This window comes from Vulpes vulpes, chromosome 1 (genome assembly GCF_048418805.1).
Source record: "Vulpes vulpes isolate BD-2025 chromosome 1, VulVul3, whole genome shotgun sequence".
In the NCBI taxonomy this organism is placed as follows: domain Eukaryota; kingdom Metazoa; phylum Chordata; class Mammalia; order Carnivora; family Canidae; genus Vulpes; species Vulpes vulpes.
The window spans coordinates 121,284,588-121,428,766 of NC_132780.1; the positions used below are offsets into that span (position 1 = coordinate 121,284,588).

The 144,179-nt window shown below is 42.4% G+C and overlaps 2 protein-coding genes and 1 pseudogene across 2 annotated transcripts in view; all 3 read right to left on the bottom strand.

The window, feature by feature from the left end:
• Positions 1–2,376, bottom strand: part of LRRC58 (leucine rich repeat containing 58) — a 20,761-nt gene extending 18,385 nt beyond the window's left edge. Inside the window, exon 1 of the mRNA XM_025990132.2 lies at positions 1,780–2,376. Within this exon, the coding sequence (XP_025845917.1) occupies positions 1,780–2,264 (485 nt within the window). The 5' untranslated portion in view covers positions 2,265–2,376. The remainder of the gene's footprint in view (positions 1–1,779) is intronic.
• Positions 2,377–30,772: 28,396 nt separating this feature from the next.
• FSTL1 (follistatin like 1) lies at positions 30,773–81,815 on the bottom strand. Its single transcript, XM_072724462.1, has 11 exons — positions 81,559–81,815; positions 81,399–81,455; positions 48,358–48,462; positions 46,228–46,357; positions 45,161–45,193; positions 43,739–43,869; positions 39,644–39,762; positions 37,914–38,026; positions 37,490–37,600; positions 35,928–36,004; positions 30,773–33,478 (listed from the first exon to the last, which is right to left on the bottom strand). Exons 2-11 carry the CDS (start codon positions 81,453–81,455, stop codon positions 33,434–33,436), a joined length of 921 nt encoding a protein of 306 aa, XP_072580563.1. The 5' UTR covers positions 81,559–81,815; the 3' UTR covers positions 30,773–33,433.
• Positions 81,816–121,940: 40,125 nt separating this feature from the next.
• LOC112913781 (translation initiation factor eIF2B subunit beta pseudogene) lies at positions 121,941–123,070 on the bottom strand (annotated as a pseudogene).
• Positions 123,071–144,179: the final 21,109 nt, after the last annotated feature.

A 144,179-nucleotide genomic window follows, 5' to 3' on the forward strand; every position in this document is an offset into this window, starting at 1 on the left:
ATTAATTCTTATTCTTCCTTCAAAATTCTCAATTCTCCATTCTCAATTCAAATATTATTTGCTCAAGGACCAAACTAAGTCAGGCCCCTCTGGTATTTCAAGGCATTTCATTTGTCTTCACAGAACTTATAAAAACTGTAATTAAATAATGAGGTTTTGGGGCGGCCCGGGGGGCTCAGTGGTTTAGCACCGCCTTTGGCCCAGGGCCTGATCCTGGAGACCCGGGATCGAGTCCCACGTTGGGCTTCCTGCATGGAGCCTGCTTCTTCCTCGGCCTGTGTCTCTGCCTCTCCCTCTCTCATGAATAAATAAAATCTTAAAAAAAAAAAAATACTAATGAGGTTTTATAACTAGTTATTTAATGTCTAGCATGTTAGCTCCATGAGAACTGGACCATATCACTGCTGTATCCCCAGTACCTAGGACAGTGACTGACACATGGTAAGTACTTCATAAATATTTGCTGATGAGTCAACGAAGGGACATCTTGTCCAAATGCCTCATTTTGCAAGATTAGGTCGCTGTGGTCAGGATATGGATATTTTAAATTTTTATTTATTTATGATAGTCACACACAGAGAGAGAGACGCAGAGACACAGGCAGAGAGAGAAGCAGGCTCCATGCACTGGGAGCCCGACGTGGGATTCGATCCCGGGTCTCCAGGATCGTGCCCTGGGCCAAAGGCAGGCGCCAAACCGCCAGCCACCCAGGGATCCCTGTGGTCAGGATATGTTAAGCGACTCGCCTAAGGCTGGGACACCAAGAGTTCTTATTCTCAGGCCGCTGTTCTTTTCACTAGATTTAGCTCTTTCTAGTTCAGAAAACGCAATAAAGGATGGTGTGAAAACTGCAGACGACAAATATTCCCCCCCCCCCACTTTGGACAATACATTTGCTCTGTTTCTCACATCCCTGTGGAGCACTTTTTAAAGCACTTTTACGAGAGTCTGGCTGTCCTGCTTCTCTGCTTCCCCCTTCCATTTAATTCAACATATATTTACCGAATAATCCCGTGGGTGAGGCAGACCTCTGAACAAGGAATTATAATCAGTAAGGTAAATGCAACGGCAGGATGGATGAGGTACACAGGAAGCAAGAGTTCCGGCAGGAACCGTCCGGGAGCCGGTAAAGGAAGGAAACAGACAACCCTGGAGATGGCTTCTGGAGGATGAACAGGAGTTTGCCAGAGGCAGGCAGCCTTCCAGGCAAAGGGGACGGACTGCATCCATTCACCACGTATTCCCTAAGTGCCCATAAGGTGCCGGTAAACTGCAGGGCTCCCCGCATTTCACAAATCGTCGCTGCTACTAGTGCTACAGAGAGAGGGCAGCGGGAAACGGAGTGGAAAGCCAGGGTCTGGTCAAGCACCTTGTTTGTCAGACACGGACAACCACCGAAGGCGTCAGGGCAAGGACGTGACCACCTCAGATTCACGTCTGAGTCCCTCCTTCTCCCTTCCCGGGACCCAAGAAGACCAAACAAAAAAAATAAAATAAAATAAAATAAATTCCCAAACCCTCCCTCGCAAATCTGCTTAGGGCACAACTGCAAAGGCTGCCAGTCCCGCGGGCTTCCCGGGCCTTCCCTTACAGCTCGCCGCGGTGGCCGGGCAGCGCTCCCGGCCAGAGTCACGGAGCGAGCCTGCAAGAGCATCGGCTACGTGACCAAGGAACCGCGCCAAGAGCGGGCCTAGCGCTCCGGGGCTCCGGGGCTCCGGGGCCCCGGGACACCGCCCCCGGCTTCCCTACCCTGGGGCGGGGGGGCAGGGCCCCGCTCACCTCCGCAAGTTCTCGATCTCGGCCGGGATGCTCTGCAGCTGGTTGCCCCCCAGGCTGAGGGTCTGCAGCGCGCGCAGCTGCAGCAACGACGCGGGCACCTCCTGGAAGCAGTTGCCGCTGAGGTTGAGCACCTGGAGGCTGCGGCAGAGCGGCGACCGGGCCAGGCCCTTGGGCAGCGCGCCGGGCCCGCCGAGCCGGTTGTTCTTGGCCAGCAGCGTGCGCAGGCCGCTGAGCGCGAGCAGCTCCGGCCCGAGCGCGGTCAAGGCGTTGCCGCTCACGTCCAGCAGCTGGAGGTGCGGGAAGCCGCTGCCCAGCGCCCGCGGCAGCGACGCCAGACGGCTGTGAGGCAGGAGCAGCCGCAGCAGCGCCTCGCGGGCCCCGCGCCGCTCCTCGCCCCGCGCCTCCAGCTCCGACTCCAGCGTCTCCGGGGACAGCGTGAGGCGGGACAAGTTCAGTTCGGCCTCCCCCGCTCCGGCCTCCTCCATTCCCGCCGCCGCGAGCCGCGCGGCCCCCCCCCCCGAACCGGAGGGCGCGGCGCGCGGTCCACAGGCCGGGAGCTGCCCGGCGCCCCGGAACCTGAACAGGAGGCCGCGTCGGAAGTGGCGCGGGCGGGCGCTTATTCCCGCGCGGCCCCGGCGGATCACGCGACGCTGGGTGCGCGCGCGCGCGCTCGGGGGCCGGGCTGCGTCTCACGTGGCGCGCGGCGCGGGCGGCGGCCGAAGGGCGCGCTGAGCCCGGGAGGGTTTGAACGGCCGCGACTTCTAGGCCGCGGGGTGCGTGCAACCGCCTGGGTCAACAGCCCCGGGATGTTCGCTTCCCGGCGCCGAGGGTCTGCGTCGTGGCGCACCGCCCGCCCGGATCCCGCTGTGGGAGTGAGGACCCCGGAAGTCGGAGAGGCGGCTGCCTTACGGCTCGTCCCCGAGGCTGAAGGCGCGGGCGGGGTCCCCCGAGCCGGCCCCAAGGCGCGCGCACAGCCGGACTGGAAACCGCAAGCCCCGGATCCGGCCTCAGGCTCTGCTGTCGGATTGGCCTTGTGTCCCGGGACGAGGAGTTTGCAGTTTGTCCATCCGTGGAGCGGGGCTAGGGCTTGCCCCGTTCGCCCTGCAGGGCTGAGTTCTTTTTGAACATGAGACAACAAGTAAGGTAGATGTCAAGTAAGGGCGTTTCTACATTTTATTATTTATTTATTTTTTTAAAAGATTCTATTTATTCATAGAGACACACACAGAGGGAGAGAGAGAGGCCGAGACACAGAGGGAGAAGCAGGCTCCATGCAGGGAGCCCGACGTGGGACTTTTTTAAATTATTATTTATTTATTTTTTGTTTGTTTCTACATTTTATTTTTTATTAGATTTTATTTATTTATTCATAGAGACACACACAGAGAGACAGAGACACAGGCAGAGGGAGAAGCAGGCTCCATGCAGGGAGCCCGATGGGGGACTATTTATTTATTTATTTATTTTATTTTTTGTTTCTACATTTTTTTTTTTTTATTTATGATAGTCACAGAGAGAGAGAGAGAGGCAGAGACACAGGCAGAGGGAGAAGCAGGCTCCATGCACCGGGAGCCTGACATGGGATTCGATCCCGGGTCTCCAGGATCGCGCCCTGGGCCAAAGGCAGGCGCTAAACCGCTGCGCCACCCAGGGATCCCTTGTTTCTACATTTTAGCTGTAGAAGCATTTCTGTGGTTTTTTGGCTCCAGTCGCAGTGGCGAGAAATGAATTCGGGAACCATTGGAAGAGGTTCATTGACCTGAGAGAGCTGAGATGGACTGATCGGTTTAAAAACTAAGCAGCGAGATTTTTTTTTTTTTTTTTAAGATTTTATTTGTTTATTCATTCATGAGAGAGACAGAGAGGCAGAGGGAGAAGCAGGCTCCATGCAGGGAGCCCGACATGGGACTCGATCCTGGGTCTTCAGGTCACGCCCTGGGCTGGAGGCCGGCGCTAATCCGCAGAGCCATCCAGGCTGCCCCAGGCTGCCCTAAGCAGCAAGATTTTACCGCAGGTTGCAACTACGATTAACTGACTCTGGCTTTAATTTAGTACTCCTAATTCACATAGTTACCCCAAGATCAGTCTTTTTCTTTTTCTTTTTTTTTAAGATTTTATTTGTTTATCCGTGAGAAACACACACACACACACACACACACACACACACACACACACACAGAGGCAGAGACACAGGCAGAGGGAGAAGCAGTCTCCATGCAGGGAGATCCACGTGGGACTTGATCCCAGGTCCCCAGGGTCACACCCTGAGCTGAAGGCAGACGTTTTAACCGTTGAGCCACCCAGGCGTCCCCCAAACTCAGTCTTTTGTGAAATTACGTTTTATGATTTTGGAAAGTCATGAGTTGAAATGAAAAAAAACATTTAGCAAATTTTTACAGACCTTATGCATGTTAGATGTTCAAAGATCGCATATAATCAATGACATTAAGTTGCTTGCCTCCTAAAAGGAAGAATAAAGTAACTTTTTTCTTGCCACTCATTTGTGTGAGAAACTTTCTCCCTCTTACCTGCTGCCAAACTGTAATTTCTGCTTGAGTTGCAGTAAGCGGGAGGATATACTTTGTCAGTGTAAACCAGAAATAGAAAGTTTTTAAAGACCTAATGTCCCTGCTTTTGAAACCTATTTCAAAAGTGTCCTTTTAAACATTAGACTTTGTTTTGGCTTAAGATCACATACTGGCAGGAGCCCTCATATGTGAAAATTTGCAAATGGTTAATACAGTTTCATGCTTTCAAAATGTTACATGCCTGTCATAAAAATTAAGTGACAGGAATTTAATACGAGAAGAAAATGATTTAAATGTGATTCAGAAATAGTTAAGATTACAAATCAGTGAAACAAAGGGGGGAAAGATGGAAGTAGACTCAAATAATAGAGAATGAAGCTGCCTGATAGGAAGTTTTGAAGAAATGTTCAGATTAATGTGAGGATCCCGTTATTGCTCATTATAATCCCTACCTCAGCGACTATGGATGCATCTCTCTTCCTTGTGCCAGATAAGTCTAAATTCAGCAGCATCCCCACACACAATAGTAGGGCCTTAAAACTATGCAGGCAGCCTGGAGAGTTCTGAAAAACCTGTGGGAGGTGAAGGCGCATTGGTGGCTTCTTGTTCTTCACGGTGATGCGCTCTGTCTAAAGGAGCTGCCAGAGAGACGGTGGGGACACTGGAGAATGTGAAGGGAAGAGGAGACAGTGTAATGTGTTACCTAGGGAGGGGAATAGGGATTTCAGGGAATTGTGAGAGTATATGGCATATTTGTCCAGTTATTGAAACTTAACCATCAAGCTTCTCTTGGGTCAAACTGACTATGAAATATAGTAAGGGTAAGTCTCCTAATTAGGATGTTATTAAAAAAAAAAAAAAAGAAGGGAGATCAAATGAAGGATGATTCCTCATTCAGCCACCTTTATGTTTCCTGAAAGCAGGCACCCCTCTCTGAGACATAGATAAATAGTGAGTAAATGAAACAAATGCATGAGTAAATTTTGGCATACCTGTTTAAGATGGCCCTATTGGCTAATTGACTGCAGAAAAACCAGGAAATAAGCTGAGTGGAAATCCTTTCATAAACCCTACTGGCTGAGAGGCAACAGACTGATGTAGTTAAAGCACGGGCTTTGGCTCTTATGAGATCTAGAATTCAGATCCTACATCTGGAAATCAGATTTCTCTTATTCTTGATTTTGCTATTTAATCTCTTAAAGCTTTGATTAATCATCTGATTATGAAGAATATTGTCTGTTTCATAGAATCATTATAAGGCTAAAGCTGAAGTGCTTACCATAGTGCCTAATTCAAAGTAAACACTCCATGAATAGTGGCAATTATTATTATTATTATTTTTTTTTTTTAGTGGCAATTATTATTAGCAATAATAGTGGTTATTGTTACAACTGTTACTCTCTCACACTTGTTTTATCATGATCAGGGTAAAGAGAAAGTTGAAAACATTCTTTGCTCACGATGGCACAATTTTCCTGCACAGACTGGTTTTTTGCCTGGGTCATATCTTGTTTTAGGGATTGGAGTTTGAGAGGTTGTTCTGAACTCTCCTTGCCCCTGAGTTTTAACTCGCCAAATTTATGCTTATTGTCCTGTTCCCTAGTTATATCAAGACATCGGGCCTCCTACACTGGATTTCTACCTTCATTCCAGCTTCCTTTAGATTCCAATAGGTGTTCTGAGGCACTGCTTTCATTATTTCAATACATCTCTCTCCTCCCCTGTCTCCATGTTTCCTCACTAGTTATCAGATGAAGGTGAGTCCCTTAGCCTGGCTTGCATGGTTTTGAGTTCTTTCCACTACTGAATCCCTCTGAATTTGGTTTGTCCAGTTTGGCCTCGATGGTTAAAAGTTCTGCCATCTTCTGGAGCAACTGGATGGCTCAGTTGGTTGGGTTGTTTGCCTTTGGTTCAGGTCATGATCCCGGGGTCCTGAGATGGTGCCCTGTGCTGGGCTCCTTGCTCAGTGGGGAGTCTGCTCTTGCCTCTCCCTCTGCCTGCCACTCTCCCTACTTGTGCTTGTGCTCCCTCTCAAATAAATAAAATCTTTAAATAAATAAAGTTCTGCCATCTTTCTACCAACTGTAGTCCAAATCTCAAAAGCCAGTTACTCTCTGTTTAAAGCAACACTGAAGGCAGAGGGAGCTGTAGTCTTCAAATCCATCATGAGAAGGCAGTGGCCTCTATATTTACAGGGGCCCAGAGTGAGTCTATAGCCAGTTTTGTCAATTAGGGTCTACAGTGTGGTTATCATTAGCAGTGTCTTTCCCTGCCTTCGTGTATTCTTGCTGTAGAATTGATAGAGTAAGAGGCTTTCCTGAGTATCTTTTCCCAAACCAGTCTTCTTTATTGAAATTTTTGAAGATTCAAACAATGACATTTTTGAATCTGGAAGTCTGACTAAATATTTGTTAAAGCTGTAAAAGCATCCTGCTGATTACTCCCATTGAAGTCACTCCAATTAGGGTTTTTCTCATACCTGTTGAGGTGTTTTCCTTGGCGATTGTTTTGGGAATATGAGTGGTATGTATCTTTTTAATTTTATCCACTTGCTCAGCATATGATCTATAATTGAGTTGTTTTACCTTTTCGTAGGTAGCTAATCATAGTGACAACTATAAACAAGTTAAAATACTTCTAGTCCCTGATTTTTTCATTCTCAAATACTCATGGAGCACCTCTTGTGTGTAAAAAAGTGAGCTTTATGTTGGAAATGTATAGAGATAATTAAAAATAATGGCTAATAGTTATTGGTTGTTTTCTAAGTGCCAGTCACTATCCTAAGGGCTTTGCAGCCATTATTTTATTTAATCTTCATACTCATTCTATGAGATAAGTATTATTATCCCTATTTTACCAGTAAAACTGAGGTGTGGGAAAATTAGGTAACTTGCTAAGTCACACAGTTATGATGGGGCTGGATAACCAAATAGTGGAATATGACTCCAAAGTTTATGGTTTCATCCAAATACAATCACTGCCTTTAAGATACATGTATCAACAGAGATTAAACATGAACCCATAGTACAAATAATCCAATTTTAAAATGCACCAAGGATCTGAAGATATTTCTTCAAAAAAGATGTACAAATAGCCAACAAATACAGGAAAAGATGCTCAATATCATTAGCAAGTGCAAATCAAAACTACAAAGAAATACCACTCAAAGCCACTAGGATGGCTAAAATCCCAAAATAATGAGCGCTAGTGAGGGTGTAGAGAGATCGAAATCCTCCTACACTGCTACTGGGGATATAATATGGTGCAGTTATCTTGGAAACCAGTCTGGTCGTTTCCCAAAAGGAAAGAATTACCGTGTAACCCAGCAGTTCTACTCCTAGTATAGATCCAAGAGAACTAAAAACATGTTCACACAAAAATTTGTACACAAATGTTCATAGCAGCATTATTCATCATAGCTAAAATGTGGAAACAACGCAGTTCTGTCAACTGATAAATTGACAAATAAAATGTGGTTATTCCATACAGTGGAATTTTATTTGGCAATAAAAAAATATATGAAGTGCTGATACATGTTACAACAAGGATAAATTTTGAAAACATTATGAGAACACGTAAGTGAAAGAAGCCAGTGACAAAAGACCATATAATGTGTCATTCCATTTGTAGGAAATGTCTAAAATAGGAAAATCTATAGAAACAGAAAATAGATTAGTCTGCTGCCATGGGCTGAGGGAGAAGGGAATGAGGAGTGACTGCTTGGCACAGAGTTTCTTTTTGGGGTGATAAATATGTTCTAAAACAGAGTGTGATGATAGCTATACAACTTGTGACTATACTAAAAATGAATTATATATACTTTAAGTAAATGAATTGTACGGTATGTGAATTTTATCTCAATAAAACTGTTACAAATCTAAAGTTTCTAAAATAGAAAGTAGCACTTGGTAGCCGGCATACAGATGCATAACCAACTACTATGAAAATTCAGAGAAGACACCTTTCCAGGTTGCTGCAATTAGGAAAGCTTTTGGTAGAAATGGGATTAAGCATATGGAATTGGAGGAGAGGAAAAGAAGGCATTTCTTGAGAAAGAATGACAAAAACAAGAAGGAAATTACAGCCTATGTCTGGGAAATGGTGAAGGGTCTGGTTTGGCCGATAAGCTTTGCACTGATAGTTACAATAGCCAAGTATTGCCACACTTTGGAGAATAATGGGAGAAAGCATTTAAGATTATGACTTTGCCCCCCTAAATCTAAGGTGTGTGTTGTTATGATATAGTATAAAGGAAGAGTAAAGCTTGAAATGATAAATTGATCTAGGTGATAGTGGGAAAGGTATGAATACCAGGTAAGGAGATCATCTCTGATGCTTTTCTTTCAGGAAGCTCTACATTCCATTTTCTTATTAGCTCATGTAGACATACTTGAAAAGACTGCCAGGCTTGGGGCATTCTGTGGAAGGTAGCACCTGTAGAAAGAGCCTTATATCTGAGTACAATGTATTTTTCATGGTATCTCAGTACAGTGTTAGCGTCAGGATGTTCCTCCTCGGCATCAGAGTGGAAGTCAAATATGTATCAAGCCACAAGCCCTGTAGCATGAGTTAGAGAGATGATGTAAACTGATCACAACTATTTCACTCCATTGTGTTCCATTTCATAGTTATTTTACCGAGCTTCCTATGTAAAAAAAAATATGCTACATGTTGTAGGAGCTTAAAAAGAGACCTCGATCAACAGTTCATGGTAATGGATGTAGTTTTAAGTTTATTTTGAAACTTCATAGGCGTCTCCTTTACTCAGCCATTAAGAGTGATTGGAGGAACTGAGAGGTTCTGGAGATCCAAATCGAAGAATGAACTGCTTCCTATACGGTCAGGTGGGGTATAGGATCCAGGGCAAAGCTGCCTCTGGCACCCATCCCCAGCAGGAAGCCTCCTGTTCCCGTCTTTATCTTCTTGGCTTTGTTCTAACAGGTCTGCTTACAAGGAGAAGCGTTCCTTCAAACAGTGAGCTGTATAGTCCGCAAGGGCTGCGTAGTGAGTGTAAGGATGGGGCCGCGGAATTCAGACCCAGACCCAGACCCAGACCCAGACCCAGTAATCTGTATGCTAGGAGGGAAGGGCACCATAGTAGAAAGCTGGCCACTATGGAAGTTGAGCTTAAAGGTTAATGGAGATACAAATTACACTTAACCCTAAGGAAAGAGGATAGAGACTAAATTTCATTTCCTCTCCTTCCTGGACCTTCACTTTCTGCACAACATTATGGGTATAGGTTCTATCTGTCCATTTCCTTATTTTTCCAATTACAACATATTTATCATAACGTAAATATAAAAGGTCACCATAGAAAATTCAGAAATATATAAAGGAAACAACTAAAATCACACATAATCTCGCCATCCAGAAGTAACCACTGCTAACATTTTGATGTCTTTCCTTCCTTTTCTACATGCACTTATTTTTTTTTCTACAAGGTTGAAATCATACGTATATGTAAACATATATTTTGTATTTTATTTTTCACTTAAAATTGTATCGTGAACATTTTCCATGTCATTTATTTTTCAAAAATATGATTTTAAAAAAAATGAGGGATCCCTGGGTGGCTCAGTGGTTGAGTACCTGCCTTTGGTCCAAGGTGTGATCCTGGGATCTCAAGATTGAGTCCCACATCAGGCTCCCAGCATGGAGCCTGCTTCTCTCTCTGACTGTGTCTCTGCCTCTCTCTCTCTCTCTCTCTCTCTCTCTTTCATGAATGAATGAATGAATGAATAAATAAATAAATAAATAAATAAATCTTTTTTAAAAAATGAGTGCAGAGTGATTCTCACTCTTGGATATTAATTATAGTGTTCTTTTAATTTCAGTCTTTCATGCATAATGCCTTACAAACATTTCCTTTTTTATCTCACAAATGCAACTATTAGAGATATTAAGTCTCATGGAGCTCTTTAGTGACCTTTTGCTGCAACAACTTGGTAGCAACAGTAACACCGAACCTTCTCTATGGGGACTGCCATGTGACTATCCCTTCAAAGACATGCTGACTCCTCAATTTCTTTTCACCTGGTTGATCAGAAGGACCAGCTTGACTGAAGCATTTAGGTATCCATTCCAACTGTATATCTGGTTCCTTTACATGTATGTTTCTGCATAGAGCTAGTTCGTAGACTTCTCATAGTCTCTCTATAAATGAGGCATGAAAAGGGTACCACCCCTATGGCAATACCACGGTACAATACTGGAATTCTCTGTTTCAGGAGAATAGTTAACACTCTTCTTTAGTAGTGTTTGAATTTCTTTTTTTTTTTCTTTCTCTTTCCTGTTATATAGTAAATTTTGTAACACCAGATCCAATTTAATTTTAATAATGTGTTAAAGTTACTTAGAGGCACCTCAAACATACGGAACACCATGATGGACATATGGAAGACAAAGAGAACCCACCCTTGCCCTTAGGGAACTTACAGTCCAGGAGGCGTGATAAGCTATGCAGACAAAGAACTATAAAAAAGTAGACGGGGTTGTAAGAATATTTTTAATGATGTAGAAATGCTCACAAAACAGTGTCTTGAGGAAGATTAAGCTGGGCACTAAATTGTATTTACAAATTGAGTTCTCTTAAAAAGTACACATTTAAAAGACTGAAAGAAAATATTCCAAAATGCTAATAGTGGTTATCTGGTTGATGGATGTAAGAGAGATTATAACATCGTTTTTTTGCTTTCAAATGTGTTTTTACAATGAATCTGTATTACTACCAGAATTACTAAAAATATGCTTTATTAAGTGAGGGAGTACTATATAAAAGTATAAAGTATTGTGGAAGTAGGGAGGAACAAAGACTAACTTTTGGGGTGGGGCCATCGGGATTTATGTCTTTCGTAATGATGAAAAACATCCCTTGGGAAAAAAATATCTTGGAAATAGATAATGAAAATTTATTGAGTTGAAAGGCATAGTGCATTCCTACAACTTTTTTTCCATGACATTTGACTATAATCTCTCTCTGTTGACTATAGCTCTAGTAGCTGCTAGCTGCTTATTGCCTTTTAAATTTTGCATTATTTTAGATATGTCTTTCAAAATTTTACTACATATACCACAGGGAGATATTTTCTGATTCAGTGGTGGTTGTCATTCACTAGTAGTATTCCTGGTTAGGATATATAAGCTTGGTAAAGAATCTTTCCATTTGTCCCACTGACCCCAGAAGTGTTAAGTTGGTTGTTGTCTGGCGAGGGCTGCTCCTTTATTCTCTCACTTTTCAGTATCTGTTAATAGTCAGCTTCCAGCGCATATTGCCACCTGCTTCATCAGTTGACAAGCTTCCTCTTCTCTTGCTGGATGCTCTGGGTAATAGGCCTACCCTCAGTGGGTGATGAAGTTGCAAAGATTTGTCAGGACAGAATTTGGGTGTTATTCACAGACGTCAGCTAACCTCTAAGGTGAGAGTTTTGATTCTATATGACCTTGGATGAATTATTTGCCCTCCCTATGCTTTAGTTTCCTCACTTGTAAAGTGGAAACAATAATAACACCTACCTCATAGGCTTATTTTTAAGATTAAATTTGTCATTCAGAGGTATTCGATATATAGTTGCTATTAGTATGGTGTACCATTGACCTGGAGGACTGTGGTGGAATTTTTTCTCCTTAATAGATTATAGGAAGAAGAGGTGGCAGGAAAGTATGCTGAGAGGATATGATAACCTTACTTTTCTTTCTTTCTCTGAAATAGTAAGGGACAAAAGAACATGTACAGAAATCATTGCCATACAATGTGATCTATGCAATGACAAAAATATGTTCAACATAAAGGGGCGATGATGGACTGGAAATAGAGAGGACTTTGGGAGGATATGTTACATGGGCAGAGTTTTGAGTAAGTGGGTATGAGGGACAGGTGAGGGTGGTGGTGATGGGGGATGTGCCAGATGAGGAGGGTTTGGTTAGCACCATGACTTAGGGATGGTACTGGTGGAACTTGGGCTATAGGAGAATCTCAAGAGATCAGACGAGAGACAGGGAGAGAGAGAGAGAGACTGTATCTAGCCAGTAAGTAAGATTGACATCACCTGTATGGAGATGTACATTTGTGTCAGGGCTTCTCAAAGGGACTTAGTGTTCCAGGAACCCTTTCTCCTATCTCTTGCAGAGCTGCCCTAGGCTTATTAATTGCATTCCTATTAAAGTGCAGCCCTGGGTGGGCAGACAGGTTTAGTACTGTCTCTTGATTAAATTTCTCTATTTGGGAAACATCAGTCTGTAACTTCTCAGACACACCTGCATATCTACTGTTATACCTTCTCCACTGCTGACTTTCCCCCAGCAACATCCAGAAGGTCAGCAACAAATGGGAAGCTGTCCCTGACCCTTCAAATATCATCTCAGGGCTGATTCTGATCCAAATGAATTCAAATGTGACTCACCTAGAGAGACAGATTTACACATTACAGAAATAGAGTTCCAGGTTTACATAACAAATCCAACAAATATGCATAGTATCAGCCTGAGTGAACTTGATCTGGTGGGCATCCCACATAGGATGCTGAGGTGCTGTCTGCTGACAGTGTATGTGGCAGGTATGTAGCCCGAGTGGGTGTTTGTGAGGCCATCCTCAGACCCAGTGTGGCTGGGTTATGCTGGCCCATACTCTTCCTCAGCTGAGACAATTTTTTTTTTTTTTTTTTGCCTTTCTTTTTGTCCTTACAGGATGTCTTTCTTTTTGGTGATTGTCAACATACTGCTGCTAGTTCATGATGCAATTGAGTCACTTTTCAAAAAGACTTCGTGGGTATTTCTGAAACACATTGGGAATAGTGAGGAAAATAGTGATTTGGAGATTTTAAAACAGCAAACATGATTTAATCTCTCTGAACTTCAGTCTTTTCATTTGTTTAATGGGAATAAAAATGCTATATTTGTTTCATGGCTAGTGTTGAAGAACAGATGGTAAAATCTAACAGACACAAATTGTAAAGCATTGTTTTTGTTTGTTTTTTGGTTTTTTAATGAGAACCCCTCCTCCTACTTTGGTTTGTCCATTTGAGTACATATTAGATAATTATACTTATTCACACCTGTGATTTGAACTTCTCTAACCAAAACAAAAATATCTAGATTTTTCCTCCCCACTTCAAGTGACTCTGACAAGTGTCAATTTAGGGCATAGTATCACAGAATATTTGAAATCAAGCCTGTCCTGAAAAATCTGGATGGGTAGTCAACACAGGGTTTTTATAATTCTTTGTTCTCCATTCTTCAGAAATGTTGAGATGAACAGCGTACAGATGTTGAAACTGTTAATGTAATTCAACTAACCAAAAGTATCTGCAAAATTTCTTTATGGAAACACATGTGCCCAAAACTTGAAATATAACTACTCCACAAAGTGATCAAACATATTTATAATTTTCAGGCATAGGCCATCTCTCAGGGACCTGAGGCAGTTGTCCCAGTCTCGAAGCTGACAGCAGCTTGAAGACATCGTCAAGCTCCAGAGATCGACTCAGAGTTAGTGCAAGGCTGTTCCATCCAGATTATCTTTATTGGCTCTTTCCTTTTGATGCTTGGTTACTGTGTGCATGTGTAGGGAGGCAATCCACTCATAGCCAGGAAAAACCCAACCAGATAAAAGAATGAGTGTGTATGTGGGTGAGAAAGAAACATTTTACAGCAATATTGATAGCCTGATACTGTGTGCTAGGTACTATAAAGTGCTTTAGACACTTAGTAACTTTCTACAGTTTTGAAAGTGTATTCTCACATTATTAGTTGTTTACTGAGCTTTTACCTCAGGTTCTTGGGGTTGGGAAGCTAAAGACAGAATAGTCTTGAAATAACATAGGTTGAAATAGACAAGAGTCATTCAGATTCAAGTAGCACCATCTGCAGACACATCAGTCAGAAATTGGCTTTTGTATTACCAATTACATCATCACTAGATTGTGTTTCACGAGTCTTTGGTTCCTGAGTCTGAGACCCTTTCCCTTGGGACCGGAAGGGGTACAGCTGTAGCAAGACCTCCTGGGTATAGCCTGAGAAACTAGGATCAAGGACCTCTCATGAGTAAGCTATATATTTTTAGAAGAGATTGGGAAGAGGGGCAGCTTACTAAGGTATCCATCCACCCATCTGGTCCACTCTTTCTGTCTCTCTGGAAAATGACTGAGCCATGTCATATAAAAAACAGCCCCTAAGATCCCAAGGTATTTTGTAACAGCCCCAGGGCAGGCATTTTTTATCATAATTATACATTAGTAAACTGTAACTCAGAGAGAATAAGTGACTTGCCCATTGCTAAATGACTTAGTAAGGGGAGCTTAGAACTAGAATGTAGGAGGTGCCTGGGTGGCTCAGTTGGTTAAGCATCTGACTCCTGATCTCAATGTAGGTCTTGATCTCAGGGGTGTGAGTTCAGGCCCCATGTTGGGTTCTATGCTGGCTGTGGAGCTTACTAAAAAAAAAAAAAAAAAAGAACTAGAACTTAGATTTACAAGTCTTCAGACTTGGAATTTTTTAATAACTATAATCCACTGCTTCTTGATTGTAACCACATCAGACGTAACAATTTGAGCAAGAAAACATTTCATGTTTTATATGCATATCCATCCTTGTAAAGGTTATGCAGGTGGTTTCTCTCTGCCTTCTTCTTTCCATTATATTCATTCATTTATTTAGTTAGTCGATTCATTCATCACATTTAGGATGAGTGTCTACTGTCAGATGGAAGAACACAGTTCAGATGGAGGGTTGTGGAGCCAAACTGCCTGGGTTTGAATCATAGCTCTACCACTTACTAGCTGTGTGTCCCTTAGCAACTTACTTCACTTCACTGTGCCTTGGTTTTCTCAGTAGTAAATTGGGGATAATAATAGTAACTACCTCTACATTAGTATGAAGAGTAAATGGATTAAATTCAGGAAAATACTTTGGATTTGTCTAACTCATTGTAAACACTTAATAAGTAGCACCTGATATATTAGAATTCTCCAGAGCAACAGAATAAACAAAATCTATATAAAGAGATCATGTGATTGTGGAGGTGAGAAGTCCAAAGATCTGCAGTGGGCAAGCTGGAGACCCAGGAAGGTGATGGTATATTTCCAGTCCTAGTCTGAAGGCTTAAGACCCAAAAAGAGCCTATGTTCCAGTTTGAAGTACAGCTCAACAGCCAGACTGGAGTTCCCTATTACTTAAGGGAGGGTCAGCCTTTTTGTTTCAACTGATTGGTTAAGGGCCACCCACGTTAGAGAGGGCCGTCAGCTTAGTTTACCAATTCAAATATTGACTTCATCCAAAAATACCTTCAAAGGCATGCCCAGAGTAATGTTTGACTAAATACCTGGGCATTCTGTGACCCAGTCACATTGACACATAAAATCACACTGGATTTTTTTTTTTAACTGTGTCAAGTCTTGAGCTAGGGCTAGTGAAACAAGATGATTAGCATATGGTCTCTGCCCTTTGGGGACAAGCTATGCCCAACCCCACCAAGAAACATATGATTGCAACTGATGAATGAGCAGATTGCATCTATTTATTGTTCAGCTGGAATGTACCCAACTGTATATCTCTCTGGCTGCTTTTTGCTGGGCGGATGGCTTGGAAGCTTCCTTGCCTATGAACTTCTACTTTTTGGATTTTCGCTTGGCACTTCACCAATTTTTTTCTTCTATTTCATCTCACCACATTATATCAAACACTATCCTCACTGAGGCTCAGGCTGACCAGCTCTTCCTCCTCTTTGATGCTTGTTCCCTGCACAGTGTCTCTAGGAAAAAAAAATGCCTTCTTATTAGAGTCCTTACTTTCATAATGCTTAAGCTTTGTTATTCTATCTTACTCAGATCAGAAGTTAATTGTCTTCTAGGCTCAAAAGTGTGATAACTGTGACTGAAACTTTTTTTTTTTTTTAAGCTCTGAGAGGTCCCGTTTCTTTCTGTAGTGCTACTAGTTATCTTACTTTCTGATCCTTAGCAACTTTGCTTCCTGAGTTTCAGTTTTGTCTTTTAGTAGCCAAAACATTTGACAGGAAGGATTCTGACTTGGAAGCCAAATTTATAAAGAACATTAGAGAGGGAGTGTTCTGATTGAATTGGTGCAGGAGTGGAGGTCCCACTAGTTTGGTCTTCCCCTGGCTGTCAGTGACAGCTTCTGGGCAGTGTGGGAGTGGGGGGACTTGAGAAAAAACAGTTTTTGAAAAGATTGAATCAGAAGATCTCTAAGGTTCCTTCCAGCTCTAACATATCAGGAATCTATTCCATGTCATGATTCCATGAATAATACAGAGTGTGTGGCTATATTCCTCACAACTCTCAGCTCCTACTTATAATAACTCTGCCCAGACTAGTAGGTACTTGTGGCAGGAAGAATAGACTGATTTACTAAAAATCTGTTTCTGCCTTTCTGATTTGCCTTCCTGGATTTCTGAGACTAGAGAATAAGAAACTACCTTTCCAAGATTTGCATTCTGGGAATGACCTAAAAACTCTGCCAATCAGATACATTTGCTCAAGGATTAAATTACCAACTGATTGAAGTGGGGAGAAAGGCGATAATACATGTGGCATCCTTTCTTTTGCTAGTGTGAACCTAGCAGGTGCAGTTTGGCTCTGGAGTCTATTTGCAGTGATGACTTCCCGATTTACTGGCTTCCTGATATGAAAGAGACAGCAGCTCCACTGGCCAATTAGCTCTGAAGTGCTGTTCTGAGCCCTAGGTTAATGTGAGGAAGGACTGAACATACACATTACAAGTCTCACCTGTGCCCTACTTTGGGCTCATTCCTCCACCCTTCCAGTGACTTTGTAGACCTCTAATTCTCTGTACCAAATTCCTTACTGCTTGAAATAGCTAGAATGATTTATCTATTATTAAAACCTATCTGATACAACATTCACTGGTCTTTACAAATACTTTACTAGCTTCATTTCTTCTTGACATCCTCAGTGTCTACAGAAGAGTTATGGGTCCACCCTTTCACTGATGTTACCCTCTCCTGCCATTTCTCCTTTGTAGAAATTGGTTTACCAGTTTTGTAATAACACAGAGCAACTAGAGGATCAAAACTCCTTGTATGAGAGAAGAGTCTCTGTGGATTGGGCTGAAATTTCTGAGGGGACTCCATCACTTTTACTAAGAAATGTGGATTTCACAGATGAGGCTATCTACAAGTGCTCAGCTATCACACCAAATAGAAGAGGTGAAAGTATAATTAAGCTAATAGTAGAAGGTAAGGAAATTTTTTTTAAGGTAAGGGAATTTATTAGATGAACTTGTTTTCAAGCTCACTCTCTGTTTATAGGGATGAAATTTTAAGAGTCCTCTTCTACCTTCAAAACAGAAGGTGTTCTGTTTTTTTCTTTTCAGATTATCACAGGCTCTTCTCATATCCATCATGAAATTCAGGTATTTGCAATGTCAGTTCATCTTAGCTGAAAATATTGCTCTGAACCAAAGTTGCTATATCTGTACCTGTCTATATTACCCATTCATTCAAACAAGCAAGCAAAATATATATACAAAAAAATCACCCCACAACACGTTGGCCTTATCCCAGGTTCACCAAACAAATTTTAACACCGAAAACCCAAAATGTTACATAACATAATTCTCCTACGTGAATTATACCTTCACCTCTTCCATATGGTGTGATGGCTGAGCACCTGTAAGTGGCCTGACTAGAACCTCCAGTATAGTGCTGAATAGATGTGAGAGTAAACATTCTTGTTTTGTTTTTTATCTCAATGACGAAGCATTCATTCTTTAATTATTAAGTGTGGTGGTTGCTGTGGATTATTTATAGGTGGACTGTTATCAGATTGAGATTGTTGTCTTCTATTACCAATTTACAGAGTGTTTTTTTTATCATGAATGAATTTAGGATTTTGCCAAATGCTTTTCCTGTATGTATTAAGATGATTGTGTTATCTTTGTCCTTTATTCTGGTAATATGGTATATTACACTGATTTTTGCGTATTGAACTAACCTTCCTGGAATATATTCCTGGAATATATCACATTTGACCATGGATATAATCCTTTTTAGATGCTACTGGGTTCTGTTTGCAGGTATTTTGTTAAAGATTGTGCCTATATTTATAAAAGATATTGGTCTGTAGTTTTCTTGTGATCTTTGTCTGGTTTTGGTATCAGGATAATACTGGTCTCATGGAATAAGTTGAAATGTATTCCCTTATCTTCTGTGTTGAAGTTACTAACTTAAGTTGAAGGTTAGGTTATTGATTTAAGATATTTCCTCTTTTTTATTTTTATATATTTTTTAAAGATTATTTATTTGAGAGAGAGAGAGAGAGAGAGAGCACACACATGAGCAAGGGGAGGAGGAGAGGGGGAGGAGAGAGAGAATCTCAAGCAAACTCCCTCCTGACCATGGAGCTGGATGCCAAGGTCAGTCTGATGACCATAAGATTACAACCTGGGCAGAAATCAAGAGTTTGATGCCTAACCAACTGAGCCACAAGTGCCCCTGTTTCTTCTTTTTTAATTTGTGCATTTACCATAGTAAATCCCTCTGGGCACTGATTTAGCTACATCTCATACATTTTGGTATGTTATGCTTGCATCTTCATTCTTCTCAAAGTATTTTCTAAATTTCCCTTGAGATTTCTTCTTTAACCTATTGGTTATTTGGGATTGTGTCATTTAATTTACGTGTACTTTTTATTTTCTAAATTTCATTCTGTTATTGAGTTCTAATTTCATCACATTTTAATAAGCTTTGAAAATGTGAAGTGCAAATTTTCCAATTTTGGGTTTTTTGTTTTGTTTTGTTTTTTTACTCATCCTCCCACCTACCTCCTCTCTGGCAACCACCAGTTTTTTCTCTGTATTTGAGTTTGGTTTTTGTCTCTTTTCTTCTTTGTAACTTTGTTCTTTGTTTTCAAAATTGTTTTGGCTATTCTGTATTCCTTGCCTTGCCATATGAATTTTATGATCAGCATGTCAACCTCTGACCAAAAGCAAGATGGGATTTTGATAGGGATAGCAATGAATCTGTAGATCCATTTGGATAGCATTGCCATCTTAATAATATTAAATTTTTGACCCATGTGATACTTTTCCATTTATTTAAAATGAAAAAAATTTTTTTTTAATTTTAAGTGAAATGTGGAGGCCCTTAGGTCTAACGAACTTGGAAAGAAAAAGACTGCTATGCGACACACAAGAGTAGTGAAGTCAACATTAGTATAATTTTGTTATTATTGTATTCTTGAAAGGTGTAATGGCTCAGGCCCATCCTACTGCAAGGAAGAAAGATAAGAGAAAAAAATGAGGAAGAGAAAAGAGGAAATAAGGGAAGACAAAGGAGAGGGACAGAGGCATGGAAGGAGAGAATGCAACATGTATTGAAAGCTTAGATAAAAGAAAATATTTATCTCACTTAGTGGCTTATAGATCTTTCATGACCTTAGCAAGAAATGTTCAGGAGAGCAATCATCCAGCAACCAGAGCAGAAAAGATTGAAGATTGATAATAATTGTATCTTTTTATGGCATTTCTTATGAAGATTAAAATATTTAATAAAGTCAGATTTCCTAGCATAGTTCCTGGGAATTGTACCTAACAATAAATGTTAGGTGTTATTGTCATTAAAAATGTTCTTGTTTTTATTTTTATTAGTTAATCATGTCAAGAATGTTTGTTTTTAAGAGAAGAGGATTATAGATTGTGCCCTTTATGCTTTGCTCCAGAGCCATAAAACCACTAACTAATAATGGGCAAAATTAAAAATAAAAAATCATGAAAATCTGTTTAAACAAGCTGATCAGGCATAATTGTCTGGGTATAAAAAGGCAAAAACAAGAAGAGGAAACTAAAAAGATAAACTTATTTTACTTTACATATGTACTGATTATGGAAAATTCAGACAAGATTGTAAGAAGAAAGAATAATTTTTCCTTCCTATGAGTTTATAATAATAAATATATATTTTCCTAAATAAAGAAAAATATAATATGGAGGAATTAGGCTTCAGAGAAAAGGAACAGATTCATATAGTAAAAGATCGAATAATTAGAATCTTACCCTAAGATGAAAAAATTAGGAGATTATTTTATTTTGGCCTTAGTTATTTCAAGGATCTTCATAAAATAGATACTGACTTGCTCGTGATATTTATGGAGGAAATAATAAAATGACAAAGTAGTAAGTTAAAGCTTCAAGATTTTAAAATATCATTTAACATTTTTTCAAAACTGGAGTAGGTTAATGATAAAAAGGATTGAATCTCTAACCAGGTGTGTGTGTGTATGTGTGTGTGTGTGTGTGTGTGTGTGTGTATTCTATGGGTACAATAAAAATAGTAGTGAATAGTTAAATAGAACTCTTAATTGGTTTCAGTTGCTGTTCTAGGATTTTACATATATTTATTTATTTAATCATTGTAGGACCCAAATGAGGTAAGTCATATTATTATCGACATATAAGTAGGTTTAACAGATTTAGTAAATAAAAATAGAGGATTCCCAGTTAAATTTGAATTTTAGATAAACAACAAACATCACTACAAATGGCCAGAATGTTGTTATTTATCTAAAATTCATATTTAGCAGATTGTCCTATATTTTATCTGGCAAACCTATATTTAATAGATGAGGAAGCTGAAGCTTAGAGATGGTGGGGATGGAACATGCAGACCTCACTGGAATGCAGAAGAGAGGGAATTGGAACCATGTTCTTTGGAGACCCCTCCCTATCCTATTGTTCTGTGTCTCTGGGAAGCCAGTTGGAACCATTCATCTATTAATTCAACAAATATTAGTAGAATGCTTAGTTGGTTGCAGACATTGGCATTGCACCATGAAGATAAACAAGACTGAAGTAGTTCCTGCCCTTTGTGCTGTGGACAGGTTAGTGGGGAAGACAGATTAAATGAGTGCACACTGCAGGAGGAAAGGAGTTACGATGAAGAGAAATTGGGTGCAGCAGGAGTATGCAGAGGGCCTTCTCACCTGGTTTAGGAGGATAGCATTGGGTAGGGTGGTGGTACTCAAGCAGTGACCGCAGACCAGCAACATTGGCACTATCTGGGAGCTTGTTGGAAATGCAGATTTTCAGGCCTCACCCAAGACCTGTTGAATCAAATACTCTGGGGGGTAGGCTTAACAATTTGTGTTTTAACAAGGCCTCCAGGTGATTCTGACCCACTTTTGAGTTCAAGAACCACTCCTACAGGGCACCAACTCTCAAGGATGGTGAAGACACTTAAAGAATCTCTGGCCTATCTCTCCCCAGGAGAAAGGGTGCCATCTCCTAACTAAAAGTCACAGGCAGCAAGTAAGGAAAGCAGATCTCCTGGCTCCTTGCTCCATTCCAGTAAAACAAAGATAATTCAACAGACTCAGAGACTTAAATGTTCTATTTTGAGTTGTCCTTTCCTTTAAAGGGGAAAAAAGTAGGAATTACTTATTCCCCAGACTATTAAGCCTTTTCCATATATTCAGAAATAGAGGTTTTTGACCATTACAGTGGGAGCCACAGATTCTTTTCTGAGATACTACAAAAAGTTATTAATAAGCTGACTTCAAAGAAATCCCTGTTTTTGTCCCCCTAAATGTCAACACCTAAAAATGCCTTGGTATCCTAGAAATGCCTAGAAGGCCCCTATATTTTACTCTTCTTCCTTTTTAACTCCATTCATGGACTTATTTGTATAAAGCCCTTTGAGATCTGGCACCTGCCTGTTTTTCCACCCTCATAGCTCACTGGTTTTCAACATGTGGCTATTGTCATCACTTTCAGCTGACTGACTTATCATGGTTTTTAGATTGTTTTTAGTTTTTCATTCTACCAAGTCCTTGCAGAGACTCTGCCTATGCTTAGGCCACCTTTCCTTTTTGGACTGCCTCATGGACTTCTAGTCATACTTCAAGATTTCACACAGATGTTAAGCCCTTCTTAAATCTCCTCCTGTCATTTCCATTTATTCAATATTTCATTCATTCATCAAATATTTGTTGGACTATAACTTTGTGCCTGATACTCTTTTAAGCATTGGGTGTACAGCAATAAACAAAACAAATTCCTTCCCATACGGAGCTTATATGCTAGTAGTGGGGTAAAATAGGCAGTAAGTAAAGAGATCATTAAAATATGTAGTATGTCACTGTATAAGTCCATTCATATGAGATACAAAAACAGGCAAAATTAATCTATGCTGCTTACCCTTGGAGTGTGTAAGGGGGACAGTGGCTATGAGAGAGCATGAGAGTATCTGGAGGTGTTGGTAATATTCTGTTTATTGGTATGAGTGCTGGTTACATGGTTGTATTTGGTTATGAAAATTAATTGAGTTGGACACTTACATGTACTTTTCTGTATGTATATTATATTTCAATACAAAGTAAATATGTAGTATATCAGATGGTGAAGAGTCATATAGAGAAAAATAAAGCAGGGAAGGCATATTGGAAAAAGGAGAGTGGAGGAGGAGGGAACAAGGGTTGTGATTCTCCATAGGCTGTCCAAAGAAAGCCTCACTGAGAGGCTAAATTTTAACAAGGATTTGTAAGAGGTGAAGGAGCCAGCCCTTGGGGTGGGCAAGGGCTGGTGGATTTGAGCAACAGCAAGGAGGCCATTGGTTGGAATGGAGAGAACATGAGGAGAGTGTAAGAGATCATATTGGAAAGATAATAGGAGGCTGGAATGTGTGGTGCTTTGACGCTGCAAGGGTTTTGCTTTTGTTCATACTATGAGAAGCTATGGAAAACTATAGGAAAGTTTTCAACAAAGGAGTAAAATGACCTGACATATTTTAAAAGTATGTTTCTGGCCACTTTTTAGAAAATATTCAAGAAGGACAAGGATGAGAGCAGGGTGACCAGTTGGAAGATTATTATAATAATCTAGGTAAACAAAAGATGATGACTTGTCCAAGGTGGTAGTAGCGGAAGTGGTGAGAAGAGTGGGGTATGTACATATTTTTGAAGGCAGAGCAGGTAGGACTTACTGACAGATTAGATGATGGGTGTGCAGGAAAAGAGCAATGTCTGAGGTTTTTGCCCTGCAACTGGGAATGTGGAGTCACCATTTATTCTGATCAGGAAGTTTGGAATTTGGTTTGGGGTGTGTTAAGTTAGAGATGCCCATTTCAGACTATTAAAGGGCCATATTGAATTGATGGTTGGATATGAATTGGAGTTTAGGAGAGAAGTCCAGGCTTGCAACATACAATTGAGTGTTGTCAACCTATAGATGGTATTTCAGATTGTAAGACTAGATGAGTTTACAAGGGAGCTGTCATAGATAGAAAAGAGTAGAAGGCCAGGGACTAAACCCTGGAACCCTCCAACACGTATATGTCAGGGAGATGAAGAGAAACCAGCAAAGGGAAATGAGAAGGAGAGGATAGTAAAGTAGAAGGGAAACTAGGAATCTGTTGTGACCTGGAAGCCAGATGAAGGAAATGTTTCAGGGATGAAGGAGTGATCACTTGTATCAGGAGCTGTACACAAGTCAACAAGAGGAGGACTAAGAATAGATTATTTGAAAGAAAGAACATGGGTAGCTGGGGAGGACTAGTAGATCACTAGAGAAGTAACACAGAGGACACCTTGCTCCAGAGGGGAGCAGCAGAGAAATGTGTGTTACTGAGAAAGTTATAGGGTTTCACTTTTTCTTTTTTTAGATGAGAGGAATAACAGTGTATTTGTATGTTGATAATGAACAAATGGAGAGGGTAGAGTTGATGTAGGAGGGAGGGAAGAATTACTGAGTAATGTCTCTCTGTAGGCAGAGGGATAGGGTCCTTGTACTGGGAGAAGGGTTTGCCCGGGTAAGATTATGTAAAAGGGGTAAGGCAGACTGTGTGGTGAGAAAAGTGAATAGTATGGTAGTGGGAGCTTCTACCCCACTAGTGGGGGTAGTGGGAAATTCTCATCTGTTGTTTCTAATTTTCTTAATGAAACAGGAGGCAAATCATCGCTGGATGTGAGGCTGAGGATGATGGTATTGGAGGTTTGAGGAGAAAGAATGAAATCGTCATCTAGAAGAGGAGGTGTGAATAAAGAAACATAACTGGCTTCCTCGGCAGCACTGAAGGTACTTTTGAGGTTTGTGGTAGTAAATTGAAAGTGATAGTACTTAGTGTGGTTGTGTGTTTTTCTCCAGCCACACTCAGTTGCTTGTGTGTGGGCACAGAATGGGAGGAAAATGGGGTTAACCAGACGTTGGGGTTTTGCCTTGCAAGTATGACAAAGGAAGACAGATATGTGCTAGCAAGTGATGATATACTTAGTCATAGGATCTAAGCTGGGTTAGAAAAGGGAAAGGTTGTAAAGCAGAGGAAGAGACAGTGAGAAAGCAGTAGGATCGTTGGGTTCAAGGTCCTAATGGCTGCCAAAAAATTTTTAGAGTCGGGTACTAGAGATAGTGAGCAGGAGGGGTAGAAAGTTGTCGTTGGAGAGTTTCAGTGCTTGAAATTGAGATAAGAGAGTGATTGTGGTTATTGCTAATGACAAAATCTAAACTCTAACCATGGAGAAGGTGGGTAAGGTGAAAAGGAAAACAAGTTCCTTGGAGGAAAGAATGTCCAGGTCCAAAGATGGTCAGTGAGTTGATCATACATGAGATAGTGACACCAAGAATTATGACAGAAGTAATGTTGGACAGCATGGCAGGGCCAGCAGCTAAAATCAAGGAATCATGGTGGAGAGCAGTAGAAGACTGTACATGGAAGGGTAGTGAACAGAAAAGTCTAATGAGATGAGATTATAAGCTAGTTATAAGCTAGATGTGTTTAGAGAAGAGGGAGAGAGAATGATGTAGAAGCCATATGAGAAGGAATTCACTTACGTCAAGTGTGTGAAGGATGTTAGAAAAAAACCAGTACCACTTGAAAGGACTATAAGACGTGTCCTCAGAGGAAAGACTGAAACTATAGAGCTCCCCTATTTTGTCTCTCAAAGGCCTATATGTCAAAGTCTTGTTTCTTTATCTCTAATTCTGTTTTCGTTATAAGATTTGCTTTCATTTGAATTTATGTCTCTCACATGTTAAATGCTCTGAGTAGCATTTAAAAATCTTAACTGCAAAATAAAAGACAATTAAAAGCCTGACGAACTATCTGTGTTGTGTATGTTTTATTGATGTGGTATTTCAGGGACAATTTATTGGAAAGTACAGGGCAGAGCAGGTTTCCTCCTGGCCACTTTTTCCTTTGTGGTAATGATAGTACATGGCCACTTTGCTAATACAGAGGAGGGCCTGGACAAGGGACATCTTCCTAAAGCTGATTATGGATGGGATCATTATATTTGTAAAAGCCATCTCTGGGCATTATTGGACAAAGGCTACGGAAATCTTGGAAAGTCAAAGAAAGAGTAACTCTTCAACTTTACTAACTTTCCCAGTTGATTTAAGCTTTATTATTCCTAAGTCTCACCTTCCAGTCTCTCCCTTCTTTATGCTTTTTGCACAGATTCTCCCTTTCTGTTCCTTTTGGAAGTGGTAGAGGGTAGAGGATGGTATCTGTCCTGGGCCTTGGAGGGATCAAGATTAGGTTATAAGAGGGGGGAAAAAGCATATAAGAGAAAAGCCATCACAGAAAACTGTCTAAAAACCAGAGATTAAAAAAAAAAAAAAAAAAGAACCAGAGATTTTAATTGGCTCACAACCCATTTTTTTGGATCAGCAGATTCAGGTGATAAAATAATTTCAGTGGCGATAAGATACATACTGCTTCTCAAACCTCTGTGTAGAATGTCACAGGAAGGCACAACCAAGTAGATTGTGATCTGCATTCTGAAGGTAAGTTTTCCCCAGGCCAACGCTTTGAAATGTGTGCTAGAGGTTGTAGGGAACCCACAATGATGGGCATGCCTCTTGGATGTCTCATCTCTGGGGAGACCAAGTTGGACTGGGGATCACATTTCAGGGAATTTCAGAGGCCTGGCCTGAACTTCACCCATATATTGTTAAAACGACAACAATAATGCAACTGATGGATAACTTAACCCTACATCTGAAACTAATGATATACGATATATTGGCTAATTGAATTTAAATTTTTTAAAAAGTGAGAGATTGTGTAGACAGTTATTAGAACTAAATGCAGGAACTTATGAATTACTTATATGTACTCAGCAGTTATATAATAGTTTTTAAAATAAAGGGAAACATTGCAGGAAGGTAGAATGAATATGAGAGGGACCCAGGTTTGAATTCTGACTCTGCTCCTTGCTAGCTGTGTGGTCTTAGAAAAGTTCCTGAAATTTTATGAACTGCATGTTCCTTATCTGTAAAATATATTTTTACAGGGTCATCATGAGAATTTATAAGAATATATAATAAGTGGAAAATAATTGGTAGGGACTTTGTGCCAGGGACTATTCAAAAAAAAATTGTATACTCATTGAATTATATGCTCATTGAATCCTCAAGAAAAGAAAAAGAATGAGTTAAATACTATAATGATGTTACTTTAAAGAGAAACCAGACAGGGAAAGGTTCAATCACTTCCAGAAGTGTAAAGGGCCTGGTCAGTCAGAGCCAGGATTTAAACCCAGAAACCTGGTTGTTAAACATATTGTCTCTCAATAAGGTATTAATCACAAGAACATTGTTTGGGTATAGGTTGATTAGAAAGAAGTTGAGAGATGAGACTAGAGATGACTGGCATTTATGAAAGACAAAGAGTATATGAGAATATAATATTACTGGCGACCAGCTTTAACTGTGGAATCCAGTGGAAGAATTTTGGAACAGACTTTTTGTTTTGAGTGGTCCCTACTCCTTGGAAAAGGACAAATTCTGCTGACTTGTATGATTTAAAACTGGGCTAGGAACTAGAAGGATAAAGTCCCTTTTCTTTTGAAGGCAAAAATTTCCTTTCAAGTATGTTTCATCTTTTTTGATAGTTTTATACAAATTTCTCGTTTAAATATTGTATTTTTACCATTAACAATCTTGTCTCTTATTTTCTTGACAATACATTCTTTTTTACAGGCCCTAATTATTGTCCAGTTTCTGGGTGTTTCATATCTGACCACAGCAGGTCAGATAAGACCTGTATATGCCAGTAATAACCATTAGGTGCATTTCTTGTTTTTTTTCTCCTACATTCATATAGCCTGTTCTCCAGCAAAGTTATACTACTTTATTTCATACATGTATGGTGGTTCCTTCTCAGTTTTGTCCTCTCCAAAGAATCCACAGCATCATTTCCCATCTGAATTGTCTACATGCTGTGTATGTGAATCTCATATATGAATCCAGCCCATTATGCCTTTCTTCTGTGTATACTTTTTGTTAATGATGCCATGAGGAAGCAGAAGAAATATACAAACCCAAAGTTTTGTAAAGAGTTCTCTTTCTCTATGGTGGATCCTCCCAACTCAACATTTTTTCCCTCACACATTTTCCATGTAGACTGTGTTGCCTACACAACTCAACATTTTTTCCCTCACTTACACATTACACATGTAGACTGTGTTGTCTACACAAAGGAATACTATCTCTACACTGTCTATTCCCGGATTTGCACCTCCAGGCCAGAGCTCTTCCAGAAACTGCCCACCTGTTCACAAGGTATCTCTATTTGGATGTCTTAGGCAATTCAGATTCAACCTGTGCAAAACCTAATTCATCATTTTCCATTCCTTCTTTCCTACCCCAACCAAGCACCTTCTCCTGTTCCTTACCAATCTCAGGAAATGGCATGACTATCTACCAATTTGTCCAAGCTGGAAACTTGGAGCCATTCTTGACTGTTTCCTGTTCTTTAACTTCCATATGAATTTTCTACTAATCCCCATGGCCTATTATCTTAATTCAAACAACCATATTTCTCATTCCTGAAATAGCCTTCTATTCAAGCTACTATTCCTAGGTCTTACCACCCTTGTGAACAGAGAAAATAGCAATATATGAAGAACTATTACAAACCAATTAGAAAAAGACCAACAATCAATAGGAAAAGGAATTAAGGGTATGAAGGAAGAGGACAAGAACCAGTAATTCATAGAAAGATGCTTACCAGGACACCTGCACCCCGATGTTTATAGCAGCAATGTCCACAATAGCCAAACTGTGGAAGGAGCCTCGGTGTCCATCGAAAGATGAATGGATAAAGAAGATGTGATTTATGTATACAATGGAATATTACTCAGCCATTAGAAACGACAAATACCCACCATTTGCTTCCACGTGGATGGAACTGGAAGGTATTATGCTGAGTGAAGTAAGTCAATCGGAGAAGGACAAACATTGTATGTTCTCATTCATTTGGGAATATAAATAATAGTGAAAGGGAATAAAAGGGAAGGGAGAAGAAATGTGTGGGAAATATCAGGAAGGGAGACAGAACATAAAGACTCCTAACTCTGGGAAACGAACTAGGGGTGGTGGAAGAGGAGGAGGGCGGGGGGTGGGGGTGAATGGGTGACGGGCACTGAGGGGGGCACTTGACGGGATGAGCACTGGGTCTTATTCTGTATGTTGGTAAATTGAACACCAATAAAAATAAATTTATTATTAAAAAAACTTTTAGATACAAGGTTGAGAAAAAAATGGGGCAGGAGATAATTTTTGATGGAGAAGAAGGAAGGAATTTGAATTTGGGGATCTGAGAAGGAATGTCCTGCAGAGTCAAGATCATTGATTAATTGCCTAAGTAAAGGGATTGTCAAATGGCACAAAAAAAAAAAAAAAAAGGAAGAAAGAAAGAAAGAAAAGAAAGAAATTAAGATGCTTAATCTCACAAAGGGAGTAAGAAAATAAGTTTAAAATAAAGCAACAGTGGATTACCATTTTTCCATTATAGGAGACCCAAAGTTGAAAGACACGTGGTTCCAAAAATGTAGGTAAACAGACATCAGTGTATGTATTTTTGGTGCAAATGTAAATGGGTGCAATTTCTTTGAAGGACAATTGATAATTATAAGTAAACTTACAAATGTACACATCTTCTAAGAGGATGGATCTTTTAATTGTATTTGACACAATTCTTTTTTACCATGTGCATATATTACTTTTTCAGTAAGAAATGTGTTAAATAGTTTTTAAAAATTAGCTTCTGTTGAAAGGAAGAGTCTTTCATTAGGGCAGTAGCATGATGCCTCCTGTTACATCATGGCACTGCCCCCAGCAGCAGTAGCCCTGGTTTCCTGTCTTCACGTCACACACCCATCCCATTTACTTCAGGGCTCTGATGGCATCTGCTTGGAGCTACTCACTTACTCATTCTTTTTCTTTCCTTCCTCCTTCCCCTTATTTCAGAGATAATTTAAGAGGACTGATGGGAACTTGATATAGGTACTCCAAAACTAAAGCTTATCAAAGTAATTTCTATTAATTTACACAAATCATAATACTACATTTTGATTACAAGAAACTTGCCATCTGAAGCTTCTTTCAGGCTATTTTTTTAAAAGATTTTATTTATTTATCCATGAAAGAAACAGAGAGAAGGCAGGGCCATAGGCAGAGACATAGGCAGAGGGAGAAGCAGGGCCCCTCACAGAGAGCCTGATGCGGGCTCAATCTCAGAACTCTGGGATCACGCCCTGAGCCGAAGCAGATGCCCAACCACTGAGCCACCCGTGCGTCCCCAGGCTATTTTTAATTCATTTTCACTTCCTAAGACATACATACTGTACTAGCAATGTCCAGAGCATGGTAGAAGATTGGGAGAGGTCAGCCGGAATTTAAAAGTGGTTGTGGACAAGGTACTCTTCAAATTGGGTTTAAAGTTCCCTTCTGAGAATAAAAATTTGAAGAATCAAATTGATTATGAGCCCAGTAATCTATAAGCACTAACATAACCAGGGGTTGCCTTTTAATATTTGATTAGCATTTGAGTAATACCCCCAATCCAATCAAGGTGATCTGGCTCTAATTCCAGAACAGCAAGACTTCTCCACGTAGGACTAAAATGAAGAAAGTTTAAACCTCCTCAACCGGAATGAGCTCTTTTGGAAGACAGAATTCTTGGGGGTGTCAGACTTGAACAGGGAGGTGGAAAGCAAGCATTGGTCATGTGTCTTCAAGATGAACAGGGCGTTTTAACCAGCAATAGAGTCCATTTAGACGTGTTTACCCTTACGGGTTATGCATCAGGTGAGAGCCATCAAGGCTGTCCAGTCAGAGCCTGGCTCCCTGGGCCACTTGGCTTCTCAGTTTTACCTGCAGCCTGCCTCACCTGGTGTCATTTCACTCTTAAGACCTTGGGGGCTTTCGGGGCCATTTAGTTTAACCTCTTCCCAATACAGGAATGCTTCCTGACTTCTCATCACTTCCTTTTCCGGCTCCACCACTAAGGATTCTTCTAAATAAACTTGTTCTATTAGTCCCTGAGTAAGCTTGCCCTCCCAGCTGCAGATTAAATTCCCAGATTTTATCAGGAGAAACTCTTCAGGCCACTCTTAAGGCTACTGAAGGCCAAATCCACTCTTATAAGGTAAATGGTTAATATTGTCACAACAACTTTATTTGGTCTTAATGGGGGGGGGGGGGGAAGGAAAACAATACAATGACTATTTTAATTTCTTTATTTATCAATAGTATCCAAAAAAAAGGGGAGGGGGGAGAAAGAAAAGAATCAGGAGTTACAAAAACAAGTTAAATGCAATATGGAAGCCTACTAATACAAATACATTTCACAAACACATAGGCAACAGAAACATGTTCAAATTGCTTCTTGAAATTTGATTATTTAAAGACAAGTGTAAAGGAAAGACATTCAGATTTGTCCACATGGGCTTACTAGCAGGTGGAGGAGCCCTGCTTTCCAAAAACAGTGATGGAGTCCAGAGTCATGGCATGTGAGGTTTCCATGAACACTGAATCCTAACAGGCGCTGTAATATGTTAGTAAAATCATATACACACACTGAGAAAGCCCAAGGAAGCTTGCAGTCTAAGCCCTGTGTTTATAGAGAGCTGGAGGAACTGAACCTGATTTAATCCTATTTGCTCCATGCAAAGCTCTATGCAAGACTCCCCAAACTAGGCTATTTAGCAGCTTTCCATGAATGGTCATCAGATTGTGTGATTCTGTGGTGCAGACAATAGCGTCCCTGCTTACAGGAGAATGCAGATCGCTCTAGGGAAATCCATATTGCAGGGTAGGGCGGTCTTAGATGGCAACCACTGTCCTAAATGTAACTGGTGAGGAGACACTTTGGCTTCTTGCTTTAAACAAACTGGTATTCCCACCCTCTCTCTCTCAGGGTCCAAGAGCCGGCAAAACTCAGTCAAGGTGTGCTGCTGGGAGTTCTCCAAGGCAACCGGACAGGGAGGTACATTTCAGAATGCACAAGTGGGGCTTGAAGAGAGCTTTTAAATGGAATGTATACAAAAGCTCAGAATTCTAAACAAAATGGAACATTCTCCTTTCGAAGGAGAACAAGGAAACTTGTTTAGAGGGAAAGTTGAGCACAACTTTCTCAGAGTTGCCTGTGCAGTGCAATCTATGTAATTTCCCCCTCATGGTCTGTAATCTGCCTCCTGAAAATGAGATCTTGTGTCCAGTTTTTAATCTTAGTTGTTCCAAATGCATCTTAAACATGGTAAATAGTGGGGTTAATACTCAGAGTCCAAAAGACAGGAATGATGGACTTCTCCCCAGTCACAGTTTGAACACTCAATTTCCATTTTTCCCTCCTCTTAAAATGTGAAACCATCTTTTATCCTCATCTTGAAAGGGTAAAGCTATTTCTGTTTCCAAGAAAGTTAAAGATGGAGCACAGAAGTGAAGGCAAAGTTGGGAGTGGTTCTCCTTCCCATTCTCTTCCTGGTCAGACTCTACCCGAGAGGGCTGTACATCGCAGCACAGCCCAGGCAGCCATCCAGACTGAGGTCAGATTTGGTCATCTTGGTTTTGGCCATCTGACCCTTTTGTTGTAATAGTAAGGTTTCATTTATCCTAAGAAGAAGGAAAATCATAGGAACCTGTACTCTTCTGGACCAATGATCAGAACCACAGAATTTATAATTTATCAAAGTGATAGGTTAATGCATTCCTACTTGCTCAATGAGGAAAACAGAGGCCCAGAAACAGGAAGAGACAGGGCCAAAGTCACTCTCCTAGTTAGTGGTGGATCAAAGAGCATATTAATAGGCACACAAATCCGAGCTCTGCTTGGCTGCACTTGTCTCCATCCTTTGGAATACTGATTTGCATGAACTTATTAGAATAAATGGAAACAAATTAGCTTTTTGGACCTTAAAAGGTTTGTACAGAGACGGAGACGCTTTGTATTCCCCTGGCTTCTGTCTGAGGCACCCGCTGGCAGACTGCTGATACACTGGAAGCCAGGGGGACAAAACTCCGGGCTGCATCTAATATGTTGGAAGGTGGGAGGAGTCTGGGTTATAGCGGTCCCTGCACCAGAAAGAACCCCAGACTCTCCCATCTCTGAAATGGTAGGACTACTGAAAAATAATTACAAAAGCTTAATTTCTAGTCAAGAAAATAAAATACTAAAAAAACAACAATAATATAATGATAATAATTGAAGAATGAAGTCAACTTGCCAAAAAACAATTTTACAGAAAAATAGCACCTTTGGTAAAAAGTATTTCAAAAATTTGGTTAGGTCTCCAAGGGACTCAAAGTATACAAGTATCTGCATCATTTGTGTGCACCCTCCCAGAAACTCCAAGTTTAAGGGACACCAGATAACTAGAAGGATGTATCTAGAAGCAGTGGTTGGGGCCATGAGAAGCACAGATGCTGGAGGTCTATTATGCTGATGGCAACAGGAAGGGCTGGACGCAGAATGCATTCCTCTCCCCTGAGCTTCCCAAACCCCACCTCTGGGGCAGTCTGCAGAGTTCTCTCTGGCATTGCTTGCACTATCCGCAGCATGTTTATAGCTGTGGCAGACTGTGGTTCAGATCTGGGTCCGCTCCTCTCCCAACCCTGATGCAGTATCCTTGTCTCCAGCCCCTGAGCACCATTTACAGTTGCTCTCAAAGCACTCCTAGAAATGAAGGCTATGGCCCTTCTCCTCCTAGCTGGCCGCCCCCATTTCCTTTATTGCAAAACAAATAGACAAAATAAAAACTCATTGCTATACAAACAAATACTGGTGATTTGGCGATTGTAGCAGACACTTGCATATATTGGACTCAGCGCTGAAGTGGAAGAGAAGGTGCCAGACTCTGGACACCTTCCCAGGTGCCTCCTCTTTAGATCTCTTTGGTGCTCATTTTCTTGGTCTTTTCAGCTGTTTCCTTTGAGAAGCAGGAGAAAAGAAGCATTGTGAATTATTAAAAAAAAAAAAATCACTGGCATCTATCTAGTCCTCAAGATTTTATACGGTACTGACAGGTACATGCCCCTGCTAATATTAGTTCTGTTTACTTGTCTGTCTCTTCTGTGGATGAGAACAACCTGAGGACAAAGATCATGTCTTATTTTTGACATGGTCACACCAGGGCTGTCACTGAATTAAGGGCTGACCCTATCTGAATGCCTATGGAACAACAGGTCGACAGGATTATCCCCATTTTATTTTATTTTAATTTATTTATTTTTAAAGATTTTATTTATCTATCATGAGAGACAGAGAGAGAGAGAGAGAGGCAGAGACATGGGCAGAGGGAGAAGCAGGTTCCCGGCGGGGAGCCTGATGCGGAACTTGATCCCAGGACCCTGGGATCACAACCTGAGCCGAAGGCAGACGCTCAACCACTGAGCCACCAGGCGCCCCTAGTTTTGCTAGATGAGGGAAGTCCAACAGAAAATGCCATATGATTTCTGTTATGATAGTATATGATTCTAGTATATGATAGTATAGTATATACCATACTATAGAATAGTATATGATTCGATTTGTGTACGTGCAGAACAGGCAAGCCTCTAGAGTTAGAAAGTAGATGAGTGGTTGCCAAGGGCTGGGCGAAGAGAGAATGTGGAGTCATTTCCAATGGGCCTGGGGATTCTTTCTGGGATAATGAAAATGTTCTGGAATTAAGCAATAGTGATGATTGATAATCTAGTGAATATACTAAAAACCACTGGATTGTATATTTTAAACGGGTGAATTTTATGGTATATAAATTCTATCTCAATAAAAAAATTAATTAGGAAATAAAAAACAACAGTGCCGGGCATCCAGCAGACACGATTGGTCTCCCGTCCATAGCCCCTTGCCTTTAACATTTCTAATTGGCATGGCTTCTTACTGCCAGCACCTGCAACTCTTTGCCTGAGGCTTTCTCTGGCTGCTGGAGCCTGCTCTGCCCACACATGCTGGCAGGCCAGAAATGCCAGGGAATTCATGTTGCTGGTGGCAGCCTTGCCATTGGCAGATGGGAGTCTGTGGAGGAACACCCCCGCTTGCTTCCCCCTCAGGCATGGGAACTCTGTCCCCGAGCTCCACAACAGGACAAGCTCCACACGCCCACAGTGGTTACATGCCTGGATATACAATCTTTATTGCTTCCTTCCCTTCCTGGGCTTGCTTCCCAACTCCCCTTCTGGTGTCTCCTAGGATTGCTAAATCAACTATTTGTACTCGAGTCCTTGCCTTAGTGTCTGCTTTCTCAGGGAACTCACATAAAACAGAGACCCAGAAAAATGTAAGCTATTATAATTTACTCCCCCCTCCCACTGTCTACTCTGATCATTTCCCCCACCCCAGAGGGAAGGAATTTCTTTTAGGTTCTTTTTTTCTTTTATGTGATCAGACTCTTCTGGAGACTCAGAGCTGATGAAATATGGAAAAACAGAAGGCTAGGAGCTTCTGCTTTGGCTTAAGAAACTGACATGAGGTTTCTATGTTATCAGTGACAATAATGCCAAAATGCATATTAAAAACTGTCAATGAATATGAGCAATTATTTTTGAGCAATTAATATGAATAATTATTTTCAAGTCCAATACTTCATGTCAGTAGTTTAGCAGTTCTTGTGACTGTTACATTCCCTCGGAACTTAAGGCAGAGAGAAGGCTTGTATACCAGACCCAGTCTACAGACAGGTGACCTGAGGCACAAGGTCCTTTGTTCACTACATGGTAAGCCAGCAGGAAGACAGGCCTCAGAGCCTGCACACCCAAGTTCCCTCTCTAGGCCCTTACCCAAGTACGGCCGTGAACTGCTATTCTGCTGAGAGCCTTCTCCCCAAGAAGGCCTTTGACTTAGTGGCACAGAACCTGAATAGAATTCTTATTTATTGTCTTCTCAAGTCTCCAGGACACAGAATCTCTAAGTTCTCCGGGTTTGTCAATCTCAGGCTGTTTTCTAACCAGCTTAGCATTTAGCTGAAAACCTTTCTGCAGTGGTCCACTTTCACTAACTTCCTGCTCATGGCCCCCCAGGAGCTCAGAGTCTTTGGTTCGGGTCTGGGCATTGGTTGTGACAGGGAACAGTAACCATGCTTCAGCCCCTGCTCACTTGCAAGCCACTGCCAACCTATTTGCAGATCACCACCTGCCTAATTCTTACTTATAAAGCCATTAACCAAGTTGTGGCCTACATCTGCTAGGACCTGCTGGACCCTGCAAGGACTCCATCAGGGACCCGTCTGTATCATGATTTGATACTGTGGGTTCATCATTCAGGACTTACTTAGCCACAGAGTAACCCCTTGGTCTCCTGGAGCATTAGGCAACATCCGAATGGTGGAAGGGCTGAGTGGCAGGATCAGAACCTGAGCCAGCATGGGGGCTGCAACTCACCTGGTGCTTTTGGAGCTCCTGGACATATCTGGTCATCTCCTCCTCTGTCTGGGTCTGGGTCCCCTTCTGATTCTTTCCTGTAAGAACCAAATTTCAGAGCAGTGGTCACTGAGGGAAGCCAGTTTAGGATTCCCCCAATAGCAGGTGCCTGGGTGGCTCAGTCAGTTAAGTGTCTGCTTTCCACTTAGGTCATGATCTCAGGGTCCTGGGATCGAGCCCCGAATCGGGTGTCTTAGGAATGGATGGTTACCTGTACAAAGGCAGACCAGGAACAGTTAGGTGTGGAGAGCTACTGCAGGGCCTTTGGGAAGATAAGTATAGGATGCTTCCTGATTGAGGCAGGTTGGGTAGTATTTTGAGATGTTCTCATTTGGCTTCAATAGCTACTGTGTGCTTAGCCTAGCTACCCTAATTTAGTTTTGATTTCTAGCAACTTCTAGGATTTCTAGTTTCTAAACCTCCTCTTCCTGCTCTTCCATTTGTCTCTGGAATTGTCTTGGCTTCCTGCCTTCCCACACTGAGAAGAGACTTGGTCCTGGGGAGTGAGAGACTAGGAATGCCCTGGTAGGACTGAGTTGCATTTGTACTGTTGCTGCTGCCTACGCTTCTCATCTAGAAGGACCTCTTCTGACCTCTGTCTCCCAGTTACCGTCTAACTTGACCTTCCTAAACATGATCCTAAGATGAGCCTGTTCTTTCTTATCTCAGTTTTTTAAAAAGATATAATTTTAAACTCACCCATCTGGTATAAATTTTGGGCTGGGTTCCTACCAACTGACATTTCTTCTCAAACCCCATGTGCCTCTCCATTCTCAACCTGGCTTCACCTTTCTCTTTTGTCTAATCTTCATCTTTTGTCTAACCCGAATGGTGCTTGTTTTTTTCCTGTGACCTGGCTCTGATTCAAGAGTTTCTTCTGATCTTTGGGATCATTCCAACATGCCATGTGGTTTCTGCACTGGTCCCCCCAAACTGTCTCTGATTTCTCTCTCTCCCCAACCCACCCTAATCATGTCTCAATTTTTTTTCTTAGGGATAACTCAAGTCTGTTAATTCAAAGAGGGCCTAGAAACATTTGTCTTTTTCTGCTGAGTATGGACAGCAAGGCGGGAGTCATTCTGTCTTCCAACCACCTGAGTCTTTTACATAGATGATTTCCTCAGCTGTCCTAAGGATTAAGAAGCTGTCATAAGGTCATGGGTTAATATGTGAAGTGCTGAGAAGAGTGCCCGGCACATAGTTCTAAGCATTTGCTTTCATTGTTGTTATTATTTTTCCAATCTCATCAACATTTGATCTTGCCCTGCATTTTAAACCCCTGTTATACCAAGTCTCTGGAGTGATTTTTGAACTTAATGGATCTGGCGGAAGTGCTGTGCCCTTGATGCTGCCCACTGGGCACTCTGACGCTACAGGCTGGAGGCTGTTACTTGCTCCCCAGCTTCCTTGCTTCTGGCCACTATGCTCTTCTCCATCATCCCCACTCTGACTTTTCCTATGTTGAGTTTACAAAGGAAGCTCTCTTCCTGCCATTCCTTCTTTCTGCCCTAGGGACAGCTCACCATCACAGGTCATGGCTGTGCAGACCCAGTTTCCACAGGCACAGACGCAACGGTTACAGTCCACCTCGGTCTCCGCTCCATCTGCATATGTCTCATCCTCCAAGGCACATTCTGTTGGGATCGGAAATAAGAGGCAACAGTTTAGAGTGAGGGTGGAACAGGACATCTTGGCTACCGTCTGTGCACTTTGCTTCTGCTTATCCTTCAGATGCAACATATCTGAGTGAATGACGCCATCAATCCAAAGATTTTTGAACCCTAACCTCAGCATGTAAACGATGGACTAGGGCCCAGTCTAGAATTGTGGAAGGAAGTTTTCTTATCAAGCTCTGGAAAATTCCATCAAGACTCTCTATCTTGGCCTTCCGGCTCTCCCCAAATGCCCCCATTCCCTACAACTCTGTATTTCTTAGGTTAAGCATACTCTTCTCTGGAGGATTGAAGGTCGGGTTGAGACACTTCAGAAACTCTTGGAAGCTGAGTTTCCAGTCGGCATTTTCATCAGACAGTTCAATGAGAGCATCAACACAGAGTCCTCTGGAATAAAACATAGGAGAAATGTGTCAGCAAGAACTCAGCTTCACGCCAATGGAAAGGAACTAAGCATCATGATCACATACACATGGGTCCCCATAGGAGGCCAAGGGGTTGATTGTTAACTGAGGAACTTTCTTTACTGCCTTCCCACAAGCATCATCCATCTTGACTCCTATGAGCATCCAACCTTTACTTTGTTATGCTTGATGTCAGATCACTCGTGTTGTTCAAATGTTCCTCCCAAGAAGACTAAAGTTTCCTGAGTGGTTCTGTCCACTTTAATAGACGTTCTCACTGCCCACACACCTTCCATGAGCAATTGCCTTTCCCCAATGTATTGGGGTCAACCAAACTAGGAAAATCAAAACAGAAGGGAGATTGGGGTGCCTGGGTGGCTCAGTCGGTTAAGCATCTGCCTTCAGCTCAGGTCATGATCCCGAGGTCCTGGGATCCAGCCTTGCATCCATCTCCCTGCTCAGTGGGGAGTCCGCTTCTCCTTCTCCCTCTGCGCCTCCCTCCGCTCTCTTTCATTCTGTCAAATAAATAAAGTCTTGAAAAAATCAGAAGGGAGAAGAATAGGTGATAGTAGGAATGGAATATGTGATGTAAAGAATATGGTGTTCAAGCAGGCATTGTCACTATCATTATTCTAGAAAGAGAAAGGAAAAAAAAAGAAAAAAAAGGAAAAAAAAAAAAAAAAGAAAGAGAAAGGTATGTTCAGAAAAGTTTATGGAGCCACAGTTCCCACATGCTCCTCTTGACCTGGATTTGAGCCCTGATCCAATCACCTCCTATCCAAATGGCCTTGAGCTAGCTCTTCAACTTCTCTGAGCCTGATCTCTCATCTGTAAAATGAGGACAGGGAGCCCTCCTTCACTGGGATGTTAGGAAGATCAAACACTGAACTTCTAAAATATTATCTAATTTCAAGTTATCAAAATATGAAGGATTTTCAGATATTATACTGTAAGGTCATGAACTATTACTAAGAAAAAAGTCATTCTAGAATCTGGGCTTCATGCTTTCTACTTCTTCAGAACAAAAGAGGTGCTGTTCCTATTTTTAAATCTTGCTGATGTACTGGAACCACATCGGAAATTTCTCAGGGATTAGTTTTTATTAATATTTACTCTGGAATAATATCAGAAAAGGACAGGGACATGCTCTCATTTGTGACAATTAGGGTTCTCTATGTGAAACAGCACCAATTATCTTAAAAATCAGAACTAAAGCTATTTTTGATTCGCAGTTAAATAATACAGTAATGTAATTCCTTCAGAAAATTAACCATTAAAACCTTCCCCACGATACTCAGCAACACTTTTGCTCTGATGTGACCTTGATAATTTACTTTAAGATTACATCGTATTAAAAAAAAAAAAAAAAAAAAAAAAGGATTACATCGTATTCCTTGCAAGTTCTGGCCAAAAAAAACAACTATTTGATCAGATACCAGGAGTGCTCAATATATTAGTTCATAATGTTCACAAAATAGACCAGGACAGAATTCCTATTTGCACTGTAGCTCCTTGCAGATAGGAAGGGATTCAAATCCCCTTTCCTATCCACCCAGCCTTCACCTTGTGGACCACTCCTTGATCCTTTAGCTCCACTCACCTAAGCAGCTTGTTATTCTCCTGGTCTGCATAGGTAGTGATGTTGATGGCAGTCTCATTCTGCTCCACAAATTTCAGTAATTCACTGGAGTCCAAGCGAGAGTCACCATTATCAACGTTCTAGAAAGGGGATGAAGAGATCTTTCAGGAACATTTTGTAGGTTTGTCTCCCACTCAGCTTGGCCCATCTTTGGTTCACCTTGCTCTCGATATACTCTGACCCTGCCCTGGCCTGGCCTCAGAGCTACAGCAACAAACGAAGACTTAAGAAGGCACTCACTCCTCAAGACATACAAGTTAAAGTGTGTGGGCAGAGGCCATGGAGGGCCTTTCAAACCCAATACCTTGCTCAGAAGGGCGGCCGGGGCATAGGCCTGTGTTACCCAACCAGCCTTGGGTGCTTGAGGGCACTCTGCAGCCTCCTCCCTGACACTGCCCTGCAGACATTCTCTGCTTAACATCTTGGTTCGGGCCAGCCACCATACGCTGTTCTCATATCTTAATGGACTTGTAACAGGATGCATATCTCTAACAAGCTGCTTGGGAAGAGCAATGCAGGTGACTCTCAGAGCTCACTCTGGGAGTCACAGGACCACGTTTTGCTGCTTGATTTCCCTGGTCTGCTCTTGTGCTTAACATCTATACCGGTACCTCTAACCAAGCCTATCAGTGAGAAGTCACAAGCAAAGGCCCCGAATTGATCACCTGCAGGCAGAAGGTGGGGGACCCCATCGCAGGCGTGTGCACAGGTCCTTGGCTTACTGAGCACAGGCTGTCCTCATGATCCAGCTGACATCCCACAAGCACACGATGAGGGTACAGTGAGCTCAGGCATTACCCCCCTCTTTGGCAAGATAGTCCTAGACCATAGCCATTTGGGACTATTCAAAATGCCCAGGTCCCAGCTGCAGGAGGAAGGTGTCGATTTCAAGGTCTTATCAAATTCTAAGTTGATATGGCTGCTCTCCTAAATAGTTCCAATGGGGGGAAAAATGTTTTTTAAAAAATTCTTTCCCTAGGCTGCCTCATACTGCTGCCTTGGGAGATAACCAGCATTCCCATGTTACTTTCAAGGTGGCTCCCCAGGTGGTGTAAAGGCTTCGGGAAGAAAAGTCGGTCCAGTCTTCCTGGTAAAAGGGACTCCCCTTCCATGACTGTCATGGGTCACATGCATTCTACTCTAAGATTGTAAATCTTTCCATGGTGCGTAAAATGACAGGTATGTATAAAACAAACTATGTCAGCCCTTCCTTAGTACCTCTTCATTCTTGTCCCAATTCCTAGCAACAGGTCTCAGATGTTTTCTAGTCACTATACATTCACCCTGAGGAAACTGCCCTTCACCTTGTGAAAGTTCAATTAATTAATGGAGAGAAATTATATAAGGTTGGCCAGGTGTCATTCTTAGCAGAGCAGGACTTTCTTGATCCCAAATGTTCTAAGTGCTAGACAGACAGAAGCAATTCTTACGGACTCCAACGCCATCACGGCCTGAGGAGAGAGTGAGCCTGAAGACCCGGTGCCCTATAGCACCTGGGGACACCAGGAGCCTGTGACACATGGGCCAGGCAGCTCCCAAAAGGCAGTGCTGCGTGCACTTCATATTCAGTAGGGCCAGAATCCAGGCCTAAAGCTGAGAGGAGAGCCAGCCAGGCCTCCCCAGGCCAGCTCTATTGTGGAATCCACAGGCCTCCACCAGCCGCAGAAATAGCCTGGATTGCCTGGAAGGCTCGCCTAGGGGGTCATGAACTTGGATCATGGATCAACGTAACTCGCTCAGCTTCTGTTCAGCCAACCAGTGACAAAAGGCACAGTATACCTCTGTATGCCTGCATTTCCCAGCTCTATCTATACTTGATGTAACACCCCTTCCTTCTGTGTAACTGTAGGGTTGTAGAAGGCAGGAATACGTGTGATACAAAATTAAAAATGTTTGGGCTTAGTGCAAACTTAGAGACTATTCAGCGGATGGGCTACGTCAGGCACTCGCTCACACACAGCACCTATGGAGCTAGGAGACATGACACCAGAGTAAGGGAGGTAAGTCTGGCTCCACTCGTGGCCTTGGCCACCAGGGGTCTGCCACCAAGAGTCCAGCGTGTGTATATGACGTGGCCATGACAGGTTCTCTCTACCTGGGTCTGTTACATGTTCATCGGAGAAATCATGAATGAATCACTAGGTAAAGTGAGAGTCTGGTTTTGGTCTTATCCAAATTCTGATTACATTTTCTTTTCAACTAATTTTGATATAAGGAATACCAGCTGAGTTGGAGGGCAGTTCACTGGTTCAGAAACAGTTTCCATGAGATATCAGATCTCTCACCGACAGGCAGCTGTTTGCCTAGTGGGAAGGAATCTCCCTCAGAAGACTGCACCACACAGGACTCCAATAATCATCCAAAAGTAGATAGTGAAACCCTGATTTTCACAAAAGACACTGCCAGAGTGTCTGGCAAAAGCAAGCGTGTGTGTGTCAGTCATGATCAAGCTTCCTTGGTCAGGAGTGGGAATGCCCTAGAGGAAGCTACTTTCTCAATGGGTCTCAGATGAGAGCCTATTAGAGAAGTTACTGCCGGAGCAGGTGGAGAGGTGGAGGGGGGTTTGGGGTCCAGGTACTAGGGAATCAAAGTAATAACAGGTGCCATTGGTGCCTGAGGCAGGGTGTCACCAAGGGGCCACTATGAATGATTACAAGGTCCCAAGAGGCCCCTTGGAAAGAGGGTCCTGGGTCTCCTGGGCCTTGGCGGCCATGGCAGATGTGGCACGTGCTCCTCACTCAGCTTCAGAAGAATCATTTTCTTCAAGTTACTTTCTGCTCCTGGCTCAGCACTATAACATATTTCTCTGTATTTGAGGAACCACCCTCTGCCCCAAGGGCTCTGTAGTGTTGGCAGATTGAGACAGAGGACAGATGAGAAGGGCTGTGCTTTTTCCGCCAGGTGCGATCTCAAACACTTGGAACCCAGAGAGAACTCGCTAAACGCAGTCACACAAGTGAAGTCTTAAATGACCAAATACCCAGTCCAGTATTTCTTTATCCATGAGGTCCATAATGTCAGTTAGGAAGAGGAATTAAAAAAAAAAAAAAAAGGAAGAGGAATTCACAGATGAGGCTGGTATTGAGCATGTGTGGTGGCCACAGAGCTGCCAAAGAATCCCTCATGTGCTGCCAAGGAATCCTTTAAGTGTCTGGGGTAGCTTCTGAGTCCAGGCTGGGTGTGGCCTGGGACAGGAGGCCCTGGAAGCACGTGAGAACATATACCCCTGTGGATCTGTGGATGAGCATGAGGGCATCTACCTAGAGATGTGCATCTGGGGTAAAGGGGGCTTTTTGCTTAGCTGGGAATGTGGGTATCTGAATGTGTGTCTGTGAGTAGGCTGTGTCTCTGTGTGGGGAGTGCATCTCTGTATGTGGGATGTGTGTGTCGTGTGCATGGTCTGCTTGTGGTATTTTTACCCCTGGGTGTAACAGACATATGTGTGTGTGTCTGTGTTCTTGTCAATCAGCTGGAAGTGCGCCCTTAACTGCTTCTTCTAACAATGTCTCCAGCTCTCTGAAAAATCTACGTGCCATGGGAGCCCTACTCATTGCAAAATATTATTTCCAACATTTTCCAAAGCAGGATCTCTCCTGTCCCCAAGTGGAACAACCTGTCTCCTACACTAAACGATGGGACAAGCAATATCTAAGTTCATGAGGAATCCTAGATCCATGAAATGCCAGTCCATTGACTTCTCTGATGAGGAGGAGCTCTACAGGCCAGGGACGGTCAAGCTAATGACTTAGAGAAATGATAAACTGAGGGGGAAGGAGGCTGAAGCAGCCTGGGTCTGGGTGAGATCAGAAGTCATAGTGTATCAACAGCTAGCTCTAGGAGGTAGAGGGTGGGGGATACATACAGGATAGGGGGACAGAGCCTGGCCATATACATGTGCAGTAGATCCCAAAGGCTCTACTGCCGGAGTCCCAATGATCAAGCTGGTCAGAAAGCAACTATCACGGCTTCATGGAGTGATGGAAGATGTGATCGGGCAATGGGAGAGGAAGTCTCCCCTTATCTGGGGCTGAAGAGTTAACCCCAGCTCTGGATTACCTTAAAGTACTTGTCTAGGATTTCACTGTAGTTGCTGCCTTTGGAGAACCAGCCATCTGGAATAATCTCTGCTTCCAGCCACTGGATGATGCGACGCCGGAGCTCATCGCGGTTGGACTGATAGCAAACGACTGCAGGAGAGGGGAGGGAGGTCAGCTGAGCAGTAGGGACCTCAGTGTCACCCAGCAGCCATTCTGTGGGAGGTTCGGCGAATGGGGCTCTGCATATGGCTTCTTATTGAATTTCCACAGCACTCCAGGGACACAAAATTATCACACATGTTTGACAGGGGTCAATACACGATGGACAACGGAAAGCATCCAAACCAGTATTCAAGCTTATGTTTCTAAAAAAATTTATAACAATCGAGAATATTGAAACAAAGAGACAATGCTACTTAGGTGAGGAAAACATAGAGCAGAAAAATAAAGGGCATTTTCATTAACTTCAGGAAGCTGAGGGGGAAAAAATCAATCAATCAATCAACAGCTCTCTTGGCTCAAAGCTGAGCTGAAATAATAAGTGAATGAAGGAGCACATTATAATTTTTCATGCCACCAGATTTTAACTTCTCTATAGCTTTTTCCTCTGCCAACTGGGTCTATCAAAACTCTCCTACTTAAAATTTTACACTGTCTGCATTATCCTTTGTTCTAAACTACAGAACACAAGGTCAAGAGAGGGCCATGCTGTAATCCTGCTCTGAACAGCTGTTGTAAGACACATGGCAATAACAGGTGGGATTGAGGGTTGGGTAGGGGGGACAGAGAAGGGAAAGCCTTGGCAAGAGGAAATTCCTGGAAGACAACACACACTGGGATGTGCATAGGGCCCTGAGCCAGGGGAATAGAAATGTGGGTGCCACTTCCAAGCTCTGTAATTCAGGGAAATTCACTTAATCTCTCTAAGCCTCAATTTCCTCATCTATGAGGTCATTACAATAAAGATGACCTATTATTTAAAGAACTAAGGAAAAGCATACGATGAGATTCTGTACTTATCATGATGAAATTTTAATTTTTACCCATAGAATACCATGGAAAAAGTCCTACTAGCATTTCCAATTATCTCCCGTCAAAAGAAGTTGTGCTTTCTGACTCCGCTAGTCCTGTAACATCAGCATGAATTACAGAGCACTGAAGGAAAGATTCGGTGGCTTTTCTGTCCTTTTAATGCAATCACTACTCAGCAAAAATGGAAAACACAGCCAACATTCTGACCCAACCAGCTGCTTCAAATGGCAAGCACAAAAAAATGCAGTTTTGCAGCTTTCCCGAGCTGTGTTGAGGAGTGACCAGTTCTGGGTCACAAGCTCTGACTCACAGATCTTGTGAGCTTCAGCAGAGACCGTGAAACACAAAATGCCCTCACAAAAAGAATGTCTTTCCTAAAATGCACCCTGGAGAAAAAAGAGGCACTCACCTGGGCTGGCAGATGGACTCACGGATTTCTTCTCTGCAAATCAAAAGGAGGACACGCATAATACAAAGTGAAGACAAAAGAACATTTCTGTGTATTGCGAGGATTAAAACCATCCCATGTTAAGGGGGCCACTTACACACTTTTCGTCATTTTATCCTGGGCCCTGTCTCCTTTCCTTCTTCCAGGGCCTGAGCATGGGGATTTTTTTCTTCGCTGCTTTATTTGACATTTTTGGGAATCGAGTTGCCCTCCAGGTCTCATACCTCCTCCCGTGAGGCTGAGGGGTGGGAATGGGTTGCTGGGACTTTGGGTATCTGGAATAGGTTTCTGGAATCATTTTAGAGAGTGGAGACTCACACATGGGAAATAGTTTCTTATTTCACCAGGACAGGTCAAAGCTGAGAGGGGCTGAGTGGGGCTGTGGCTTGGCAGGCTAATTAGCAACGAGCTTGGGAGCCCCTCCCTCTTATCCTAATGGCAATGATTTGAGTGCAAAATAGAAGAAATATATAAATCAAAGTTGAGACGTGCCCAAATTTAAAAGTGAAATTCAGGGCGCCTGGGTGGCACAGTCAGTGTGCCAGTCAGTGTGCTTGGTGCCAAGCATCCAACTCTTGGTTTCAGCTCAAGTCATGATCTCAGGGTCGGGAGATGGAGCTACACACCGAGCTCCATGCTCAGTGTAGTCTGCTTGGGATTGCCCCTCTTCCCCTGCCCCTCCCGACTGTACTCTCTAAAATAAATAAATAAATCTTTAAAAAAACAAATAAAAAATGAAATTATCTGCTTTAAAAAGGTAAAGAATTCATTTAAACCCTTCTTTATTATTATAGATTACTGATGTGGTCCCCTATCCACTGCAGACAGTCCTGGAAGCCCCCTGGGGAAGCTGATGCAGGAAACCCTGGGCAGAAGCCAGTAGGCTCATGAGCGCCAAGAGCTGGGTCGCCTCTGTGGCTTTGGGTGCTGTGGTCAAGTGGAAAGGGCTCTGGGAAGCCAGGTCACACTGATGTGTCCCCTGGCTCCTCTGGCTGGAGCTGGGAGATGGTGGTAAGAGCACACCTTACCTTTGCAGTGTCCATCATAATCGACCTGGATTTTGGATCCAGTGAGGCAGGCGTCTCGATGCAGCTCACAGTGGTTGAGGTAGGTCTTGCCGTTGCTGCCGCACACAGGCCTCTTGTGAGGTTTGCATTGCTGAAACAAACCCAAGGAGGATGTCCGTGCAATCAGGGTGCCAACACACGCATGCATGCACACACACACACACACACACACGCACGCACACAAGCACACACATGCAGCCTGTGGGTGCACCCTGATAGGGAGCCTCAGCTCTGGCATCGGGGACTCTACCCCACTCGGGGTTGGAGGCATGCATCATTTTGCAGCCCTGCCTGGTCCCCTGGGCTGATCCCGGTTCAGGGTCATCTCTTCCATTCAGTGAAGAAACAGACCACCCTGACCTTATCAAATTAGCAGCGGGGGCATTTTATTAGAAGTCAGGAATGTGAATGCTCTGTCACTTTGGAGAAAGTCACTTGAGGTCTTTAGATGAACTCAGATCCTTTAAAACACCAACATTCTATGACACAAGAGCCAGATTGAGAGCAGGGAACGTGGAGACTGATAGGCAGGTGCACGCATGCGCACACGTGCCCACACACACCCTCCCTCCCTCCCCCAATTCTTCAGTTCCTTCGGGGTTTAACTAGAAGGATTTTTGCTCTCTTACTTTGTGTAGTATTTGGGGGCCATTCTGTTTTCCTCCTGCTCTCACAAGGCCTGTTGGGAGGTGGGGCTGGAGACGCCTGGGTCTTTGTCAAGTGCTACAGAGAATCGTTATGGACAGGGAAATGGACTAAAGTTCACTTGGCAAGTCGGTTGTCTGTTGGCTATTTCAAGGGCCATGGCCACAGGCAAGCCCGGTGTCTTTAGGCTTCTGTGGTTTTTGAAAGGCTTGGTAAGGGGGAACCACGTTCAGCTCAGCCCTGATAAAGGTACCAAAGCAAGAAAGAGCAGATCTGGTAAGAAGCAGCATGGAACACTGGAGCTGGAAGGTAGCCCTGCTTCTCCGATTTTAGATGAAAATACCAAAGCCTGGGAAGACAAACTTCATTTAACCAATATCAATTACTGAGTTCTTACTAAATATTCCACATGCGAGATAAACATGGTCTCTTGTTTTCACAGTGTCCAGTGACAACTGACTTGCTCAAAATCACACAGATCTTATGTGGTCAACGTGAGGCTAGATGCCAGGTTTCCTGACTGTAAGTTCAGGTTCATACCACCACACAGTGGCCAGGTACACCTCTGGCAAGGTCCTCCTAAGGCTCCCAGTGTGTCCTATTTTCAGGTTTCTAAGCTGGGGGGGGGGGGGGTCTTCCTTTCAGGACAATGCTCAGAATCCTTCACCTATGGACTAAATTGGGTGTATTTATTTGCAGAAAGACAGATATAGTTCTAGGTTTGTGTTGGTTTGACAGAAAAGGGAAGGAAGGTATTTATGTTTGCCTGAAGAGTGAGACCTTGTTAGAATCCTACTTACAAAAGAAGTATTTCTCAAATGTGCACATTGCATTTTAAGCCTCATTAAAAACAAGGCCCACTAAAAAAATCTTCATTTCATCTAGTATTTTTCTAAAAACATGCATATTCTTTGACGTGGCAAGCCCTACTGGGAGTCAATCCTATAGAAATAAAGCAGCAGCATTAAGGATAGTTGTATAAGGGTTTTACTGTCTGTAGTGGTAAACAACCTAAATGTCCATCTATGGGAAAATTATTGCATAAATATGATGCTATTACAATATATTTATTAAGATCCCAGTTTTGTATAAAATAGGAGGGGAAACCCTATATACTTATAGTAGCATAGAAAAAAAAGTGGAATAATATATACCAAGCCATTAACACTGGTCATCTCAGACTAACTGGATTTGAGGGTTATGGGGAAGATTACTAATTTTATGTTTATACAAATGTATTAACTTAATAAAGCATTATTAAAATTTTAAGCTACAAAAATCTTATAAAACTAAACATTTTTTTAAAAAAGAATATCCCTTGTCTTTCAATAGATGACGTATGCTTTTGTAAGGATGATGAAATTGTTGGCACTGCTCTGCTGACAGCCGCTCCAGCAAGGTAGCCGTCTGGCCTATTGTCCTCTAGCTCGTGACCTCAGGACTTACCTCAATGCAGAGGCAGGTGGGCTCTCCCTTCTCCGTGACTGCACATTCCCGGCCGGCTCCACAAAACACATTGGCACAGATCTTGGATTTGCTCCTTAGTTCTTCCTAAAACACAAAGTCATAAAGAGAACCAGGTCACAGAGATGAGCCTGTCATGGCATAAGCCAATGGCGGCAGTTACTCTTCAGGCTCTAGTCTTAGTCTGGAATTGGGCTCATGGTTGCCAAAGGGTCCTGAAACAGCTAGAATCTGTCCCCAACAGCCAGCCCTGGACTTGCTGGTACTGCTCCAGCCCAGGCCCAGCTACCTCTGAGTCCCTCAGATCGTTTCTTAAAGAGCAAAAGTCTCTTTCTTATGTGCTTCCTTTCTTTTAAAAGCGGTTACTGAATACCCCCCTCTATGCCAACACTACAGTAAAGAGCTATAAAGGCACCGTCTCTGTCCCCAAGAAGTGCCAGGACTCTTTGAGGAAGCTCACAAATAAAGAGACATTTAGAAATCAACATGCAAGTGCAGTAACAGGACACCAGGATCCGGAAAAGGGGGAAGGAGGGCGAGAATCAAATGAGACTTTCTAAAGACAGGATGCTTAACTAATTCCTAAAGGATGAGAAGAGTAAGCCAGATGGAAATAGAGACCTGTGAGAGAAATATGGCTATCTGGAGGACCACAATCTCGCTGAGTAGTGTTCAAGGGAGTATCATTTCAAAAGACAAAAGAAGGATCACTAAACCATCAAAACATGGAATTGGTATTACTTGGTAGGGTCTAATTCAGCCCCTGTCCACATCTGCCTCTGGCTTCAAGACCAAGAGGGCCAAACCACTCGACAGACAGTAGAATTATCCTCAAACCCCGTGTGGTCAGACATTCCTGTTCAGACGTGTGCAGCAGAACCTACAGGGAGGGAGTGGTCCCAGTCTCTGCCACTGAAAATGAGTCTTTACAGGCCCTTCTCTGTCCATGACACATTCCTTCCCTCCCATTGACTGGTGGCTAAAAAGCAGCCCCACCTCATTCGTCACGCAGGCCAGCAGTCGTGGTGGCTGAACAAAGGAGAATGTGATTCCTCCAGCCCTTGTGTGACTGCTGAGCAGCAGTCACCACAGGCCCCCAGGCCCCCCGCCCACTGGGGTAGCACTGGCTGTGACAAAACCAACAAAGATGGCAGGCGCTGTGGTGGGGGCGTAAAGGCAGACAGGGAGCCTCAGATGCCTCCCTTCAGGCCATGTCTACCATGTCACGCAGAGAATTCACACCCGCAAAGCTTGCAATACTAAAATTCTTGTAGTTGGTATACGTTTCCTATCTAAGAAGTCAAAGAAAACAAAAACAAAGTAGATACTGAGAGCTGAGGGCTGTGCCCAATACAGTTGGTCTGCTGCCACCTGGAGGCTGCTTTGCAAACTCCAGGTTATTATTGTCTCTCCCCAGCCATCTTGCCTGTCATGCTGGGATCCCATTGGTCCAGAAACTCTTGCCACACTCACACTTCATTGGTTCAGATGCTGTTGCTAAACCCATTCTTTTTTGGATGTTGCTAAGGCGAATTCAATAAAGCTGGCAGGCGGGGAAGAAAAGAGGAAGTAATTCTCAGAATGCTGGGAAGCCTGGAGAGCTGTTGTTTCCTAAACCAGGAGCGGAGATAAATCAAGCATATTCTCGGGGCAGGGCCCTCCTAACTGTGCCTGGGAAGGGAAAAGCAGCTCTAAAAAGGAAGGGGAAAGGCTATTGCTGACCAGGGTAAAAAAAATCTCAGATAAGACTATCTTCTCTCTCCTTCAGGAAATAACACTCTTGCCAAGAGATACAGACAAGTAAATCCACAAAAGGACATGCCCGGGCATATGCCTATGCTCTAAAGACACCAGTTCACAGCTCCACGGGCCGACCTTTTACCACTTAGCTGTGTGTCTCTAAGTAGCGACTTTAATTCTTTGAACCTCAGTTTCCTCATCTATAAAATGGGGGTCAGTCCCAGCCCTGACTTGTGCAGATGAAACAGTGTTGGGAAGGGCATCACAAACTGAAAAGCAAGCAGAACTTCCTGCAGACTAGCCTGTGGCATGTACAGAGCTTCTTTTACCTTCTGTTGCTGTTTTTAAAGTATGAAAAAGAAAAGCTTTAACTTCCAGGTTGAATTCAACCCAAGCCATTTTTTCAGAAATGGTCCTCCAAAATCATGTGAAGAAACAGATACTCTATTTAAAATAGAAAGCCTGGGGCACCTGGGTGGCTGATTCGGTTGAGCGTCTGCCTTTGGCTCAGGTCAGGATCCCTGGGATTGAGCCCTGCATCCCTTGCATCAGGCTCCCTACTCAGCAGGGAGCCTGCTTCTCCCTCTCCCTCTGCTTGCCATTCCCCCTGCCTGTGCTCTGTCAAATAAATAAATAGAATCTTTAAAAATATAAAATAAAAACTAAAATAAATAAATAAAGCCTAATATTTGAATAGTCCAGTTAAAATTTACAAAGCGTTTTCACACATACGATTTCATCTTACTGTAGGAACAACCCTGCAAGGACATGCCTATTATTAACCTCATTTTATAGATGAGGGAACTGAAGATCAGGAAGGTCAAGTAACTTGCCCAAAGATCCCAAAGCTAAAAATGAGAGGAGCTAGGATTCTAACCTGGATCTTCAGACAGCAGACGAGTACGTTCCCGTTTATAAATACCTGGCTGTCTGCTTAGGTGATTTGGATTATACATTATCTCCCTTAAGCCCTAGGATAACGCCATGAGTCAGACATCCTAACTTTCCCCATTTCATAGGTGAAGGAACTGAGCCTTAGAGGTTAAGTAACTAACACGACAGAGCTAGGATCCTACTCAACGAAAGGGAAAGCAGTTCCTTTATCCTTGATTGACTTTCATATCCAGAAGATTTAAGGTGAAGGAGATTATGACAGGGGTGTGATTTGCATAATTAGCAAATGTGAGAAAGTGCTTACAAGTGCCTCAGAGAACTACATTTGAATTCCCACATCCCACCTCTGCTCCTTAGGTTGCCATGGCAACGGGCAAGGCACTTTCCTTAGACCTCGGTTTTCTCATGTGTGAAATGGGAACATTAATCCCCGCAAGGGGTGTGTGGGCATTAGAGGAGGCGAACTGTCTGCAGCAGAGTGCCCGCCACTTGGCTGAGAGCTGCCGTAGCTACTGACTCTCTGGACAACTGCGTCATTGGGTGCTGTTACCACCTTGGTGGTCATGTCCCCACCCAGCCTCTGTCACCCTGGAATGAGGATACTGAGAGTGGGAGGACTGGCTGAATGGGAAAAAAACAAGGGTGAACAACCCCCGTCCCTTCCTGTTTAAGACCAAAGAGAAAAGGGGGCAGCACCAGTCACACTGGCATCCCTCTTTGCAGGTGGCACATCTGTCAATAGGTGGCAATCTCTCTCTTTGTCTTGCAGAACTCAACGCCGCAATGCAGATGCAGCCTCAGTTCCTGCAGCCCCACCCTCCCAGCCAGCGAGATGTGGGGTGGGAGGCGGGAGGGCGGGGTTGGGAGAGCACCCCACAGCCACAGGCAGCGGATACAAATAACAGGATTTTTGCCGGCTTGGGAAAGAATGTCCCACCTGAAGCCGTCAATCTTCCCCAGTTGTTCCCACTCACAGGCGTGCTTTAGTGCAGAAAACAATGAAAATTTTCTTCCTAGAGGTGGCCTCTTTGTACCATTTGAAAGCTCTTCTCCAAATCGTATCTTCTCGGGGAATGGGATGTCATGAGCACCCCTGAAGCTCCTAGAAATTTCCTTGGCATGGTAGGTGGTCTTACGCCTCTGCTGAGTGGAGATGATGCATCTGGGATAAACAAGCTCATGGAACAAGTCTGCCTGGTGGGGAGGGGTGTGGTGAGTAAGGCAGAAAAGAAGCAGGGCAGCAGGTGAATGTGGTGCTTTGGAATATTAAGGTGTCTGGTCCCTTCCACCTCAGAAATTCAGACTCAAAGTGGAGGGAAGCCTGGATGGAGAGAGGCTGGAGGCACTAGTGGAGGGTGACAAGGGCCTAGGGTCCAATGCTAATATGCATTATAGCACCTAAACTGAGTGAGGCCCTTCACAGATACCTCTGTCCTTACAGCATCTGTTTTTAGTCCCATCTCACAGATGGGGAGGGATTTAAGATTCAGAAAAGCTCCGTGACATACAGAGGCCACATGATGAGCAACAGCCAAGTGAGGACTGAAAGACAGGTCAGCCTGGCCCTGGAGCCTCAATATTCCCTTACAGGGAGGGAACAGTCAAGGGAGGGAGCTGTGGGCAGAGGGAACAGCTATAAGAGCTGGCACAGGGAGAGGCCACAGAGCACCATGCAGTTTTTTTAGGAATTAGGCCCCAAGGCTATATGAGAATTTCATCTAAATAGACAACCACACTGGCATATGAATTGATCTACGAGTGTGAGGTCACAGATGTGCAAACCTCTAAGTCGGGGTATACCTATGAAAATGTGATTCACTGAGTGGGGTCGGGAGGGGTGTGTTTTGAAAGTGTGGACACTGATTATGTTGATAAAAGTCAACAAAATACTTGCTTCCAATGGAGAAGCATCGGGTTTCTGGCTTTGACTTTCTCATCATCTCCCTGACCTGCTTCTATGTTGTTTTCGTTACGTGTTGTAAACCATGTTCTGGGGCTTTGGTCTCGTGGTTGTTAAACTTCACAAATCAAACTCCCCCAGGTACAGGGCTGACGGGGAACATTGTCAAATGTTACTAGGGGAACAGCTTTCTCCCTGGGCAACCGTTAGCCATTGCATGATAATAACACTTTATACCTGTAGAGCAATTTCAATTAGTCTTAATTTTTTACTCTCATTTTTAATTCTCCAAATCCTTTAGGATAGGCAGGCAGGGGTTACCTTTAAGGCACTTCCAGACTTAACATCCAATGATGGAGAAGAGACTGAGGCTCACGGCTGCGTGTGACTGGTCTCTTCAGACCTCATAGTTGCAGAGCTGGGTCCTGGCCTAAGGTCTCCAGACTTTAATTCCAGCCCTCTTGCCACAAACCACTTTGCCTCATTACAAATCAAAGCTAGAAAAGGTGTTGCTGTGGATCCAAAGTCTAAAAGAATAAATTAGTTTTGCTGTTAAAAGAGATCCTTTGCAAGCAAAGTACAAAGCAAGTTATCTGCAAAGCTACCAGAAGAGGTGATGGTGCGTCGGGGTCTCTGGGCCAGCCAGCATTAAGTCTGAATATAAACTACGCTTTGAATGTTTAAAAAAAGAAAGTCTTCTGAAGTAAAACAATTTCTGGAAGAACAGTGTGCTTTGGCAGGGGAGGAAGCTTGTAAGCAAAACCATAAAACCGTCAGCTTAATATATCATCATTTCACTAAAGTGAACTGGGTCGGCTCTGTACCCCCCATTCTTTTCTTCCTTCCCAATTTTCTTTTTGAAAAGAAAAAAAAAAAAAACAGTCCTACTTATGCCAAGGTGGAATTCTGGCTCCCCTGGCCACTATTTTGTGACAGAGCGGCTTTGTTGACGTGAGAAAGGCTCTCCTTGCTTTGCCAGAATTAGTCATGGAAACTTCACAGGAACACCAGGGCCCCTCAGATATGCTGAGCACCACGAAGCTTGGGACAAAGGCATTCACAGAACTGAGGAGGGCAGGAGGCCTGGGTGGGGCGCAGGGTGGGACCCATTCTGGAATGGAACCCAGTAGCACAAGCTTGAGAAGGCCAAACCCCTTCAGGATCCTGAAATGTAGCTGGAGCACCATGTGACCCTGTTCTAAGTCCCTCCAATTCGTTTTGTCTGCAAAGGAATACACTGCTGCATCCCACACATGTGAAGGAAAGAGGTAGAAGGCAACTTCTAGCAGCTGTTCGCGCGTGGCCATAGCCTGTGCATCTGCAGGGACAGTGTGCGTCTCGCACATGTGCTCACAACTAGTCCCTCACCTCAAGCGGAATGCACCAAGGCAAGATCTGGGGTCCCTGGATCCTAAAGTTTTAGCAGTTTGAGGGGCCCTCCATGAGAAAAAGAATACAGGACTAGGACTGCAAAACTGGGCACCGGGCCTCGGGAAGGGGCCTTGTGCGTAAGGTCGAAAACTAAAGCTTAATTAGCTCACAATAAATCCGACTCTCCACCTACCGTATTATGTTTTTCATAAGCAAGAAGGCGTTGGGGCCTTTAGCATATTAAAGTCCTCTTCAATATTTTATACACGGGTAGCCTATCTCAAGTGAACTCCAAGTGCCTGCACATTTTGGATCCTGACACACCCACCGCAGTGCCCTGCCTGAGAAAAGCTGCAATAAAATGTTTTTTACATTGAATTTCACTGGGAAGGAGGGGTGTTTGAGTGAGTGTCAATGCCAGTGGCCAGTAGCAGCACTACTCAGGATGTCTGGGGGAAGATGTGGCTGGCCTTCGGGACATCAAAATAAGGGTCTTATCACCCCAAGAGGATGAGCTTTAAGGTAAAAGAATCAATATGGACCCGTCATTGAAGAACTACCTAACTCTCCTTTGTATTAATTTCTATGTTTAGCTTCTATCACAGCTTATGGAATATCACGTTCCTGACATTTTCTTCTCATTGCGTGATACCGTGTTGCGTGTCTAAAAATTACTACTTTCAAAATTCAAATGGGACGAGGCTGTTTACCTCACCCATTGTCTTATTGTCTCGCGGATTTCACCACATTCTCTAAGTGTGTGCCTCTTCAGACTGAAGGATCTAAGCTGCCACCTTCAGAGGGAGGCCCCCTCCCTTTTCCAGCTGCACAGTCACCATCTCTGGAACGCCTCCACCCCGTATCCTGAGGCCTTGAGGTGGCCCAGCCCGAGCACGGCAAACTAGATACTTGGTTTCTACAGAATGGTAAGTTGAGGTTTCTGTAATGGCCTGGTCTAGTCATTGTAGAAGTACAGCAGCACTTAGTAAACACAGAGTTAGAAATATGTTAGGCCCTCTCTCCCAGGACTGAGAAAAATCTCCCACGGTCTATGAAGTCTGAGGATTCACCTCTGTTGGCCGTGAGAGGCTCTGACTCAAGCACCCCAGGGGGCTCTCACGCCTTCAGAACACGGGCCACGGTGATGCACTGGGGGCGACACTGTCACACTGCCTCCCCGACTCAGGCACATCCAGTGTCTCCACTGTGACTGACGGGCCCTACCAGGCTCCCCAGTATCTGCCTACAGTTCTCAGAGTGATCTCTGGGAGTTCCCAAGATATCCTGTTGGTCTTCCTAAGAAGTGCTTTTCGTAATCCCCCTAGTTGTACAATTGTACCCTTGTTTCTTTAGAATTCCTTGGTGGAACCTTTTAAGCTAAACCACTTTTTGCCCAGAATTAGTCTGTTGGGTTTGATTATGGTATTCACTTTCCATCCTCCAACTGTCTGCCTAAGACTTGTCCACTTTAAAGGACAATGTAGGGGGCATGGATAGTCTGACGGTGTCTTCTTCACTGAAGGCCAGGGCAAGTGAGTAAAATCCATTAGAAAGCATAGTTGATAAATGTGGGCAGAAACAAACACGAATGATAACAGCCTGTGACCAGCATGATGCAAGGTCCATGTAATAAACCCCAAAGGAGGGCGGCATTGCGGCCTCTACCCGCACAGCAGTTTCTAACCTCCTTGGGGCGACGAGACTCACAAAGGCAGATCAGTGGAGTCCTGAGTGGGGGAGGGGGGGGCAGACCTCATGAATGAGATGGGATTGGAGCTGAGCCCTCACAAAGCCTTGAGCTGATAGGATCTGGATGGAAAAACTGTAGGTTTGGAGCAGGAGGGCCTTAGGACCATGTGGGAGGAAGTGGGTGAGGCAGAACTGTGGGCACGAGGCAACCGGGTAGAAGGTGCCTGCGGTGGTGAAAGGTCTCATGTATGCTGGTGGCATGGAAGCAGAGGAAGGAGGGACTCAGGAGAAAATTCTAAAAAATAATGAGATCTGGCAACAAACAAGATAGAAGAGAGGAAGGTGAGGATCCAGGGAACTGCCAAGACTCTTGGCTTTGAGAGCCGGTGTACCTGCCAGGGTCAGAGACGGCAGAGGCGGGAGGGGTCACTGGCGAGGAGTTGGTTACGGACTCAGGTCTAAGGAGACACTAAGACGTCCTCCCGACGGACGGCTGAAAGCGAAGGACCAGAGAACACATCTGGGCCTGATCCATGTAGGAGGGGAAACAAGGCCAAGGGAACAGATGAGCTCAAGGAGAGGGTGGGAATGGAGGGCTTAGGGTGGCCAGGGAGCAGGAAGTACAGGCTGCCCGCACCCCCATGGGAGCTTTCTGGGGTGCATGCGACCCCGGAGCAGGTTACAGCGCCCCGCACCGCACGTCCTCCTGCAGTGAGCAGCCTGCACGACTGTAATGAGGGCTCTGAGGGCAAAGCAGCCAAGGAAGCAGAGCAAGCATGTTGAGAAAACTGGGAGCAAGACTGGGATGTTTAGAGAGCTCCAAGAAACGGATGATGAATGCCATTGTATGAGAGAAATGATTTGGCAAATGTTGGGATGAAACAGCAAAAAACAAAAAAAACAAACAAAAAAAATCCAAAAAAGTCTTTGAAACCTCTGCTGAAACCTGAACCAGCAGCCGGACCAGACGAAGGCGGGGAGGTCCTATGTCAGAACTGATCCAGGAATTTGGAGAGAGGCCCTGGACATAGCCCTCTCGGCCTCCCACACTGTGTGACTTAGGGCAAGGGCCTTGGTTTCCTGATCCATAAAAGGAAAGAATTGTAGATGATGCCAAAGTCCCTTAAACTGTTAAGATTCTTTTAACTGGAAAGCACAGGAATTTGCCATTTCAGATGTTCTTGAGTATCAAGGTTTAATCTCCCAAGGAAGTTAACCTAAACTTGCCCAAACTAGAGGCTGGTTATGTATAGAGCCTCCTGCGAGTGTTTCAGGGTGTTTGCTGGGTTTTGGTGGTGGAATTAAAGTTGGCTTTTGCAGTCAAAGAATTTTCATAAGCAATGCCTTTTCATTCCCTCCTGGGTCATGACAGAGGAAATCAGAGGAGTAGTAATGGGACCCCAATTGCATGGCCTGATTTCACTCTTGGTTGACTGGTTGGAACCCACTACTCCCTTTGAATGCCATTAATGACATTTTTATTCTATTTGTGTTTGCCTTGCAAGAAGAAAAGGGGAGAGAATGGCTAAAGGAAATTCACATGAGATTCACAATTCTTCATTCCTGCCAAGAACCTGTCACTAAAGTATGTCTGGGACTGCCAGGGCTCACATTTACTCAGCATCCATGCTCTAATTATTTCCACATGTAGTTCAAGGCAAATGGTTGATTAAAAGTAAAAAAAAAAAAAAAAAAAAAAAAAGCTCCAATACCCACACACCTAAATCCCAGTACCCTCCACTGAAGGGGGAGAGAGAGCTCCAGGCGCAGCTACAGGAGAGCTCTGAGAGAACATTTTGGAAGTGTCCCCTTCAGTGCCAGCCACATCTGGATCAACATCACTGCACATCCCCGCACATTCCCAGCACTCCATCCCAAGCCAACCCTCCACCTCCCCCAAGCGACCCCAAGCACTGAACCAAATGGGATTCACATTCTTTGAACTTCTGAGTGGAATGTAGGATTTATTCCTGCTTTGGTGGAGGACAGAAGTGATGGATCTAGGCTAAAAGCTACAAATTCTCTCCCCCCCACCTTTTGTCCTAGGCTCTACTGAATTTAGGTAGACTCTGGGTAGTTCCCAATATCACATACTAAGGAAGACAGCCAGTGTGCAGAGAACCTGGGTACCTTCCCCAAGCTGGAGAGCAGTCCCCACCTCTGCAGCTCCACCCCAATCTGCATGTGGCTCCTCCTAAAACTGAAAGTGAACCCACTGTTCTCCAAGGTGGTTCACACTGATCCTGATACCGTCATCTACTGACATCTACTTGGCCATCTTTAACAAGGTCTTTGGCAGTGACCCAGTCTTCTTCCTGTCTCCTGAGTGATTTCGTTGTTGATGTGGCCTCAAGATCCTTGACCTCCGCACCTCCAGGACCTCGCTTCTGAGGTCCCCTGGCTACAGGGAGCTTCAGGAGATATCGGAGAAGAGAGCAGGTAGCTGCAGCAGACTAAAAGAAAGGGTACAGGCTTCCTGAGGTCCTACATTTTGAAATGAAAACTCATTACCCTTTGAAAATGTCAGCACCATGAGGTATTGTTAGATGCCTCTCTAACCTTCAAATGGGCAGAGCATGTCCCACAAGACCAACCTAAAAAAATAATGTCACCATCTGGGAAGTCTGATTTATTGTCTGGATTAAACAGATTATTCCTGTCCTTCAAGGCTCAGCTCACATTATACAACTCCATCCTCGGTGACCTTTACCTTCTGAGTGGTATGAGCTCCTCCTTCCATCCCTACACGTTCATTCTTCTCTGCATGAACTTATTATTTTGATCACTTTTTAAAAAATATAACTGATTATGCAGGCTTTGTCTTCCCAGCTGAACCTAAGTTTCTAGAGTTCTACAGTCTTTTGTAGGGGGCACTTGGGTGGATCAGTAGTTGAGCATCTGCCTTCAGCTCACGTCCTGGGATTGAGTCCCACATCAGGCTCCCCACTGGGAGTCTGCTTCTCCCTCGGCCTCTCTGTGTGTCCCTCATGAATAAAAAAAAAAAAATCTTTAAAAAAAAATAAAAGAAAGTCTTTTATAGGGCTGGGCATAGTGCTCTGTGCCATGCAATCAACTTTGCTGCAAGTATCCAAAGGTGACTGAGCCACATTGCCCTAAGGACCTAGAGCAGGGGCAGAAAGACAGCCCCCGGGCCAATTCCTCTCCTGGGGCTGCCCCCTTTCAGGATCAATACTTTAGGGGGAAACAGCCTAAAGACCTCACCCTTTTCCACCAGGCAAATTAAATTTTTAGCCTGAAATTTCCCTAGTGAGAGACAGTCTTCGGCCCACAGAAAGACATTGGGGTATGTGTCGGGGTGGGCGGGGGGGGAGGGGTGGAGAGCAGAGTAAGAAGGACTGAAATGGCTTTCAGGAATTTCCTTTGTCCACAATTAATATATAATCCTGCAGACATGCTCAGGGAAGGGGAAAAGGGAAAAGGATGGAAAAGGTAGCAGTGTGGGAATGTGGGGGGACCTCACAGGAAGGCAAAATTGAGTGGGACTTCAGAGTGTAGGGTAGAGGTCACAGAAGAGCAGCCTGACACCTTGGTGACCCACACAAGGGAGAAGCAGACACAAAGATAAGCAAGAGGGGCCAAGAGAAATGGTGAAAATGGGCTATTACCCAAGGCAGCTGTTTTATGTTAACTCTTCTCAGGAATCCTATTCCTACATTGTCCTGAGGTAGAAGGGAGGCAAGATGGTCAGTCTCCCTAAACGTGAGAAAGAATGCATTGCCATTGCCTGATCCTACCCGTCCCCCATGTGCAGAACATTCTGGGGGTCTCCAAGCACTCCTTTCTGGCTCGTGTGCTAGGCTGACCTTACTGCGGGCTGGAATACACTCAGATGTGAGTGGCCAGGGAAGGGCCAGGCCATTGCTGTGCCCAGGTGTTTTGTGTCCAGGGTGCTGGGCATCTTGAAAGGAACTGTGATGTCCAACCGAAAGTTGAGGCCAGGGACTGATGGAGGGGGGCCGGGGGAAAGAGAGTTGAGGGTTTACTGGAACAAAACAGAGCAGGGAGACCAGAAACCCCGCAGAGCATAACGGTGTAAGTCTCTGCTTTAAAAACATAGACAAAGCCCTGGGATTCTAGGCGCAGTGCGGCTGCAAAGCAGCTGTCAAGTTTCTAGCATCCTGGTAATTATTCTCCAGCCTGTGGAATGCATAAGGGGTTAAAACACAGCAAGAAACTCCACGCTAAATGCAGTCACCATATGTGTGGCTCGGTATGGTTCTAGGAAAAGCAGACAGATGTAATTAGAAGTTCTTAAGACACTGTGTTGCCATGGCAACTGTCGGCCAGGAGAACCTGGAGTCCGAGGAATACAGTCTTCCAAGGAAATTCCAGAGACAGGTGGTGTTCATCATCCCGGGCTCCACGGGCAGGGCTTGTTCCTCTCCCTTGCCCGGTCACCCCCTCCAATTCCTCCTCATCCCCACTTTCTATGCCCCAGATAGATACGCACCCAGAGCAACTCCAACTCCAAATGCAGATGAAGCACTCCCTTCAGATGGCATCCAAGGGAGGGAATGAAATTAAGGAGAAGTTGGATCTTGGGAGAGTTTATGCAGGTGATAGCGTTCTGTGGGCAGTCTCTGGTCCCAGGGGCTTTCTAGATCTGAGTCTGGATCACTGGGGGAAGCAACAGCTTAATTTGCCTGTCACTACGGAACTCAGCTCCTCTATGAGGTGGATGCTGGCCGAGTACTCAGGACAAGTAGGGGTATGTGAGCTTGAGCAGGGGAATGTCTTCTCTTAGTAAGCAACCATACATTCTATCAGCCACACTGGCACATTTTGAAAGTAAAAGGATATACTTGGACAACGGCACAGATTGTGACATCTGGTCACCTGAATGAACAGGCTACCTAAAGAAAAATTATTAGTTTATTTTACAAAGTGGAAATTTTAACTTGATGACTTTGAGCCCCCAGAAACCCAGCTATGGATTTTGGGGCTGAATTTTCCTAGAGCATAAACTAGGAAAGATGAGAAACTCAAAGAAAGTACTACTCAGGGCATGAACTAACTTCCTCTTGGAGCCTTACTCTCCCTTGATTCAACTGCCACATGAGGATATCCATGGGATCCTGCTGTTGCAAAGCTGGGGAACCTGGACAGACAGGACCACTTTCTTTCAAGATCTTGGTCCAACTGCTTCTCTAAAGAGAGAAACATTCATTTCACACATTGTTGCCAAAGAAGGATGATTCTCTCTGGATTTATGGCAATAATGTGGTCAATAGAGTGGGATCATTCCACAGCAGAGAGACCTAATAAATCTCCCCCTGAAGAGTAGAGGTTTCCAGGTATACATTCTTACACATTCCTTAACAACTGAACCAAAAACAGTGGCTCAGGGATTCTGTGGTCACGAAACCCAGGGAAAGGTTAGACTCTCCCAAGGCACCAGCCGAAATGACTGTATTTTAGGCACAATATAACCAGCCCAGAAATTATGAGAATGTGGTTCAGCCACAAGCCCAGTTACAAAACTGTGGGATGTTTAGAGGTAAGGCCCACCCAGGATGCATCCCCTAGTATTTTCTCAGGAACTGTGGGAATCACAGCAATTTGATAAAAGTTCCTGGCAGTTCCTTGACAACAGGGACTATTAATGGTCATCTTCTCTCAACTCTGGCTCAGGCTGGGAACCACGGGGGCCGACTTGCCTTATTTACCTGCACCAAAATGCAGACAGGTCCCAGATAGTGGGGTACAAATCTCTGAGCTTAATGTGGACTTTCCCCCCAAGATTTTTGGGTAGCGATAAGGGCTCCTTACAACCTGCAATCATCAATTAACACCACTGCTCTCTGCTAAGCATGTATACCAGGAAGTTCTGACACCCACTGCAAGTCCCCTGGATTTTAACAGTCTTATTTATTTATTTATTTATTTATTTATTTATTTATTTATTCATAAATAAAGATTTTATTTATTCATGAGAGACACAAAGACAGAGGCAGAGATAGAGGCGAGGGAGAAAGAAGCTCCCTGCGGGGAGCCTGTACAGGACTTGATCCCAGGACCCTGGGATCATGCCCTGAGCTAAAGGCAGATGCTCAACCACTGAGCCACCCAGACGTCCCTTAATAGTCCAATTTAGAGGAACAGTAACCTTTCTGGAACAGATGAAGAACTTTGTAAGATCAGTCCCTTTGGAAAAAAAGCAACACTTCAGGCACAAATTAATCTGTATTTCCTTACCACTGCCTAAAGCGGAATTGGACAAAACCTATCTCTAAGCAAGTAACTGAGCAACAAATACCAGACATCAAGTTGGATGCTGGGGACTCAAGGAAAAATAAAGCACAGTCCACATCCCTAAGCTGTGGACAGTTTAGTTGAGGAGTTGAGGCGATGGGGCACAAATACAAATACATGGGATTTCATTGACTGACTGACTGAGAGGAAGAAGGGGTAGGAGGAGCAGAGGGAGAGGGAGAGAGAGAATTCCAAGCAAGCTCTAAGCCCAGCACCACGGAGCCCGATGAGGGGCTCAATCTCATGACCCCAAGATCATGACCTGAGCCAAAATCAAGAGTCCGGTGCTTAACTGACTGAGCCACCCAGGCGCCCCAATACATGTAATTTTAAATAACGACACAGTCTAATAGGCAAAAATTCAAGACAATGTGTAGCTAAATGTGATTTGCGGTTAAGTGACAAGTGTCTAAAGCGGCACTGTCCAATAGCAATATATCAGTCTCGCAGAGGATTTGAAAATTTCTAGTAAAGTTCTAGAAAGTCAAAAGAAGCAATTATTTTAAAAATTTGTTTTACATAAGCCAATATAGTCCAAATATTACCATTTCACCTCGTAACCAATAGCACTGGTGAGGCGTATTACATGGTTTTCTCATAGTAAGTGTTTGACGCCTGGCATGCATTTAAATACAGAAAAAAAAAAAAAACTTACAGCACATCTTAATGAAACTAGCCACACTGCAAGAGCTCAATGTCCACTTGTGGCTCGTGGTTTTTCCTACTGAACAGCCCAGCTCTAATAAGTTCTGAGTGCTGACGTATTACTGAGGGCTGAATTGAGGAGGAGAGTTTAAGTAGAAAGGATAAGACTTTCTTGAACCAGGAACATCTTATAAGCGGTGTATATAATTGAAGTCAACAGATATTTGAACAGCTCAGTAAGGCAGCACGCTGGGCTGCATCTGGGACCAGCATACCGAGGTAATGAAGATCTAGTCCCCTGAAAACGGGCAGGCGTCATGGGCACTTAAGCCTAATTTTGGCTCTGCTTTTAATGCCTTTGGACAAGTCACCCTTCTAGTCTCCCCTAGAAGATAAAATATGTGCCACCTCCTTTAGTACTTTGTATGGCTTATCTCATAAAACAATAAAGGGCTAAGTAAACTACACATTTTAAAACTTCTCTTAACCATTTAAATTTTTTTTTCTTTCTTTCTTTTTTTCCATAAACGTCCATGGACAAATTTGGCAATGTAGTGGATATTTTTCAAACTTTTTTTTTTTAAGTTTCTTGGCTCAACTGCCACACTCTTTTGCTGCCAAGTTTCAATATTACACACACACACACACACACACACACACACACACACTTAGTGCCTTGAGATTAAAGTCAATGAAAATATGCACATTCTATTCTTTTTGAGACATTCCTGCCTTGCATTCTTTCCTTGGAGCAGTTGGGAAGCCACAGCTGGGGGGAAGGAGCAGTAAAATCCACTGGGGCTGGCCAATCAGGCCTTATCTGACTGAGTCAGGAGACCCACCAATGAGAGACTGCCAGATATTCTGCTCCACTGTAGTAAAACTCTCTATTTTCGCAAAGACTAAGATCCTGTGAGACCTTCAAACTGTACCAACAATGCACAAAGACCTCTTTTTCTATTCAATTTGCTTTCCCCCAAGGACTACCTTAGAAACTCTACACAAAAACATAGCATAGTTGCTACAGATTATCATTTGCAGTAAAAACACTTCCTAAGTGTTATGTAGCTGTTTAATTCTCAAAGCCCTATTCTTTATTTTTAATTGATTAAACACTAGAGAAATGCCACATATTTAACTGCTTTTGGTTATCCTGACTCCACTGAAAAGTGGAGCAAAATGCTACGGAAGTCAATAAACTGGCCTATGGGTGAACAGTAAGGGAGTTTAGAGAATAAGACTGCAGGTAAGTAAGGGTGTCTGCTCCCTAAGACCCCACCCACTGCTGATCACTGTGCCATCTGTGGACCCTTCCCCAGGATATCTCTGAGATCTAATGTGCAAGTCCAGGGGATATGCTTTTGCCCATCAGAGTTGCCATTCAAATGAACAGGAGACAGAGCAAGGGCAGAAAGGATGCCCAAAAATAAAGGTCTCTGTGAAATGTGATGTCAGACGACAAAGCGACCAAAGGCTCTGGGGCAAAGAATCACTGACAACAGAATTTAACGTAATGCTTTATTTTATATTCCTTGGGATATCAGCTTACTCTGGAACGATGCCCACTTAAATCAGAATTGCTGTTCATGGAAGGAAAGCAAACAAATATTTACTACTTAGTAAGCCTCTGCTTAAATTGCAACTTCACCTGGAGCTGAGAGAATCAGAATCCAGGTGCGAGACTAAGCAAGCCCACATTACTACCATGTCCAAGGTTAAGCAAGGTGTTGATAGGCAAATGCTATCAACAGTTGTGCCAGGTACACAAATACATGCAGAATCTAACACAGAGAACAAAGATTATATAGGCAGGAGACTCTGCATCTCCTCATATTACATACGAGACATTTGGATTCATTAATTAACCCATGTGACCAGGGGATCAAGTCAACAAATATTTGCTGAGCACCTAGTATGTGCTAAGCTCAGGTCTAGGTGCTGAGGATTTGTTGGTGAATGAGATGGAGAAGGACTATATCTAGAAGTACATATTCTACAGAGAGAGGAGAGTGAAAATAAACACAATTAACAAGATCATTTCAGAGTGTGATGTACATTTAGAATAACACAGCATATGCCTGACAGAGAAATCTGGGAGAGGCGATGCCACTTAGACTGAATGAGGGAATGCTCTCTTGAGCTGAGACCTAAGGATGAAAGGAGCAGTTCAGACAGAGGGAAGAAAAATGCAAAGGCTGTAACACACGGCTGAATGTTATGTTCCCAAACAGAAAAAGACTAGCATGGCTGTGACATAGGTAGGGTCTAGGAGGGAGGATGGTGAGAAGTCAGTTGGAAAAAGCAGGCAAAGGCATGCAGCATCTTGTATGCACTGGGAAGAACTTTGTATTCTATTCTCAATGAAACGGGGAACACTGGAGGAGAGGGATGTGATCAGATATGTGTTTTACAAAGATTACTCAGGCTGCTGTGCAGAGAAGTAGATGGACAGAGGCAAGAAGGAGAAAGGGGTGAGAAGGCTACTACAGCTACTACAGCTACTACAGCTACTACAGCTAGGAGGCTACTACAATCGTCCGGTGCAAAAGGATGGTGGCTTAGACAAGGGTGGTGGAGATGGAGACTGAGAAGAGGTGATATATTCTCACAGTAGAGCCAACAGGACTTGCTCATGGAACAGGAGTGGATAGGAAAAGTGAAAACCCGAAAGGAAGATTCCTGGGTATTCTGAGTTGACAACAACAACACCCAGGCAGTCCTTGGTAGGTATGGACATGGCCGTGCCAATGGTCTGGTATGGAGTCAGTCCCAGAAGGATCTTCCCTTGGACTGGCCTTAAGTCCCATACCTCCTCGATGAAACTGCGTTAGTTTAGGAAGTGAGCTCAGCAAGTCCACTAAGACCTGGGGTCAGATGTAAATAGACTCTGCTTATGAAAGTCCAACCCATGTTCCCAACTGTTCCACGGAATACGGCATTGAAGTAATTACAGTATTTTTGGAAATGGTGCCCTACAGTGAAAGGTCTGGGAAACGCTGCTTACAATACTCTCCTCCTATAGAAGAAAAGAAATAATGCACACGAACATTGTCAATTTGTAAAAAAAAAAAAAAATCCTGCAGCTAAAGAATGACTTAACCTAGCACATACATCAACATCATTCATTATAGTTTGAAAAATACAGGTGTAGGCTCTGTAGGTTTCTCCCTGTAGTTTTACTGTCCCCTGGAATTGAAGCAAAAACAAGAGGAGTAGCTACTATTTACTGAGCACTTGCCTTGTGCAAGGTACTGTAGATCAACATTTCCCTTGCCATACACACCGTATACAGGTGCTGTTTTAATTTATAGCTTTTACATTAACATTTGTCCTTGGGAGTTTTGCTTTAAGGACCATGCGTTCACTTAGCAAAAGCAGACATATCTTCTCTGATCATATACATCAGCAGGGTTCATTCATAATATTTCCTCATGCTGTGCTTTATCTTAAGCCAGAAATTCTTCTCTTTATCGTCCCATCTTCACTTACCCCACTACAATTAAGAGGGAGAATTTCTCGCTCTCATCACTGCCTCTCTCTTCCTTCAGGTCTCCTCTTCACTAGTTTCCTTCTTCCTATTCATTCTACTTATTTCTAAGACAAGGACCATTTGGGGACACTTCACATGCTTTGAACACCCTTGGGCTTAGAATTCCCTACTTTCTGTCTCTCTCTCAAAGAAAATGTCATGGCTTTCAGAATATGGCTGCTGTCACATCTAAACAAGCCCTCAGATTGGTAATCTGGAACGCATAAGCTATCTGGGAGACAGACACTGTCCCCTCCAAACACACACCCCCCCACTTCACCAACCTCAGCAGAGAGAAGACTTTTTTCCTGGAGTTAAACACTAGATCACTGGGGAATGAGGAGGTCTCTACATTCCGGCTACTGTAACATGAGTCATTATGGCTACTAAATGACAATACTATTTCTTTTCCACCAGGCAAAATAATTGTAGCATTACCTAGAAAAATAACCCAATCACCAACTGAAATATAGCCACTGGGGAAGATCACAGCTTGCTCTAATCCACCAGCCATCCTATGATCCAATTTAAGCGGGAAATGAACAGCCTTCTATTTGATCAAATTTGTAAACAGAAATTAGAGGGAAAACGCAATGACCTAGCTCATAAAATGACCAACAGAGTAAGATCAACAATCCTCAGCATTAGGTTGTTCTTAGAGGATTTCACATCTTCATGGTTTCCTTATTTTTGTCTAGGCAAAGGGAATGCCTACATAGGGTATGTGACAAAAAAACAACTTTTATAGCTTCTTATTATCCAGGTTGTATTGTACATGTTTTTTCTTTAAATTTTTTTACCGAAGTGTAATTCACAAATTATTAGTTTCAGGTGTACATCATAGTGATTTGGTATTTTTGTGCATTACAAAATATTCCCTACAATAAGTCTCATTAACCTTATATGTTCTTTTGCAAAAAACGAAAACACAAAGGCTGCTGCCCAGTTGTATCTCTCAGAGATAAAGCTATTAACTTGGCAATTGTCCTTTAAGCAATATGGCCCATAAGTCTTTTGGAAATTTGTTAAGAAATAAGTCTGCAGGGATGCCTGGGTGGCTCAGTGGGATGGAGTCCCACATTGGGTTCCCTGCAGGGAGCCTGCTTCTCCCTCTGCCTGTGTCTGTGCCTCTCTCTGTGTCTCTCTCATGAATAAATACATAAATCTTAAAAAAAAAAAAAAAAGGTCTGCAGTGAGTACTGTATTATACCCAACATTTAGCAGAAACTTCAATGTCTGGCCTCTTTACTCAAAACATTTCCCAATGTCATTCTCCCTTCTAGTCCCTTCCTCCCAAGAAAGGAAATTGAGAAACCTGTAATGAATTCATACCTGAAGTAGGTGTCCTTGTGCTGGGGCTTTCTTTGATCATTAGCCAGCCCTTAGGGCCATGCAGAAAATTATGCTTCTGTTAAACATGATGCAGACACCAATTAATGCATAAAGTGGAAGACTTTAGCCTCAAAACTAAATAGCTAAACCAGGAAGTCTGCTTCTCTGCATGTGGCTGTTGACAAAGCCAAGGTCACACAGGATAAAAAAGGAAAGAAAACAGAAAATGCCAAGGACAGAAGACTAGAGGAGGGGTGGGGGAACAAAGCACAAATGGACACATTCCTGAATGATTTTTAGGACTCCTAGGGGAAGCCAACTCAATTTCTGCCTTCTGACATAGACCTCAGCCTGCCCCCAATCAGTTGTAGCATCGTAATGATAGCATAGAGTGAAGACCAAGGATAAAGATGCCCTTGGACGAATGAGGCTGTTCTGAGCATTCTGAGCATTTGTGACATCTGCCTGCATCCCAAAGCAGACTTTCGTCAGCTGAGGCAGGCCATCCTAGAAAACCCTACCTGAATCCTCCTGATAAGGACCTTGTCCTTGAAGGGAACTCAGGTATGTCTGAGTCGGTGCTCAGTTCAATAGCTTTTAGCTGCTCTAACAGAAACTCCACACATTATCAATTTCTTACTAAACTTTAGATGAGCCAAGTATCCTCATGAGAGTCACCACAAGTTTTTCTGTCTTGGAGTTCTTTATCTATTTTATTTCTCTCTGGTGCAAATATGCCACAAACTTGGGTCCTTCTCCATAACTGAAACTAGCCTATCCCTAACCCTAACAGAAATGAGAAATGACCCTAACAGAAAAAAACGATGGGATTTGAAAGGAAAACATTCTCCTTATTTTTGGAATGAGGTAGGAAATGAATGAACAAATGAATAACACATTGATTACATTAATGTTCATTAACCAGCAAGCTTCACATCCACAAAAAAAAAAAAAAAAAAAAAAAAAAAAAGCCCTTCTCATCACTATTTTCTATGGGCCTTGGTTCAGAAAGGAATCAGGACAGTATAATGGAGGTCAAATACTAAACTAAATTACAACTGTCCCATTAAGGGAAATTTAATAACATACATGCTTCTTTTCATTAGTTCCAATGGGGATTTGGGGTTCTTTTTGTGAGGGAAGTATTTTGGAGCTATATGTAGACAGTCCTATTCTCCAAGTAGTGAAATATAATTCAATTAAGTAATGTCAATTAAATCCATTAAATAGTGAAATTTCTGTGTGTTTGTGTATACAGCCCATTGTGGGGCACAGCCAATTTTAATTCGATTCTGACACTGAACGAGTAGACTTATTAGGAAAGCCACTGGTAACACTCGGCTGCCCTCCCCCCCCCCCCCCCCCCCACACGCAGAACCGATAAAGTAGCATACTGGGCTTATCTACCAGGATTTAGGAATTGAAGTACAGTTAAGGTACTAAGCATGGAAGCAGGACTAAAGCATCTGTGTTGGCCTCTGCTTCCTTACTGAGTTCATCCTCGCAGGTCATTTGATTTACCTACTGAGGTCAAGGCCAAAGAGCAGTGCCCTCAGCTGTAAAGGCCCTGATTTGGAGAAGGGCATGGGGACCAGGGCAGCAACTTCATCAACACTTGCTCGGGAAACTCAGGATCCTGGTCCCAGGCCAGGCAGCATGGTGAGAAGAAGGCAAGACATGTTCCAGAGAAGAAAATTAGGGTCCACACAGCATTTCCAGACAACTATTTTTGTAAGCCATTTCAATACTGCATCATTATTTTTAAATGAACATTTACAAAGACTAGAAGAAAATTTTGTTTGTTGGTTGGTCCGTTTAATAAGCTCAATAAAAGCTCAAGTTGCACACTTTAGAATTCTGAGTTGTCTTCCTTTTAAAACATTCTTTGCTCCTCCCCAAGGAGACCCAGCAGCCTTCATTTCTTGCCCGGTGCTGCTGGGTGGCTGGTTTCTGAAGTGGGAAATCAAGTGATTCCTTTCTATAGAGTAAACAGCATTTGGGATTCTCGGGCATGGACTCCTTGGGGGCCACATGCTGTACTCTATATTGCACTCAGTATGCACAGGAGGAAGTAAGAGACACAAAAGGCCTGCTGCTTGTAGTGACTCTTTTTGTCCCATTCCAGAGCCAGCTTCTCTTTCCAAACTGTTCCTCCTTGGGCCACCAGTTAAGACAAGAGCTGGTCACATATCTTAACTCCCCTAAGAACATTTCAACAATCCAACCTCAAATGTCTGCCTCCTCGCCTAGGGACAGGATTTGTGGGCTGGGTTCTAGAGCTCACCTGCTCTAACCCCCAAATTCTGCAGACGAGGGATCTGGTGACTTGCCCAAATTCATACCAGCAGTGGAAGGCACGAGGCTCATGACCTGGGTGCCACCGCCTGGCATGAGTGATTCACTCCAGGCTGTCCCCGGCCAGTAAGAGGAGGCTGGTCTGAAGCCGGCACACGCCAGCAATCTCTGGAAGCTCGGCCACAGCTTCGGCCAGCACTGCCGCAGCTCCGAGCCTCGCAGACAGCTAAAGCCTGACAGTCTCATAAATTCACTCACCTGCTTGTCATGTGTGCGGCTCAGGCCAGTCCCCCCGAGACAGTCTGAGGCCGGCTCAGAAAACCGGGGAAGTGAGCGAGGAGAGGCAACCCAAGTCGGAGCCACAGAACTGTGTGGATCACGCTAAAAAGGCGCGGTGCCAAGCAGACACTGTCTAGACTTTAACCGGCCCCTCCAGAGGGGGGTGCGGGAGGAGGGGGAGCGGGGCCGGAAAGCCTGCTTGCTTTTTGTTCAGCTAATGCAAACACATGACACAGCCTCTGACAGGCTCCAGGCTGGGAGTTCACTCCGTCTAAGACATTTCTTCCTCGGGGCTGGAATTCAGCTGTGGGCTGAGGGAAACTGTGCTAATCTAGCAGTCAGAGAAGAGGCTGGGAATGCTTTTCCCAGTTCCCAGGGAATCATAGTTCCCAAACTAGGTTGAGTTGGACAACAGCTAATTGGCACATTTGTGGGTGCAAAAAGGACACATTTCTAAAATTTCCATTTGTATCATCTTAGCTAAACCCATGATGAAAACCCACAAAAATACAGAACTGGCTTTTGATGGAGCCCCTGCTACAAAAATTTTGTACGATTAATGACGCTGATTTATAAAATGTACAGATGCAGAAATGGCCACCACGGTCCCATAAGCATCACACATCTGAGCGAAAAATGCGGGTCTGGGGAGCTCTGCTATCAGTTCGGAAGAACGTATCCACTCCTCTGGGTGGATAGACAGCTCTCTGCCAGGACACATGGGGTGCAGGAGGGAGTCAGCCCCTTTTCCTCCTCGGCCAGCTGCACTGGTGCTGAGTTTTAGAGCTGTCTTGCACTTGGTCTTATTCAATGTGGAACAGTTGTGAATGCATCTGAAGGACAAAGAAACTGCCTTAAAACATCTCCTGAATCACTGACCACAATGCTGCTAGTGCTATAATGTTAGAGACGCAGCTGAACCTGAACCCAGTTGAGGTCATACCCCCATCTATGGGGTTCACACGGCCAGGCCTGGCCAGGCCTACAGTGTTGCTCTAGGTACTTATACTGATAAGACACGAAGAGGCCTTGTACAGCCTTTTGGTTTGGGGTGTTTGTTTGTTTGTTTTGTGTCCACGTTACCCAGAAAAAAAATGTTTTTGGTTTGTTTTCAAACCGTAGCTCAGAGAATTCAGTTAGTTACTCAAAATTAGCCCCTCACTAAATAGCAAAACCAGGATGCAAATCCAGACTTCAACTCTCAAAGCAACTGCTCTGCGTCCTAGGCCCACTGTGTCTTATTTTTGAAAGTGACATTGAAAACAAACCAAAACCAGCGTAATTTTGAGTAACTAACTGAATTCTCTGAGCTACGGTTTCTTCATTGATGAAGAATGAAGATTATAATAACTTCTATCAGGTTGTGAGAATTAAATAAGACCAAGCTCTTTCTCTCTCCTCCTGCTGTCATCTGGCTAACCACCACTCATTTCCCAGGATGCAGGCCTCCAAGAGGCCTCCCCAAAACCCCTCGCTTCCATGCTGGCTTAAGGCCCCGGGCCCACCCTGGCACCTACCCCACTGGATCCCTCTGAGCCTCTGTCTCTGTCTGTCTCCCCCACTGGACTGCAGGATTCTTGGGAACAGGGTCTATGTCTTAACCAGCACTAACTCAGTGCCTGACAGAGAACAGGCTTGTGATACTTTTCACTTTTGTTCCTTGAGTTAACTTTGTACCTTTGTGAAATTTTACTTTGTCCCAGATGGGTGAAGCAAAATACTACATGCAAACTTTGTGCAGCTTTCTTTCTGAGTAAGATGTGAACCTGGTGGTCTGCGGATGTTCTGACAGCTGCTGATGCAGCTCGAACACTACAAGATGACTTCTCTGTAATGGTGGAGGAGGGAGAGGAGACATAAAAGGGAGACACAGGAAGCTAGAAGGGAAGGATGCTGGGGAGAGTAAAGAGTGACACGGGGAGCAATAATGATCCAGCTCTGGGGCTTGGGATCAGTGACCATATAGGCTGCCGTCAGGGCTGGCTGCCAGACACAGCAGAGCCAGCAGAAGACTCAAGGTTTGTATGCAAAACACCTAGAGCGTTGCCTTGGTTCCCAAAGGGACAAATCCCAGCCTGCTCCAGGAATACTTCCCTATCCTGTCTTTGAGAGTAGGTATTTATTTTTCAAGCAATGAAAGCAAAGAGTTCTATTCCTTTGCCTGATCCTATTTTCCAAGCCCCAAATTTAGAATTTGTGGCCCAGTAACAGGTGTGTGCTACAGGGACTATGGTAAGAATACACGAAAATGACCATCCCATAAAAAATCCAAGATATCTCTTGGCCACCTCCACATGTAAGAAGGAGAGACACAGGGGAGAGAAAAACTGAATGTGGAAAAATAGAATTCCAGGAGCTTTAGTCTCTCTTTTCTCTGCTTTTCCTCTTCTTCCCTTTCTACCTTTAGGGAGAACCTGTGCTGGTTGGCAAAGCCCACTGCCTGTGCACAGAAGGTGCTCAAAGAATACCTAGTTCTTTTCCTGCAGGAATGATAGGGTTGTGGCTTCACAGAGGAAACACTATCTCGAAGTTTGAAAGCAAGATTGGCTCAGTAAAAGCAAGGGTTCTGATATAAATTCTGGGTGTCAAAGCATCTCCTGAAATAGATATCCTAGTTGTCTTTTAAAAAGAAGACGATTCTTAATCTCTGGAGAGTGTAAAAGGGCAAGGAGAGTTTTCTGCAAGCCATGGGTGTGCGTACACACCCTCCATCTCCATCCCCACCGCTCCCCCAGGGTTTTGGAGCTCTTCCAACAAATAGATGCCACAAGAATGATGATCATAACTAACACTGCATTCTATGTGCTGAGCTACTCTTCCAACTGCTTTACGTGTAGAGCTTTTTCAATTCTCACAGCTTACCTCATGGAGTAAATACTCCATAGTAAGCCCATTTTATAGATGAGGATACAGATCCAGAGAGGTTAAGTAACTTCCCCCAACTCACAGGGCTAGTATCGGCAGTGGTAGGATTTGAATTTAGGTAATCTAGCTTCAAGGTCCCAGCCCTATACCATTATGTTAGAATTCCTCTCAAGAATAAATCAGTAAACGAAATACAGTGACAACCTGAACCAGCACACAGGTTGTACAAATACAGATGATGCCTAGTGGATGTTAGTATGTAAATTGAGGATTCTCTTATTGAAATCATTACAGAGTCGAAAACATTCTTTGTCAGTGCCTTGTAGGGGCTGATAAGGGGCATTTTACGTCTTGTTTGGTTCCATAAATAGCAGAAAACTTTTCCATTATCTAACTGGATAGACAGGCAGAGGGATGGCCATTGTTCCCATTTTACAGATGAGGAAAATGAGTTCCTCAGGAACTTGCACAAGGTCTCATATCTAGACAAGGGCAAAATTCACATCCAGACCATTACCCAAAACCCTTGCTCAGAGATACCAGGTGGCTAAAGGGGCAGAGAAGGACTTTGAAGTCAAGGACTCTCCTTATTTTATAATGTGCTTCTTAATGAGGAGGTATTGTAGCAGGGCCCGCATCAGAGATAAGACTTGGAAACACCCAAATATGCAAACAAGAGAAGAGAATGAAGAGAGGAACTCCGTAGAAGGCTTGAGTGACGTAAATATGGGAAGCAAGAGACAACCATCAGAACTCCAGCAACGGACACAATTTCCACACAGAGAGCTGCCACCTACTGGATGGGCCGATCAGGTGGTCAGGCTGTAAATGGCCCCAGTAACTCCAGTGGAGCCTCTCAAGTTCTGAGAAGGTGTCCATCCCACTGCTGCATTGAGGGTTTTCCGGGCTGGCGGCAAGAGGTGAGGAAGGGGGTGGTAATTTCTGTGAAAGCCATAAGTCTGGCCCCTAAATATGGCCAGGTCCATTTGAGCTGAACAGCAGCTATGGTAACAGCAATTCCTTCAGAACATGGTATTGCCTTGTTGTTCCACACTGTTCTCAATAGCAACATATGTGTAAAGAGACTGGCATAATGCCTGGCACTTGTGTAGATCAATAAATTACCCTTATTTAATATCCTTGAACGATAGAATGAAAGACTGTGGGGAAAAGACAAATTTTACCTCAGACACAAAAATTTTAAGTCTTGAGCAAGATAAAAAGTAAAGACAGAGAGGCAGTTTCCTTATACCAATTCAAGCCAATAACCCATGACACACAAACGTATAAATCAGGGCCTGCAACATGTCATGGCTTTTGCCATGTGTCACATGACTTGTTTGGGCAACAGTTAAGCTGGTCAAAAATAGTGTCCAGATTATTCAGGGAACATTTTAAGGGTCATAAATTCAGACTTAATCCTGGGAATAGCTTATTGGTGACGGCTTCCAAATGAGCACATAAAAAGTCTGTGAAGAGATTTCATGGAAATCCTCCAACCACAGCAGAAAATGCAGATTTATAGGATATATTTTGTACTCCAACTACCCAAAGAGCTTTCTATTAGCAAGTTATTGCCAGATGGCTGCTAATGCAGGGGCTGTTATCTATGACAGCAGCAGCGCGTAGAGCCTTAGCAAGAACAACTGTTTACTCCATCAGAACAGCCAAGAAAATTCTCATTATCATATTCCTGTTGATGGCCAACATTAGAGGGTTTGGCTCACTTTTAGATGTTCGAATTTGCCTAGAGAAGTTAAAAGCTTGGGCCGGGAATAAAGTGCTGGGTGTTTTTTTGGTTGACATTTTGATCTATTCACTACCCTAGTCATACCACTTATTACCCCAAGTTTTCTTTATTTCACATAGTCCCGAACTCTGCCTTCTAATCACCTTACTTTTGCTAAAAGATACACCAGTGTTTGTCAGACTGGATTGATGTTTCCAGAAGGAATGGCAAATATCTTTTATCTCACATACAGACTAACTAATTGCTAGTGGCTGAGGATTTTCAGCCCTTCTCCAGACTCAGGAGGACAGAATTCTAGGATTGATTAGCAATGTCTCTCATGGGTAAGAGAGAGGGCAGTAGTGACACACATGCCATGTCTGTATCATTGCTGCAGCCATTTGTGTCCCAGGGTTGTGAGATACTTATTTTTATTGCCTACACTGTCTAGTAGGCTCACCCCATCTACATCTGTCGATTGATAATTTCTCTGAAAGGAGGGATGAAGGGGTTGATTTATCTTTAGGTGGTGGGATTATGGTTAATTTTACTCTTTCCTCTAGTCTTTTCTATATTCTGTAAGCTTTTCATGAGCATTTTTTTAATATTTTATCAGAAAATAACTCAATTTTAAAAATTTAAATAGAATAGCATATATTAGGAGGGTAAATTCCTCCTAAAAAATGAAAGGGGGGTCACAAGAATCCTCAAGATGGATTTTAAGACATTTTGTTATACTTCTCTGTAAGTGTGTACACAGTTGTGAGGATAATGCACAGAGTAGAGGGTGTTCTGCTTTTCAAGTGAAATCAATCATTTGTCAGAACTTTAAAAATTTTTGTAAACACGACTTTTAGTGGCATGTATTGTTGTTAACCCTTAACTCTTCTCCTGTTGTTGGATATGCAGATTTTAAGTTTTTAGCTATCATAAATAATATAATGGACATTTTATGCAGTCCCTCTGAAAGTAATAATGGCCAGGGCAAAGTGGTCAAAAAGAATTATTTGAGTTTCTTTCCGTGATTTAGTTTCTCACTGTAGATTTTATTGAGCCCTGGAATATCCATCTGCAAAATAGCCAAGTCAGGCTCCCCCAAAGCTGATCCAAAGTCTGCTAAAATAGATTCATGTCAATAAAGACTGTATTTAACTGTATTTGTTGTATGTTTTCTACTATAAGCACAGTTAACTACAAACTACAATGCTTACAGTAATATCAAAATTGTAATTACCATATGGAGAGGGTTAATTTGCCTTTTCATTAGTTACTAAAGATTTATTGTTAAAACATGAATTAAAAGCTTGTCGAATATTACTAGAGCCAGACGCAAAGAGATTGGACTAATTAAATCATAATCCTTGAGTGATAAAATGTAACTCTCATCATATCTACTCCTCACTCTTCTCATTGGAACTGTTTACACACACCATGAGTTCACAGCCTACTCTCTGCACCAACTCCCTCAGTCTTGATTGCGTGGTGACTAAACGGGTGTATCCACATATGAAAGTTCACCGAGCTGTACCTTAAGGATTTGTGCACTGTATTAATGTAAAAGAAACATTAAAAATCAAGGGAAGACCTAGTTAATGTGAAAAAAAGCAATAATTATAATAGTACAGATACTTGTTCATCATGTAATTATAACAATATTACAGCTGCCATGGTTTAAAGCATCTGGCCCATCATTAGATTGTAAGCAACCTGAGGGCAGAGACCATGCCTTGCACTTCATGCATGACTCTGCCTTGTGTGTAGGGCATGCTCAGCCCCTGGCAGGGACACCACCGGATGGGCCCTGTGAAGAGAAGGCCTGTGCTGTTAATGACTCACTCCTAGGGAAAGCACTCACGCCAAGTCACAGGCAGAAGACAACACCTTAGCAAAAATTATGCATTTGACCTGCATGACATTAATCACCTGGCTTACAAAATGAATCTATCTCAGTGTAAGGTTTTTTCCAATCCTCTAAGAGCTGGTGTCATTATGTTAATTCTATTGGTGGCTGCTAGAAATTTTGTCTTGATGTCCAGGTATTTGAAGAGGAGTACGAAAGCGACACTGACATTTTCAATTCATGCTATGTGACCACTGGTATTTATAGTTCATTCTTTACTTTTTCTGGTTTCCTAGAAACACATCTTTCCAATTCACTGACTTTGAAGACTTTATTTTCTTCTCCAGGACATTATATCCATCATAGCCCATGACCCTCGATCTCCTCCCCAACTAGCTCCTTTGAGCTTGAGAACTGACTCTTGCTTTCTGTCATCCAATCCAGAGACTTCTATGGGAATTGTTAATAGGTCCTCTTTCTACAGACATCTCCAGCTGCCAGGGCCTTAGTCTGTAGGGTGCCTACCTATCTGTTCTGGCTATCCAGCAGAGTCCTTGCTATGTTTTAATATTCTAATTTCCAACAATGATCTTTAAAATCCCATCTAATAGTTTATCGACCAACTGATAAATAAACAAGATATTATCCTAGTGGTTAATGTACAAGATGGATATTAAAATCCTATTTCTGCTGCAGCTCCAAGAAGTCAGAGGATGTGGGTCAGACTCTAAGTTTCCCCAAATCCACCATTAGAATAATTCTAAAGGATATAAAGAAGATCCCACATCAGCCAATAAAATCCTTATTGGTTGATTAACTTGGACGTTGATAATAGGGTGTAAATGAGAAATCTGGCTTCAGAGGGACAATGACCTAATAATCTTCTCATCTAGCTGTGTAATTATTATTACTCTTGTTACTGTTGTCTTAAGTGATTCACTCACAGTTCGTGGGTCAAGTTTTTCCTTGCTGGAATGAGCGTTCTGATCCGTGAATCAGTTCCCCGCATATGCGACTTATCATGGTGAATTTATAGACCTGGAATGCTGGCAATCAGAGTGCTATAGCAGAGACAACCACCAAGGGAGAGTGGAAGTGTGCTTGGGTGCTTGCCAAGGTTCTTTCAGAAGCAGGCAGCTGGGCCATAGGGTCCCCTTCAGCCTGCCATGTTAGAGTGGACTTGGATTCTCCTACTGAGACTCAAGGGCACATGCTCCAAGGCCTGACTGTCACTTTCCTAGCTTCCATCAACACCTCACTGGGCTGCAGTAATTCTCAGTGGGAGGGGGATGGGTGAAGGAGAACGAACAAGCCCACCCGGCGCCCTCCCGACTGAATCTAGAAAAGGGGTAGCCCTGTTGTTAGTTGAAGCACTCCCTCAAGCTGCTGCCACCCCCCTCATTTCTCACCCATACAGATGCTAACACATCTTCAACAGATTTGTGCCACACTCCCCGACACCCACTCTTAAGCATAGACTGTGAGGGGCCTCGGAGTGAGCTCAGGTGGGTGGAGCAGAATTCTGTGGGAGGCTGCCAGAAGGCATGCATTGGTGGTAAGAGTATTAAGACAAAGAGGAAGTAAGAGAGAGAGGAAGCAATCAAAAAGGCAAGTAGTGCCAAGTAACTAAGAGACCATGGAAAACATTCAAAATATAACACTTTCCTTAATGAGATTTGTTAATAGTTTCTTGAAGCTAACCGAACAGGATTTACAGACTGGCATTAATAACGATGACAACCACCTTTTCCCAAGCTTGAGACACCTCTGATTCTGGAGGTCTACTATTGCAAAGGCTTGGCTCCTGCCAGTATCAACATGATTTGTCAGGGAATCACATTTTTTAAAAAAAACATGTTGAGTTGAATACTTGTATTAAACCAAAAAGCACCAGAAAACTAAGTTTATGTTCTAAATTTCAATTTTTAAAGAAATCCAACAATATTTGTACATTAGCCCTAAAGTCTACTAATGTGGATTCGTATCAATAAAGGCTGTAAACATCATTATTTGGCTTTGTCGTTATGTTCTTACGGTTAGCAAGGAAGAAAAAATTCTATTGCAAGCACAATTACAAGATAAAAGGCTTAAAATGATATTCAAGTTTCTAGGGCTAATTTACCTTTTCATTAAGAATTAAAGATATATTATTATTAAACACCAATTAAAAACTTGCCCTGTGTTACTCAGGCCAGACATCAAGAGACTGGGTTTATTAAAAGGTAATCCTGGGGGCACCTGGGCAGCTCAGTCGGTTAAGTGTTCAATTCTTGGTTTCAGCTCAGTTCATGATCTTGTGGTGGTGAGATTGAGCCCCGAGTCTGGCTCTGCGCTCAGCACAGGGTCTGCTTCAGATTCTCTCTCCCTCTCCTTCCCACTTACTCTTCTCATCTCTCTCAAATAAATAAATAAAATCTTTAAAAAAAAAAAAAAAAGAAAGGATAATCCTTAATAACTGATGCCATGAAATGTAACCTGGATCATACCTATTCCTCCTCACTCTTCAGGTACCCTGAGTTCCAAGCCTACTTTCTGCACTAACTCTCAGTTTTCATGCCTCAGCACCTCTTGATTTTGTCTGAGAATTTGGTGGGAGTACTCTCTGCTCTTCCACCTGAAGCAGGAAATTGCTGCTGGGGGAGCTTCCTATGAGAGCAAAACTTTTCCCTGCAATGCTGATAGGGGCGAGGGGTGTGTGGTACGGACTGCCTAGAATAGATCCTGGGCCTTGGGTCCCACAGCCTTGGGCCTACAAACTCATGGTGTGGAAACCAATAGCCTCCTACCTCACATCTGCATTCCAGTCCGCTGAGTGATTTCACACACTAGCTGGCAATTCCTAAGCCTGCCATAAAACCAACCAGGGATTCACCTCATCCATCACTGGACAGTGGCTGCCTTTTGAGGGCCACAGCAGGGATGGAAGGGTGTTCCTTAGCCAGGGCTAAATCAGCCAGTGAAGAGATCCTCTCTCAAATTCAAACCCTGGAAAACAAAATGCAGGAGAAGCAGATCTGCAGTTCAAGATGGGCCCCAAACATCGAGGGAGCTCGATTCAGGTCCTTCTTCACAACTAACTAGCTGTGTGACTTTGGGCAGGTTACCTAATCCCATAAACCTGTTTCCTTCTCAGATAACAAAACTGACCTTATAGGGTTGGGGAAGATTTAAAAGAAATGATCCACGCAATCCAATGTCTTCTATGTAAGAAGTGCACCAAATGTGAACTCCTTCTGTGGGACAGCGGTTAAGAACCTGGGGTATGATGCCAGACTATTTGGATTCAGATCCCTATCCCTACCACTGAACAGCTTAGGGCACTGGATCAATTATGTAACCTCTGACTCAGTTTCCCCATCATTAAAATGGGGTTTATCACAACATAAAGTACATATCCAGTAAACACTAGCTATTTTGAAAATTTCATAGTGAGCCTGTGTTTCCAGTGCAACCAGTAGTATAGTAGTGAATTAAGTGAGAGTTTATGTATCAATGAGGTGAGAGTAATAGAAGTGTATTTTTTTTTTTTTTTTAACTCAGGAAGACCTTGCAGGCTTTTATGATTTTTTTTTTTTTCTGGGCAGAGTCAAGCTGTGATGCAAAGGGTGGGGCTAAACTGTAATATGAAGAAAAAAAAAAACTAAAGAGGGAGAATAACCACCCACCAGGGAGCTATTTCTTTTGTAATGTACATTCCATTTCTTCTCCCTCATGCTTTTTAATTCCTTCCACATTTCCTGCCATAATTATCAAATGTTTGGTTTCTGACCTCACTCTTCTGGAGACTGGAGCCCAGGGAATTTGGAATTGTTTATTTTCTGTCCATAAACCTTTGAGTTAATGGAGGGGCTTGTGAGTGCAGGGTTTGTTGGTTTGTTTGTAGTGTCTCAGGAAGGTCACTGAAGTTGAAAGGAAAACATTTCCCCCCCTCCCACGCAAAAAAAAAAAAAAAAGCGCTGAAATACTTTGGAAACGCGGAGCCCCCCAAAGAGCAGAGCAACGGACCTCTTAACACTTGCGCAACGCTGGATTAAGGGGAAACTGAGATGTTTAAAAGGCTGTTATAGGGCCCTGATAGAAACACAAGATCCGAGGGCACTTTACAAAGGAAGGAAAAAAAAAAATTCTGGGACTCATAATCTTACTTTATAAAAAAAAAAAAAAGAAAGAAAGAAAGAAAGAAAAGAAAAAAAGCATTGCGCCCTAAAGAAGAATCTCCCCACCACCACCCCCTGCCCCCCTCCTTTCCCCAGAGGGGTCAGCCTGGGAAGCAAAAAGCCCCCAACTATTCTCGATTTCCTCTTAAGTCAAGGAAAGAACTGCAAGGCGCCTTTCTGGACTCGGCTGCGGCCCGGCTCCCCCCCCCCCCCCGCTCGCCCCGTCTCCCCCTCCCGCCCTCCCTCCACCCTCGCCGCCGCGGGGCTCCCGCTTGGGGCCCCAACTACTTTTCCCCACCCGGAGGTCGGAGTTTCGCAAGTAGCATTTCTGCTCGCAGCGCCCCCTCGCCCCACGCCGGGAAACTCCCAGTCCCAGCCCGGGGTGTGGGGCGGGATGGGGCGGGATGCTGCGGGGGGGTCCCCGGGGCGCCCTCCCCCGCGGGGCGCCGCAGCCCGACCTCCCGCCTCCGCGGCCGCTCCCCTACCTCGGCGTGGACCCAGGCGACCGCCACCAGCGCCAGCGCGAGCCAACGTGTCCACATCTGCGGAAGACAGAGCAGCGAGGCTGAAGGCGCCGGCCCCCCCGCCCCCCGGGAAACTTCGCGGGGTCCCGCAGCCGCCCCCGCCCCGCGCGCCCGCGCTCACCGTGGTCCCGTCCCGGGGTCTCCGGAGGGCGCGGGCCGGGGCGGCTGCGGCGAGCTCGGGGGGAAGCGGGCAGCTCCGCGGCGCGGCAGCCTCCGAGGAAAGCCGACCTGCGCTCGCCGCCCCTTAAGACCCCTCCTTCCCCGACTGCCGGCCCCCCAGCTCCTCCCCGTTCTCCTCCCCCTTCTGCAGCAGCGGCCTCCCCGCCCCGCGCTCTGGGGAGCCCGCGTGCGTCCTGGCGCCGCCCCATCGCCGTGTGCTCGGGCCCCCGGGACGTGCAGGCGGAGGGGGAGGGGGAGGGCAGGGCGGAGGGGGGAGGCGGGAGGGCGCCCCCCGCGGCTGGTGGCTGCAGAGCCCGCGGCGCCGGGGCCCGGGAGGAGGAGCGCGCAGGGCCGTGAACGCCAGCCCGCGCGCGCCTTGCACCGTGAGCCTCCTGGGGGACAGGTGGGAGCCGTACCCCTCTGCCGAGAAGGTCTGGACCCCGGCGTTCGCCAGCACCCTCACCCCGTCCTTCCCCGTGGTCCGGGAGCGGAGGCCCCCTCCTCCCTTCGTGCTCCCCCCTCCTCCCCATCACCTGTGCCCTTGCTCCCACCTTTGTCATCCCAGGTGCGCTCCCGTTCCGGCTTCCCGTCTGCACCGGTGCCACCCCAGGGGCCCTCAAACCTACGCTGCCTCTGAAGGTGTGAACTCCCCAAAGCCCTCGCAGCGGCTCGTGTCTGGGGTCCCCGGTGCTGAGAACAGTCCACGTGGCAGCTCAGATTTAACAGCCCCGCCCGCCCACCTGGGTCGGGGGACGCCCTCAGAACGGCCCCCCCCTCCCCTACTTCCCAGACCCTGCTTTCACTTTTCTGGCACTTTTCCCCTTTGAGGGAAAAGTCACTCACCGCCACTCCCATTTCCACCTCGGTAGTAGGCCAGAGCTCCATCCTTCCTCACTCGGGGATTCTGGAAACCACCTCTGGTTGCTTTCCAGCTCCGGGCGCTCTTCCCCTAAGTCTCCACTGCAACCGTCGTTTCTCTACCTGATTTAGACACTGTCTTCTCAGGCTCTTCCCCCTCCCCTGGTACAGCGCTCTTCTTCCACGTGCATCCAGTCTCTCCAACTTTCTTGAAAGTCTTCCATTACTGGGGCCAACCTCTTTATCTAACTGTACTTCAAGCACTTAATAGACTCCCTTTGCTCAAGTCAGGCCAGTGTTGTCATTGTCCTCGGAACTTTTCATATTCATTGGTTTGTTGAGTGCCTACTGTTGTGGATTTTAGGGGGTTCCAGATAACACTCATATTCCCCACGCAGGTTCACAGTCCATTGGGATAGCAGCTGGAGTCCGGCTGATGGAAAGGAGAATCTCAGCTTTGTTCCGGGCTGGCCCTGGAAGGGGGGCCTTGGCTTTAGATCTGCGAGGACAGCGGACCTGCAGGTACTCCACCCCAGAATAAATAGAAGACCTGTTCAATGGCTCTTGTGGTACCTAACAGCCCCAAGCGGAACTGGACAATTTGCTGTGTAACATTGGGAAGCCGGGACTGCCCCTCTATCCCCTAAGACTGATAGAGGGCTGGAGATGCGGAGGGACCTCTTTGGTAAAAATCTGCTTTTGTACAATTGACTGCAGTTTTACAGTTTCTGGAAAAGCAGAAAACACATGATTTCTAGGGCAGGCAAGCTCCCTAAACTTGAGGAGTAAGAGCGACACATATTTAGTTCCTCTTTCAAGCTCACCAGACAACTAATTCCTGCTTCCTTGATACGGAAAAAAGAGAAGTATGGAATAGATGTCCTCCCTGCCCTCTGTCCCAGTCTCTGTGCTAGGATTGAAGGGAAATGTGATGTATATAAGGCTTTGCTCCTGCTCTCTATAGCTCACAATACTTTTTATCCCTCACACTTGAGCTGCATTTCCTCAGAATCTGGCATGATCTCCTTTCTTCTCTTCTTCCTTGTGTCTGTTCAAAGTCAAAGTCTGTCTTTTTCTCCCCAGGACACAAATGAAGTTTCTTTGCTTTTCTAGCACCATTTCTGACAGCAAGTTGGCATAGTGGAAAGCTCATGAGGTTTGAGGTCTAACAAACCTGGCTTTCAACGTGCTCACTATCACTTACCAGCTGTGTGACCTTCATTAAATTACTTAAGTTCTCTGAACCTAGGTTTCTGCATCTGACAGATAGCAATGATAATGCCCTGCAGAGGGTTGTGAAATGTGAATGTGGTAGGTTATAGAAAGTGCTGGGCCAGTAGTAGACATCTATAAATGGTAGCCATAATTTCATTGACCTGCTTTGCATCTGAGTTGTAGTTGATACTCTGTACTAGGTACTATAGAGCCATTCAACATGTCTATTTTACTTAATTATCATAACAAATCGAAAGGCACTTTTTAAATTGCTTCCATTTTCCAGATAAGGAAACTGAAGCTCAGAAAAATTTGGATACCTGTCCAAGGTTAACAGTTGACTATACAGCCTTACAACTTGGCTTTTAATTGCATATTGTTATGAGATGTTTAACACTTGTTCACATAGTTTTTGTTCTTGATTCTCTGGCTAGATTTTAAGATGCTTAGGACATAGACAGTTTTTCCCCCCTTGTATCTTCTTTCTATGTTTGGGGCATGATCAATCAATTTGATTTTATCAAAATTACAGACTCCTCTTCAGTCAAGGGCACCATAGAAAAAAATGATAGATTAGGAGATACTCAATATCTTTTTTTAAAAATTATTTATTTATTTATTCATGAAAGACACACACACACACACACACACACACAACACAGACAGAGAGAGGCAGAGACATAGGCAGAGAGGAAGCAGGCTCTATGCAGGGAGCCCGATGTGGGACTCGATCCTGGGACTCCAGGATCCCACCCTAGGCCAAAAGCAGACACTCAACTGCTGAGCCACCCAGGGGTCCCTCAATATCTTTTTTTAAAATATTTTATTTATTTATTCATGAGAGACACACACAGAGAGAGAGAAGCAGAGACAGAGGCAAAGGGAGAAGCTGGCTCCATGCAGGAAACCTGATGTGGAACTCGATCCCGAGACCCCAAGATCACACCCTGGGCAGAAGGCAGACACTCAACCCCTGAGCCACCCAGGGATCCCTGGGAGATACTCAATATCTAAAACTGACATGGAACTCCTAGTAAGTGCAATAGAAGTGTAACTCCTGGAAATCAGTAAGAAAAAGACTGGAAATGCAATAGAGAAATGGTCAAAGGTATGAACAGGCAGTTCCCCCAAAAAAGGAGTCCCAAGTGACCAACAAGTGGAGAAAGGATGCTCAAAATTACTGTTATTTAAACTGCACAACAATCCTATGAAATTAGTATTATTACCTCCATTTTACAAGTAAGGAAATTGAGACATAGAGAGTTTAGGTAGTTTGTCCAAGGTTATACGCTAAATGGTAAATATTGCTTTATAATCATCGCAGAGGCAAAAATTAGACAGTTGGACAATGCTAAGTGTTAGTATGTGGGTAGTGCAGTCTTTGTGTATTGCTGTGATTAAGAGCATGGATTTAGAAGCCAGATTGTTGGTAGTAAATCTTGGCTTAACTACTTACTATGTAACCATGGGCAAGCTACGTACCCTCTCTGCATCTCCGTTTCTTTACTTGTGAAGTGGGGATAATAATAGTACTGATTCCATAGGGTAAGGTTATTGTACAGATCAAATGTGCATATGTAAATTACTTTTAATAGTGCCTCGTACCTAAGTTTATAATTATTGTATGATACTAAGGGAGTGATTCAATAGAAGGTCCTTGCAGGTACTAATGATAATTCTGTGCTACAGAATGGTTAATGTAACTCTCTGCAATAAACAAAAAGCAAAACAGATAACGGTAACAAAACAAACTGCATAAAGGAGTTGACAGTTTTAACAGTGAGGAAGTTTTTTGGTTGCAGGTAATAGAGAAGCAGACTTAAGTAAATGGTACTTATTGGCCACATAGCTGGGAGATCCAGGAGGTACATTTGGCTTCAGGAAAGACTTCACCCAGGAACTCAACTAAGGTCACCAAGGACCCAGTTTCTTGCTATCTCTTACCTTTATCTTAAACAATCTTATTTCACCCCTGGGTTTCACATAATGGCTTCTGGAAGTTTCCAGTCTATGCTCTGAGGGTGAGCGATTGGCTGTAGTGCTGGCCTCCTCATGCCCTTGGACCACACCATCTGGATGAAGGAGAGAGCCTCTTTTGGGAGCTGCTACAAAAGTCCTAGGATTTTTTTTTAAGATTTTATTTATTTATTTATGAGAGACACAGAGAAAGAGAGAGGCAGAGACATAAGAAGAGGGAGAAGCAGGCTCCCTGTGGGGAGCCTGATGCGGGCCTGGATCCCAAGACCCTGGGATCATGACCTGAGCCAAAGGCGGATGCTAAACCAGTGAGCCACCCAAGTGCCTCAGATTCGTGTTTTTTAAAGCCTAAATCCAGTTTCTTGACATCCTCATGCTGATCACTGTGAGTAGGGGCCTAGGCTGGGCTTGACAGGCTTAAGCCAATACAGACGACTCAAAAGAAAATCATACTAATGTCAGGAAAAGAAGGGACTGAATACTGGGACTAGCCAAACAGTGTCTACTGCAGCAACAAATCACCAACCTACACTACGAACCCAGTACTCCCCTAAGAAGGGGGTGTAGGTTCCCCAGAGGGCATGAGAAAAGAATATTAGAACTTCTATTTTTACTTATTTCCAGTCCAAAAATAGAAATTGACTTTGCAAATAAGTAGATAGACTCTGGCGCCCATATTTAATCCATATGTCAGACAGTCATGAGTTATGCTCCATTGCCAAGTACCATGAGGAGAGTGGGTGTTCTCCCACACAAAGAGATCGACAACAGCTAGTTCCTTTTAACATATTGTAATAGACTGCAGTGTGCCCACTTAAATGGATTTACATATTATACTATTTAGTTTTAATTAAACTAGATGAAAAACATTTTGGCTCTGAAATCATAAATTGAGGATACAGCTTTTTCTATTAATAAGAAAAGGGCAGAGCTGACATGTTTGCTACTTCCAAAAAGAGTTGTCTTTCACATAAACAAGGCAAAAACAATAACTTGATCATGTCTGACAATAAGTCAGTCAAAAAACTCAGGAGTAATAATAAGGCTATTTGAAATATGGGTTCACGTTCATTGTCACTAATAATAACTTCATCCTAAGTAGGTTTTGAGATATCAGTTAAAAATACTTAGGATTGTCAAGAGCTTTAGAAACTCTCCAGAATATAAAGACAAATACCGACCTTTCTGTTTTCTTGGTGACATCCGAAGATATGCGATACTCAGTTCAAGCCTTTCGAAAATTTCTTTCAATTTTTCACAAGTAAATAAACCACTGGAACTTTTTGTTGGAAGATTTTTGAACAGACTAAAATTTTTTGTTGAAGTTTTAAAAATGTGCACATATGAGCATTTTTATGGATGCCACATCTTTATTGTTTTAGACAACAAAATCACCTAATGATGAAACATATTTGAATATCCAATTTCAGAATATTTTCTCCACAGCAGTTTATTTTTAAAAGCGATTATATTCTCACTGATTATTAGCATCACAAATTTTCCTTGAAGTGGTAGACTGCTCATGGATTTTTTTAAAAAATTCTGGTAGACAGCATTCTACTTATCACACAAAGAGACAACAAATTTGGAAGAACTGTCTTATGTCAAACAAAGATTTGTCTTCAGGTTCAACAACATTTACGGCTACTGTCCCAAGGTAATCTGTGAGCCTCAGTGTGGTATAAAATATTTTAGTATCCCATATCATTTCATTGCCCATATTATTTTTTTTTAATTTATGTATTTGAGAGAGAAAGAGAGAGGGAGAGAATGTTAAACAGACTCCCAGCTGAGCATGGAGCTCACATGGGGCTTGATCCCATGATCCTGAAATCATGACCTACGCTGAAATCAGTAGTCAGGTATGTAACTGACTGAGCCACCCAGGCACCCCTCACTTCCCATATCATTTTTAAGTATTACAAATATTCGCTATATGTTAATTTATAAAATTAACCACATCAGTGTCTTCCTGTAGCATGCAGTAGCTCAGTTGTGAATGGTGCAGCAAAGCATTCCATGTGTAAGCATAGCAGTGGAACTTAACCCTGAATCCTTCGGCTCCATTCAAGAAGCCATTCCTCTGTTGCTTCACTTACATGGTTCTTGCAGAAACTACTGCTTTCACTAAAGAAGTCATTTATTACTTAGAGTGTATCTTTCCTAGTAGACCTTTCTTTAGTTGCTCACAAAAAAATAAGTTCTTGGTTTATTTCATTATTGAAACAGAATGTATCCAATAGAAGAAGATGAGAAATATTTGAAACATCTTAATTTTCATTCACTATATGGTAAATCTGCATGACTTTGCTCAAATATGTGTTTTTCCCTGCTAATCTTCATATATACATATGAAGATTATATATATACACACATATATGTATCATATACATCATATATATATATATACATGTATATCTTTCATTGAATTTTTTCTAATTTCTCTTGTATATGGTGACCAAAGAGCGCACTTAACTTGTTACCATATTGGTTTCCATGTACTATTTCTACTATTTCTGATTAGAACAGAAAGACAACTGTTTCCCCTAAAGGCATGTCTTTTGCCATTAAGTCAGAAACTTAAAAAGATGTGTTGGATATCTAATATAAATTTTGACAAAATTTCTATGTATATTTAGAAGGTATTGGTCTTCTAGGACTGCCATAACTGAATACCAACAGACAGGTTGGCTATACAACAGCAATTTATTTTCAGACAGTTCTGAAGGCTGGAAGTCCAAGGTCAAGATAAGACGCTGGCTGGGTTGGTTTCTGGTGAGGGCCCTTTCCTTGGCTTGTAGGTGGCTGCCTCCCGGCTGTGTCCTCACATGACCTTTTCTCTATGTGCGTGCATCTCTGGTAGCTCTTCTTCTTCTCATGGGGACACCAGTCCTGCGGGGTTAGGACTCCACCTTTCGGACCTCATTTAACCTTAATTATCTTCTTAAAGGCCCTATTTCCAAATACAGCCACAATTGGGGGTTGGGGCTTTGACATACGAATTTTGTGGAAATGCAATTCAATTTATTACAGTGATTTGACTTTTTCACCTTTGATGGTTGTAAAACCAAATATCGAAATAAACTAGACTTAGACGTTCAATTCTCTCTGTCACAAAATGTTAAGCAAATATTTCTGAATGACATAAAAATATCACTCTCACTGAATCTATTATTTTTTCCAGTGAAAAAAGTTTTTTGGCCCTTAATAAGCAAAATGAGGTGCTTTTAAATGTTATTTTATCTTTAACTCATTTGTTACTTTATATATGTTTTATAGTATGTATACCATATTTGCTCATTGTTATCGGTGGAGGTATGTGACCATAACATTTGAATATCATTGCCACAGAAAACCAAATCTCACATAGGCCAAAGAACAATTCTAGAACTGAGTACAATATTTGTTACTTTTAATCACATTCATTGTGACAGTAATCAAATTCATTGTGACGTTTTGTTTAATCATTGAGAACACCTGTGACAAGATGCTTTCATCAGCAACCTCGGGGAAATAAAATATTTATTAAATATTTATGTGTTTATTGACATATACAAAGTAATATATAATTTAAGTGTATGCCTATTTTGATCTCTCTAAAGGTGCTAGATCCACATACTCTCCTTCAAGTTTATTTGTGAAAGTTCCATGCATGTTTTATTCACAAAACTATGATGTATGATAATCAATCTACATCATAGAGCTTGTCACGAGCTTGGCAGGCCTCTTATTTGGATGAATACAAGAAAGTTGTATAATGAAATCCTCATGATATTCAGCACAAATCTATTCCTTTTGCAGCCAGCTTGTTTTCACTTCAGGTAACCATAAAGTTCCCCTCTAAAATACCATTCCTTTTCCACTCTCTCTCTGTGTTCTACTTGATGCTAGAAGAAAAGCAATGATCTAGAGTAAGCCAATCAGTGCATTTCATTCCCGTGGTCACAGTTCAGGAGTACGTATTTGACAGTAGTCAGGCCAGATTTCACACGCCAAAAGAATACTTCTAGAATTGAGTACAATATTTATTATTGTTAATCACACTTATTGTGACCTTAATAAACTTCATTTTGACATTTTGTTTAATCATTGAAAGTACCTGTGACAAGATGCTTTCCTTAGCACAGGAAATAAAGTATTTATTAAATATTTATGTGTTTATTGACATATGGGCCAATGAGGTCCAATTCCAAGATTTTTGTTCTATCCAAGAGGGAAATTAACCCTCTCTTCCACTGTCCCAAGTATAAGGCATGTGAGTCTAGAGCCACAGGAGGCCACCTCGTGGGGCCAGAGATTCTGCTTACCCTACAGAGGCAGAGGTGGGGCCCAATAATATCATTAGGGCCTCCAACTGAGCTATACCTGATTAGTCTCAGGCTTTTTAGCTTTGTTGTCTGCTTGTTTTTGCTCAAGCCTCTTAAGCCGGTATTTTTGTTTGTTTTTGCTCACAATTGACAAAAATCCCAGCTGATCAAGGGGCTAATAATATTATTACAGAGTGTTTAAAACAATAAAATAGTTAGCATGAATGACAGTCCTTTAAGTCTAATATTTGTAAGAGTTATAAAACATCAAAGCTGGAAAAAGGAAATGATTTGCTCAAACACTTGTAGAATAGCAGACATTCTGTCCACTGCATGGGGCTGTCTCCTCCATTCTCCAGCTGCTGCAGACATGGGCATGTGTATTATGTAAGACATCATTAATGCAAGTTGCTAAACTCAATTCATACTAGCCTAATCCAAGAGGGAGCTTATTGGCTGATGAGGATACATGGGCTTAAAGGAAGAGATGCAGGAATTCAGGTCTCAGGGATTCAAATGAGACTAATGGTAGGCTTAAAAAAAAATGCTCCCTCCATCTTTGTCAAGATATTCACTTCCTAATGTCCGGAACCTACAAATGTTGCCTTGTGTGCAAAAAAGAGAATATTATATGGCACATCTTGTAAGGAACTTGACAGGAGAAGCTTACCCAGGTGGGTCCTAAATGCAATCACATGCATCCCTAATAGGAGACAGGCAGAAGGATAAGAAGAGGCGAGGAGACACAAAGAGAGAAGGCAACATGATGATGGAGACAGAGACTGGAGTGGTGCTGCCACAAGCAAAGGAACACCTGAGAATGCTGGCAGCTACCAGAAGCAGGACAAGGCAAGAAACAGATTCTCCCCCAGAATCTGCAGAGGGACCACTGCCCTGCCCACACCTTAATTTGAGTCCTCCAGCCTCCAGAACTGGGTGGAAGACATTTCTGTTGTAAGCCACCAAGGTTGTGGTAGTATTTTATGGCAGTCCCAGGAAATGAATACAGGACTCAATGCTATAGGTTCTCTCTCTCTCTCTCTCTCTCTCTCTCTCTCTGATTAGACTCTCAGCTTATTCTGCAGTTTTAGTTTCTCCATATGGCTGAGGAGATGGCTAGTGTAAGTCCCAAAATTGTATCCTCCCAGCTTTGGAACCTTGACAAGAAGAGAGCATTTATTTTCCCAAAGTCCTTACATCTAAGCCAGGAAGGGTTCTGACTGGTCCTATTTGTGTCCTGTGCCCCCCTACCCTCCTCAGACAAAGCATACTGACAAGGGGGAAGTGCTGTGGTGGGCTGTGTTTGGATCATGATACCATGGCTGTAACAGGCAGCACACTCTGATTGATCGCTTCACAAACCACACGGCATGAGGGAGGGGGTCTTTCCAAAGAAGGGACACTGGGCAGACTAGAACAACAAATATCGATGACAAGGCAGTTGGCCAGATTCCTGGGCTTTGTCCCAGCCTGGGACCCCATGAGGGCATGTAGGGGTCTACGGCCATACCACCCCAAACACCCCTGATCTCAGAAGCTAAGCAGGTTTGGGCCTGCTTAGTACCTAGTACTTGGATGGGAGGACATGTAGGGTAGTGGACAAAAGAACAGCAGACTTGTCCCTGAGATGTGGGACATTGGATATTCCCTCCTCTAACCCACACATGGAAGTAAACAACTGCCCTTGGAATTTATGTGGAGACTGGAATAGCTGCATGTTTGATCGCAATGATGGCCCCACCCCTTTATAGGTTCCAGTCAGAATGGAACTAGTCTAGGCTAGAGAAGAGGGTGGCCTCAGTGGCACCATGAGGCATCATGAAGTTAATTGGCAGCATCAGGTTATGGAGTGGCTGGGGCTCTCCTGAGAATATCTCTGTGGAGAGGGGTTTTCATGGCCAGAGCCCAAAGCTGAAGAGAGTCATTCCTCATCCTCTAACCACGTCATGTCCCCCTCTTTCTCCCTTCTAGTCCCCGTCTCTCCAACTCCCTCCCTCCCTCTTCTTTCTTCTTTCTCATCTCCCACCCTTGGGAGAAGAAGCAGGATGCTTATGCACCAGCCATGGGCTTTGCAGAAAGCAGTTTATGCTTTTAATTTTTTTATGCTTTGAAAAGAAAATGCCTTCCCCTGCCTCATTTTAGTGGAACACTCTATTATCAGCATAATCACTGACATTTATCACAAAACCTCACTGACTGAAATTTTCCCAGGGTCTGGGCTACTCCCTGGGAGTAAATCAAGCACTTTTGAGCAATGACTGGGCTCCTTTCGGACCCTTAGGTATTATTTTTAATGTACCAGCAAAAGCTAAGAATGGAAATGAATAAATGCAGCTGTTTAAAGGAACTGACCTGCACATGAAGGTCATGCAGTAGAATAATTTGGCTCATTAAGAATGTGTGAATGTGGTGGAAAATGCTCATTTTTTACTGTCTTTTCATAGTAAATAGAAATGCTGCCATTAACCTGCTGAATGCCACTCAGATTGAGCCTACCAGAGATATTGCTTGCACACCCCATCCAGCTGGATCTGCTCCCTTGATGTCTCCTCTCTGCCCTTGTTAAATTTTTATTCACTTATGGCTACTTCCAAAGAAAGCTGACTCTTTCAAGTTACTGACTTAAATAGCTGTAATGGATGTATGGGGGAGGAGGATGTAATATCTCTGCAAGGAAGAGAACTTTGGTTTCTTTTCTTTTCTTTTCTTTTCTTTTCTTTTCTTTTCTTTTCTTTTCTTTTTTTATGTGAGGAAATGGTGCTACTCTAATATGAATGAAAATCTCTGAACCTGATTGTGTGTTGAGGACTCCCACTCTCAGATTTCATGATTCACCAGAAGGACTCCTAGGACTAGGCACATACATGTGTTCATGGCTGTGATTTGTTACAGTGAGAGAATACAATGCAGCAACGATGAAAAGAAAGGGCAGATGGGGCAGAGATCAGAGGAAACCAGGTGCAAGCTTCCAAAAGTCCACTCCAGTCATCTAGTGGAGTCACATGGGAATCGCTTCACTCCTCCAGTTACAACTTCGGACAATATGTGTGAAATGTTGTCTACCAGGGGAGCTCATTAGAGACTTGGTGCCCACGATTTTTACTGGGGCAGTCATGTAGGCACTCTGCCTAGTACATACCAGAAGTCCAGACTCTTAGAAGGAAAGCAAGTGTTAGCCTAAGCCATACTCTTTGCACAATTTAGGACCAATGAACCACTCTCATTATTTCTGGCGATGGTGAAATCCCTCCTGAAATCCAAGCGTTCTGATGCCAGTCATGGACCACCCTTGCAGTTAGGGATTTCCAAGGATAGAAGTCTCAGGCTTGCTATGTTAACTCTTTAATTTCCACAACTTGTCAGTGGCCATAGCATTTTCTGCATTAAGGAAAACATGAAGTTATAGAGCAGGACTTATTAATATAAATTAGGAGATACATCATGCAGACTCAAATGTCTTTCATGCCCCCAGCCTTCTTTCAAATGGTACTTGTATGCCATGTGTCTATCCTGCTATCCTGGCCATAAATAATGGAATAAGAGATTTCTCCTTGAGTCAAAAGCTAAGAGATATAGTCGGACATAATGGGGAGCAAAATCACAGAGTCTGACCAGTGAAGGGAGCTCCAGAGTGAGGGTGTATGTGTGTGACAAAATGACCCAAACCACTATTTTTAGAATAATAAATGCTAGATGGAGAAAGGAAAATTGGATGACCAATGCTCAGACTGAGTGAGAACAAATATTGAGCTACTGTTCCAGGTCTTCTGTGAAGCGTGGTGTGCTCCTCAGTCTTGGAAGTCTATCATCAAGATAGATGAAGGTACACATTATCCATATCCTTGCAGTGAATACATTTCCTTTGCTAATAGGAGTATGTCTTTTCCAAGCAGCCTGAATGAGATTAGCCAACACCAGAATAAATATTCCCTTTAAAAAGGAATTTGGCTACTGAAATGACCATAGTTGTATTAGAGGGCATCCAAGGACACTTGGAAGAGTATATAGGTCAATAACAAGAAGTAGTACCTTACACTGCAAAAAGGAAGTTTCAGAACACACTCCACTCTCCCAAAAATAGAAAACATAAGTAGGCTTAAGAAACACTTTAAAAATTATCTGTGTGGTTGAGTCACAAGGAGTTATTGGGAAAGGTTCAGTGTGTTGGGACTATTTCCTTTCCTATAAGATGGATATCAAGAAAAAGTGATGATCTCCGATGGCATAACTCTCCTGTCCTTGGCACAGCCAATGCCAGGCAGGATGAAACCAGGATGGTCTAGAGCAAGGATTCCTGTTGACAGGGCTGCTGGCAAGGGCTGTGAAGTTGAGAATAGCCCCTGAGATTTAAGCCCAGAAGCCCCAAACCAGACTGAAAGGTGAGCTGCAGCAATCTGATGGATTCAGTGGGAGGCAATATTCAACCCCTGCATCCAAGTCAGGCTCAGGGACAGGAGTTTAGTGTATTTATCAATTTGTCTGTAGATTAAATATATCTTGAGTCAACATTTTCGGACTCTGCAAGGATGAGGATAATCAGAAGCGTACCCCCATGGACACTGCTTAGTCTAGGATGTTCTTGTAGCAGGCCCTCAGAACACACAGTTAGGTTAGGGGAACATACCACTTGCCATCAGACTAAACACTTCAGAGACTCCCATTCACATGTCCTTGGCTGAGGCAGGCCTGTGATTAGAAAGGATGGTTTTTAAAAAAAAAAAAAAAAAAAAAAAAAAAAAAAAAAAAAAAAAAGAAAGGATGGTTTTGTTCCAACACTGCCACCTTCTTAAGGAAAGGATAACCTCTCTTTATCTGGCATATGACCTTTCGGTTGTACTTGAAGTATTTGGGGCTGTTCAGAGATAGTGCTAAGTGGCATAAGAATACCTGCTCTGGAGTGATTGTACCCTAGTGAGCTTCCTACAGTAAAAGTCTCAGATAAGCATTGTCTGAGACTATCCAGTTTTAGTACTGGGGCTATTTCCAGCCTTTGTTTTGAGAATGGGCTCCAGTTTTCCTTCTCTAAAGGGGGAGGGGAAAATGAATAGCTTCCTTAAGCATTCAGGGCATGGTTATGCTCTTATATATAGGACAATGGCTAAGATTACATGTAGAGATTTAGATACTACAAGCCTGGGATGGGGAACTGGATCACCGAACTCTGGAATTCCTCTCAATCTACTGCTTATGGACATTTCCTTTTAAAACTTAGTGTTTTGGGGCACCTGGGTGGCTCAGTGGTTGAGCATCTGCCTTTGGCTCAGGTAATGATCCTGGGATCAAGTCCCACATCAGGCTCCCCACAGGGAGCCTGCTTCTCCCTCTGCCTATGTCTCTGCTTCTCTCTCTCTGTGTCTTTTATGAATAAATAAATAAAATCTTTAAAAATAAATAAATAAATAAATAAAACTTAGTGTTTTATTTTTCCTAGAGTACCTGCACAGAAATAGCATATTTTATTTTTTTTAATTACAAAATAACCAGAACTAACAAAGACTTCCCATATTGCTCTTTTAGAAACATGAAGTTTACAATTTAATAATTTATAATATGATATGATTTTAATGCCCCGAATCTTTTTGTGTATTAGCTTTTGATATCTAAAGACCGAGCTTTTGGATCTCAAAATGTTTTTCTTCGCACAAAGCCTATTTTGAAAAGCAAAAGCTAAAAACTGACTTTGTTATTTGCATTTTGTTGTAACAATCCTACCCTGAGGCAATGACAACTTCAGGTCTAGGTCAAATGGAGACTGGTCAAGGGACATTAGGAAGTATGAGGAGTGGATAAGAGGTGAACATAACAGGTTATAGTATCTACTCTACATACCAATGTGGTAGTCATGAATTGGGGGATTTAAGTAGAGTTTCCTTTGCTGATGTCGAGTTTTTCCTATATAGAAAGGTAAAGGAGTTTTCCTTGAGAGATTCTACTACATAGTAACATCTCATCTGCTGCTTAGGTTGGATGGGGCGACCTCCACAATCTAAACACCACTGAAGTTAGGAGACAGAAAGCAAAATCTCTAAGTTACTAAAACAGATTTCACAGAAGCCACACACCAAAGAGTCCATTCATAGGAAAACTCTTAAGCCCTCAAATAAAGACTATTTGTTTTAATTTACATGTTCAAACACTCCGTTATCAAGTTTCTGGGCTGGGCTGGAGTTAGCAAGTGACAGAAGGATCTAGTTGTATATTGCAAACAGCAGGAAAAACTGCTGATAGCATGATAAGCCACAGAGGAGTCAAAGTACAACAAAAAAAATCAATGCCATTTTGGGACTTTAGTGTCAAGACATGTCAGAAATTTCTCATTTCTTCCTGTAGCCAGTACTGTGATTGATAAGTGTCATAGTGCTCAGTGGGAATTCGGAAGAATCTAATCCAAGTATGAAATATGAGATTCATAATTTGATAATATGACTTAATTAATAATAATGGTGTGACATGATGTTATGGCTTTGAGGGCACTAGCTTTTCAAAACTGAAAGTCAAGCTTTTGGATCTCCAAAACCATTTTTTTTTTTTTTGGCAAGGTGAAGACTGTTATAAACTGAATTGCACCCCCCGAAAACTCATGTTAAAGCCCTAATCCTCATGCAATTAGGTACAGAAATACATTCTGTACCTCAGAATGTAATTGCATTTGAGGATAGGATCTAGGAAGAGGTGATTAAGTTAAAATGAGACTATTAAGGTGGGCTGGAATCCAATCTGACCAGTGTTCTCATAAGAAGAGATTAGGACACAGGGGGACACCCAAGGATGTGCACACATTGAGAAAAGGGCATGTGGAGCCACTGTGAGAAGAGAGCCATCTGGGAGCCAAGGAGGGAGGCCTCAGAAGAAACCAAACCTGCTAATGCCTTGATCTTAGACTTCTAGCCTCCAGAATCTCGAGGAAATAACTCTTTGTTGTTTAAGCCCCCCTCACTCCCTCCTCTGTCTGTGGTGCTCTGTTATGGCAGCATGTAGCAAACTCATACAAAGACTATTTTGAAACCTAAATGCCAAGAATCAACTTCTTTGTTATCTGCATTCTACTGAAAAACAGCCCACCTGAGGCTTTATAATTTAGTCAAAGAGCAGTCCAGCAGATTTTCCCAGGTCTCCAGGAAGACACAGAACTGACCGCAGCACTCTTCTCTCTGGGCATGTGGCTTAGGATAGCAGAAGGAACATAAGGCTTCAAGTTCAAATCTAGGCCCTTCCACTTAGAAGATGGGCTACAGTTTAAACTCTACTTTTCTGAGTCTCAGTTTGCTTATTTATAAAATGCAGATGAGCTGTAGAAATCATATGAAATTACATTCAGGCTGCATATGTAAAATTCCCAGCACAGGTCTGGCACATATTAGGCAGAAAGCAAAATATGGTTCTATTACTATTTCTACTCACCTTATTATGATCTTGGTATTCTCTGTTGAAAAAGGGCAGGGAAGCATGTCATTTTAAAAATAGATTTCTAGCCTTAATGTATTAAGATTCAAATGTCTGGATGGTTAAAGGGATGAGCATTAGGTGTTCAGAAAGCTGGATTATCCAGAAGTGTTCTCCAAAGATGGTCAAGAGTTGAGACATTGGCATAAATATTTTGTGTCCTTTGAACTGCTTCCAATTCCTATTCTCCTTGTTTAATTCTCAACTCCAAGTGCCCCAGTTCTCCCATATATACTTCATAGCTTATCGGAATCCCTCAAAACTTTCTTTTTGCTATATTTTATTCTTTCTGGCATTTTCTGAAATGTCAATAATGGCTTAAGCCAAGAAAATTACATCATAAAATCTACCAAGGATTTAGGTAAGAGAGTCCATGATGAATTTGGTAGTTTGGTCATTGCTGGCTTGATGGAGGGTATTTAAATGAGTGACAGCAGCTGATGCCAGAGTGTGCAGGTGAAAGAGTGACAAAGAAGCAAGACAGACATGCATGGATGGGATTGGGGGAAGCTGAATTGAGGGAAGCCCTCTCTCATATGGGAGGAGACTGGGAATGTATTTATAGGTGGACAGAAGTAGCTCCTGGAGAGGGTAAGATGATAAAAATAAAGACAAAAGAGGAAAGACTGGGAGAGGCAGAAGGAATTGGATTTGAGGCCCACTTAGGTGAGGAGGTTAACCTGGCACAGGAAGGCTGCAAGCTCTTCTTCAAGGGCAGGAAGGAGGAACATTAGGGACATAATAGTAGGGTTGGAGGCAGAGGGAGGAGAAGTTGAGGGGCTCCTGTCTGATAGCTCATTTTCTTTGTGACAAATGATCTCAACTGCTAAGATTAAGGCCACTGGGCTGGAAAAAGGGCTTATGGAGAATGTGTGGAGTTATCAACATGAAATGAGAAAGGACAATTGATAGGAATGAGTGAAACCATTGCTAGTCAGGGCAGAGACCAAGGTTGAGAGAAAATAGGGTTGTAGAGACAACTGTGAGTCACTAAAGGTTTTTGAGGAGGGAATGTGATAATAAATATATTGGAGGACGCTTTTTAAATGCTGATGTTGCAGATAAGCTTTACCAAATTTTAGGGTGGCTGGTAATATAACCAAAGAAGGAATGGTAAGCAGAGTTGTTTTAAAGAAAGGCCATCTAGACCTTTATAAAAAAACGAGATGTCATTTCTCCTTGGCCTGCTGGCTCCCTGTGACACTCTGATGATAGGGAATGTTAAAGGGAGACTGGAAGCATGGAGGAGATTTTTGGGACAGTGTTACTTTCTGTTCCTGTCAGTGTTACCCCAGGAAAGGATCTCCACCCTGCCGATGGTAATCACTTCTTGTTTCCATTTTTTCTTACACTTCCAAGCCAACCTCACAGCATTGCCTTGGAGATACCATCCTAGCCAGCTGACTTCCTCTCCTCAGAGATGTCAGTGGCAGCTTAAAGATCACTCCTTTGAGCTTGAGAGACACCAACTGCTGACAGTCGACCCCCAGGTGTGGGCCCCAGCTCAGCAGGCCTGTCCTTTAAGCTTCTAGATTCTGATAACCCGGACTTTCTCCCTTTCTCCCTCCCTTAGCCCTAGGAGTAGTAGCTGTTTCCCGCAATTCCTTTTTTTTTTTTTTTTAAAGATTTTATTTATTTACTCATGAGAGATACAGAAAGAGGCAGGGACATAGGCAGAGGGAGAAGCAGGCTCCCTGTGGGGAGCCTGGTGCGGGGACTCGATCCCAGGACCCCAAGATCATGACCTGAGCCAAAGGCAGATGTTCAAGCACTGAGCCACCCAGGTGCCCCTGTTCCCTGAAATTCTGTGTTCCCTCAGCGTTCCCCCTTTACCTTCCAGTCCTCAACACCTGCTTAATCAGTTTCAGATAAATGCTTTCTATAAAAATCCATACTGGTTCTTGTTTTCTTGATTAAATCCTTAGCATAGTCACTGCATTAGTTTGCTAAGGTTGCTGTAACAAGTTACCAAACTGGGTGGCTTGAGCAACTTAAATATGTCTCACAGTTCTGGAGGCTAGAAGTCTGAGATCAAGATGTTGGCAGGGTTGGCTCCTTCTCAGGGCTTGCAGGGAAGGTTGTAAATGCCCTCCTCCTCCTCCTCCTTCTTCTCCTTGTTCTTCTAAAATTTTATTTATTTATTTATTTATTTATTTATTTATTTATTTATTTATCTATCTATCTATTTCTTTCTTTATTTATTTATTTATTTTTAAATATTTTATTTATTTACAATAGACATAGAGAGAGAGAGGCAAAGACACAGGCAGAGGGAGAGACAGGCTCCATGCCGGGAGCCCAACGTGGGACTCGATCCTGGGGCCCTAGGACCACGCTCTGGGCCAAAGACAGGTGCTAAACCGCTGAGCCACCCAGGGATCCCCAAAATTTTATTTATTTATTTGAGAGAGAGAGCACAATCAGGGTGAGCAGCAGAGGGAGGGGGGGAAGCAGGCTCCCTGCTGAGCAGGGAGTCCCATGTGGGGCTGGGGCTGGGGCTTAATCCCAGGACCCTGGGATCATGACCTTAGCTGAAGGCAGCTGCTTAACGGACTGAGCCACCCATGCACCCCAATGGCTATATTCCCTCTATGTGTCTCTGTCTCCAATTTCCCGTATCTATAGACGGCAGTCATATCAGACTAGAGCTCACCCTAATGGCCTCACTCTAATTTGATTACCTCTGTAAAGATCCTATATTCAAATAAAGTTACATTCTGAGGTACTGGGTGTTAGGACTCCACTATACAGAAACTGCAGGATGTGGTGGGAGGACACAAATCACTCTCTAACAGTGGCCTTCAGCATAAGGAATAGCAGTCAGAGAAAACTGTGTTTAACTTTTGGTTAGCCCACTTCTAGCTCTATGTTCTTGGGCAAGTAGCTTAATCTCTCAAAACCTCAATTTTTATCCTTTATGAAATGGATGTAGTAGTTCCTACATCAAATTTCAAATGAGATAATATTTTTGAAAATCTCAAATTCTCCTCCCCCTTTCTCTCTCTTTTTTATTTGTTTCTTCTTTTTTATTTCTTTTTGTATTTTTCTAAGAGAAGATAAACATGTTGCTCCTTCATCTTGCCCTATTCATTCTATTATTCTTATCCTGTTGGGATGAAAAGAGAGCGAGGGCTGTTCTTAGCCCTGGAAAGCTACGCCTCCACTAACAACCCTTATTCTGCAACCCTTATTCTAATTTAAGTGGTACTGTGGGGGCTTCCTCCCGGCCCCCCTTTGCTCTGTAACTCATTTCTCTGATCCCTTTAACTTGATCTGGGTGTGTCCCTGTTAGAGACCCTACTTTCCTAAATAAGTCTTAGCCAAGTATCTTGCTGCTAACCACACCCACCTCTCAGGGGAGAGTGCTTTTCCACACACTACTTTGTTTAGAAATCCTTGTTCCTGGAAGCTGACAAGCTGTGCGTTTCTTAAAATGTAATGATTACCTATGAACAGTACAGCTAAATATAGTCATGCAAAATGCAATATTTTGAAACAGAAGAACATTGTTTAGATAAGATTTTGTATAGTTTTCTACTATGTACAGTGAGAGGTCTCTGTAAAGTTTGTATTACATAACATTTTGAAAAAAATGAAAATTTTAAAGTGGGGTGACAATTAATTTTATGTATCAACTTGACTAGGCCATGAGGTGCACAGATAAATGGTCAAGCATTATTCTGGTTGTTTCCATGAAGGTGTTTTTGGGTGAGATTAACATTTAAATCAGTAGATTGGGTAAGGTATATAGCCCTTCCTAATGTGGGTGAGCCTCACCCAATTATTTGAAGGTCTGCATCAAATAAAAAGGCTGACTTTTCCCAGTAAAACAATTCCTCGGGGATCCCTGGGTGGTGCAGCGGTTTGGCGCCTGCCTTTGGCCCAGGGTGCGATCCTGGAGACCTGGGATCGAATCCCATGTCAGGCTCCTGGTGCATGGAGCCTGCTTCTCCCTCTGCCTATGTCTCTGCCTCTCTCTCTCTCTCTCTCTCTCTCTCTCTCTCTCTCTCTCTCTCTGTATGACTATCATAAATAAATAATAAAAAGGTAGTCCTTGGAACTGGGATATCAGCTTTTTCCTGACTTTGGACTCAAACTAAAACATTGGCTCTTTCTGGGTCTTGAGACTGCCAATCTTCAGATTGGAACTGCACCATTGGCTCTCCTGGTTCTCAAGATTTCAGACTCTTACTGGAGTCTGAACCTTTGGTTCTCCTGGATATCTAGCTTGCCAACTCGCCTTGTAGATCTTGGGACTTGTCAATCTCCATAACCATGTCAACCAATGCTTTATATTAAATCTTTCTACATATATATATCCCCCTGGTTTTGTTTTTCTGGAGAACACTGTTTCAGCCTGGAAAGAATTTTAGCAGTGCTTTTCAAACTCCAATGTGAATACAAATCACATGGAATCTTATTAAAATGCAGATTGTGATTCAGGATGTCTGGGGTGGGGACTAAGATTCTGTACTTCTAAAAAGTTCCTAGGTGATGCTGATACTGTTTGTCCACCAACCACACTAAATACCAATGCTTTAGGGATCCTAAAACAGAGGTTCTCAATTTGGCTGCACATTAGAATTATCTGGAGTGCTTTTCACAAATATTCATGCCTGGTTCCCAGCCCCAAGAGGTTTAACTGATTTAACTGGAGTGTGGCTGGACTCAAGTATCAGTGTCTTTTTAAAAAGTATTCCAGGCAGCCCCGGTGGCTCAGTGGTTTAGTGCCGCCTTCAGCCCAGGGCGTGATCCTGGAGTCCTGTCGGGCTCCCTGCATGGAGCCTGCTTCTCCCTCTGCCTGTGTCTCTGCCTCTCTCTGTGTGTGTCTATCATGAATAAATAAATAAAATCTTAAAAAAAAAGTATTCCAGGTGATCCCAGTGTGCAGTCAGGGTTGAGAATTGGTATTCTGGTCCAGGGTTTGTCAAAACTTTCTTATATATGAAAATCACCTGGGAATCTTGTTAAAATGGTTCTGAACCCGGAGCTTGAGATTCTGCCTTTCTTTTTTCAAAGTTTTATTGATTTATTTGACAGGGAGAGGGGAGAGCACAGCAGGGGGAGCAGACTCCCCAGTGAGCAGGGGGCTCGATCCCAGAACCCTGGGATCATGACCTGAGCCAAAGGCAGACATTCAACCCAGGCACCCCAGATTCTACATTTCTAAATAGCTTCTAGGTCACTTCAGGGTTGCTGTTCCACAAACCACATTTTGAGTAAGGATGTAATTCAGTGTTTCTCAACCATGGCATTGTTGAAATTTTGGACCAGATAATTAGGGAGCTACCCTGTGCATTATAAACTGTTTAGTGGCATCCCTGGTCTCTACCAGATGTCAGTAGTACATTCCCTCATCCTGGACCAGTTGTGACAACTAAAAATGTCTCTGGACATTGTCAAGTATTCCCCAAGGGGCAAAATCACTACTACTACCACTATGCCCAACTGTGTTGGTCTAAACCAACCTCCTTGTTTTATTGGAAACTGAAGTCCTGTTACAATGTGCCCGTCTTCTAAGGATCTCAGTATCTCTAGATATTTGAAAGCTGGCAGATCACAAAGATGACAGTTGCCTCAAATGGAGTATGGTAGGTAGAACAATAGCCCTACCCCAGGATGTCTGTGCCCTATTCCTGAAACTTGTGAATATGTTACTTTGCATGGCAAAAGGGGCTGTGCAGATATGATTAAGTTAAAGACCTTGACACAAGGAGATAATTCTGGATTATCCAGGTTGATCCAATGTAATCACTAGGGAGTACAAGGTACAATGATGAAAGCAAGATCAGAGAGAGAGAGAGAGAGGGAGAGAGAAAGAGAGAGAGATGCTCTTGGCTTTGAAGATGGAAGAAGAGACAACAATGCAGACAGCTTCTAGAAGGTGAGAAGTCACAGGGAACAGATTCTTTCCTAGAGCTCCTAGAAGGAATGCATCCTTGTCTACACCTTGATGATGGCCCAATGAAACCCATTTCAGATTTTGAAACTTCAGAATCATAAGAAGATAAATATGTGTAGTTTTAGGCCACAAATAAGTTTGTGGTAGATTGCTACAGCAGCAATAAACTAATACACAGGGGAACATGATAAGCAGGTAAATAAATAGTCCTTTGTTGTGAGAGAACCTTTGTTTAAGGTCAGTATCCATAAAACAAGGGAAAGTCTCCTGGAACCCATGAACCACCAGAGCCTTCACAGGTATAACTTTCCCTAGCATTTCAAGGCATATCTTAGAGAGATACCTCCAGAATCCTCCCCTAACCTCCAGGTCCGAGCTAGAGCCTCCCTTTTAAAGCACTTACTAGCCTGCCATGTTTAATCCTTCGGCCTGTGGTATGATGGTTAAATGATCCTCCATGCCCTCAGGCTAAATGTGATTTATGTAAAAGCAATGCTACAGCCTGTGAGTAAAGTCTATTATTATTTTATAGCCTCTGGATAATGCTAAACCAAGCCATTTGTGGCAGAGTAAGACAGCATATCTTGAACCTTGATATTAAGGAAAAGGAAGATGAGAATTACAACCAGGGTAGGTAATTAGGCTAAAGTTTCAGGGTAATGTGCCCAAGGGCCTTTCTTTACCCTGATGGGATTCACTTCCCAACTCCCCACCCCAGGCTGGCCATTGCCACCACCAGAGAGTATGTGTCAGGAGTGCCTAGAGGAGATCCCAGAATTTGTGCCTATGAGCATCTCCAGTTGATAGTGTGTATCCTTTTCTGACAGCTGTAGCCTTTAAGCCTATAAGAGCCAAGTAAAATTTGCATATAATCTATCTGAGTATTAGTTTTTACTGATTCTAGAACCCAGTTTTATGTTGGATTAGTGACCACTTTTTACTCAATGTTATACTTGCCTGTTTAACTGCGTAAGCCCTCTACCAAACTAGAGTTTTTAAGGTGACAGAGAACTCTATCTTCTTTACTCTTTTATTTTCATCGTGAGCATAGTGCCTATCATGCAGTAAGTGCTTTTTTATGTTTGTGGAAGCATTGAGAATGAAGATGGGTTTTTGGCATGTTGAGTTTGAGGAGCCCTTGAGACCAGACCTCGAGTTAGAGATACCTGCTAAGCAGCGGGTTGTGTAAAGCAGAAGTTCAGGAGGTTGTTCTGAGCTGGAGTTACAGAAGTTGGTTAAGGCCATGGACGGGAATGTTGTAATTCAGTCAAAAAGTCCAGAGCGGGCATTTCTGACATTTTGGCTGGATGATTCCTCATTGTGGGAGGCTGTCCTCTGCATCGTAGGATATCTGAGAGAATGTCTAAACTCTACTTACTAGATGGCAGTTGCACCTCCCAACTTGTGACAACCAAAAATGTCCCCAGATTTTGTCAGATGTTGCCTGGAGGGAAAACTTGCTCCTGGCCCTGGGTGAACAAAAGCATCCAAAGGGCCGCACTTATTTGTGTGCATGTCCCCAGACACTTGGCTGTGTAGAGTCAAATGAGGGGCTCTTCCTCATTGCCTCATGATCTCACCCCTGCTTCCAACCCCTTACTCCAACCCAGACACTCTCTCTGATATTGGAAGTAGCAATGTGACATTAACAGAAGCAATAATTATGACTATGCTGTGTAATATTTAAAAAAGAGAGAAAGTTATGTTCTCAATCCTATAAAACTGGGGCTTTTTTCCCCTTAACCTCATTTCTCACAGGAATGCCTCCTTCCTGAGTGGGATCCCCTTACTGATATGTTTCACAGCTCCCTGGAACTCTTGGGTCCCTGGATAGGAGCAGAGACTTCTGAGAGAACCTAGGTCTGCCTGGGGCTGGGGTGGTTCTGAGGAAGGAGCTGGAGCAGGTGCCAAATAAGATTTTTCTTCTGAGGCTCCACACATTACAACCCTTTCCTTTCATGCTTGGAAGTATGTGCTGAGCTAACCACACAATAGCCCCAGTCAGGCCAGTGAGTGATGTTTCCCAAGATGGATTTAATCACTGAAATACTGCACATAAGTTGAAGTCTCAAAATGAATTCACTGTGTCTCACAAACTATAGAAACATGAGAAATAAAGCCACAGGGCAACTCAGAGAGAGAGTAGATGGATTTCACCTTACAGCAAAATTGGCAGGGTGTTCGGAGGGCTTCCCTTTAGGGTCCATTGGGAGCAGGACAAAAGAGCTTGCTTTCCTCCCTATATCCTTTCCTGTATCTCCCAGAACATTTGCCATGTCTGGAAAAACCTCATTTTGATGTTTTTTGACAAAAAAAAAATCAAGCTTATCTAAGAAAACACTGCTGCTTTTCTGTTTATGGTACTAAGCATCTCATTTTTCACTATGTCTCCTAATGAAATATTCATCATAACATGAAAGAAATCACAGTTTGAAAGTAAGAAATGGAGAAGGATCCAGTGATCTCTGTCAAAAGAGCAGTATAATGAGGGTGGGTAAATGGGGCACTTGACTCTCATATCACTCAACATTTATAGGGCTTCTACTATGTTCCATGCTGTGTGCTAGGCACAGGAGATATAGGTGGAAAAGATAGTTGGGAACCACAGATTCTAAACCATAGGTAAATAGCTGACTGCCAGCCAGGACAGTAATCCTAATGACAAATAAGGGGGCCTGTGGGTACACATATGGGCTACTCTAGATGAGATGGAGTCAGGGAAAGGGTCCCAGAGGAGGCATCATGTAAGCAGATGGGAGTTAGATAGGTGATGATGGGATGGTGGAATGGGCAGGGAGTGGGGATTCCAAGCCAAGGGCAATTCAGAGGGGTCTCTCTCTGGGCAGAGAGAGAGACCACAGACTAGAAGCAATTTAGTCTGGCTGGAGTAGACAGTGTCAAGTGTTGGGGGTGCTGGATGCTAGCGGAAGACATTAGAGAGGTTTGACTGGTGGAATCCATGGAAGAAATTCTCTGGTTAGGAGCAGGAGTCAGCTGGAAGCCAGGTCTAGAGATACAGATATCTCCAGCATTGGAGTCTAGTATGGCCTTAGCAAGAAAGCCCTTTGGGCTTCCTGCTGACACCAACCCAGAGATCAGGCTCATTAAGTAGCTAGCAGGCCACCAGAGGGGGTTTGGTCTTGGCAGGTGGTGGAGTTGGATTTCTTGAGCTCTGCATGGGCACAGATGTGTCTAATCACACTGTAGTTCCAGGGCCAGACTGACCTTTGCTCCAGGGCTGGTAGGAAGTGCTCTGAGGTAATACATATGTAGAATGCAGCAATATCATTCATTTCAAAAGAGGAAGGAATTCATAAATAATTGATGCTAATTAGAGATAAGTGACAACTTAGCTGAAGTTTCTGTCAGCCATCAAGGATAGGTGGATAGTGCCAGCTTAAAGGTGGAATGTCAGGGCGAGCCCTTCTCTAAGCCACCTGTCAAAGTCTCTTCTCCCATTCGGTCAAGTCCATGATCTCACCAGACCCCTTAAGAGATCCCAGTTCAGTACTCTGAGCCTCACCCTGCAGCTGCCTTGCCTATAGCACTTCTGCTCCATCTCACTTACATGGTTGGCTCTCTGTTCCTCTGGATCCCTCCTGGCACCCACCACAGGGGACTCCTAATAGAATTCCACTAAATTTAAGAGGAATACTTTCAGTTATAAAATAAGTCATGGAGATGTAGTGCAGAGCATGGAGAATATAATCAATAATATTGTAATAACCTTGCATGGTGACAGATGGTAAGTACACTTACCAAGGGGATCATTTTGTAATGTAGAAAAATATCAAATCACTATGATATACACCTGGAACTAATAGGATACTGTATGTCAATTATGCTTCAATAAAAAGAATTCAGAGCCAGAGGGAGTTTGCAGAACAAGGTATCCAACTTCTTCATTTAACAGCTGAAGAAACACAATTTACAGCTGGGAGCTGTTGGAAGAAGCCATGACCTGCCAGGCAGGCAGAGGAACAGAGAAAGCCTGCCTGCAGCAAGAGAGGCTATGAAGCAGAGAGATTCTCGGAAAGGAGCAGAGCTGAGAGATGGTGAAAGAGGATGCCCAGGTTGCTTGGTTCCACCTCTCCTTGATGTCTAGCTGCTTGCCTGCCTTCAGGCTCCATGAGATCCCTTGAAGCCTAAAGGGCAAATTCCCATTTCCCTTACGGTAGCTAAAGTCAGTTTCTGTTACATGTATGGCTGTTACTTCACATACATAATGAGTCAGGATTCAGGTATGTAAAGTCACCTTTTTCTCTTACAGGTATTGGTGTTAGTTTCTTGTGGCTGCTGTAAAAAAAGAAATGACCAGAGTCCTTGTGGCTTAAAACAAGAAAAAAAAATTTTTTTCACAGTTCTGAAGCCAAATTTCAAAATCCGTATCACTGGGCTGAAATCAGTGTGTCAGAGGGCCATGCTCATGCCAGGACCTTGCTACTTCCAGAGGCTCTAGGAGACGGTCTGTTTCTGGCCTCTTCCAGCCTCTAGTGGTTGCGACCATTCTTTGACTTGTGGTCACTTCCTACTCTGCCTTTTGTCTTCTTTCTATGCATTGAATCTCCGTACTCTTATAAGGACACATGTAATTGCATTTAACTTCTTGCCAGATAATCCTTCATCTCAAGATATTTAATGTAATTCCATCTGCAACATATAAGGTAACATTCATTCACAGATTCTACAGACGAGGATATGGATATCTTTCAGGGGGACACTATACAGACTATTATATTTGGAATATTTAAAAAACAAAATGCCAATTTAAAAGGATGATAGCTGGCAGTGGAATGGTAGAGAAAAAACCAGGTCAGATAAAGGCACCCAGACCCAGAGAATATAGAATCTGACCCTCCAGGTCAACATAGGCCCCTGGAGGAGATGGACGCATCATATTAGATCCTGGTCCAGGTACCAGCCATCATGAGCACTCAGCTAGCATCCCTTGTTCGGATTTCAAGGGACTTTCTAAAAATTTGGCTCCTCATGTAGATTAACCAACAGTGAAAGAATGGACTGATAAGTATACCAAAGTAACTAGTTTGTGGGATCATATTTCTCATCATAAATATAAAAATCAGAATTCCATTGTTTGTTTTGTTTTGTTTTTTGCTCATTAGTCTCTATGAATTTGAGTAGCACATATTAGACTCATAGATTCAGGCTGTCTAGTTTATAAGCTTGGAAATATAATTTGCCAGCATACTGATAGTAAATCCATCCCCGAAGGGGCAGTCAACCAGAGTTGTAGTAGCTTGGTCCTAATTCCAAATTCCCAAGGAGATTTTTTTTTTAAAGATTTATTTCATTTATTCATGAGAGACACAGACTGAGAGAGAGAGGCAGAGACATAGGCAGAGGGAGAAGCAAGCTCCTGGCAGGGAGCCCGATGGGGGACTCAATCCTGGATCCCAGGATCACAACTTGAGCCGAAGGCAGGCGCTCAACCGCTGAACCACCCAGGCGTCCTGATAATTTTTTTTTAAGTCAATTTCCCAGGCTCAGGCAATCAGCTGTGGCTAGGGAAGGAGGCCCCTTTGAATGTACTGCCTTTATTTTATGCTCATTTGGGAAGGGTAGGTTAAAAGTTGGAGTATAGGGCAAACAAAGGACATAATCATCCCCTGATGTCTGTGTTGTACTTAAATTCTCAGAGGGCATTCTATTTTCAAATGCTCCTCTTACCATCTATGAAGTCTTCATGATTATGTATTTGTGTGTATTTTCAGGATTCATGGTAAAACTATAGTTTCTCCTTCCTACCATGTATTCTTCTTACTTCCACCTATTAATCTCTATGAAATACCTTTGATTTATAATCTACAATGACTATTATTCATATTCAATCTGTTTTTAGCCTTATCTATGTATCACCTGTATTTATTGTTTAATATTTTGAAAAAAATCAACTCACTCTATAAATACATTAATTTAACAAATAAACTCCCTATCTTAAATGAAAAACTTTCCTTAAAAGGAAGGTAATCACACCAATAAATGTAGCAGGATGTTAGAATGCAACTGAGGCCCAGTGCAATACACAATATACAATAGATATATTATCAGAGTATAGACAGACTCCTCCCATGCAAGTCTACACAGGAAAATATGGAGAACTGGTTCTATGGTTTTTGCATCCCTTAGTCAGATCAGTGATACTTAAAAATGAGTTGGAGGATGACAGGAGAGCAAGGCCCGAGAAGGATCTTCTAGGTCAGAGACCCAAGGGAAGGAGCACTGCCTTCTCTTCCAAGCTAGCGTGACAAGCTTCATTGGGACCACACAGAGAACTGCAGAAGGAGTTCCCTGCAGTCAAGGGACACAGACCAATGGCGACTGATTCTATCTAGGAAAGGTAGAAGTGGCTATGTTGGAAAGTTAAGACTTTGTGGGCCATACTAGAGTTTGGGAGACCAGGGAAGTGTGACATTTCCTGTGTACCAGAATAGGCCACTTGGGAGAAAGACAGCTGGAGTGTAGTTAGATCATCTTGGGTATTTCCAACTGAGTGTCCAGGAGGAACTCCAGCAAGAAGAACTAGGAGAAATGCTGGCTTCTTAGGGGCTGTGAAAGGAGTGGTCAGTGGCCACTTAGACCAAAAATGCCTCAGTTAAGTCCCGCAACAGGGAGTGATAGAAATCTCTATGACATGGCCAGACGAGGAGTCCTCTAGCGTGAAAGATGCCTCAGCAGAGGAGGGGCCGTCTAATCACTTTCCCCAACTCTTCAATGATGTGCAGCCCTGCGTATTTGCTTCGAGGCACCTGGCTATTCCCAGTTTCCTGGGTGTAGCCTTGGGATGGTAGCCTATAGTCATTCAATAGCTGCCAGTACTGTAAGGACACTGATGTTCCAAGGACACTGCTGTGAAGGTAAAAGGTGAGTGGGTGCTTTTAGCCTTGTTGAAGGAGGCCATGGTCATTTGCAGAGCCAACTTTAGTTTGCAAGACATGCCTGCCCTCCCCCCACCAGGGGCAGACAGCACCTGGGTGAGGCTGAGGGCCAACCTGTGCATGTAGCATAGCAGTGAGGCTGGACCAGCCGGCAGATGGAAGTGGTGGTTTAGTGGCCCTGGCATTTGTGTGCTGGTTTGCATATTCACGTGGGCACCCACCAAGCCCTGAGAACTTTTTATTGTTGCCATTTTATTTTCTATTTTCTGTTTTCTCTCTCTGATTTTCATTTCTCTGGGGTTTTTTTCTTGCCTTCCTATGGACCACTTGAACATTTTTTAGAATTCCGTTTTGATTTATCTGTCGTGATTTCAAGTATAACTTTGTGCATAGATTTTTTAGTAGTTGCTCTAACAATTACATTTTAGATACCTAACATGTCAGTCTGTTGGTGTCAGTCTCCCAGTTTGAAAATAAAAGAAAAGCCGTACTTCCCTCTATATCCCATTACCCTTCCCCATTTATGATATAATTGTCTTAAATTTATGATATATTATCATTCCCCATTTATGATATAATTATGTTACAATTTTTTGAAGATTTTATTTATTTATTTGAGAGAGAGAGAGAGCAAAGAGAGAGAGGGGAAAAGCAGGCTCCCTACAGAGCAGGGAGCCTGACTCGGGGCTCAATTCCATGACTCTCACATCATGAGATGAAGCCAAAGGCAGACACTTAACTGACTGAGCCACCCAGGTGCCCCTTAAATATTTTAAACTTAGAACTGTATCAGTGTTACAGCATCATTTTGCCCAACATCATTTTGAAAACTCCAGAGAAGAAAAGTTTATTGGATTTACCCATTTTTCACTTACTGTGTTGCTCTTTGCTGATGTTCCAAAGTTTCTTTTTTATTGTTTCCTTTCTGGTTAGAGAACTCTGTTTAACCATTATTTTACTGCGTCTTCTGGTAACAAATTCTCTTAGTTTCTCTTCACCCGAGAACATCTTGATTTCCTCTTCATTCCTGAAGGATACTTTTGCTAGGTACAGGACTCTGAAATTGAAAATTCTTTTCTTTCATCACTTGAAAAATACTGTGCCACTTTCTTTTGGCCTTTATGATTTCTGATGAGAAATCTGCTGCTATAAAAATTGTTTTACTGCTGGGACGCCTGGATGGCTCAATGGCTTGGCACCTGCCTTTGGCCCAGGGCATGATCTCGGAGTCCCCGGATCGAGTCCCGCATCGGGTTCCCTGCATGGAGCCTGCTTCTCTCTCTGCCTGTGTCTTTGCCTATCTTGCTCTCTGTATGTATCAATAAATAAATAAAATCTTTTTTAAAAATTGTTTTACCGCTATAGGTAGGATATTATTTTTCTCTGGCTCCTTTCAAGAATTTTTCTGTCTTTAGGCTAATTATGGTATGTCTTGGCATGGCTTTCCTTGGGTTATCCTGTTTGGAGTTTCCTAAGCTTCTTGAATCTGGAGGTATATGTCTCTTGCCAAATTTGGGATGTTTCTGATTATTATTTCTTTGAATGATTTTTCAGTCCTATCCTTTTTCTTCCCTTCTGGGACTCTGCTGACATAAATGTTAGATCTTTTCTTATGACTCCACAAGTCTAAAGATCCGCTTAATTTTTCCAGTCCGTTTTTTTCCTCTGTTGTAAAGATGGGCTAATTTCCATTTTTCTATCTTTTAGGTCATTGTTTCTCTCCTAAGTCCTCCCACCCCCCTGCATTCTGCTGTTGAGCCCATCAACTGAAATTTCTATTTTTGTATTTCAGTTCTAAACTTTCCATTTGGTTCTTTATGTCATCTGTTTCTTTGCTAAGTCTTTCTTTCTTTTCTTTCTTTCTTTCTTCTTTCTTTCTTTCTTTCTTTCTTTCTTTCTTTCTTTCTTTCGATTTTATTTATTTATTTGAGAGAGAAAGATAGAGAGTATGGCAGAGGGAGAGGGAGAAGCAGCCTCTGTTGAACAGGGAGCCCAACTCGAGGTTCCATCCCAAGATTCCAGTATCATGACCTGAGCCGAAGGCAGATGCCTAACCCAACCAACTGAGCCACCCAGGTGCCCCTTTGCTGAGACTTTCTCTTGTTTGCCTGAGATTTTCTAGTTTTCATTTGTTTCAAACATATTTCTAATTATTCACTGAAGCATTTTTATCATGGCTACTTAAAAATCTTTGTCAGATAATTCCAACATCTCTGTTATCCCAGTGTTAGCATTTATTGATTGTTTTATTTCCATTCAGATTGAGATATTCCAGGTTCTTGGTATGATGAATGATTTTTAAATTGATATCCAGACATTTTCATATTATGTTTTGAATCTCTTCATCTTATGCAAACCTTCTGTTTTGTCTGGCTTTTTTTGGTAGGAGAAAGGGACTGCCACCTTGTTACTGCCAAGTGGAGGTAGACATCCAAGCTCCTCACTCGGTTTCTACTGATACCCAAGGTAGTTGAGCCTCTTGCTACTGTGGAACAGAGTCAGGAGTTCTGATTCTCCATGTGTTTTCCACCATCACTGTGGTGGAGGTGTCTTGGTTACCACAGTGCAAAGCGATGGTGACAGCTCTGACTCTACACTAGGCCTTCTATGATACCACCAGAGCAAGGAGGTTGAGGGATGTCTCATTACTGTCAGATGGGAATAGAAGTCAGACTGTGCACATGCAGCAGAAGGGTTGGGGTGCCTCATTACAGCCTCCCAAGGATACAAGTCTAAGTTTTCCATCAAGACTTTGCTGGTATGGGAGATGTTGAGACATGAGTTTTTCTTTGGTGTTTCCCTGGAGAAGGGGGTATTTTGCCTTAAAACTGTCTTGTTACAATGCCCATTTTTTGGTCCTTTGGCTAAGACAGCAGGCTTTTGTTGAGGGTTGGTTTGTTTGTTTTTCTCTGCAACTGTTTGGCATTCTGAGTTAGATGCTTCCTCAGCTCCATGTCTCAGTTGTATGAGGCAAAAAGAAAACCCAGGGAGTTTACTGCCATTCCATTCCTTAGATCTCAAAGTCCTTTCTTCTCTCCATGTTTCAGAGTCTTCTTCTCCTTCTTCTTTTTTTTTAAAGATTTTATTTATTTATGAGAGAGAAAGAGAGACAAAGAGAGAGAGAGGCAGAGACACAGGCAGAGGGAGAAGCAGGAGCCTGATGTGGGACTCGATCCCGGGACTCCAGGATCATGCCCTGGGCTGAAGGCAGGCGCTAAACCCCTGAGCAACCCAGGGATCCCTCCATCTTTCAGTCTTATGTTTGTTTCATATTTTTATGCTCAGGTTTACAGTTATGCTTACTAGTGGCAATAGAGAAAAGTACATCTCCTCTGTCTTCCTGGATACAGAAGTCACAGGGTATCTTTTCAATGTTAATAAATACTTGATTTCACTTGAGTATATCATTTCATCCCTCCTCACTCCTACCCTTGACACAAATACAAAGGAATAAAAGCACCAAATTAGTACTATATTTAAATTAATTAATAATATAAATATTTTAATTAAGGTGATTTAAAGGAAAAAATAAAATATGGGCAGCCTGGGTGGCTCAGCAGTTTAGCACCACCTTCGGCCCAGGGCATGATCTTGGAGACCTGGGATCAAGTCCCACGTCGGGGTCCCTGCATGGAGCCTGCTTCTCCCTCTGCCTGTGTGTCTCTACCTCTCTCTCTCTCTGTTTCTCATGAATAAATAAATGAAATCTTTTTTTAAAAAAGGTAAAATAAAGACATAATTTAAGACATAGGTCTATCTACCCATGTAGATATTTTATGCATGTTTTTACATGAAAGTTAACAGATTAAAAAATGTATACACACTGATGTTGCAAATTGGTGAACCATGGGTATCTTCTAGAGGCTCTCAGTCCTTGGACACAGAAGCTGATAGTTTTACTGGACAAAAAAAAAAAAAAAAAAAAAAAAAAAAAAAAAAAAAAAACCTGGGTAGAATCAAAAGTAATATGTTCTCTATTCTGTGCAGACAGTAGTAGATCAGGGCACTTGGGCCTTTGATTTCCTAATGCATATATTCTTATCTATCTGTCTTCCAGGACAGGTATAGCAGTATAGTCAGACAGGCAGATAGACACACATACTATGAAACACTTGAACTAGACTAATAGAAAAGTGACTAAAATGGTTTTAATATAAGAAAAGAGTGTGTGAGGGATCCCTGGGTGGCGCAGTGGTTTGGCGCCTGCCTTTGGCCCAGGGCGCGATCCTGGAGACCCGGGATCGAATCCCACATCAGGCTCCCGGCGCATGGAGCCTGCTTCTCCCTCTGCCTGTGTCTCTGCCTCTCTCTCTTTCTCTCTGTATGACTATCATAAATAAATAAAATTAAAAAAAAAAAAAGAAAAGAAAAGAGTGTGTGAACAATTCATTAGGAGGCATTGTGTGGAACAACACCAGCATTTGTTGATCTTACACTATGTATTGGATACTCTCTAAGTATTAACTCATTTAATTCTTAAAGGTTGGTATTATCATTCCTTTTTAACAAATAAGTAAACTGAGGCATAGAGAAGTTAAATAACTTGCTTAAGACTACATCTCATAATTGCAAAGCCCAAATTCAAACCCCACTCTGTTGGATTTGAAAATCTGCTCTGCTACCTATCTCTCATGGAAGAAGGTGGGGTTTGGGAAAGCAGTGTTAGGAGATAAGATAATACAGATGCTCAATCAGTTCATGAGGTGGCCACAGAGGATTGATTGATGTAATTGGACTTCACTGCATTTTTTAGTCTCTTATATTCTCACAATTAAGCTGTGCATTGTCTCAGAGTCCACAGCCTTCCTTTTCCAGGATGCACTTTTACTTCAAGGGGAAAATCTGGGCTGGTTCTGCTCTCCTCTCAGATTTGAAGGGAGTTGGCCAGGTCTTCTCTTCCTGTGTGTATATGACTAAGAGAGATGGGAGGGGGCCCACAGCATAGAGACCCATTGCCAAGAACATCTCAGGGTGGAGAGACCTCTGGAACATTTTTTCCACTCTGCATCAGACAGGGTAAAACTGATTAGCATTTAATTGGTTTCAGCTGTTCTTAACATGTTGCCTAGAAAACTTCAATGTACTTTGCTAAATTCAATATTCCTTATGGTTAATAGATTAAAAGGCAAAAACACTCTTGAAGATCCTTGCTTTGGATCACACTGAGTTTTCTGCTATTGTTCACCCATTTGGAATGCTCTAAGAATGCTAAATATTTTGGATTGGGTATAAAAAAAGAAACAAACTTATGTCTGTTAAGACTGGGGTAGACAGCTTCCTAGGAATCAAGATACCTAGATTGCAGTCCCGACTTTCCCTGCATAGCCTGTGACATTGGCAAATCTCAGGCTGCTAATCTAGAAAATGAGGAGATTGAACTCAAGGATCATAAAAGTTGCTTCCATTTTTCAGGTTCTGTAAATGTTTTCATTGTTCTGATGTTTCAGCACAATTCTGAAAAAAAAAAAAAAACAATAGTATGATAGGTTCTGATTAGGAATGGTGCAGAACAGCAATGGCAGGTTGAACCATGGAATGTGCATTGAGGGAGGGATTTCAAAGAGCATAAAATGGATAAGGCTTAGTCACTAGGCATTTTATTCTTCAAAGACCAAAGGACAAATGAAGCGCTAGAAGATCTCTATTTCACTGTGTTCTTGGGCAAGGACACTTTAGTCCCCACCCTTCATGTCTCTATCTATGAAATGCAGATAAGGACACCAACCTGTTAATGGAAACATTTTGGAGGTTTAGTCAAAAGGTGGGATGCAAATAGTGTGTATCAGACCCTGAGGATCACAGCAGGGGCTTAACCCCAAGGCCTGGGGAACTCCTGACCCAGCTCTAGCAGACCCAGGAACCTCCTCACTTACCCTCAGTCAGGGCTGTGAGACTGAATGTAGACTTACTTAAGCTTGAGCTGAGACAGAGATGCGAGACACCTCCATTGAATGCTTTCCCCATCCCCTAAAGCTAAAGACCTCTCTATGCCTCCACAAATGAGTTTATTCTTGAAATAGCTCAGGCTGCTGGACCCATTGCTGGTGCTGCTACATCCATGGTCCAGGATGATTTAGAGTCACAGGCTTTCATAAAGGGGGCAAGACCAAAGCTGGCTCTAACAAATGCCAGAGCCTTGCTGCAAGTGGTAATGTTGAAGAGCTATTGGCTTTGGATGAAATGGTTCTCCAGGAGTTCATGCCTCACGTAGATTTACGTTAGCAACACATATTGAAGGCAAGATTAGATATTGAAAGTCGTAGGCTGCTTGTAAAACTTTATGAGGAGGACTATACCAGTGTGGAAACTTCTTTCCTAGAGACATCATGCACTAGGCGTCTAAAGTGTTAGAGAGAGTTTAGTTTTGGTCACTCACTCATCTATTTAGGAATGTCAGCCTTACTAGAACGGAAAATGGATGAATAGTGTTTTATTATGGAAATGTCATGTGTGCACCTGGGAGAGGAATGAAGGCTTGAGACAAAAGGGTTTTCCAAGTTCCATCTGGTGGTTCTTTGCCATATCTGGGTAGAACTAGTCTACACACACTCTTCTCCATAAGTGGTGGAGCATTATAGCTCTCTGAACACCCCCTCGGAGCAGCAGAACAAAACTGAACGCACCAGTGCAGCAAGTCCACAGTGTGTGCTAACTACTTCCTCAGAACCTGGGTCTCACATGATTGTATATAGAACTCCTTACTGAATCTTTCCCTTGCAACTTGGAAATTAAGCTGTATTTCAGGCATCATTTGTCTTAAAAGTTTACCCATGGTTGGAAATGTGAAGAGTCCATGGAATAAAAATGAAAACAAAAGAAGATGAAAGTGCCTTGTGTATTCTTTTGTTGTTGCTGTATAAAACCCATGGCCCTCCCGCAGTGGTTCCTATATTCTGTGTGCTGAGTCAGGGAACAGAGAGCCCTGTCAGCTGGTGACTTATATGCTCATATTCCCTGAGGAGAAGCCCAATCCTGTCCTTGGAGCCTGGCCAGCCTTGGCAGGAGGCCCAGGCTCATTAGGTCCTGATTGTGCTTTTTCTTCTCATAGTCATAGTGAAGCCCATACACGTTGACCCCCGGCACTTTCCCTCATTTCCCAACCTGGATTCACCTTGAGTTACACACGGATGATGGGAGATCACATAGTTTTCTTCTGTTTGGTTATAAAGAGAGAACACGAAGGAGCATTTATTCTTGCAGTCCCTCTGTGCTCGCCACATGCCATTCTGGCTCAGGTGTCAGAGGGGAGGGTGTGGTTGGAGTCATGCCCCAAGGTACCCCCCAGCTCTCAGCACAACCTCTGTGTCTCTTCTGAGTCCCCTTCCCAGCCCCTTCTGAAAGCTTCTCTTTCTTTCTCTGGCATCCTTTCAGTTTGAACTCATGTAAACTATTAATGAGCCAGACAGCGTTATCCAATTTTTATAAACTGCACGATAGAGGTTTGTAAGAAAACAAGCCATAGTTGTGAAAGTTGCCATGAACATCAATTTTTCATACTGCTGCTTTAGAATTGGCCTTTCGTAAAAACTGGTTATAATTCTTCTGGGGTAAGGACGGCTAAAAATTGACTTGGAAATTCTATGCTTTCATTATGCTCATTTCCCCTAGTTATTTGTTTATAGTCAGAAAATCTGACATATCTTAAGATATGTTGCTTGCTTTTGCCACAGGTCATAAACTTAATTTTCAGCCGCTCCACCTTGGAAACCCAAGACACTTAAAACACTGTTATTTATTTTCAGAAAAAAAAAATTAATCAATCAGACTTACTTTATCAGTAATTAGCTGGGATAAACCTGCATTTTCCCCCTCTTTTTTAGTGGTGATGAAATGATGAGCACTATTATAGCCCATGATTATGTATTTAGATATCGTGCCATCGAAAGATACCAACAAAAGAAAAACAATGAAATGAAAGAGATAAGAGAAAAAATTCTATCCCCCTCTCCTTTCCCATGCCCCTTGTTGGCTATTTGAACATAAGCTGTGTTATTAATGTCCAGGGGAGTTTAAATTTTTCTTGTTAGGATGACTATTATGAACTCTTCCCTAGGTGAAGATTTGTGTTCTGAAGTCATTGTATTCTTGGGCTTTGGTCCAACGTGACTTCATTTTCCGCCTGCTGGGATTTCAGAGAGACTGCTAATGTAAGGGCGGCAGATTTGTGAGCCAAAGATGTCTGCTTTTTCTGACTCGTGTTAAATGAGCTGTGTGTTAAGATGAACTGTGTGTTAAGATGCTACCAAGTTTCTCCAAAATTTCAATTAAGTATGGCAGGATTCTACTTGGCCCAACCATGGAGGTAATTAAAATGTACATTCTAGATCAGATAAACTTAACAATAAATTGGCACTGGGAAGGCATAGGGACAGCTACTAGAACTCTAAAAATAAGAAGTTCTCAGAAAACAGTTCTCAGGCGCATATTAAACATATTAAAATTAATTTCAGTTGGATCAAAAAGTTGGCATGCAAGTCAGTCCAGGATTTGGTTTTTGTTTTTTGTTTTTAATTGGTTTGAATAGATTGGCAAAATAATTCTAGGGTTTCAAGATGGAAATGAAGAGTTTACTATTCATGAGCCCATTTATTAAGAATGATGCAACATCTCAGCCAGTAACATCGAGCCTTTTAGTATTTGATACCACTGTGAACCCGAAGGTCAACACTCCAGAGAGAGCCTGAGCTAGGAAAAAAAAAAATGGCACTTAAAAGTTCTTTCTCTTGTGCTTGCTTTGGCAGCACATATACTAAACGTTCTCTCTCAAGTCAGTTACTCCAGTCTTCTGGAAGAAGAAACGTTTGAGAAGTCACCTTAAAAGATAACCCAAGATATGCAGAAGCAATTTTTGTAGAAGGGTGTTTATTGCAATGTTATTTATCATAGTGAGAAATTGGGTTGGTTAAACAAATTATGGTACATTTACACAATGGATTACAACAGAATCATAAAATAATGTTATGTTGTATTAATGTTAAAATTCATAAGAAAACTTGTGATATGTTAAGCTGATTTTTACATATATTACCAGAAAAAAAAAGCAGGCTAAAATATAATAGACTCCAAAAGTTAATTGTGGCTATCTCTCGGGCAATGGTAAAAAAGATGAAATTAAAAAAAAAAAAAAAAAAGATGATTTTTTTCCTCTTTTTCTATAAGTCTTTTGTAATCAAAGAAAAGCAAAATATATGCCATAAAAAGATATTTTGTTTGCAAAATCTGCTGAGAGATGGTGCATATTTTAATCTCTTATTTTTAAACTAGAACTCTCAAATTACTTAGCTTTTTTAGAGATTCATCTACTTTTTATATTTCTCATCAATTTTTAAAAATATCTGTCACTTCCTATCATATTCAGAAGTTTTCTGCTCTCCACTGATGCAATGCTTTGGGGAAATTAAATTTGATTGTGTCAAAGTCATCAGAAAAGCCTTAATTTGGTTTTTGTGAAGCCTCTTTAAAAGTTGTTAGGTAGTGTTAATAGGCTGAAAAATTGGTCAAGAGGCCACCAGCACTGGAATAAAATGGTTCTTTATCACTACAAAAACCTCCACTGACAAACTCCACCCTCAGAGCAACATGCAAACTCCAGAACCTGAAAAGAAGACACACATGCTAAGCCAGGATGCTCCTGTATGCAGGGCACAGATCAAGCTACTTATCTGAAGATGGAGGATTGAGGCTTTAACCAGTAAGACCCCATGCTGGGGAAAGATCAGGCCTTAGGCCAAAACACAATGTGTGGGAGGATCTCTGTCCACTACAAATTCATAGCACAAATGAGAATAATTCTTGGCCTGATGGAAAATTCTATTAAACTCTATTGTCCAAGATTGTCAGGAAACTACAGTGTCATTGTATTAATTGCTCTTGATTTGAGACACATATGTTAAAAAACTTCAAAATTCCTCCCTTCCCCCAAAGCAGCACAAGGAGGGACATTCAAGGTCATGACTCATTATCGCGATAGTGGGAGTTCTCAGTGTTCCTCCTATCACAGCTCTCTAACCATGACCTTGGAGCTCCTCCTTTTTTCCCTGGCACTGGTGTTTCTTACCTCCACTCCACCCAGTGTACAAACCCACTGCATGAAGGATGATGGAGCAGCATTTTTCTATGCTTCCAGCCTAGGGTGGCCCAGCTTGCATGCTCTAGGGGAGGAGGGAAACTCCAGGCCCCAGAGGCAGGGCAGGCTGGCTGGGTGTGGTGGGATACAGGAGGATGCGGTTGCCTGGTGCCTGTACCATGGAGATAAGGAGATCAAGGTTGGAGAAGGGGAAGAGTAAAGTAGGAAGAGTGGGGAGAGAGAGAGAGAGACTGGAGAGAAGGGGTTAATAACGTGAGCCAGGTCAGGGCACCACGCATGGCTTGGGCAGGGAGGAGAGTGGGTGGGGGGCCCAGGAGTGAAGAACTGCTGGAGGGGACAGGCAGGAGGCAGGGCTCGTAAAGCAGAGGTTCTTTCAATGGGAGTCTGTGGAATATAGTTTTAGTTTTGTGTGCTTGAAAATGTCTTTATTTTTCTCCATCACTTAAATTGTGTGCTAGCTGGATATAGCAGTCTAAGTTGAGAGTTTTGCTCATTTAGTTTTGTTCGCCTTGAAGACTGCTTTTTCCAGCATTTTGTGTTATTTAACGTGGCTGTGGAGAAGTCTAGTAGTATTCTGTGATAATCTGTATTTTCTTTCAGACACATTTAAGATTTCCTTTTATTCTTTATGTTCTGAGTCCCATTACAATGCTCCAAGGTAGGAATTTATTTTTATTTATCCTTTTGTCACCTAGAGACAACTTTCAATCTGATGACTTCTGTTTTTCTTTTGCTCTGGGGAGTTCTTAGTTATTACTTTTATGCTAAGCAACTTGACATTGCTTCTCTGTTGTTCTTTTCATTCCCTTTTTTGGGGTCTCATGGTATATGCATGCAATCACTCTTTTGTATATTTAAACTCTTTTCTCTTTGTGTTGAATTTAGGGTGAGCATCTTAGTTTGATCTTGCCACTCACCAGTACTTCTTTTAGTGAATCTAAAGACCATTTCAACTATTAAGTATTTTTTAAAATTCCAAAGGCTACCTTTTCATTTCCAAGACTTTTATTGGTTATTTTGCTCATCCATCTATTTTTGCTTCATTTATGCCTGCTTTTCTCCATATGGCTAGTTCTTTTTATTTTTTTAAATTTTTTTTTGGCTAGTTCTTTTTATAACCGTTATTCTCTTATCTCTTTGGACTTCCTTGTTTTTAACCAATTTGTTATACTATTCATTAAAATTAATTTTTTTCTGCAGTGAATTGATGTCCTGAATTAACGCTTTATTTTATTTTTTTTCTTCAAGAAGCTTTTATTGGCACTGGCCAGGAAAAGGTGTGGTAGCCATTTCTGAGCAAAAACCCGTATCCCAGGAAGGTCTTCAGTGTTAAGTTTAACACCCCACTGAACCAGAAAGTTTAAGTTCCTGAAACTTAAGTTCCAGACACCCCACATCACCAAGAGGTTAAGAGGTGTCCCCACCAAAGAATTTTTTAAGTAAACTCTGTGTCCAACATGGGGCTCAAACTTATGACCCTGAGATCAAGAGTCACATAGTCTACTGACTGAGGCAGCCAGGCACCCCCAACAGACTCCAAAATCAGTAGGTCAAGCCCTGCTGCTCCTAGTAAGATCAGAAAGGCAAGCAGCAGTCCTGAATGTGCATCCTTGTTATGGGAAGACTAAAAAGGCAAGAAACAGTATTATGTTTTTTCAGGTTGACTCCAGGTCACTCTCCATTGCAAAGATGATGTTTTCAGCAGTCACACTGAAGTCCCTCTCCATTCTGTATTTGGCTAAGCAGCTGCTTAGAACGAGTGGTGGTCATAGGACATGATCATCAGGATGGTAGAGTTCACTCATCAGGCGGTAGATGTAGGAAGGTGCATTCCCACCAATGTTGGAGATAAAGAGGGTAATGAGCTCTGGGGGGACGTAGTCAAGCACAGGGCAGTGAACGCTGACCTTCTCCAGAATGTCCCCTTCTGTGAAAGGCAGGACTTCTTCAGGAGCCACAAACTTGTGAAATGAATCTTCTTCACTGGGGAACTGTCGGGAAAGCTTGAACATGGGAGCACAAACGATGAGCAGGGTAGAATGGTGTTTTGCTGCCAGTGCTAGAGTGTGAGTTCCTGTCATAGCTCTCAGGGCACCGTTGGCCAGGATGGTCTTTGTGCCAATGATCACCTTGTTGACTCTTGACATAACAGCAAAAATGGCAGCATCAGTCATGACAGTTGTCTCAATACCTGCTTTGGACAAACTGACTACCATTTCATGACCCTGACAGAAAGGAGCACAGTCTGCCACAATGACATGGAATTTCCTCTTTCGGGTGAAAGAGGAAGGGAGGAGGAAGGGAGAAGGAAGGGAGAAGCCAATGGTCATGACCACCTTGTTGGAGTGGATATGCTCCAGCGCCTGGGCTGCAATGTTCTCTGTTGTCCCTTCCAGTTCCACAAGCAGCTCATTCATTGCCTCAATGATGTTGGACTGGAGTTGGGCATAATGGAAGCTGAAATCCTTGTTCAGGCCTTTGGATGTCAAGAGTTTGTGCAAGGACTCCTGCTGATCGCTCTCATCGCTGTACTCCTCCCGGATGATCCTGAGCACTCTCTGCACCATGTTGCCCACTGTGGTCTCCGAGGGCTGCGCAGCCCTTATTCTCTGGCCCTCTCGGGGAACCACTTCCATCAGCTCCTCTGCGTTGCTCCCGCGGTGGTCGGTGATGACCCGGCGCAGCAGCCCCAGGGTATCACGAGCCACGTCCCCGGAGCTGCGCCGCCTACCGTCTGGCTTCAGGGCCTCCACGAAACTCTGGATGCCCTCAGCCGCTGCTCCTGGCATCTCGAAAACAGCCGCCTCGCCCTCAGATCCCACACCTGCACCGAATTAATGCTTTACTGACTGTATTTTTAAGGATAGAATTTCATGGATTTTAGAATTTTGATTTGGTGGCTTATTTTGTTTTGTTTTTTTTTTTTAATTTTTATTTATTTATGATAGTCACAGAGAGAGAGAGAGAGAGAGGCAGAGACACAGGCAGAGGGAGAAGCAGGCTCCATGCACCAGGAGCCCAACGTGGGATTCGATCCCGGGTCTCCAGGATCGCGCCCTGGGCCAAAGGCAGGCGCCAAACCGCTGCGCCACCCAGGGATCCCTGGTAGCTTATTTTGAATTAGAATGTTTTTATTGTTGTTTGCTTTTAATCTGTTTTTTTTTTTTTTCTCTTCTATTTCTCTAAATCTATTGGTTTTGTGGTTGTCTCTCTACCTGGCCCCCTGGAATTCTATTTCAGGACCACATGCTGTAAAGGCAGCTCAAGGCTCTTGACCAAAGTGATGTCAGAGATAACTTGGGTCTAGTCACTGGGCCAACACATGACTTGGTTCTTTTTCTGACTTCAAGGCTGGATCTCTATCTCCCCAGGTACATAGACTCTCCAAGCTCAGACAGCCTCTCTAAGTTGATCACCCCAATTTAGGTCCCTTGTTGCAAGTGGAGTAGGCTCCCTGCCATGCAACCACCACCACCTGCTTCTGGGCCTGCAGACCGGCAGGCCCATGGCTTTAGCCTAACTCCCTCTTTGGCATTCTGTTGCTTTTTCTTGTCCATGGACATAATAATCTTTTTCCCCCTTGAGCTCTGCAATGTCATTTTTTCCTCCTTTTTTATCGTTTTATCTTTGCCATGTTTAGGGGAAGAACAGCAATGCGAAAATGTGAACTTCTTGCCCCATCTTATTAGAAATCCAGCAGTTGTTTTTAAGCGTTTACCTTGCCATGCTTTCACTTTACTGTGACAGACGAGTGACCTTTAATTAGTACACAGGCTGTGGTTTGTAATGTTTAAGGACTAAGTGGGAATTTTGTATTTAGCATTAGAACAACTTGCTGGCAGGCCTGGGTGGCTCAGGGCATGATCCTGGGGCCCCGGGATGGAGGCCCACATCAGACTCACTTCGTGGAGTCTGCTTCTTCCTCTGCCTGTGTCTCTGACTCTCTCTCTCTCTGTGTGTCTTTCATGAATAAGTGAAATCTTTTTTTTTTTTTTTTTTTTTAAAGAGCAACTTGCTGGCTATAAAAATAATAGGGCACAATTTTCCCTATCAAGGCCAAACTGTTCTTACCGGATCGAAAGCTATATATCTGAACTGATTTGCAAATTCAGTGGTCCCCTAAGACCTAAAATCCAGAAAAAGCTAAGGACATTCTCTTAAGATTTGTAAAAGGATATGTAATCATAGCATTTTATAGCTCAAAGAAACATCAAAGATCATATATCATTAGCCCCTCATTTCTGGACCTGAGCAAGAAGACTTAGAGAAATTAAAGGTCTTGCTCAAGGTTACAAGGCAACAAAGCTAGAGTTTGAATAATTGGGTTCTCCTAGATTTGTATTTCTTTTTTTTTTTTTTTAAGATTTTATTTATTTATTCATGAGAGATACAGAGAGAGAGAGAGAGAAGCAGAGACACAGCCAGAGGGAGAAGCAGGCTCCATGCAGGGAGCCTGACGTGGGACTCGATCCTGGGACTCCAGGATCATGCTCTGCACCAAAGGCAGGCGCCAAACCACTGAGCCACCCAGGGATTCCCTAGATTTGTATTTCTTCAAAAAAGTTGTCTATACCATATATTAGAAGCGAAAGAATTAGGATACTTGATAAATGATTACTCCTATGATGCTTAAATATTTACAAAGTGGAGCATTTCACAGAACAAACCACATTCAGATTCCTGAAGTTCTCAATTTCAATCTACCCGTGTTTTTCAAACACATGTATGTGCATACCAGCATTTCTTGCTCTGGATAGGAAAGAGAGTTAGTCAGGATACTCCTTATTCTGTCCTTCACATGGCTATATCCAATGAAGTATCTAATTTAGATAAATATGAGAATAAAAAATAAGAAGAGATATGAAAATAGTTTTGTGTCTTTCAGGGTCCCCAGGTACAAGCATCAGAAACTGACTCTGGGTGAAAGTAATTTATTACAAGGATTTGGTGTAGCTCACAAAACTGTTGGGAAGGCTGAAGAGTCAGGCCATAGGGTACGCTTTCAGAAATAGGGCCCCAAACTTCAGAGCCAGCCTGCTGAGAAAACCACTACTGCTTAAGTACTGAGTACTAGATGCTGTAGAGAGCTAGATGCTTACAGAAACTGGGCTTTACAGTTGTCACCAGCATCAATGCCATTGGTGTGCAGAACATACTGTGCTGTGAATGATACCTTCTGGAATTGTGCAGTGTGTTTGCACTGCTCCAGTCATGGGAGCTTGGCTGTAACCCTGCTGATCCTGAAAACCAGTCTCCTCTCTCACCATGCTCAGCAGCAGTACAGATTCTATGCAGAGCTTTCTTCTTCAAACAGAAATCTGCTGTGCTTAGATATGTCTAGTTGATGTACTCTGGTTCATATGCTAATAAGCTAGCTGTAAATAAGGGGTTGGGGAAGAAAGTTTCCTCTGCTATCTCAGAGAGCTGGGGCTCTGAATATGGACATTTCTCCAAATTTAGCAACAATGTTCAGGTACTAGGTAGCTAGAAAGTTTGCCAACATTTACTCCATTTAATAAAATACAGTTTCTAAAAAATGAAGCAGTTGAAGTGCCCATGGAGTTGCATATGAGGCAAGACCATCCATTGTGCTAAATATTCTCCATTTACTCCTCTGAATCCACTTTCCAGCCTTCTTCACCCTGCACTGTACTCCTTGGAGATTGAGCTACATACACTGCATCAACCAATCAGCTTCCTTGTCCTCTGCTTCCTGTTGAGTTTGGCCAGTGGGAGGGGCTGGCAGGATTTGGGAAGGTAGCAGATCGCCAATTCCCTCCTGGCTGGATTCTCTCCTGAAAAGTCTCTGTTGAGTGGCCTTCTTTTACAGTTGGGGTTCTGGCTACACTCCTTTTTCCTGCCCCATCAGGTTCCCACTATTGCTAGCCCTGGGGCACTTACCCAAAGTTTCTGGCTTCTCTCCGTCTCCACACCTTATAAATAGCTTCATTTAAACTCTCCTCAATTATCCCATTAGCTTGTTCTATCAGTTCCCTGCCAGGATCCTGAATAATACCTCCACCCCACTGTGACATATGATGAGATCTCATTTTCTCATCTCGCTGATCAAAGTACTAGAATATATTTCCTTTTGTTTCCTTCTCAAACTCAAATCACAGATTAATTGAGTTCCATGAAAACAATATTTTAAATATGATAGTAGGAGAAATCTGTCATTTGGGTTTCAAAATTTATTTTTATGGCTATAGCTTGGCCATGCGCCATAAAAAGGGCCCCTCCACCCTCAAAATCATGAATTTGGGACTCCATTTCGGATCATGAGGGAGACTGTGCCATATATATATATATATATATATATATATATATATATTTTAAATTGTATTGTCTGGTCCTGAGGCAAACAGATAGATGTTAAGGAAGAAGGATTCACAGAGACAATACAAAATGATACTGCTCCTATCTTTCCACATATTCCAATGGATGTATTGCCTCCTTCATAAGTACCACAACTATGAGGAGGCTAAAAATGAATATACCCTGAGTGGATTTTCTTTTACAGAGAAAAAAAATTGTATGTGTCTGAATTCTCATAAAACTCTACAAAAGACTTCCTTGCTGAAACAGCTGTTTTCCCCAGTTGCTTCTGATTGATGGATAATTTCCTCTCACATTCTAACAGATGTCTTAGCCATTTCTGCCACCTGTAACATGAAATCTTTTGCACATCAAGCCTTTACTAATATGATAATAGTAATAAATCATTTGAAATTTACTCTACCTTTCTTTAAAAAATTTTCAAGAAAACAAGGTAGATATAAAGGTAGAAAATTTTTAAAAATCAACTGTTAGTATAGGTTCAACTGGCCCACTTCCCCATCTACTCTTAGAGTTACCTATGTGATCATGGATCTTCAGAATGATGGATGAGGGAACTCCATTATCTTTAGTCTCAAAAAATTGTTTGATTATATTTAATGTTTACTGAATGCCTTTTATATGCCTAGCTCTTCTCCAAATTTTATGGGGAATGAAGAAATATAATATGTGACACTTATAAAAAGCATACAGCATAATGGGAATGACAGTGAAAATTATTGAAATATTAAATGCTTAATTGTGTGGCATTCAATGGAGGGAAGTTCGGAGAACTCTGGTATGTTCCTGTATAATATATCTCATTATTCCTAATTGGTCAACCAGCTTAGACCAGTCAATCTTGATGGGTGACCCAGTTGGCAACAGTGACCACATCTCACTTCCCAAGCCTTCTCTTTATATGGCTTGAAATTGTGTTCCATTTTTAACATTCACATCAGATGACTGCTTCTAAAAAGTTTTACAATAATGATTCTAACAGTAGTTTTCTTATATCCTGTGCTTATGCAACTGATTTTCTGTAGATAAGAAAAATAAGACTTCATACTCAACCCTATTCCATTATGCTGGTTCTTTGAGGCCTGTTGTTCCAATTCATTAAACTAATTTGGATCCTATTTTGATCATTCAGTTTATAAAAAGATTCCTTTCCCAACTTTGGTCAGCTGAAGTTCCATTTTGGAAATATCTTAATTGTAAGGAATTATAGTGTGCTGTGGAGTTTGGAAACCTTGTTTACATTATCTCATTTTATCATCAATGTCTCTGGGCAGTACTTACTCTTTCTTATAGTGTGGCCACTGAAACTCAGAACAGCAAGTGCAGAGCCAGGACAAGGATACATGTCTTCAGACTAGTGCCTGGGTGTCCTTTCTTTCTTTAAAATATATTTTTGTTTTTATTTAAAATTTTATTTATTCATTTGAGAGAAAGAGAAGCAAAGGGAGAAGGAGGAACAGACTCCCCGCTGAGTAGGGAGCTCAGTGTGGGGCTGGATCCCAGGGCCTGGGTTCATGACCTGAGCGGAAGGCAGACACTTAATTGACTGAGCCACTGAGGCACCCTAAAATGTACTTTTTAAGAAGGGGTCTTTCTTTTGTTTCTAATATTCCAGTAATATGTTCCCACATTAATATTGCATAAAACCAAACACTGGATTAAGTGAACAGCCCCTTAGTCCTTCCTGCAACCCCTTGGGCCTCTCCAGAGGTAAGCCAACTCAGCTTGGAATGCATTCTTCAGGAACTTTTCCCATGCACTGCTTCACTCTTGGATATAGTTCATTTTGTGGGGTATCATATTGTACTTATTTTTCTGAAATTTGTCCTTTCCACTTCATAACACATTTTAGAGCCCTTTCCATGTCAGCATTTACAAATATTACTCATCTCTTTACCTGATGCACAGTGCTCCTTTGTAGGGATTTGTACAATTTATCTAACTTTCATTGTAATAAATATCATGTACATGATTCTTTGGGTATATGTATGGGAACTTCTTTAGGCTAGATACCTAGAAATGGTATTGCTGCTTGAAAGTATGTGCATTTAAAATCTTGATAGCAAATGCCAAAATTGTCCTCCAAAAAGGCCTACCATGTATGTTCCTGCCAATGTGTACGAGGATAGTGTTTCCACACATTTTCAGTAATATTGATTAGTGCTAATTGCTTTAGATTTTACTAATCTGAATTTCTCTCATTACTGAGTTGAGCATCTTATATTTTTTCTTTTAGGAGTTGTTTTTTTCTTATTCTTTTCATAATATTCTCTCAATTATGTCTTATATTGTCTTTGTATACCTCAAAAAATGTGTTGAATGAGACAAGGACATGTACAGAGCTATAAACTGGGCAGCACCCTTCGTCTTGCTCAAGTAAATATTATGAGCAACTTTGCAAGATATTGTGTTGAGAAAAAGATTGTGCCTGGTACTCTTATATTCTATCTTTTAGCTCTATCAGAAAATAATATGAAGTTATTTTTTTTTAATATGAAGTTATTTTAACCTGACTTAATCATTACCTCACTAATGTTTATGTAATATGCATTCTGGAGCATTGCAGAATGCAACAGTAAGCTTGTTCACTCTGTAGATTCTATGATCCATTTTTTTCTCCTTTTCGAAAATCTGTATTTATGCCTGGCTGAGATTTCTGGCACCTGTCCTATTTTCTATTTCCCTGAGATGGGAGGCAGTGTTTCTGAGACCTATAATCTTTGATTCAGTTTGCAGAGCCTGTATACTGGGTTCTCCTCATTTAGGTTGGACTCCAATTTATTCTCTGTGGTATCTGTTATACCCTTCTAAGTTGGAAGATCATGTTCCTTGCTGGAGAAGAAAGAAGCAATTGAGTAGCTCTGCCTTTTTTATGTTATCATTTAACAGAAGCTTCTCTAAGCAGTTAGCTTATACTTGCCTTCATCTTCTTGCTTCAAACTGTGTGTGTGTTTTCAAAGCTCTCTCTGTGATTCTTATCATCTAGCACTCTTCACGACCTTCTGTTACTCCTTACAGGATTTGTATAATTTTCTTATTCACCTTGATGTCTTTTCTTTCATCTTTTGTCCATGTCATTTCAAATATAGACTCATCAGAAAACTCCACGTTGGGTCATGTTGGTTTCTGCAGGTTATGATTACACCACAAAGTTTAATTTTTCAGAGTATCACAATTTAAAAAAACTAAATATTCCTTTTTATCACCTATGGCCTTGGGGTTATATTTATACTTCCATGAGCTTTTGGAAGTTTATTTTCCTAAAGCCTCAATTACATGTCTACTATAACCAAAGGTTCTTTTTTTCCCCCCCTGCAGATTCTAGGATGGTGTGACTCCTTTCTTTCATCTTCAGGAAGGCAAGGACTGCATTTTATTTCATATGTTCATTGAAATATTTTTATCATATGAAAATCACCATCAAATCCTTCTTTCTGCTCAGAACTGAGACTAGTGTAGCACTTCTCTTCCTTCCTTCTTTTACTTTTTGAAAGATAAAATTATCAGGAAGGCAAGTCAAGAATGTATTAAATTTTAAGATTGTTGTAGAGATTTTGAACAGATGTCTGAGTACTTGAAGTAACACATCAATATTACAACTTGCTTCTGTGACATTTTTATCATTTGATTTAGGAGAGCATCCTCCAGCTCTTCCATTTAGCCTGGCATTCTTAGCATGCTCCTACAAATAGCAGTAATCTCTCACTCATGTTTCATCTTCTCCATATGCTGTATGCTGTACTTGTGGATTCCATATACTTGCAGTTTTGACACATGGTGGTACTATATATCCATTTTTATCAGATCTGTTTATATTGAAAAACATATACCATTTTATTGCTTAAACCAGTTCTATTTCCCCCAAGTTTCAGGGACATCTAGGAAATTGTATTTATATGTGTGGTACATTCACACATGATGTGTTACCCATTTCCCGTCAGAAATAAAGGAATTATCCCTCAGTTAGCCAAACTCAAATTGGGAGACATTCTATGATATGCCTAAGTCTTTCTAAAAAATGTCAAGGTCATCAAAAACAAGGAAAGTCTGAGAAATTGTCACAGCCAGAAGGGTCTTAAGACAGGTGACTGGGACTTGACTTCATGTGATATGTTAGACAGGATCCTGGAACAGAAAAAAAGAAGGCTAATGAAATCCAAATAAGGTGTGGAGCTTAGTAATAATGTATTATATCGCTTTGCCAGTTGTGATCAATGTGTGATAGTGATACAGATGTTAACCACAGGGACAACTGAATGTGGGATATACAGGAATTCTGTATTAACTTTGCAACTTTTCTGTAAATCTCCAACTCTTCTAAAAGAAAAATGTTTACTTAAAAAAAAATAATAAAGGCATTTTTACTTCAGTTCCTGGGAGAGCCACCGAGGCTGGTCTTCGTCTGTCTCTTCCAGGATTGCCTCAGTTAAACAGAGCTGCTTCATCTCCAAGGATGTGTCTCTTCCAGGGTGGCCTGTGTCCAGTGACCAATTGATGTGGGGATGAAAGTCAAGCCGTCTCACCCCAATTCAGGATGGCTCTGAAGGGTTATTACACCCTCAGAACTACTCCACAGGCTGAGGCATCCCATGGAGGTGGCATCAGAGCCCCACCTCTGGCTCTGTTTAGTTTGGTTTCTTCCTTCACATCCGCAGGCGTTCGTACCAAGGGCACTTGCTCATAACTCCCTGCAAGCCAATCTCCATCTCAGGGTCGGCTCCCTGAGAAACCCAACCTGGGACAATCTGCCTGTTTAAAAGTTTCACTTACACTATATTATCTTGTATGTTGAAATGTGAGTAATTGAACCTTAAACATTATTCCTAGTCTGGTTCTCTCTTATTTTCTTAGAATTACTAGGCTTCTCTTTCTCCTGCTGTGGATCTTCTTTCTATGCCATTCATGTTAACTTCCATTTATGTGATTTAGAAGTTTCTTCTGAACCTTTTTTTCCCTTCCCTTCAAACTTTACATGAAACCCCTTGACTAGTAACCTTTGTCCCTAAAACATTTTTTGTAATCTTCTTAACATGCATTTCTTGCTTTGCCAAGAAGCTATTATTTTGGTATTATAAATCAGAGTTGGGAAGAAAAATATTGACACCATCTTCTGAAATATCTTTTCACTTCCAGTAAACTTCTTAATCCTCCAAAGGCACAGCTTTCAGCTGGAAGAGCCAAGATTGTGCTGCTGTGGTCAGTCTTCTGCCTGTCACCAACCCTCCCCACCAACCAGCAGCTCAGGGTCCTCTGTCCGAGGGCCTTCCCCTGAGAGGCGTGAGGCACTGCCTCGCAAGGGAGGGTCCAGTAGGCTCACATCCTTGGAGGAGTCCTTGGGGGCCATGAGCCCTGTGTGTCAGCCTGGGTCCTCTGGGGAGCATGATGGGACAGAGTCAGGAGTCAAGATAAAGAGAGAGGAAGCGGCTGGGGCAGGGATTTCAGGTGCTGAAACTGTCTGACACCTGTGAGAGGGAAGTAGCACAAATGCAGAATTGGGCAGCCAGAGCCTCAGACTGTGCTGAGCTCTAGCAGAGTCTCGGAGAGTCTGCTGGGGGAGATTTGGAGCAAAGCCTGCTTATTAGGGTTAGCTTGCAATGGGCAGAAGTGTTCCAGGTGCTCAGTCATCGACTGGAGGCCGCCTGGGAAGCCTGGCCTGGGCTTGGAACTTGAGGCAGATCCTGAAGGTGCTACAGCTGGAGGTGCTCAGGGATCCACACTCCTTGCAGCTGCATGGCACCTTCTTTCTTGAAGAGAGATCCAAGTGGTGCACCTCCGTGGCTGCCACAGTCCTCCCTGTGTCATTTAGGATCTCATTCTCTATACATGTTCAGGGAGCAGTCCCTCCATGATTCCAAGGCCCCTCTTCCTGAGGGCAAATGAAGAACAGGGAAGCTAGTGGAAGAGCTGCAGCCCCCATGGCACACCATACCATTCAGAATGGGGTTCTCGTTGCCAGCAAGACAGTGAGGATCCAAGCACAGCACCTCATCTTATGATCTGCTTTCCTGAGCCATTGTCTACATTGCCTGGGACAGTTGGGTCCTCCAGGAAGCAGATGCTGAGACACAACTGGAAGTGCAAGACTCTTATGGGAGGTGGGAGGTGGGGACAATGACTAAGAAAGATAAAAGGAAGGAGGAAGGACAAGGTAGGGCAAGCCTTTAGACCATGATGCAGGTCTGATGTCTGGGAAATGAGGGAGGGAAGGAAGCAGAATTAGGAATCAAGAGCATCAGGCTGCAATGCGGATCTGACAGTCTTGGCCAGCTCCGTGGGAGCTCTGCATCAAAGATGGCCTGTTAGAGGAGTCCTGCATGTGGTAAAAGTGGCCAGGCCCTGGCCCTGCCATGCTCAGCCCTTGACGGGCTGCCTGGCAAGAGCATGGCCTTGCCCCTCAGCTGCAGGCAGCGGCAAGTTCTATGTTGAAGGAAGAATCTGAGCAGAAGGTCTCTATGCCCCCCCACAGGCTCCAGCAGGCTCAGGCTCTGCTTTCCTGATAGAATGGTCACATATCCTTGCTTGACCAAGCTTTATGGGGTAATGTCTCATCGGGGGGCCTAAAAATCTAGTTTGAAGTGGAAGGAGGAAGCCCTTGTCTGTAAAATAAAGCATTTAATCTTATGAGGAAGCTATCTTTCTAGGATGTGAAGAGAACATGTGCTCCTCAGTATTCAGTGGAGTAGGTTGTGCTGCTGCTGCGTTTTTTGGGGGGTTTTTTTGGATTTTTTTTTTTTTTTTAGCTTTTTAAAAAAAATTGAAGGGCATCTGGGTGGCTCAGTTGATTAAGCGTCTGACTTTGGCTCAAGTCATGATCTCAGGGTCCTGGGATGAGCCCCGAGTTAGGCTCTGTGCTCAGCAGGGAGTCTGTTGGTCTCTCTCCCTCTGCCCTTTCCCCAATCATGTGCGCACACTCTCTCTCCCTAAAATAAATAAATAAATCTTTAAAAATTGATAAATTTGACAGTTATTATTGTGTAAGTTTAAGGTGTACAGTGTGTTACTTTGGTACATTTATATGATGTAATATGACTGCTAATGTAGCAATATTTATCACACTACATAATTACAGCACAATAGTATTGTCTATATACACAATACTATGCATCAGATCTCTATAATTTATTTACTGTGAAGAATGCCTTTGGTATTTTGATGGAGATTGTGTCAAATATATAGATGGCTTTGGGTAGTAGGGCCATTTTAATGATATTAATTCTACTGATCCATGAACACAGGATGTCTTTTTATTTGTGTCCTCTTCAGCTTTTGTCAACAAAGTTTTGTAGTTTTCAACTACCTAGATCTTTTACTTCCTTGGTTAAGTTTATTCCTATTTTATTGTTTTGATGCTACTGTAAATGGGATGGTTTTATTCCTTTTTCTGATGCTTCATTACTAATATAAAAGAATGCAAGATTTCTCTATGTTGATTTTGTATTCTTCTTACTGGAGTCACTGAATAATAGTTTTTCGGCCGATTCTTTAGGATTCTCTACATACAGAATAATATCAGCAAATAATGACAATTTTACTTTGTTCCTTTCCAATTTAGATGCCTTTTACTTCTTTGTCTTGCCTGATTGCCCTAGCTAGGACTTCCAGGGGAGCGGTAAGGGGTGAGGGTGGGGCCTTGTTCCTGATCTTAGGGGAAATGCTTTCAATTACTCTCCATTGAGTATAATGTTAGCAGTGGGTTTGTCTTATATGGCCTTTGTTATGTTGAGGTATGTTCCTTCTATACCTGTCTGTTAAGGCTTTTATCATTAAAAAATGTAGTGTTTTGTCAAATGTTTCTTCTACATCTATGGAGATAATTATGTGATTTTTATCTTTCGTTTTACTGGCATGATGTACTACATGTATTGTTTTGCATATGTCAGATCATCTTTATATCCCAGGGATAAATCTGGTCATGATAGTATATAATCCTTTTAATGTGTTCTTGAATTCAGTCTACTAATACTTTGTTGATCATTTCTGTATCTGTATTTATCAGGGATGTTGGTCTATACATTTTTTTTCTTGTGGTCCTTATCTGGTTTTGGTTTCAAAGAATGAGTTTGGAAGTGTTCCCTTCTCCTTGATATTTTAAAAGAGTTTGAGAAGGAGTAATGTTAATTCTTTAAATGTTGATAGAATTCTCCAGTGAAGCCATCTGGTCCTGGAATTTTCTGGGTTGGGAGTTTGATTACTTGTTATCAATCTGTTCAGATTTTCTATTCCTGATTCAGTCTTGGTAGGTTGTGTGTTTCTAGAAATGTATCCATTTCATCTAGGTTTTGTAATTTCTTGGCCTATGATTGTACATATTTCTGTAGTATCAGTTGTAAAGTCTCCTTTTGCATTTCCAATTTCATTTACTTGAGTCTTATCTCCTTTTTCTTAGTTTGTCAATTCTAAAAGTTTGTCAGTTTTATTTATCTTTTCAAAGATCCAGCTCTTAGTTTTGTTGAAATTTTCTATTGATTTTCTGGTCTCTATTAAATTATTCCTACCCTGGGTCGCCTGGGTGGCTCAGTGGTTGAGCATCTGCCTTTGGCTCAGGTTGTGATCCCGGGGTCCTGGGATCAAGTCCCGCATCAGGCTTCCTGCAGGGAGCCTGCTTTTCCTTCTGCCTGTGTCTCTGCCAATCTCTCCGCGTCTCATGAATAAATAAGTAAAACCTTTCTAAATAAATAAATAATTTCTACCCTAATCCTTATTATTTCCTTCCTTCTGATAGCTTTGGGCTTGATTTGTTCTTTTTTTCTAGTCCCTTGAGGTGCAAAGTTAGGTGTCTATCTGAGATCTTTCTAATTTCTTAATATATGCATTTATCCCTATAAACTTGCCTCTCAGAACTGCTTATCTAATATGTTGTCTTTTCATATTCATTTGTTTTGAGGTCATTTTTTATTTCCTTTTTGATTTCTGCTTTGACCCAGGGGCGTTTAGAAGTATGTTGTTCAGTTTCCATGCATTTGTAGATCTCACTTTCCTCCTGTTGATTTCTAGTTTCATACCATTGTGGTCAGAAAAGATTATTTTTTTTGAGATTTTACATATTTATTCATGAGAGACAGATTGAGAGAGAGAGAGAGGCAGAGGGAGAAGCAAGCTCCATGCAGGGAGCCTGATGTGGGACTTGATCCTGGGTCTCCAGGTGAAGGTGGTGCTAAACCACTGAGCCATCTGGGCTGCCCAATTGGTATGATTTCAATCTTAAATTTGCTAAGATTTGTTTTGTGGCCTATTATATGATCTATCCTGGAGAATGTTCTATGTGCACTTGAAAAGAATGTGTATTCTGCTGCTGTTGGATGCAAGATTCTGTATATGTCTATTAAGTCCAGTTATTCTAAAGTATGGTTCAGTTCCATATAAATTCTTTGTTGATTTTCTGTCTGGGTGGCCTATCTATTGTTAATAGTGGAGTATCAAAGTCCTCTATGATTTTGCACTCTTGTCTACTGCTCCCTTGATATCTATTATTAATTGCTTAATATATTTTAGTGCTCAGGTGTTAGGAATGTATATATTTATAGTTGTTACATCTTTTTGATGTGTGGACCTCTTTATGTATGACCTTCTTTGTCTTCTTTTACCCTTTTTTGGCTTGAAATCTATTTTGTTTAATTAAGTATGGATACAGCCACCTTCTTTTTATTTATATTTGCTTAGAGTGTCATCTCCCATCCTTTCACTTTAAGCCTATGTGTGTCTCGAGAGCTGAAATGAGTCTCCTGCAGGCAGTATACAGGTGGATATTGCTTTTTATACATCCAGCTGCTTTGTGCCTTTTGATTAATGAGTTCAATCAACTTACTGTTGTTAGCCCCATTTTGCAGATGGTGAAGTCAAAGAATAGAGAAGTGCAGTGACTTTTCCAAGGTCCTATCGAGAGAGTAGGCAGTAAAGCCAGTGTGTATGTAGATCAAAGCAGCCTGACTCCCAGTCCTCCTAGGAACTCCTAGACTACACTGCCCATTAAAAGAGTCATCAAGCCTCCCTGTGGTGCCTCAAGAAATCCTACTGGAAGTTTCATCCAGTTTACTGAATAAAATTTTAACCAAAGAAGGGTCTTTTGCTGGGAGGAATCACCCTCTTTTTTCTCCCAATGAGAGCTAATATGCCAGGAATCTTCATGAAGCTTTCTAATTCCAGTTCTTTTGAGATAGCTCTTCTCAGTTTGAAGGTTTGTCTCCCTCTAACTGGTTACTCTCCACTTGCCATTATATGTGGCCATGGCAATTAACTAGGCAATTAGCAAAGCAATCAACACCTGGAAAGGAGTTTATTTCCCTGGTGGCATTCTAGAATAATTTATTAATTTCTTCCCACCTCTTTGCCAGGAGTATTCATTCAGTGAGCCTCTTGGTCTAGGGGCCTGTGAGAAGCCTCTAAAATTCACGTTGGTCCTTTCTATATTGTTATTTCCTACCTTTAGGAAACAAGCAAGGCAATGAACACTTAATAATAAATTAACATGAGAAGTGCATTAATTCATTTTTTTTTTCCTTGTGCCATTATTATTTATTGGGCAGGTTCTTTTCTTTCCTTGGAAATGTTCTTGGGAATGTTCTTTTCTTTCCTTCATGTTCATATCCTCTCAAAGCTGTCTTCCTCCTCTAGCAGAGACCACGCCACCCAAGGTCCAACACAGCATCCTAGCATGCTCTTCCTCAGCTCATGGACCCGTGAAGACCATTGCCACCTGCTTGCTGAAGCAGAGCTGGGTGCGCACCATTTTAGAAAGGTTTTCTACTGGAAGGTTTTTCCAGTTAACCTTCCATCTCTTATTAACAAGAAATCAAATTAACAAGAATGTCCAATTCCCGGAGCAAGCTGGTCAATCCATATTTCAATGTAAAACAAAGTTAATATTTATGGTCATTAATCTAATTTATCTCTAGAGAGTCTATTCATTTGATTAATGTTTTTCCTTGCAACTCTCTTACTTGGCTTATACATCTTTCCCATCTAGTTTCTCCTTGTTTGAAAATGGTTTGAGAATTTTGTCCTGAGAGGGATGCCTGGGTGCCTCAGTGGTTGAGTGTCTGCCTTTGGCTCAGGGAGTGGTCCTGAGGTCCTGGGATACAGCCCTGCATCAAGCTCTCTGCAGGAAGCCTGCTTCTCCCTCTGCCTGTATCTCTGCCTCTCTCTGTGTGTCTCTCATGAATAAATAAATAAAATCTTTGAAAACAATTTTTGTCCTGAGTATAAGAAAATGTTCATGGAATTGGTCCATGGGATAAATATCGCAGAAGAGCTACTCATGGGACATGGAAAGCCACATCATTATTCTCATCACCTGAAGAAGGACAGTTAGACATCTTTGAGGTTCTGGTTTGTGTTTCAGCACAGGCTTTACAATGCTGATTGGCCATAATATTGTATGAGGTATATTCTCAGCTGTTAGATTTAACTGTGAATGCAAAGCTGTATCCTTTCACCAAGTTTGTGGATGTAATATTTATAGACTCTTCAAAGCCTGTGGAGAGTTTCCTAGGTTCCAGACAGTCAGGACCATGTTTCTCAAATCATGGTCTGTGACCATGTATATCAGATAGTGTTATGGATAATGTTAAAAATGCAAGTGCCCAGGCTCCTGGCAGAACTATTGAATGAGAATATTCTGAGTCAGGCCCAAGTACATGCATTTTTATAATTCTTAAGCACATTAAAATTTGAGAACCACAGGTCAGCCAAAGTAAACAGTTTAGGTTAAAAACCAAGAGAGGGTAGAACTTTTTGGATATTCACAATCTGGCTCTAAAATTTATCTGGAAAGGCAAAAGAATTAGAATGGTCAAAACGGTTCTGGAAAAGAACAAGGTTGGAAGAATCATACTACTTGGCTTCAAGATTACTAAAAAGATAAAGTAATTAAAACTGTGTGGTATTGGTGAAAAGAAAGATACATAGAAGAATGTATGGTAGAACAGAATAGAGAACCCAAAAGTGCTTGTCCAATTCAACAAAAGGTTGGATGCCAGTAAACAAAAAAGTGAACTTCAGACTATACTCTAAACCTTACACAAAAATTAGCTCAGAGCTAAATACAAAATGTAAAACTATAAAACTTTTAGAAGAAACAATAGGTGGAAATCATGATGAACCTGAGTTAGGCAGGGTTCTTAGAACAAGACAAGCATGATCCCTAAAAGAAAAAATTAATAAATGGGACTTGATCAAAATTTAAAATTTTGCTTTGCACAGACATTAAGAGAATGAAAGATAAGTTACAGACTGGGGGAAAATATTTGCATACAACACATCAAAGGACTAATATCCAAAACACATAAAATTCTCAAAACTCAACAGTAAGCAAACAACTCAACTAAAAAAATACGTAGGGGCACCTGGGTAGCTCCATAGGGGGTCATGAGATCGAGACCTGCAACAGGGTCCCTGCTCAGCATAGAATCTGCTTGTCCTTCTCCCTCTGCTCCTCCCCCAACTTGCTCTCTCTCTCTCAAATAAATAAATAAATAAATAAATAAATAAATAAATAAAATCTTTTAAAAATAAAAAATTAGGTAAAAGATTTGAATACATTGTGTCATAAAAGATAATACATAGATGACAAATAAACACATGGAAAGATACTCAGTATCATTATTTATTAGGGAAATGCCAATTAATACTGTAATGAAATAACATTAAATTCCTTTCAGAACGTCTAACACAAACTGACAATTCCAAGAGCTAATGAGGATGCAGAGTAACTGCAAATCTTATACATTGCCAATAAGAATACTATGAAATGGTACAGCTCCTTTTTAAGAAAACTTAAAAGTTTCTTATAAAATTATATATACATTTGTCATAACATGCAAAAATCCCATCTTAGGTGTTCATTGAAAAGAAATGAAAAAAAAAAAGAAAAAAAAAGAAAAGAAATGAAAATTTATGTTCACATAAAACCCCATGTGCAAATATATACAACAGCTTTATTCATAATTGCCAAAAATTGGAAACAACCCAACTATCTTTCAACTCGTGAATGAATAAACAAACAATTGGACAGCCTACAATGGCTACTCAGCAATGAAGAGTCAACTACTGATACATGCACCAAAATGGATGACTTTCATATGCATTTTTCTAATTGGAATAAGACAGATCCAAAGGCTACTTACCACATGATCACTTTTATATGGCATTCAGGAAAGAGTAAATCTATAGTGACCAAGAACTGACTAGTGGTTGCCAGGGACTAAGGGAAAGGGGAGTTTTTGACTACAACGGGGTAGCGTGTATAAAGAAGTTTATTTAGTGTAATGGAATACTTTTGTATTTTAATTGTGGTGGTGGTTACATGCCTCTATGATTCAGAAATATGCCAAAAAGTATGAATTTTACTTATGTGAATAAAAAAGAATCAGCTAAGACTTATCTGATTTTAAACTCCAGTGAGTCCAAACCAATATCTATTGAGCACCTATTATGAGCAGGACCTGGACTGGTGGTATGAGGAAAACAAAGCTTTATAATAATCTCCTTCTCTCCATTAGACACCAATCCACTGCATGGGGCAGTGGGGGATATGTGTCTAACAAAGGAACAAAGAAGGTATAACTAGAGAACGTTGGATTCTTACAAGGAGAGCTCTAAGTTTGGAAAACTGTCTGTCTGAGTCATAGTAGAAAAACATCAAATTGCACACAAAAATTAGATAGAATAAGGTTATGAGCATGGAAAAAATGATTATTGATCAGGAAGGATAAGGTAATAAAAAGCAAACTCTAAATGTCATGAAACTCAGTCAATGCATGTAATGCTGTTTTTTAAAACAGCAAGTCAAATAATTCAGTATTGATTCCTTCCAAAGAAGGGAAATGAAGAGCTATGGATATGAGGTTTTGGTATGAGTTGTGTTGACTTTGGATTCCATGAGCAATTTCTTCATTCCCTCCTGCTCCATAAAAATGGTTCCCTTCTTTGAGAACAACTGTTGGAAAAAGAGGCAGGTCTTCCATAGGAAGAATGTAAAGGTTATTATCAGGAGAGACCTTTGTCTGTCTTGGCTGTGAGGGAGTCATCTGGTAGTTAGATCTTAAAGAGGAGGTTGCTGTCAAGGAGGCTTAAAATTAAAACTCCACCTTTTCAGAATTATGTAACTAAGATAGTCGTTCTCAAAGCATGGACCCTGGATCATCTGCAAAGCTTCATTTGGGAACTTGTTAGAAATACAGATTCCAAGACTGTATGCCAAAGCTACTGAGTCAGAAACTCAGGTTGGGCCCAGCAATCTGTTTCTGCAAGCCGTTGGTGTGATTCTGATGAATGTCTGAGAAGTTTGAGAGTTTGAGATGTCAGCTTGATCTCTGTGCTTAACTATTGTAACTAGCTGGAGGTGAAAAAGAAATACCAGGGATGCCTGGGTGGCTCAGCATTTGAGCGCCTGCCTTTTGCCACAGTCCTGAGATCGAGTCCCACCTCGGTTTCCCTGAGAGGGGCCTGCGTCCTCCTCTGTCTATGTCTCTGCCTCTCTCTGTGTGTGTCTCTCATGAATAAATAAATAAAATCTTTAAAAAGAAAGAAAAAATATCAACTTCTAGTGACACCCCCCTCCCCCGCCATCTAGAGTCTTACTGGGCCCAACCAAAGGCTCTCCACACCTATAAACAATGGGGCTTGTTTTAACCAATCAGGTAAGGCCTTTGGACTGGCTCCATTCTATCTAGAACATTAATTTTCAGTGCTTAATTAGCATAAATACCTTGAATCTCTTATGCTTTTCTAAAGCAAAATTATGACTTCCACCTCTGCAAGCTAGTCAGTGTGTGTTGTTGTTGTTGTTGTTGTTGTTGTTGTTTTTCCAATGAGTGTCTTCTTGTCAGGCAAATACGTAAACTCTAAAGTCTGCTTTCTTTTTTAAGGGTGAAGCTCTGATGATCTGGTCTTATTCCTTTACAGATGTTGGGCAGTCAGCAGGTTACTCTAGAGTGTAAGCGTACTTTTTCATCCCCAGACAAGTACGTTAGAACCAGAAGCCCTATATTCTAATCCCTGTGCCAAACCAAATTGTGGAAGGCCTTGAGCAAGCTATTTAACATCTCAGAATGTCAGTTTTCCCATCTATATAAAGCAAGGAGGTAAACATTAATCAACAGAGGGGCTGTGAAATTGCTTAGTAAAGTAGAAAGTGGATATACATGTAAGTAAGCATTATCACCCTGTGAGCCTTTCTCAATACTGCACTCAATACTTTCCATTTTTGCCCTTGTCATCAGAGCACCCCACAGGAGACGCCTGCAGCCTGGGCATGGTCCAGACTCCTCTGGGGGTCTTGCCAAGCAGAGCAACCATCATTGTTTTGGAATTAATCTGGGTGAATGGAATAGCAGAAAATATGCCAGCTTGAGGGATCATAGATAAAAACATTAGATGATTATAGGAATACATTATAGACTTTCCATCAGAACTTGGAAATGGCATTGCAAATTGGTGTGCAATTTACAATAAAAAAAATGTTCTAATCCTTGGAATGAACAATTGGCTTATAGCAAGCCTTCTGAGCCTCCTTAAATGAAAGCGTTCTGCATGCAGAGCATCTCATTACCTGACACAAACAAATAGGGTACAGCTGATGTCAGTGTCTAGCAGTCCAAGGAAATAAACTGCCGCTTCTGGTAAATAAGTGGGAATTCATATTGAGTTATTTGCTAAGGGCCAAATTAGTCCCTTGTAGTATATGCAACATTTCTCAAGAATAAAAAATGTTTTTCTGCTTAAATAATACCCCGACTAAGGCGATTATTATTGTAATGTATCTGACATAGGAATGATCCTGACACTTCCCTAGGGTCTTTAGGAATAAGAGGATTTTTCTAAAGCATGCTAAAAGGAAAGGAAAGTCCCTCTCTAGGCAAGCAGAGAATATATTTAATGGAGAAGGGAAGGTGACATCATTTGTCTAGCTCTTATTGTGTGCCAGGCACTGCTCTAAATGTTACCAGTATTAACCCTATCCTCACAATAACTCTGAGAGGTAGGTATATTATTATTTTATTATTATAACAGAATATTATTTTAACAGAATAGGACACTGTGGTTCAGAGCAGCTAAGTGGCTTCCACGAAGTCATATAGCACACAGTTTATGGCAGAACTGAGATTCAAATTCAGTAGGTGATCTTAACCTAGACAGTTGCAGCAGACTCCAGTGCCTGATAGCTTCCCTATGCCCATCCAGAAGCCCTCTCCGCTCTTCTCCATCTTACTCTGTCTTGGAGAGGCTATCCCAACCTGCTTTCTGGTTTCCAGTTGTGTTTGACCAATGGGGAGTATTGGCCAGAGGTGAAAAGAGGGAGGGGAGTAAGGTAAAGGTTTTTATGCTCCCTTCCCCAGCTCCCTCTTGCTCCGTGGTCCAGAAATCTGAGCTCTTCCCTGCTCTGGGGACCCTACAGTCTGGCCACATCTTTCCCAAATCCCCCAGTCTCAGTGTGCTGTGCAGTTAATTTTAGTTTGACCAGCTTATAACACATCAAGGCTTAGCAATGACTGCCCTTCCATTTTGTGGTTGTTTTGTTGTTCGTCCTTATTCAAATGAAGTTGTTGAATGATGGACTCATTCTGCTTATCCGACACAGATCTATCTGAATAGCGCCCTGTTCAACGTTTAGAGAGTATCTCTACGCCTGGCTACAACTCCCTGAGAAAAACTGAATGGTTTTTTATGAACAAAAGCACCTCACTGAGCCATATGTGGTTTCTGAATGATGACATTCAGAGTTTGGTGAAAAACAGTAACAGACCCTGACATTTATATAAAATTCTATAGCTTTGCATTCATTACTTTCTATTTAAGGATATATTAGTAGCTAGGTGTAGACCTAGGAAAAAATAGCTGAATATGAGGTTACAGTAAAGTTTTTTTTAAAGACAAGTAATAACTGAACTCTGATCAAGACACCGAATAGCTGTTGAAGGTCTTGCCCCAAACTATTTTCACAAAGCTAATGAAATTGGTTTGTTTTGGTGGTGCTAACTAACTCTTGTTTTCTGAGTGAATTTATTTCCCATGATTTCAGAAGAATAAAGAGGAAATAGAAATAGACTATAAAACAGGACAGATACAGTGAATATTTTTACACATGTTAGTGGTATAGGCACAAATAAAACCCTTGGTGATCAAGGTGTCACTTTTGAAAGTCTAATGTCATGAATGCATGGGCAATATTTTTAAAAAATCAGTTTTATCATACTTTTGTACTTGAAATGACAAGGCATTTTAAAATCATCATCTTACCTGTAGGTAGTTATCCTATTATTAGATAATTATGGCACTTAACACAAGAAAGGAAGACAGAAACAGTATTTTAAAATATCTTCCTATAATTATGAAAAATCCCTTTTAGTCTTTAGCTCAAAGTCTGCTTTGCTGATATTACTTTAGCTACATCAGATTTTCTTTGACTAGTGTTTGGGTAGGATACCTTTCTCATCCTTTTATTTTCACATTTTCTCTATCTTTTTACTTAAGGTCTGACTCCAGTAAATAAAGAACATATAGCTGGGTTTTGCCTTTTTAAAAATTTGGTCCAACAAACTGTCTTTTAATTGGATTACCACTGAC

Coding starts and splice junctions, on each gene's coding strand:
- FSTL1 (XM_072724462.1), bottom strand. CDS start 81,455: ATGTGGACACGTTGGCTCGCGCTGGCGCTGGTGGCGGTCGCCTGGGTC. Junction 43,870..45,160: donor GAGTCCATCTGCCAGCCCAG/GTGAGTGCCTCT, acceptor CCTCTCCTGCAG/TCGTTTGCTATCAGTCCAAC. Junction 37,601..37,913: donor CTTCAATCCTCCAGAGAAGA/GTATGCTTAACC, acceptor CGATCCCAACAG/AATGTGCCTTGGAGGATGAG.